We start from the raw sequence: 141,159 nt of genomic DNA, 5'->3' as shown, positions 1-141,159 counted from the left end.
AAATGAAAACTGTTTTGGCTGGAATTACTTCAGGGATTTACACAGAGAGAAGGCGAGACATGTCAATACCTTTTTTCAACCGGAAAAAAAGTCAATGTGCTTAGCATCACAGTCTAGGGCCTTTGTTCTTGTAAGTCGTTATCCCTTGCTTCCTGTCTTCCTTTTAGGTATGGTTTAGGGCCGCTTTGAGTAGGGAAAGGGGCGATGGACTTACGAAAACGAACCATATATGGGGACAGATATTTTCCCCCCAATTTTCTTTGAAAATAAACTTATCCCAGCATTAGGGCCCGAAATTCTCTCTAATGATTTCCCACCCTTAGGTCATCAGCAATGACACAGCATTGTTCTATAGCATTCCTTCCGTTGTTTCATTGGATAAGAGCGATAAAATGCTCTATACGGGAGACCATGATGAAACTCTGCTCATTATTTTTGTGTGTCTTTTACGCTCATAAAACAATACACATCCTGATTCTGCCGACACAACCCGACAGTTCATGTCAAACTAGAAACGAACGCATGGAGAAAAGTCACGTACATTCCGCCCTGTGAAAGAACATTGAATGATGTACAGAGAATTATTGTTTCCCTGGGGCGATAACCTTTTCATTTACCGCTACCCCTCATTATTAGTGAAACGTTTCTTTTATCGGCAATAAAAAGAGCCCATATGGCTAAATGTGGCGTGAGATCACCCTGCAAACAGCTGCTCCCTCTGCATATTCACCTCCCTGGTGTGTGAATGCCTTTAATGGGAGAAAGTGTATTTGCGTAAATCATACACTCCCCAAAAAAAGAAATTAATGGGTGTTCTGACAGCAGCCACTGGCCACGATACCAAACCAGATAAGGAAAGGTGAAATACGGACAATACTTTTATTTATATTTTTATGTGTGCCCGCCCAGTGTAATGAAACATTAAGACCGGGGCGCGGCTCTTCTGGGGTTAAAGGGGATGGAGAAGTGTATCCAGGCCAGTACAGGCCTACCGGTGTCTGGGAATGAGCTCAGTAACGGGCCCAGCAGTGGTCGGGTTGAGCAACACACACAAACACTCACACAAAAACACACACACACACACGGCGGGGGGGAGGGGGGTCAGCTTTGAGAAGTTCCTCGGATGCGGATCTTATTTCTACTGACTTGGTGAAGATTGCTGAGCAGGATCCCTCCCATCCCTTCGTGCCATTGGCTCATGCAGATCCCGTGGATGACAATAATGGATATTAATGGCTATAGAGCTCACCTGCAGGGCCCTGTCCTTGTGTGCACGGTGGTGATCCGGTGCAGTGTCATTCATCTGTCTGATGCCTTGCCCTGTCACGCAGCTGGCATGTTGGCAGGAAGTTGCCCCTCCCCTCCTAATGAAGCGGCGACCTTGAGTTTACACATCGGCACTGCATCGCCCCGCACGCCGTAAAAACACACCGAATACGAGAAGCGTACACACAAACACGTGTACTCAAACATCCACTTTTTGCATGCACTGTAAACACACACCCACCCACAGCAAGATTCCATTAACAGAAGGTCAGCGACTGCATGAATTGAGTTCCAATAGTTTAACACTTTGACACCGATGGAGATAAATAATCACTCAGTTGTGTAATCACTAATGTCTGGTCATCCTCTGTGATCGAACGATTAGCCTTTTCAGGAATTCATATTTATAGCTCCTATACGGCATGTAGAAGCACTCTGTGGGTATTTGCGTCAGTGTTATTCTCAGGCACCCAAAGTAGGCTACATTCATTATGTAGTCGTTGAAAGCCCCTCTAAAAGGCTGTGTAGGCAGCCTAATGCAAAGTAGAGTGTGTCTCTTTCCTGGCCCATCACTCTGAGTGATCGCCTCGCCCCCACCCTCGCCCCCCTTCACCCCCCCCCCCCCCCTTTTTTTTTTTCCAGACAGCCAAGAATCATCCTCTGACCTTTCAACTTCCTGCCAGGAATGAGGAACACACACCAACGCACGGACGGGGTTTGTAAGCCGTCGCTCCGTTTCCTGATCCGACAAAGATAGAGACATGCAGCGCTGTTGATGCTGCGGCGACCTCTTGGCTTGGCACGGAATCAAAGAGCCATAGCATCACTCCTTCACCCTGACCTGCTCAGAGGAAAAGGTGAGGCGCCTGTTCTCTTTCGAACTCCACCCCCCTTGGAACCCTTGAGACCCCGAAAAGCATCCCGTTGGCTGACCTGCTGAGTGACTCTCAGCCCCCCCCCCCTGTTTTTCTTCCTTGCTTTTTTCCTTTGACGCATCACGCTGTACTCATTGGTTACAAAACAGACACACACGCAAGAGTTTTTTCAACCGTCGTCTAACACAATGCCGGTACAATAGTATGAACATTAAAGTTACATTTAATCTTGTTTTATACACACAGGGAAATGATAACAGCTTTTTAAGAGGTGACCGTTAAGAGGTTAACGATCTTATGAAACGAAAGTAATAACTTTGCTTTTGTAAGTGTTTTCAGTGGAAAGGGGCATACAGCACTACTTTTCAAAGACAAAAAAGACAAAAAAAAACGTTTGATATAAAAACTGTACATAAACGACATGGACAACATGGATGAAAGACAACTGAAATGTTAAGATATACAGTATGTATATTTTTATACGGAAATAAATAGGATGAGAAATGGCTCAAGTGGTGACACAAGGTGTCTAAAGATCCCTGCTGTTGCAGTAGCTAACTTCTAAGAATAACATGTTTACATGACATCATAGTCAAAACACATTTAGCAAGGGTAACCAGCTACCAGCAATGAAGGCACTTGGAGTTCAATGTCAGACAATGGGGCTGCGAATCGCTGCTTTGAAAACATGATAATAATTGGTAACACTTTCTAATAAGGTTACATGAACTAACCATTGATTTACATAAGTTAATGAAGTAATATTTATTGACTTAGAGTTATTAATTAACAGTTAACTAATGGTCTAGCAATCTTTTACTAATTGTGTTCATATTAACTAAAGGTGTTCATGTTCTAAACTAAGATATTAAGTTACATTATTTGACAAGGTTAACCACTAACCCTAACCCTATATCAAACGCAATATAATAATCATTAAGTAATTTAAATGAGTGGTTAATTAATGTACTCTTAATGTAAAGTGTTACCATAATTAGGCTGCATGCCGACCTTGTTTTATCGAGCTGAGTAGGCCTCCCTGTTAGTGTATTGTAAATAGTGTTAAGTTAAGACCTGAAATTATCCAACAGTACAGCACAGGCAATATATGGAGCCCCGCTGGTGACAGAGAAATATTAAGTCGTGGCCATGAAATACTGATTTATGGCCTCGGAATACTTGTTTCATGGCCTCAAAATACTTATTCCATGGCCACAAATTAGTTTTACATAATTTTATAGTCCTTTTTGCTGACTCAAAATGATTTAGTCACTTCCTGCATTCCTGCTCTTGGCAGGTAATAAATAATAAATCAATAGCAGGTGTGCAACCCGCCGCTGGGCATGGAAGAGATGTCATTAATAAGATGTCACTTCAAGGATTTTGAGGACACAAAATAAGTATTTCAATGCCACGTAATAAGTATTTCGAGGCAATCTTTTGAAACATATATTAATATTTTTTATTTTAAAAAGAAAGAAATCCTCTGCCACCTCCGGGGGTCCGTAGCTCAAGGCTATATGGTAGCCTTGCCGAAAAATACAAATTGGTCTACTGTAACATGGTATGGGGTGTGTAGGCCTACATTCAACATTCACGTATCTTACTTACTAACTTGCAAATAATCCACACGTACAGCAATGCGAGTGAACCAACAACCGAACGACACGGAACAAAAGCGCTAACGGAGGTAATTTGAGTGAAATCAAGTTGACTGTGCGTTCAGCATGCGGATCGAGGAGGGGGGGATCTGTCCCATATGCTCCCCCCGCTCCCCCTTATGGCTATGCAAGCACACACGTTCCTATGGCTTTTTTATTATTTGTTTTTGACATTTGTCCAAAAATATATAACGACAACTACCGTGTGTGTTTTTCGGAATCAGTGAAGCCTTAGAAAACGGTCGATGGAACGGCCTTGGTGCCGGCGCAATAACTCGCATCGCTGGACATAAGCAGAAAGTAATTTATATATAAATATATATATTTATGTAAATTGATATATACATATATATATATAGGCTACACACAATGTGCCTCACATTCCAGTCTCTCAATAAATACATTCTGCCACGTTCATTCTCTGTAAATGGAATGCTGCTGAATGACCTTTTCACTCCTCCGTGCGTTTCTGCCGCCTTCCCCGTGATGTGTACGTTCTGCTTTGGTGGACTGTTCGTTACAGCAGGGAGACGCCATGCAGTAGGAACGGACATGCAGGGATGGTGCTGAAAGTAATCACGTCATTGTGTCCTTGCGGAGACCCTGGACTGTTTTCATGTTCTTGTAGCCTCCGTACCCTAATGTCTTTTTATGTGTGTGGGTGTATGTGTGTGTGCATCAGGGAGTCGCTTGCTATATATTCCAGTTTTGGCCAAATACATCATGTCACATCCCCCCCCCCCATATCCCCCCGCCCCACACACACACATGGTTTTCCAGGGTTGAATATGTAACTAACCTCAGGCATCCATCTTTATTCTATTTACTTGGATTCAGCAAAGTTTGCGCACATTGTTGTTTTTAACCGCGACGGAACCCCCGATGTAACAGCCGTGTCATCCTCTGTCTAGCCTCTATTAATCACCGGTGTCTCTCTGTCTGTCTCTCTCTCTCTCTGGATCCCCTGCGTCTCTGCCTCTCTCTCTCATTCCCTCAGCTCTGTCGGTCACGTCTGCAAATCACACGATCCCGGGCCCCGCATTCCTGCAGTTCTGTCGGAGCAGGTCGGTGGGGGGGGGGATGCAGAGTTTCCGCGTTATGAATCATGAGATAGAGTTTCCCCCGCTGTAGTCACTGCAGAGAAATGCATTCTCGTTTTGTTTTCTCACTCCACAGAATGCCCGACATTCCAGCTGGGTGCCGTTGACAGCTTCTGTAAATTCCTCCACACGCCCGCTGGTGTTCCCGGTCGCCGTCTCCCACAGGTCCCCTCGGTGCAGGGCTGTAGCGACAGGTGATGCTCGTTGCGGACCCCCCCCCCCCCCCCCCCCCCCCCCCCGGCGACCGTACAGCTGCTCTTTATCATCCACCCCGTCTGCTGGGGCCAGGGCTCGGGAGGTGATGAGGACGATGGTGGTGGTGGAGTGTTTGTGTGTGTGTGTGCGCGCGTGTGTGTGTGTGAGCGTTGTTGAGTTAGTAGACGGTATCCTTGGTGATGGAGGTGTGTGTGGTGGTGGAGTCGTCGGGCAGCGAGCCCCGGCGGCCGTCCCGGGGCCGGCAGCGCAGCAGGCCCAGCAGCTCCCTGGACACGCTGCTGGAGAAGGCCGTGTAGATCCAGGGGTTGGTGCACGAGTTGAGGCTGGCCAGCAGCATCAGGATGGTGAAGGCCACGCCTGCCACGGGGCACATACACACACACATACACGCACACACACATAGACATGAACGCATCCACACACACACACACACACACACACACACACACACACACACACACACACACACACACACACACACACACACACACACATGAACCCACTGTTAGGATATGAGGAATGGGGTTAGCTTCAGAGTGCTTAGGGTTAGAATGAGTACTGACATCACACAGAGGGGGTGGTGTTGAGGTGCTAATTAGCGGTAAATAGCAACAGCTGAGGCGGCAGGTGAGTCTCAGCAGGTGAGTCTCAGGAATTGAGAATCTGGGTAGAGAGTCTCTGAAGGTTCTGCAGGTGAGACTCAGAGTCTGTTGGGCCTAACACGAGGGACACACGTTTCTGTTGAGGAACCTCTATGAGAAACCTTTTGTTTGAACTTTGTTTTGTAAATACACGGGGAAACTGAATGACAGGGATTCAAAGTGTGGGCTGGTCACCTGGAGACCAGGTGCCGGTGTGTGGCGTGTCACGGAGAGAGCTGTTCGCCTACGGTGGCTGTGGACCTGGGGTGAGTACCTCGCACCTATCCCCCTTTATAGGTAAGATTGCGCTCACCCAGGGGTAGTTTAGGGACACACTTCGAGTTCGAAGCACCAGGTAGGGACAGACATTAGGTCACAGGCTGTCTACCCAGGTAAAAACGAGTGCGGTAGATCTGGCGCCTAACATCCAAGCACACACACATACACAAATGGATGCACACACATACACATGAACGCATCCACACGCACACACACACAGACACACACACACAAACACACACACATTAACCCACCCACACACATACACACACTCACATGAACGCACGCACACACACACACATACACAAATGCACGCATACACACACACGCAAATAGACCCACACGCATGCATGTACACACACAAGACGCACGCATGCACACACAATTGTACAGACACGCACACATACACACGCACATCCTTTTAACAATATTGTCATAAATACAAATGTGCCCCACAAGAATGTACATACAAGAAACACGCACACCAACAGACATGCGGACAATAACATGCCCTTTCAAGGGAGGCAAGCATAAACAGCAATAATTCCTCATTCATTTAAAATTAAACAGTTTACGACTATTGTTGAACAATAGTCCTGAGGCCAGTCACATGGACGATAGACATCGTTCTGCTGGGACAGTAGAATTTGTTACTTCCTTAAGCCATTTTCTCTCTTCTATTAATACATTTCGAGGTAATAGCCACAACATCAATATTGCAGTGTTGCCAATTCTCATTGCCGATTTGCAAACTGATTTGATTGCTGATTAACAACTAGGCATTGTCTTTGCAAGGGCTGCCGGCCTTTGAGCGAGTGTGTGTGTGTGTGTGTGTGTGTGTGTGTGTGTGTGTGTGTGTGTGTGTGTACGTGTACGTGTACGTGTGCACGTGCTTGTGCGTGTGTATGCATTTGAGATACACCCTTCAGCTTGTTTCTGTGATTGTCATATCTTCTGTGTGTGTGTGTGTGTTTATGACATCTGACCAGGTTATACTGCATCGGGGGGGCCCACATATGCTACATACACCCATCCCTTAGGCGTGACTATTTGTGCTTAAATGAAGGGGGTAACACCCATAAAGCAACAATTAGCTTGTGGCTATGTTGCTCTTTCAGCTTTACTTGTGCCAACACCAGAACGGACGTCAGAAGATCAGATGCTTTCTTCCTGACCAAGAATATAAATACCAGAGAGGGGCCTGCGGTCCTACCCAGGGGGTTCTGGTTGTGGATCAAAGAAAACATTTATTCTGGCTGCATCGCGCCAGCCGTATGTTATAATCACACTAACCGCAACTTAGCGAGGCGTTGGGCTATTTTCTGTGGAGTAACAAGACGGATCACTTTTCAGGCAGCTGCCCTGCACCGCATGATTTAGATGTGTTGGGTTGAGACCATGAATGTGTTTGGTGTAAGACGGTCATTTCGGGGGGGATTTGGGGGGGGTTCGGCTCACCTTGGTCTGGAGGTTTGGGGTCCCAGGCCGCCCACAGCTGGACAATGAAATAGGGCGACCAGCAGATGGTGTACACCAGGACGATGACCAGCGTCATCCTCACGGTCTTGGTCATGGCCTTGGTGATGCTGGGGGGCTGCTGGCTGGGGGGCAGGGGCGGGACGTAGTCCATGGAGCACCGGGGGGAAACCCCACCGGGACGGCCGGTGGTCTCGTCGAAGGCCGGGTACGAGGACTCTTCGCAGGGGCAGCCGTTGCTTTCCTGTGACGGAGACCCCCCGGGCGGACTGGGGGTGCCAGCTTGGCTCTCAGAGCTGCACGGATGTTGTTGTTCTCTCGTCGCCGTAGATATCGTCGTTTGTTCCGCCTGACAACTGTTTCTGTACTGGGCGGTCGGGGCGGCAAAGTCGTAGCATTCCCCCGCCTTACTGCTGGGTGTGTGGGAGCCGGAGGAGTTGTTATTCACCGCCTTCAGGAGCGGTGCTCCTCTGTTCCCCACTGCACCTCCTCCTCCTCCTCCTCCTCCTGCTGCTCCTCCTCCTCCTCCTTTACCGCCCCCGCTGGACCCCTGCCTGGCTCGCTCGCGGGCCCGCTCTGCGTCCTTCTTGAAGCTCTGGAAGCGGAAGAGAACGGCGTTCTTCTTCAGCTCCGCCGTCACAATCCTCTCCGACTTAAGGTAGATGTTGTTGTGGATCTCCCGGAAGATTCTTATCTGTGAAGCAGCATATGTTATGTGAGGGGAGGGGCAGTCGTTGGGATCACGCTGTCATAAATATAATCTCCACAAACCTGAGGCGTGGAGTAGTTACTGGTTTGATATATATTCAGGATTTATTGACCGATTAAATTGTTTCCCTGTTACAATGTACTGTGGAAACCACAGGCTTATTGGTTTTCTGCTGCATCAATTTGGGGAGAGAGGATAAACGGGTGCAAAGAAATAAAGAGCCACAGAAAAGCACCACACGTTCAATGTGGTGCTTTGACGTTCGCTGTTCCTTGCCACTAAGTTACAATGCTGGCTCAGTCATTCTCCCGACATATCATATCCATATCAAGTGATATTACACCCTTATTTAGTGTGAATAAACGATTACAAGCATGAAAATGTTCCCATATTGCTGATAAAATGCTGTAATCGTAATAAATTGCTGCTTTTAGTGAGGTTGGCACTCCAGTGCTACTGGCTTCGGTTGATGACAGCTGTAGGAGCGCCGGTGTGACGGCTCTGATTCATAGAGAATAAAGGTCAGGATGTTTCACTGGGAGACCTAATATCTCACAGCAGGGCAATCGGCTCGGCCCGAAGCCGCGTGCCTACAAAGTGCATTGTGCGCATCTTGTCTCCTGCAGTCCGCCGTTGAAATGCAGCGCACTCAAAACCCAGAGAACACAATCACTTCCATCTTTTTGATCTACTGGTGCCGTGGCCCTACCGGGCCTGTCCAGAACGGCCAATTGCTTGGCCTCTGTTACTGCCGCTTGCAGCACTTTCAAGGAACCGCTCATCCAAACAACTTCCCACTCGACAGTGCACTTCACTCTCGGGTTCTCAGCCTCACACCCGCCGAGCGTGACGTCGATCGGATGTCGGGTGTCGAGAAGATGGAAGCACATAGACACAAAAGGGCTCAATCCACTTCCGTCGGACAAAACGTATAAACAAGCACCGGGTGACGTCACTGCATGTGACATGTAAATATTAGTACAGGGAAATAATGAACTTCCATAAACCAAGTGCTGCGTAAGATGCTGTGTATATGACGGAGATTCTGTTCCCAGGAGCCCCTCGGAGAGGAGGGCATATTTTCTGGCCAGCTGGCCCAGCTGTGGTCCTTCCAGTGCTGTGTTAATTAGGGAAAATAGCCGGGGCCCCTGGACATATCTTTCCTTAAATAGAGCATCGGATCCCTATGGGAGGCAGCCCAGAATGTCTCCTCTCCGGGGGGATTCTGGACAACGCCAAACAGCATCGCCACTAATCCACACACACGGCTACCTTGAGGCGTTATCAAACGACCTGACCAGCCACTGGCTCCTTCCCATAAGCCTCCACACAACCACACTGCATTCTGGTCATTCCAACGGGGCCCCCTGTGGGTGTGTGGGGCCCGCCAGCCTGAACGGAGGGTGGGGTGGGGGAGGGAGAGATTATTACTTGGCAGACGGTGATGATGAGCGCTGGCAGGAGGAAGACGGCCACGGTCATCCAGGTGATGTAGGCCTTGAGGCCCCACGTCTCTGCAAATTGGCCCCAACAGTCGTACTCCCCAGGGAAGATCTCGGTGCGGGAGAAGATGAACACCTAGAGAGAGAGAGAGAGAGAGAGAGAGAGAGAGAGAGAGAGAGAGAGAGAGAGAGAGAGAGAGAGAGAGAGAGAGAGAGAGAGAGAGAGAGAGAGAGAGAGAGAGAGAGAGAGAGAGAGAGAGAGAGAGAGAGAGAGAGAGGAGAAAGTAAGATAGAGAGAGGGAAGGGGTCGGGTAATCAGAGAGAGGCAGAGAGGCACGATTCCCGGTACCCCCCTCGCTCACATCAGTCACACCCTGCTGACCACACTGGGCTAAATATAGGGCCACATCTTGAGTTCTAGCGGGGGGGCATCGGCGATAACGCACCGTTGAGCTCTCGTTTCCTCCAAGTGTCAATGTGTGGGCATCTGTCTCTGTCTGCGCGTGTGTGTGTGTGTGTGTGTGTGTGTGTGTGTGTGAGAGAGTTTGTGTGTGTGTGTATCACTCACACGCAGGCATTTACATGTCTTCGCCATGCATTTTAATCTGCATTCCTTAGCAAGAGCTCTTGCCTTGATGTATGTCATGCGGAAGGGACGCACACGCTTGCGATCACCTGACACATGCCAGGTGAGCTTGTCACCATTTCCCGTCTCCCGAACACCTCGTCACCACCTCACCCCCCCCCCCTTCCCCTTACCTGCGGTATGCTTAGGACCAGTGCCAGGGCCCAGGCCACCATGATGGGGGTGTTCCAGCGGGACATGGTTCCCCCTCGATAGGCCTGCAGTGGGCAGCAGATCGCGTAGTAGCGGTCCACCGTCATGGCAACTATCATGTAGGGCGACGCAAACATGCCGACGATCTGCATGTACTTGACGGACCGGCAAAGCAGGTCCGGGCCCTGGAACCTCTCCGTGATGTCCCACACCAACTGGGGCAGCACCTGGAGGGACACACAGGTTGTGATGCATGTTGTGGGTGATACACCTGACATCCAAATCGAACATCCGTGAGATCCATTGTCGTTGTTCATTCATTTAGAACAAAGCATGGCTAAGTTATCAGGGTATTTGCGAAGCTGTCCTTGCCGACATCCACAAGCAAAACAAAAAAGCGCTGAACAGCCATGCTGACTGATCGGTCTGTAATCCGACTTCATCGGCACGACCCAGCAGCCCACATACCAGAAGCTCTTGTTGACAAAGCAGGACAATTCGAACAATGTCGCCGCCGCCGCCGCCGACCTCACTCACCTGAAAGAAGGCCACCACCAGATCGGCCACGCACAGGTTGACCATGAACAGGTGCATGGGCGCGTTCTGCTTCCTCCGCCGCAGCAGCACCCACAGCACGAAGCCGTTGCCCAGGGTGGTGAGGGCCAGGATCAGGGACAGCACGGTGATCTCGGCCCGTGCCAGGCCCACGTCCCTCACCCGGGGCTGGGCCAGTGTGTGAGGGGTGGCTGTGGAGTCGTTCCCCGGAAACACCCCAAGGAAGGAGCCGTCGCCGCCGACATGCGACGTGTTGAGGGAGGTCAGCTGGGACAGGAAGGAGGAGGCGTTGGTCCCTTCGGCGACGGAGAAGAGCCCCAGCCCGTCCCAGAGGGTCTCGCGGCTGATGCTTTCCATGCCTGCGGGACAGACGGAGAGCTAAGCATGTTAGCCGCGGGAGTGTTGGTATGTGTTCGTAAGGAACAACGGCACAAGTACAGAAAACCCTGCGGAAACAATCCTACGTTTTCCCGAGATGGGTGCCAAGTCCCGGGTTTCTCGTATGCTCCGATTTCACCAAACTCAGACATTATAAACACGGCTAATACGCTCTGATTGCAATCATCAGGAATTAAGCAGTAGCAGCGGTAATACAAATGTTTCTGATGGCTCGGAGGGTTGGGGGTTGGCACGGGGCCCCACCAGCAGCTCCCTGTTCGGCTGTAACAAAATGAAAGTGTGTTCTGAGATAGTGTTGATGTATGAATGATATAGGATTTCTGTGCATTTTGGAGGACGTAAGGGCTCCTACATAAGTGCATCAGCATGTGTCTGTTTGGTCATCTGTCTCAGCATCCCACTCGGTTTGACACAAAGCCGCTTTTGGCTTGTTTTCTTTTTTCATACTTTCTCAAGAGCGATTTGACAGCTTTTGCCTCTATCCCACCCTGCGTATTCCTTCACCTCCGCCCTCAGCTCTCATCCCTCGCTTACCCCATACATTCCTGTGGACTCTTCCCCCTCTGTCTCCTCTCTCTCGCTCTCTCTGTGTGTGTGTGTGTGTGTGTGTGTGTGTGTGTGTGTGTGTGTGTGTCTCTCGCTCTGTGTGTGTGTCTCTCTCTCTCTCTGTAGCTCTGTGTGTGTGTGTCTCTCTCTCTCTGTAGCTGTGTGTGTGTGTGTGTGTGTGTGTGTGTCTCTCTCTCTCTGTAGCTCTGTGTGTGTGTCTCTCTCTCTCTCTTCCCTGTGGATGTGCTATTCTATCTCCATCCGTCTCTCCATCCGATTGCAATCAAAGTTTATTTTCCCTCCTTTATAAATACATTGTTGAACAACAAATAAAAATGATTTTGAATTAAAGTTAGTAATTTGAGAGCCCGAGTCTTGGGATTGGGGGCAGCCGATGGGCAAGTAAACAGTGAGTAGCAAACGGTCTGAGAACAAACTGGGGGGAGGACGAGGGGAGCAACGACGGACTTGTGAAAGGGAGGGGGACCTACTGTCTAAGGCCTGCCAGGGAAAAGGTAGGGGAATAAGCAGTGGAAAGAGCCCAAAGAAAGACTGGTGAGGCTCATCACGCGATGATTGAGGCGCCAGGAAGGTACGGCGGCCAGGATACTGCCCTGCCGCCGCGTGTGTGAGTCAGGCTGGATGAACGCCTGCCCAGGGCCTTTCCTGTTCCTCTTAGTAGACACAAACCGAAAACAGCTGAAGAAGACCCTTCTTTTCTAGTATAATTTAATGTGGGCGATCAATAGGGTGATTGGTAGTACTGCGTCTTCCTCTACGCCGCTGCATCCAGCTCTGGTAGTCACAGAGTTCGGGGCCTAGCAGCCGCTGAGGCAGCAGAACAAAAAAAAAACAGTTACATTAGCAAGTGCTAAGTGCGGGCTTTGCCGCTGGAATGTATGAAGATGATTGCATGACAAGCCGGGCCAGCTGGACGCCACTCCTAGCATTACGGTACGGCGGTGGGGGGAAACAGAAGGAAAGCAGACTGGAACCACCATGAATCCTTGCTCTGGAAGCATCGAGGAGTGGCCAAAGAGCACCCCTCTTCATTTGTTTGATTGTTTCTGGTCCAACTCTCAGGTTTTAAGTGATTGTTTCAAAGTCGCTGTGTGTGCAAACACGTTAGCAGTAATAATAACATCAATGCTTTGACGCTCGGATGTGCTTAGTTGTAATAATATTTAGACTTCTCTATTTGTATAGTGCCCTTTCAAATTGAAGTGCTTGCATAACAGTCAAATCAGAGAGGTAAACATTGATTGATAGAAAACGTAGTACGATTCCCCCCTTGCATCGCCGCGAGGCCCCTAGCCAGCTACGAGGTCAGCCAGGTCCAGACCTCCTTAATTTAGTTAGAGCTAAAAATAAATACGAGGACTAAATACAACTGTACAAAAAATATGCAATGGATGTGTCGCCCGGCCTCACTGTTTTTCAAATCCTTGCCCTGATCACCGCAAGGGAACTCCTTGTCGTTTCGGTGATATACTGCTGTTGAGGTCAAACAAGAGATGTTGCGCTATCTAATCAGTTAATTCATTGCTACCCCTTTATTAGGGCTGGACTATTGCTGTGCACTGTAATTTAAGACGTTTTTTTATTTTCTACTGCAGTGCTCCACAGTGTAATTCAATTTGCTGTACATTTGCCCTTGTAGGTAATTTCCGATGTCAAATGGAGATTGAATGTAGCTTGTGTGTGTGGAGCACTTGACCTCTACGCTCGCTATACTAGAATGGTTTCTTTGCCATAAACATGAAATAGAACACATGTATTAATATGTTCAGGTATTTTTTTCATAGGATGTTTATTAAAGAGACGTTTCTTGAAGGATGTTATGTGTGTCTGACTTTCTATCCAGCTGCTTGAGAAGTATCCTTTAGGGAAAATAGTTAAATGTTAATTCAACATTAGTCTAGATGTTTTTCCTGGGGATCACATGATTTATACATGGAAGCACTACAAACAAACCGTAGTTTACCGGAACCCACTGAATCTGTTCTATGAATAGTTTATAGTACAAATACGGATATATTGATTCTTTTTTTAATTTCCTTGCGCAGCTCCTCAACAGACACTTAGGAGAATTACTCAACTCTAGAGGGAACTATTGAAATCCCTCCAAATATATTCATGGTCCATTTGCATGATGGATGCATCCAAAAAATCAGGATGTATTGTCTTCAAATTGCAGAATGGCTGGATGACAGTAGACCTGCACAAAAAAAAACATTTGGCTCCGCCACGGGCCGGTCCTCAGAAGAAAATTCCTTGAACTGAAGTTACACGGCAAAAGTAAATAAGGTCTGAAGACTAACACTGTGTCCACAATAATATAATCCTGCACATGTGCTCTAAATTTCAGGAAATCTATTATGCAGAAGATGGATTTTATTTTTTCTTTTACGTTCTTTGACACATGCAAAGTACGGTATTACCCGTTCTGGACCCAGCTTTCAGTACGGGTGAACAAAAAGGCAAATGATTTGATTTGATTCCTCTGGACGGACTGCAGATAGAATCTTGTTTATTGCAGTGGCTGCTTCTGTTCAGCCTTTGGGGCTCCCATCCCCTAAGTGATCAATCAGTCAATATTGTCCTTGCCATCCCTCAATCCAAACCGTGGGTTCCCCCCCCACGTAGCACCGCTAAATCAGCACAATGCCATCCGCTCTGAGACTCCTTCCGTTCTCCTCGCACACCATCCCTACCAGTGCTCTTAAGCTCCCACAAACCCTTTGCAAACGCACACGTCCCTAGAGATCCGGGAGTGACCACAACACATGTGGGATCGCACGAGATAACATTACAGCAAACTTTTCCATCCACGTTTTTGTGCTCTTCTTCTGTCGTCTTTGTTTGCCGACTTTACTGAAGCAGGGGAAGTTGTTGGTGTTGCTATGCACACACACTACTGGATATGGAGCTGTTATCCAGGCCTTTGGTCTTGGTCAAACTCTATAGCATTCACTCTGGGCCTTCTGTTTTTCTGGCATTTTATTTGACCGAACTGAACACAATCTGTATGGTGATGTATCCGCCCTCATCCTATGTGTATTCTTTAATGTCATGTTTAACTGTAGACTCTTCTATGGTTGTGGGTTGATTGTCCACAGAGTTTTACAACTCTTTCACACCAATGTTGAAACAGACCAACACATCGGTCAACTGACATAGGTTTTAAAAGGGCTCTATAAATAAAGGTGACCCCCCTTTTATTCATTTATTCTATTATTTTATTGGAAGTTGATGTATAACCCTGCCTTCTTTTGCGTGGTACCCTTGCAATAACCTAACAATGGTGTGTGTGTGTGTGTGTGTGTGTGTGTGTGTGTGTGTGTGTGTGTGTGTGTGTGTGTGTGTGTGTGTGTGTGTGTGTGTGTGTGTGTGTGTGTGTGTGTGTGTGTGTGTGTGCGCGCGTGTGCGTGTGTTTTGGACTGGATGGACCTGTAAATTGGCAACGCTTGACTAATCCGTGCCCTAACCTGATGCCCGGGCTACTGCAGCACAAAGAACAGCTAGGAGAATTAACACCGCCCCAGTTGTTGTTTGTTCCCGTCAGTATCAATATTAGCTCTCTGCCCTGAAACCCCTCACATGGGGCTCGCCAGTCACGGCTCTGCGTCTCCCCACTCCTCATTGTTCTCTAAACCCTGTAGATCTCTCTCTTTCTTTCTTTCTTTCTTTCTTTCTTTCTTTCTTTCTTTCTTTCTTTCTCTCTCTCTCTCTCTCTCTCTCTCTCTCTCTCTCTCTCTCTCTCTCTCTCTCTCTCTCTCTCTCTCTCTCTCTCTCTCTCTCTCTCGCTTTCCCCTCTAACACCCCTTCAACAGCTGGATCTCGTGTCACTCATGCCTGGAGAGGCACAGCAATGCTCCTTTCGTTCTGATTAGCACCCTCATTGGTGGATTTTGACAGCAGGTAATCTATTGCAACGGTATCTGGGAGCTCTGCCTTCCAGACCTATGCCATATCCCCAAGTTATGACCTTATTTACATACGATCAATAGTGCATTAGTCAACACTGGCCCGATTGAATCACGCTGTCTCACATGCTAGGCTGTGAACTCTCATCCACAAGATATAAAAGGTCAAACCTCACTTTCTCCTTCAGGCAAAGCTTGAGCCATGCATGGCTCCCACCTATATAAAGCATATGGACACGACACACATAAAGGAACACACACACGCATGAACGTATGCATGCACGTCGTGCCATGTACGTACAGACAGACAGACAGACATTCACAAAAACATGCATGCACACGCGCGCATGCATACACACCCATTTAATCTTCGATTTACCCTCTTTGGAATGAGACCCTTTAGTGCCGAATCTTTACGGTATTATATTCTAAGAAATTCTTACTATATATATGTATATATATATTTATATATATATAATTTGGCAGGCAAAGCTGTACAATTCTAGAGTGAATTCTGAAGGTGGCCTTGTCGCGTGCCCAGCGTCCTCCCATGATTTATAAGATCCTCCCTCTCTGCCGCCACCCGGTAGCGGACCAACCCTGCCGGGGGAACCAGGAGGACGGCCGTGTCATTTGGCTTGAGCTTTCGAACATCTCGCTAAAGCCACTCATAGGGGACCGCGCCCCATTGTGCACACACTGATACATTCAGCACCTGACCACATCTCCACACAACGTCTTGGCCGTTGCGTGCAACCACCGCCGTTTCGTACTCAAGTAGCCTCATACCTTGGGACATTAAGCCCTGTTTATTTCCACAACACAGACCCCCCCCCCACCCCCCTGCCCCCCTTCCCCAGCCAATGGACGGTTGGAGAGGGTCCAAGTCCTTATCTGTACCGGTAAAGGACCCGTTCCCATTTAATGTTTTCTTTGTTATGGATCATTAACCAGCCGCCGGCCGGCCCACAAGTGCCTTCCCACCGCCACGGCGTGTCTGTTGGAAGTCCTGCTGAGCGGCTTGGAGGTTAATCCCCCCCGCTCCACACAAAGGCACAGTGTGAGCACAAACAAACAACAAACTACAGGCCAGACCCCCCCCCCACCCTTGCCAACGCGTCTGAGATCTGGTGCCACATTTATACGGTGATGAAATAAATCACAGACAGGAACAGAAGAAGAGCAAGATGATGATGATGATGATAATATCTTTTCTCGATGGAAAGTTCTGTCCACAATTACAATCAAGGAAGTCTTTTTTGAGAATACTGGGCAAACGTGCCAAACTTAGAAGCGGCAACCAGGGAGCCGTGTGGTTTGGGGAAATGAGCGAAACAAGAGGAAAAACACAGAAACTTGGCTCTCTTGAAATCCAGGTGGTCCGAAGCAGACAAATGACAATGCCGTACGCTGAGTTATTGACTGGATTCGCCTACTGCTAAGATTGTGTGTAATGTCTGAGCAATCATACTCATGGGACAGAGAGAGACTGTGTGTCTCAAATTGCTCTACTCAAGAGTTGGAGTGGTGCCCTTGTACATTAGTTGACGACCATATGAATACAATGTAAATCATGACCCTGTCTCCTTTCAGGCATGTTTATACAGCATATGTCAATACTGAAAAATCAAGGAGTATCTTGTGTGTTAATTTATTACAGTTAATCGATTAAAAGACCTGACGATCTAAGTGTAGGGGTGTATCCACAACAAACACACTCCCTCTTCACAATAGCTGCACCTTTTTTAAAATCCTAACATACGGGCTAAGACATAATGTATTCACTGTGGAAATTATTCATGCAAATGTGCATAGACAGACACAGGAACACACTCAAACACAGCCATCTACATACATGGACATTAACATTTACACACACACACACACACACACACACACACACACACACACACACACACACACACACACACACACACACACACACACACACACACACGTATACAGAATCATGCACAAGCACCCACAAACAGGTATACAGAATCACACCCAGACACACACACACACACACACACACACACACACACACACACACACACACACACACACACACACACACACGTACACAGAATCATGCACAAGCACCCACAAACAGGTATACAGAATCACACACACACACACACACACACACACACACACACACACACACACACACACACACACACACACACACAAACACACAGGAAGTAATAAGAGCACCCAAAGGTGAGTGTATGCCTTCCACTCAACTCACCCTCACCTTGTTGTCAGCGCATGGTAGTCCTCCAGACGCGGGCCCCTGTCTCACTGGCGTGGGGTGTCTGAGACGGAGACAGAGCAGCGTTAGAGCCCATCAGCTCGGATTACACCGCACATCGCCTCGCCTAGACCCCTTATGACTGCTGTCGGCTTATCGTCATGTGTCAGCATATAATTGCTCCCAGTTCATGGTTTGATGTGTGCCTTTTGATGGCATTCTGGTGTGAATTACAGTACATCTGAGCATTGTGCGCTAATGTGTGCTGTGATTCATGGCCGTCGGGCTTAAATTGTCGAGCAAAGTACTTATTAAATATGACAATTTGTTCTGTTTGTTTTGTGATTAGGGGGAAAACCCTTGGTTTTCACCTGATCATTGGATAACCAACAACCGTGTAGCTCCTTTCAGGGTTAGACGGACCCCTCCATGCTCAGTGGATTAATGCAGTCATATCTAGACCCCTCAATACTAGGTGGATTAATGCAGTCATATCTAGACCCCTCAATACTCAGTGGATTAATGCAGTCATATCTAGACCCCTCAATACTAGGTGGATTAATGCAGTCATATCTAGACCCCTCAATACTCAGTGGATTAATGCAGTCATATCTAGACCCCTCAATACTAGGTGGATTAATGCAGTCATATCTAGACCCCTCAATACTCAGTGGATAATGCAGTCATATCTAGACCCCTCAATACTCAGTGGATTAATGCAGTCATATCTAGACCCCTCAATACTCAGTGGATTAATGCAGTCATATCTAGACCCCTCCATGCTCAGTGGATTAATGCAGTCATATCTAGACCCCTCAATACTCAGTGGATTAATGCAGTCATATCTAGACCCCTCAATACTCAGTGGATTAATGTAGTCATATCTAGACCCCTCCGTGCTCAGGTCATTAATGCATTCATATTCTACTGGACACGTCACGTTGATCAGAACATGGGCTTTCTGGTTCAATATTTATTAAAATTACAGATTGTCTGATTAGGTTTTTAGTTTTTGACGTTTTGATGGTGCTGTTGAATGTCATGCTGTTCATTTGTGTTAATTGATATTATTTTGAGGAGATGTTAGCAGAGTCACATGGAAAATATCAATTTAATTAAATCACATTTCCTCTGAAACTAATGTGAGAGGACAGCCATGTGACCTAGCTAATGGGGTTAAAAAAACGATTTCCCACTCGTATTTTTTAGATAATATGTAACAAACCGCAATCTATCTTTTTTGTAATCATTTTATATAAGAATAAAAATAATAATTATTTTTAATAATAATAATATTATTAATATTATTACAATTATTACTACTACTACTAATGCTACATTAACATTATAATTCTTATTCTTACTGTTAAAATTGTTATTATTATTATTATTATTATTATTATTATTATTATTATTATTATTATGATAATCAAACAACAACAGCAATACCACAAACCAAGCCATTTACTTACTTATATAGTGCCTCACCAAAAGACCACCAAAATCCCCAGCTTGCAAAATGTACCCATCCTCAGACACCGATGTGATGTTCGAATGTCAAAAAAACAGTTGATTTGTGAATGACTCGGAAATCCAATCAAAAATTTGGAGCTGTACAGGAGCTCTATTAGAGCCCGCTGGTTGAGAAGGAACCTGCTCGCTCGTTCGCTCGCTCTCTCTCTCTCTCTCTCTCTCTCTCTCTCTCTCTCTCTCTCTCTCTCTCTCTCTCTCTCTCTCTCTCTCTCTCTCTCTCCAGGTGATGGCAATATCCCACTGGATAGGCTTCCCCACTCGGCAGGGCTCAGACAGGAATCGATCTCTGTATACATGTGCGTCCCATTGGGTCTCCTCTGGTGTGTTGTGTTTTCTTCAACGCCGGCAGCACTGAATGTGAGCTCCGTCTACACTCAGCCAACCCCTCCCCTCTCCCCAATCCAGCCCCTCCTACTGGGTCAACTTGCCTGTCCTCTCAACGTATGGTGGGCGGGGCCAGCCCCCAGGAGAAAGAGGGGTGGGGGGTATGTATGGCGGGCTACGCACACATACCTATGAAGTGCTGGAACTGCACAAGGACGGGGAGAGCGAGATAGAGCACGAGAGAGAGAGAAAGAGATATATAGACAGAGAGCAGCATTGTGTGTGTGTGTGTGTGTGTGTGTGTGTGTGTGTGTGTGTGTGTGTGTGTGTGTGTGAGAGAGAGAGTCTGAGAGAGTGTTTGTCTGGATGATTGAGAGTGCATCATTTCAAGTGTGCATTTGGGAGAGAGAAAGGCATAAGGGAAAGCAACTACTGACAATAGATATCTATAGATAGATGTATCAATCTATCTTTAGAGATAGAGAGAGAGATGCTTGTCAGATGAAACCCATGAAAAACAGGTCAAACTGTAAATCAACACGTAGTGATATCTCTCATGTTCGCCTCGTTTCCTCCTCTTCTGGTGAAGGTAGAGTGCACGTCCTCTCCAGGGTTTCCCTGTTGCCCCAACCCAGGAATGCATCTGGCTGACTCAGCTCTCGGTCAACACTAGTCCACACCCTTTGGGGATACTCGCACCATTATGAAAATAAGGTGTGAGTCTCCCACTTCAAACAACGACAACTAATACGGTCCAATTGCTGCAAAATTAAAGGAGAGCAAGCATACAAGGGCATTGTCCGCGGCCTGATGTGGAACCGGCCTCAGGAGGGCATGTGCTGGGTCCACGTGGGTACATAATACGCACGTGGCCTGCATCGGCACCTGTGCAAATTTTCATTGATGCGCCTCGATGGCCAAATGCATGATTTGCATAATGGATGCATGCAAACAAACCGTGCATAAACAAGGTTGTGATTTGTAGGCTATGAGTGAATGCGTTTGTGAATTGAATGTCTTATTTTACTGCTATTGCTGAATCGTTGTAGTGATTACCAATTAGCGACATTGAATTATACACACACACAGGAAAACACACACACAGGAAAATACATACACACATATACTCAGACACACACATACACACACACACACACACACACACACAGGAAAACACACAAACACACACAGGAAAATCCACACACACACATACACACACGCACAAGCATAAACATTAACACAAACCCGCAAGAATCTCACACACACACACACACACACACACACACACACACACACACACACACACACACACACACACACACACACACACACACACACACACACACACACACACACACGTACACGACAAACCCGCCCAAAGCAAACAAAATAAAAGTAGATTGAGAGTGAGAGCGAAAGAGAGAGGGGAGAAAGGAAAAGTGGCACAGGGAGAGTGAGCTCTTCCCCTGGGAGGACTTCCTGTTTCTGTGCGCCTGTCCAGCGTCACACCATTGATCCCAGCCTAGTTGAGCCTAATGTGTCCCATGATGTCATCAAACCTGTCAAGTGGCACTGCCAGTGTCTCGTCAGATGCTGTCCACCCTTTGAACAAACTCACTTTCCAGCAGCCAAAGACAGCTGGCCGTTGGGACAGTGGGACGTGTGTGCGTGTGCGTGTGCGTGTGCGTGCGTGTGTGTGTGTGTGTGTGTGTGTCGAGTGGGGTTGGGTGAAGTGACGGCAAGGAGTGGGCTGGTGTTGGAGTGAATTTCCGGCCGGTCCCCTGAGAATCACCTTAATGTGATTGGGGCCTGACGTTGCAGAGTGGTAGGGCGTCACAGCTAATCCCCAATCTACCGTCTCCTCCACTCTCCTCCTTTAATGTCCGCCGCCGCGCATGACATTAGACGGGCCAGGCAGCGCCCAGGAGGAGAGCGGAACGCCGCGCGGAGATTCATCAGTCATGTCGTAGGAGGAACAAATATGAACGCAAAAAGGAGCCAAGCCGTTGGCCCCTGGGGGTCACTGAGTGCTAACTCGTTATTTGCTCATATTTGGTATGGGGTTGTCCGCTTAAGAAAGTGTTTAGAAGGCTCCCTTAGACGGGACATCTTGTGTAACCTGTTTTTTGGCCGCTCCCTGGGAGCCCCGTCCATTCCATGACCAGTTTCCCATCAGCCAGAGGCCCTGCTGTGTTCGCTGTAGTAGCATCCCAAAGGTTTGGCTGTTTGCTACACGCTGCAATAAATAACAAACAAAACCTGACACAGAGAAACAAACATGGGGAACTCTTCAAAATGTCTCAATCTATTTTCCGCCCTTGCTCCACCAAGACGGTCTTGCGGGCCGTGTTCCCACATGATGGCTTATTTCCAGTTCATCACGTCGCAGCCGGTTATTAAGAGGACAGCTGTTTTCCTTCGAGAAGGAAGACCCCTATCTCACAAGAGAGCTTTCAGCGGCTCCTCTCAGGGACTTTCTTGGCTTCCTAATGGATGTGGTGACATCGGGTCACCCTTGCGTAAAGGTCAGGCAAATCATTGGGGTGGTCAATCACGAGAATATCCTGCCGGGTGAAGATGGACGGGCGGGAGACAGAGAGACGGCAACAGAGGGAGGGAGAGAGAGGCAAATGGAATATATCGAACGGAACCCAAAGTGAGTCACCTCGTCGAGTTCACATCTCGGAGGCCCAGAATGTTTCTCTTGAATCTCGTCCAGGAACCACAGGAGTTCACTAACATGGCCGGTGCCACAACAGAGAGCGGGGGGGAACACACAATTTACTTTAATGTTCTCTTAGTGGGGCGAAAAGTCCTGAAGAGCCGTTTGTCACGCGTCGTGACAGGCTGAAGTATGCCATGGGTCTTGACACATGCAGTGTACAACAACACCTGGTTGGACAGCGCTGGCAGAGGGAATGCTGGGAAAACATCTGACGGAGCCATTAGCTGTCAGCCTCTCCATAAATAGCAGAGAGGAATTCTGGGCTCTTTTGAGCAGCGCCTTTGTAGTTGGCCAGATAGAACACGGATGGATCCCGGAGGTTAGTTTTTCCGCCAATAAAAAAGTGGTTTTATTTCTATCGAGGAATATATTACACACTGTCCTACTTTTTAATCGGAGACTTTACGTTCTGCTTCCGACCCTGTCAGCGCCCCGGTGACGAGCGCTTGATCAAATTTCCCTATTTTCCATTCCTCTGTGTTGAGTGGACGCACTTCAGCAGGGCCACTCAGACCGGGAGCGTTTCAGCCTTAAGCTGGTTTCCCTCAATGCGGCGCCTACCTGTTCCACCGTGCCCCCAAACGCATGACATCATGACCAGGCTGGGGTTCACCCGCTGTTCATTTGGGAGACACATCACTCACGAGGCGTGTTTATAGCATTTCGATGTATAAGAGCCTGGAGGACGTGACATTCATTCATCAGCTCACATGGCGCTCTGCATATGGACACGGTATCGTAGGAATACGCACACCTATCACAGCAGAAGATCTTTCTGTTATTTCTTGCGCTCTGTCACCCTAATAGCCCACGAGGGATGACAGAGATGGATGGATGGGGTTGGCAGGCCTGTGATTTCCCTCTTTGTTGAAAGACATACAGACACTTTACTGACCAAAACACACACATACATACACACACACACACACACACAGACACACACACAGACATACACAGAGACAGAGATATTTTAACTACCAACTCTGGCCAGGAAGTTCAGAGAAGCCGATGAAGAGTCGATGAGGGAACCCCGCCGCAGGCTTTGGACAGCCACAGTACATTTACGAGACATGCACCACAGTACATTTACGAGACATGCACCACAGTACATTTCGAAGACATGCGCTACAGTACATTTCAGATCCATGCGAGGCTCATGGGTTGGCCGTGTCCGTGTACCTGTGTGTGTGCCTGCATGGGTGAGGGTGTTTTTCTAAGAGTAAGACAGAAAGAAGGAGTGGAAAGAATCAGAGTGTGCTTTTTCTTCTCAATGTTTAATGGGCCTTGGGACACGTGTGCACATATTTAGGGATCCTGAGAACGATCGTCTTTCCTGACGGGGTCCGGCGGCCAGATGACTTCTCCTGGCAGTGGGGCAGCCCGCTCCAGAGGAGCCTTTCAACCCTGCAAATGATTCCCTTGACGTTCTCTCCTCTTCCTCTTCCTCTTCCTCTTCGTCCTCCTCGCCCCAGGCCTCTCTGTGCATTACTCTGAGTTGCTTTATTGTGCTGTTTGTTTTACTGCCTGGGTTGCTGTTGTCTCCCTCTTCCTGCCTGAAGAGAATGATGAATACTCTGTGGACACAGCAAACAGACAGAGAGCCCCAGATAAGGCAAGGCTCCGGCCACGAAGCAAACCCATTGACAGACAGAGAGACAGGGAGGGAATCAGAAGAATTTAAAACACAAAGGTGTTGAAAACGTGTGGGACAAACCGCAAGGAGTAATGAGGATAATCACTGACGAAAATGTGTTATCTTTTACTCGGCCACAGTTTACTCCAGTGAGCTGTTGTTGAATCCACCAGGAAGGTGTTGCATAACAGCACGTGCCGTCCAAACATCGGTTGAGGGTTTTGCTGTAGTCAAAACAACTTGGAGGGATTCTAGCACAAACCAAGCGTGTAATTTGCTCCGCTAGTGTTCTGTCCCCACATTTCCTACCCCTTCTCCATGGCCGACACGGTGGTTAGAGACAGGAGAGATACAAACTAGAGGGTCTGGGGGCTGTGCAGTGGCGACGGTGGAAGACTGATTAGGCACCCAGGAGAGAAACAACAGTAATCTACATCAAGGAGGTGCGACGACCAAAACAACAGGATAACAAATTAGAGTAGTTAGTGGGGAAGGGGAGAGGAAGGAGAGTGGGAGGACAGTGCTCTCCATCACTGCTCGGTGAGCGGAAAGCAGCCAACGGACGGGACACTGGTGGCTTTCCCTCCGCGCAAGGAACTCCCTTTAAAATCATCGTAGCATTGGATGTTCGCCAGCGATGACTGCAACCCGCTTTGTGTGATAGCTGTGAGAGGCAGGGGTGCGGGGTGAATGTGTGTGTGTGTGTGTGTGTGTGTATATAATTCTGTACACAAACGTCCATTTCGGCCAGGAGTTTCCATGCAGATGGAGGTTGTTTAGAGTAGTAGTGAGTGTGAGGAGTGAGCATGCAGATGGAGATGCAGATGTTGCGAGACTGTTGTGAATAGGACTCTGTGAGCGCTGCAAGGCGACTTTCGGCAAAAAACTGGCACCATTGAACCGTTTTGCCCATGTTGCTCTCGCTTCCTTCCAATTGCTCAATGTCAGCCAATACCCCCGACTGCTGTTGGAATCACAACCCACCCTGTGTATGTTTCTACACGTGTGTGTGTGTGTGTGTGTGTGTGTGTGTGTGTGTGTGTGTGTGTGTGTGTGTGTGTGTGTGTGTGTGTGAGAAGGGGAAAGAGAGAGAAGGAGGGAAATTGACAGAGAGAGAGAGAGAGAGAGAGAGAGAGAGAGAGAGAGAGAGAGAGAGAGAGAGAGAGAGAGAGAGAGAGAGAGAGAGAGAGAGAGAGAGAGAGAGAGAGAGAGAGAGAGAGAGAGAGAGAAGAGAGCAGTACATGGAGAAGCGATTGTTCATCAGGTATCTACTTTAACGTGCTGGTCTTAAACGACCTTCGTTCAATCACTGACATCTCAAACTTACCTGTAACTTACCTGATTCTGGCCAAAGTGGGCCCCTACGTGCTCCTTAGTAGAAAATGTATAAAATAATATCTACTGTCTACTGTAAATCGCTTTGGACTATAAAATTATGGTTAATGGTTTAGAAAACATTTGTATAATGGCCATTGTATGTTGTTATCATATTTGAAGCAGGTTGAATATGCATGTGATGCTGCAAATGCATAGGTCCCAGCAATCTGCGCAGATATTTCTGGAACTAGGGAACATTCATACTTGCACATTCATGACAATCCGTGGAGGAGCAATCCAATGGTTCCTAACTCCCTCCTCTCAGCAAGAGGTTGGACGAGAGAGAGAGAAAGACAGAGAGAGAGAGAGAAACAGAGAGAGAGTAATGGAGTGGAACAGGATGGGGGGAATTTGTTTGGATGGTTCTCTCCGAATCCCACTACAATCCCCTCTGTACATCTGAGGATATAGTCCGAGACAATATAAAACAGGAAGAGACAGATGAAGAGAAGAACAAGCTGTGGGGGAAAAACTCATATTCAGGGATCAATGTCCCCCCAGCCCCCTCCTATTAAAATGGGCTGTCAGAATCCAGCAGAAGAATCCTGAGCAGGGCCGTCCACCAGCCCACAGATACACTACAACAACGACTGAGCAAACAAACCGACTTTACACAACCCAATGTGGCGTTGTGGTGGTGGTGTTGGTGGTGGTGGTGGTGGTGTTGTTGGTGGGGCGGCCGAAGGTGGAATACTTTTCCAGCCGACCTCCAGATGGAAGAGGGCTACAGAGGCCTGTCTATAAGCCAGCATTCTGTACATGATGGATGGCCGCTGGAATCTGAAGTGTGCTGGCCGGTGCACGCTCTTCATTTACAGCCTGCTGCCAGTATGCGGCGGCACTGCAGGGTGCAGTGTTTTCTTTGATAATAAACAGTTGTTAAAATAAACAGGTTTTCCATGCTGAGGTCATCGACAACCCGGTGTCATGTCAAGAAGACGGAACCAGCCACAGGATCTGTGTTTGCTATGTGTGTGTGTGTGTGTGTGTGTGTGTGTGTGTGTGTGTTTGTGTGTGTGCGTGTGTGCGTGCGTGCGTGCGTGCGTCTGTGTGTGTGAGCCCTTTTATATGTGTGTGCACGTGTGCGGCATGTATGAATGCCCCCTGCGGCGGGCAGTGTGGAAATGCATGCCTGTGTGTTGCCGTGTCTCTCGCGGCGTCCTATCATTGTCCGGTAGGGGGGGGGGCGTGTTTGTGGTGTGCGTGCGTCGGAGCGCTGACGTCACTGCGTTAATGATGATGATGATGATAGTGTTTATTCATCTGTGGAGGTGGAAAATAGGTGGACAGGGTTCAATGAACACAGTGTCACCAGGCCTGTAGAAAAAAGCCAAGCGGGAGTCAGGGAGCAAGGGCGCGAGGGGGAGAGGGGGAGAGCGGGAGAGCGGGAGTGCGGAAGAGAGGAAACCAGGGGGGCGAGAGCAAGAGAGAGAGGTAGAGGTAGAGGGTGATCAGTAAATAGAGGTCTGTTTGTAGAGTGGAGAAAAGAGAGAGCCTCTTGTGGTATGTTTACATGTCAGTGCGGTTCCTGGGTCTAATTGATCGTATCTGCGGATGCGTGTGCGCGCAAGTGCTCCTACCTGCATTTTGCCTGCATGCTTGTCGGCCCATGACGGCAAGTGTCAAGAGCGATGTGTGTGTGTGTGTGTGTGTGTGAGACACTGTGTGTATACATGAATGTGACCGGCTGTGTGTGTTTGTGTGTGTGTGTGTGTGTGTGTGTGTACATTTTACACATTTGGGTACGCTTAAGTGGTTGTTGGTCTGGTCAACCGTCCTCTGAGCGTTGGTTCCAGGCGGCTCTGTTATACGTCGCTGTGTTGTAAGTCAGGACTCTTTTTTACTTCCAGTTCGTAGCTCACTGGTGATCTCTTTTGGCCAATGAGCAGCGGGGGGGCGTGCGTTAAGTACCCTCTACACTGGCTCCTCGCTCCTGAGATTTATCGCAGCGTTACCCCATAAACCACAGACACCCGGCAGGTGTAAAACATGAAACCTGGCCCCGTTCCTGTCTTGGATAGAACCATGCAAATAGGGGAGCGTGTGTTAAGACTATCGTCCCGAGCTCACCTCATGGAAATGGAGCGGTAATGATGGGGAATGATGGTGATTAACTTTTGAGGGGAAATAAAGACACCATTTGTGTCTGCGCTCGCATGTAAACATGTGTTTTTACTTTTATAATATTATGAACAAATGGGGTGTTTTTCTCATGTTGAAGTGAGGCTGAGTAGAATAAGGGAAACAATTCCTGTGGGTAATAGGTTCTAAGTCCTGGGAGCAGATCTAAGCGTCCGGTAAGTGGTCCTGAAAGCAGACTGAAGATCCGTTTAAAGCTGTTTCTCATTTTTCCACCCGTTGAGAGAAGGAGGTACAGTGGGATCCTGGGGATGACGGTTTTGAAGGAGGCAGAAGAGGGCCGTTGGAACGACTCTAGAGGCCAGGTTTGAAGAAAGAGGAAAAAAGCAACTGTGAATAGACTTGTTAGTGTTTTCTTGTTTTGCTTCTTTCTCTGGCATGAATGCTTTGCCAACGCGAAAATAAGTGACAGGACTGCTGGGAGCCCGGGCTGGTAGGAAAGGTTCAGATGGTGAGGAGGATGAAGAAACACACACCCGCCTAGAGAAAAGACAGTGTTTAGGGAGATTATGGTCATCTCCTATTACAGCCATTGAAACATTAAGGATGTCACTCAAAGCTGTTTGCCTGGAAGGTATCAGGTTGGTGCTATTTGTAAAATGGGCTCTTCTCGGGGCTTGGCTGAATTTTTTATGTGCCTGTGTATTTATGTGCTTGCGCACACATGATTGCTTGGCACTGATGCATGCGTGAGTAACCACAAGGGCTAATCTGATATTGAATCCCATTTTGTTTGACTTTATCTACGCATACATATTGAACTCTAATTATAGCAGTAGAGTAAACTAATTATAGTCCAGTGCCTCGGGTTGGTCAACTCCGTGCCAAAAGGTTCTTGGTTTGATCCCAGGCGTCCTCAGAAAGGTGCTGAACACCTACCTGCTCATGGATTACCCATATTCACATTGGATAAAAGTGAATCCTATAGTGACTTTTTATCCTGAGTAAAGCTCCAAACACATCGACACGGGATCTGGGTAACTGAAATCAAACCTTGTGGTCTATCTAAATTGTCACAAGAACGTTTGACTTGCATTTCAAACTAAGCTGTTGACGCCGATGCTAGCCGCCGTGATACATCGTGTGCTGTGTTTACGGCTCTATATTCCCTTTGCTTCCTGCAGATTGTGACCCCACGTTTCCCAGGCCAGGACATGGGGCCGTGGAAAAGACTGTCACCACAATGTGGCGACTGTTCTCAAGCCACGAGCTGTGATCCTCTATTGAACAAGGGCTCTGCTTCTCTTCTCCGGAGAGTGAGGTGCCACATGGAGTCAACATTTGAGACGCTGGAACGGGGGAGACGCCGTAACTCTGAGGAGCATGCTTAGCATAAATCGTGACTGGCAGCACTCGGCGGCTGCCATTCCTGTTTCCATCTGTGGCTGATCAGCGCAGGCGAGTTCTCCGCCGCCATGGTGACGAGGGCTTTGACAGGCTCCTAATAAAGTTGTATCGAAGGGCCTTACGCTGTAAAAATACCACCAATTGATGGTGGATTAACTGTTCCCGCCCTCCCCTCCTCCCTTCACCTCCAGAGGACCATCTGATCCGTTTGAAGGAATCAGAACAACCTGTTCAAACCAACCCTGCAAACATTAAGTCCTAATGACACAACTCAACGGGGACTAGGACTGTATTAGGCATGAGCGAGAGTGGGTGTCTGCACCACTGGAACCATGTAGGGCCGTCCTCCTGGCTAACGGGCCATGGTTTACACGGTGTAAACCATTACAGAACATAAACAACTCGCACACGACCACCGTGGCTCATAGGTCAGACAGGTGCCGTCGCTTTCAGACAAATAAATTAGCCCGGAATCATGTGGCCATTCCTTTGTATAACACACTTAGCCATCGCAGCCAAAGGATGTGGGGGGAGGCCTTCGCTCCATTAGCTTTTCATGAGGCCATATAGGAGGAGATAAGCTTGAATAATGAAATGACAAGCGTGGGTAATGAAAGCTAGGAAGAGACGCATTTAGACGGTGCCCTTAGTGTTTGCGAGCCCTCGTCTTTTGGCACAAGTGGTTTACCGGAGCGGGGATCAGGCCGATTAGCCGACTGTATTGTGTTTCTATGGAAAAAGAGCGGTGGATGCACACAGGGAAGGGGCCATAAGGGGAGGTCTTAGGCTGAGCTATCTGGTAAACAAACCTATCCATTCTCCTTTAGCAAAACAGAGATAATTTCTTCCCAGACGCGTTGGCTTTCACCTGCTTTCTGTTTTTCCTTCTTTAATGTTCGTCAGTGTTTTATGGTAATGTGGGTCGGCAACTAGAATAACTGGCTCAACATTGCGTGGACATCGTTTACGAGGAATCCTTTACCAAGAAAGAGTCAAAGAAACCCGAGACACTGTAAGTCTGAGGCTGTGGTGGCGGCCCCGAAACGAGCCCGAACACGGACACGGGTTTACACTTGCGCTTCACTGATGAGGTCACTATCTCGGCTTTATGTGTTTAATGGGGAAAACTGAGCCACATGTTGAACACACTTAGGTTCAACAGAGGACTCCTTCAGGCGTTGCTTCAGATCAGGCCATGGGGCTGATTGGAAGCCATGGTTAAGGCAGGGGGGAACTGCGTTTCAAGTGAGAGGGGGATAGGGTCAAGGTAGGTAGGGAGCTCTTCTGACGGAGACACCAGGTCTGCAAAAAGCTCTTCTCTGGGCTGCTGGCATCGTTTCTGCTGCCAAGGGCGATGAATGTTCAGACTCATGATCTATGAACCTTTATTCCTTATCGGTCTCATATCAGGACCGGCGAGGTTCAATAAGGATGACCCAGACAACATTGAGCCCTTCTGTTTTTTAATGTTTAATTCCAGGACTTTCTAGCTTTGTTTGGGATTCCCGGGGGCTGTTTCATGAGACCCAAGGAAGTAAACAACATAAAAATACACAAAGTGTCTGCACAACATCAATGGGGACATTTGCAGTTTTCAGAATATTTGATGTTATTACTTGAACAACAACATCAAGGACATTCCTCACATTTTGCCAATTTGTATCGTGGTAAATCTAGTACTCTAGTAAATAATTGGGCAGTGGTTAATTATGATATATAAAGACAAGCCATAGTGGACACGAGATTAATTACCATTACCTCGAAACCAATATTCCTCGAAACCAATGAGCAAACTAGAACCATTGCCATCTAAAAATCTGTAAAATTCAATAGCATATATTTCTTTACTTCCTATTTATTTTTAAAGGCGACATTTCCTGGAACAGCTCCGACCAGGGACTGGCATCAGCCTGGGAAATGGGGACATCTGATCACCCTAGAACAGCAACCATCACCTTAGGTGATGCATTTTGGTTATGGCATTGTGTTTGTTATATCGCTTAAGGATATTTATCGGTCCATTTAATCCAGAGATTTAAATGAAGGAACAATTTTAGATGAGAGGGAAGCAGAAGTGCATAACAAATTCCCCTCATTATATTCGTCTAAGAATCTAAGACAGTTGGCTGGGTCTCAGCAGCTCGGTAGAGACAGGTATGCCGCTGCTTAGCTTAGCCCCGGGGGCCTAGCGTGAGCTTGCTGCTAACCATACTTGGTTTCTTGCTCGGGGCCCTTCACCCAGGTTCCCGACACCATAGTGAAAACGAACCCTCAATTAGTCCTTTTTATTTTTTTGCCATGTTTTGCTATACCCTTTTTTTTTAACAGAGCAAAGAACGTCTGCCTAGCAACATATGTGGTGGACAATGCCCTGAAACTTTTCTATTGAAAGCAATTTCACGCAGCATCAGGAGACCTTCGTGCAAAGCACCTCAAATATGAAATCCACATTTCAGTGACAGTGAGGGGAGAGATTTATTCAAAGTTGGGTTTTTTCTCTGGTGGATTTTCAGATATTTTGTTTGTCATAGAAAGACACTTTTGTAGACGGGACACCTGGGTATAATAAAAGCAGATACGCAGACGTGCATATCTTTAAGCTGGCGTCATCTACCAGCATGGAACAGACCTGAAATCATGATTAAAAAAGAAAAGGACTCCCAAAAGCACGCCATCTCATTTCAGGCTGGTTAGACAGGGTATGCACTGTCATATGATATTATGATACTTAATATGATACCTACTTACTAATTGGCAGGCTCGACAAGCCCCTGGCAACAGGTGTGGGATAAAACCAGCCCAAAATCTAGGTAAGATCTCTAAATGCGTACACAAATCAACGCCCACCTCGGCCTGCTCTGGACTGGAAGCGAGATCATTCATTTATCACACTCCATCAATGTCACTGGGAAATGACCAATGCACAAACAGGGATTGGGTTAAGAATCGGAGCGGTGTTGTAAGCAGAACTGAAAAAGCAAAGGGGGTACGGACTGATGGCGTTGTGCCAAGACCCGCCAACATCAGGGGGAGCGATCGCCAGTGATGTCAGGGCTGTGTTATGCAGGTTGTCATGAGCACAGCATGCCTGCCTTGATGTAATGTAACTCTGGTACTGCCCCCCTTGAACCCTGGAGCAGAAGGTTGAACATTTAACGGCAGAGAGAGTTGGAGAGAGAGAGTTATTGAAGGAGGAGAGAGAGAGAGTCTGTATAATTTAGCGAAAAAAAAGAAGTAAAATTGAGAATAATAGGAAAAAATAAAGTAAACAAAACCAGACATATTGGAAGAATATGTTGGACTTCAGCAAGCAGTCCATCAATATCTAATCTATCACCATACTTCATTTTTCTCTCTGGGCTTTCCATTCTTTGCGGGCCCCTCTATATATCTGGTTGGACAGCAGCGCCGTCGAAGCCAAATGGATGTTTCTTTGAGGAGTGACTACACATCAACGTCCAATGTACTACCCCGTGGGAAAACTGATTTATCATGAACCAAAAATAAATAAATAAATCAAATAATAAGCAGCCCACAGCCAGGCCCCCCCGACCCAGATGGAGCCTCTCAGGACGTGGGCGGGGGCGGGGAGAGGGAGATCCACCATGTGAACGCGGAGAGAGTGGCACAAAGGGAATCTAAATAACATGGATCTTTCCAGGTTTTTCATGTGGGTGTCATGTAACAGGACCCCCTTTTGGCCTACTCAAACCCCCACTGCACAGTAATACACAAGCAGATCCCGCGCACACAGCACTCTCCAGCAAAGCCCCCCCCCCCCTATACCCTCCACCCCTGACCTGCTATTATATTTCAACCCTCACCCGCATCACCATGCTCACTCCCTCCCCGATCCTTGTGAACCATTTTCAGGTGGTTTCCACTTCCCTGTCTGGGACAGACATATGTCTATGCTAAAAACACATAAACACAAACACACGTACACACACACACACACACACACACACACACACAGTATGTGATGAATGAATGTGAATGAATGTGAGCCCATGGAAATTCGAGCAATGCAAAACACACACACATGTTGGCTATATGTGGAGCCCAGACACAGTTCCCCAAAGGGATCGGATAAGAGCCGTATTTTCACCATATTACGAAGAGTGCTGACATAAGGTAAACAGGATAATTGCTGGTTGTATGGGTGGCATGCACTTACGCAACGCATCAATTCAAGGCGTGTCTGTTAAAAGTAGGGACTGTTAACTGTGTTTTGCTTGTGTGCTCATGCTGGTGTGTGTGATAGGGGTCTATGTTTGGTTGGAATTGGACAAGAGAGCACCGACCGTATATTACCGACCACAATGGGAGATGTTCTATGATGTGAAAATTCACACAATTCAGGGCGTTCTCAGTGACACATTCTCTTGAATGCTTTGACTGCACATCAAGAATATTCGCACTCAAGGCAATCGAAGGCAATTTGAATGAAAGAGGCCACCCAATTCATAATTACACATTTGATTTTATTTGACGTTGGATGTCTGCCCACCTGGCACCTCCTGCACTATAGCCTGCCAAGAAGGGCACTTCTCGGGGGTAGGAGCCCCCCTCTCAAGTGTCCATTTCCCAGGTCTCTTTCTTTTCCCTGGGGGCTTTGTTCATTTTCAACAGAACATTTCTGCCACTTTCAGTTTTTATTCATACGTGTCTCCCTTGAGACTGTGACTGGGATATTTGGCTGTACAAACAAACTTGACCCGACGGTATCTCTAGTGTAGCGCTGCAGCAGCAGTGGCTGACCTAACGATAACAAAACCACCAGTGGTCAAACAACTCGGCCTGAATGTAAACCATGTCAGCCTCGTGCAGTCGGCTAACTCGCAGCCCGAGCAAGGCAGCGAGTTCAAATTGAATGTTCCCGGCAAACCCGGCAGGCAGTGTGGGTGGTGAGGCTTTTCAGATAAATGCCCTAGATACGTTGTGTGACTCTCTGGATGGGAACATGGCACCAGATGGAGCGGATGAGAAGATGTCCGATTTTTCTTGGCTTTGTTTGGCAGTGGCTGCAGCTGTGGGGGATTGCTCGCGGTCTCCCCCCGCCACGCAACATGACCTCCCAGTCATTCAACCTACATCATCTTTACGTAACACCGCTCCCCCCATTTCTACCCCGACCTTACCACCATGACCCTCCCATCAATCAATCTCCAATCTCCAACGTCGACTGCGCTCTAGCTTTTTACCCCTGTGCATCTCCCCCTCCTCCTCCTCCTCCTCCTCCTGTGCCTGCTACCTTTCCTCTCATTCCTACATCCTCCTTCCTCTAAAAAGCGCATCCTCCCTTGTCGCTCAGTGTCAAGTTCCCCACTGGCTCCCCATGGCTTCTGCCACCATAGGACATCCGTCTCTGTTGAACGGGGCCCTGTGAACGTGGCTCCTTTAATAGCACGCCAAGGGAACACACAGAGTTCCCAAGCAGGCGGTCTAGGGGCTCCGTAATGGAGGGAAATAGCGAAGCAGTGACGTAGCGCGATGTAACTAAGCCATCGCTGAGGGGAAGGAAGAAAGGCCCAATTAGCAGAGCTCGGTGCTGGCTGACTGGATGCAGCTGTGCAGTGCGGACGGCTGATCAGAAGCACAGTGAATGATAACCATCACCTGGGCGCTGATGCTGCCAATATGAGAGTGGGATAAGCACATATGCACACACACACAGATGGGGATACATCTTTAGATGCACGTTCTCATAAATGTGCGCACACACAAACACACACACACACACACAGACACACACACACACAGACACACACACACACACACACAAACAGGCACATGGGTTGTGGTAATTGCAAGGGGATTGTATTACAAAGGATAGATAGTATGCAATGAGGAGAGACAGAGTTTGAGGGAGACAGAGACAGAGACACAGAGACACAGAGAGGAGAGAGAAAAGGAGAGAGATAAAGGGAGAGAGAGAAATGAAGAGAAAAAGAAAAAAAGAGAGAGAGAAAGAGAGAGAGCTAGAGCAAGTGAGGTACGGCAACCGACAATAATAATAAATAATAAAACACACTTTCTTGTCGCCTTCTTAACTCACAGTTAGTGTCATCCCACTTGATTACTTCATTTATCAACAGAAAGGCGGATGAAAGATTTGAAACAAGCTTTCAGAAGAGGGAAAGATAGGCCAAGGGTGGTTGGACGAGAGAGAGGGGGGAGGGACATGTAAGTAGATGAAAAATGATTTGTTATGAGATGAAGAAAAGGGCAAATCGTATTTACAAGACAATGTAAATATCTGTTCTTAGAGATGGATGATGTGAAGCCAAGGCAGTCAGTCAACAAGCTTGATTGTATCCGATATAGAATAGCCGCGTGACTAATAGTGTGTGGAGTTTAGGTTGTGGGCTAATGGCTTCTCGTACAGGCCTTCCCCTGCGGCCACACAGGTTTCAGTCTATGGATTACTCAGAAAGAGCAGGAAATTACGAATAGGTGCCAGTGAGCGTTACGTCACCAGGCCCTTCAATAAAATGCAGTACAGAATATTCCTTATACTTGATGAGGTGTACTAGAAGCACACACACACACACACACACACACACACACACACACACACACACACACACACACACACACACACACACACACACACACACACACAGAGCAAATAGAAATGCTTGGTGGAAAGCCAAGTGTCTGTGTACAAACCTGTGTCTTCATTACAGCCTAACAACAGAGACAGTCGGAGAGATCTACGCAGTGTAGATCTCCCAGACTGTCCCCGACCTTGACAAGGAGTGACAAATCATTGATTTACCAACCAATGTTCACAATTTCTGCCCATTTTCCAAAGACCAACCTGGCCTTCTCAGAATTAACTCTTATATTATTAACTTGTTTACTTATTGGATTTGTGTGGTTTACCCCTTGTTGTCGGAAGATCTGGGGCTGGAATGGCAGATGGGTTAGGGGCTTATTTGTGTGTTTATGTGTGTGCGCGCATGCTTATATGTGCATGCATGCGTGGATGCATGCGTGCATGTCTGTATGTGTGGGTGTGAGCGTGAGTGTGTGTGGGTGTTGGGGGACGGGGGGTAATGAAATGATCCTGTTAAAGGTGCCCTGCATAGCTCCGTGGGGCTGTTACCGAGATAAAGAGCTGTATAAATAAACCTCCCAGGAGTGTTTGAGGGAGCAGAGTATGTGCAGTGCAGCAAGCCCAGGGTGTCAGGTCCCAGTGGGGCCGAGGCAGGGGGGAGAGTGCAGACCAATCCCCCCCCCCCAACACACACACACACACACACACACACACACACACACACACACACACACACACACACACACACACACACATAGATCAGCTGGATGGACGGCTTGGCTTCCTGCTCAACATCAACAGGGGCTTCTGACCACATAGCAGGCTACGGGGGAGAGCAGTACTGTTCAATACAGATTCGGGGTAAGGAGGAGGCGGTGGGGTGTGAGGGAAGGGAGGTTGAGAGGAGGTGAAAAGTGTCATGGTGAAGGGAGCTTGAATTACAGCAGCGTGATTTTAGTTGATTCAATGGTTGCCTGGTTTAAGGGTCGCACTCCAGGGGAGTCTGACCGCAGCCCAGGGGACGGGAGAGATATCACTAACTGCGGGCCCTGAGAGGATGCTGTTTGGGGAGAAAGGATACAGTAAATCTGAAGTCGAGTGGGGTGCATACAGGCCAACTTAGGAGCCTCCCTGGAGTGAATAAGTGACAAAGATGGAGAGAGGGGGGGCAGAAGAAACAGTCAGGCCGAACCGCGAGAGGCCAAAGAACACACCTGACTAACTCATTGCACATGTAACAATCGCGGCAGCCGTCATTTTGGTTCCACACATCTTTGAGGAAGGATGGCCATCCCAGAACATGAATTCATGTTCAACATGTTTTCCATATCACAATTATTATCATAATTATATCATGCACTATTTTCTGCCTATTTTTTTATTGTGAGACTATTCTAACTCTACATCTGTGTGAGATCTTTCCATACGGTACATGTGAACGTTGTTCCGGTTTATTAGGTCTTGATATATATTAACCATATGCCGTATATGCTGGCTCAACGTTTAAGGAATGGTTTTGATTTTAAGTTATTATTCGTTCTTCTCGTAAATATTTTTTTGGGGTGGGTGAGGCAATAATAGGCATGGTTTGGTTTAGGGACAAACAATTCCAGTTTTACCTGGTTACCTGGTTTTAAGCCAAGCTGGCTGAGCTAGAACAGATCAGCTGTCAAAAACCACTACACCCAACCCTAACCACGAACTGCTTTGAACGATGACCAAATAGTTTCTCAGTTACATGACATTGAAAACATATTTATGGTCTCAAATATCACTTTCTCACACAATTCTCAGGTCCTTCCAGCAGGTTTCACACTGATCAAGGCAACAGTAAAATCTAAGCTTATTGCAGACCAAAATAATTACAACGGGCAATTTTCTTGTCAACCAGCTGTTACGGGACACATGCTGCGAGACAGTTGCAGGCCCGCACCTACAGTTCCAACGTGGATGTACGAGAGGGCGACTGTACTAATGCCACCCAGTGGGCACGCAAGGAACCGCTGCTTTCACGGGATACGGGACGGGCATGCATTTTGTGTGAAATTGAGAACAATGCTACTTGCTACTTGTAGTTCTACGTTATCTAAATAAAAAAATAATACCGTGTTGAAAATCAGGATGCAATAGTATAGCTAAAGTCAAAACGTTCATCCAAAATAGACAAATAATAATTCTATGTCGTTCACATTTCACACAAAATTATTCCACCCCACAATGGTCCAAAAAGGCATTTTCCAAAGTACTTTTGATAACCTCTTTATTATATTCATGTTGTACATTTACACACAAACATCATGTTGAGGTTATTTTAATAACTAGATCCAAAAAAATAATACATATAGCATGGAACAAATGGGGAGTGTAAATGGGAAACACCACCCAGCTATACACATAGTGATGTGCAATCAAATTATCTGATCTCCACTCAGTCACATGAGAGATGTCAAAGTACATAAACTTTTCAACTTCTTGTCAAACATAGCCTTCAGATATCCATTCTCAAGAGAAAGCATGTGGGGACAGACAATTTCTCCCAGCAGACGATGAGTTAGTAAATTAGAAAAGCATCACTACCTTAAGGCCAAATGGAAACTCCTTGTTGTGGTTGAACGGAAAGGCTGAATCAGATTAGGATATCATATGACTTATAATGCACTACTGAATGTGTACGTAGATAACATGAACCACTTCACCCAACAATAAAGCAATTCAACATGTACTTAATCCAAAGCCTTGTCCAAGAATGTCATGTGGTTTCCCCATGGATACCATTAGATGTGATACATGTGATCACAGTGATTGCATGAAGAGTTGTGTTTAATAAATATGTTTTAAGAGAGAATGTGGGGGACCAGTAAACTGAACACAAACACACCCAAAAGTAACAGTTTCTAAACCATTGATACAATCCGCATGCATATACATTAACCCTCCCGCCATTTATAATTGTGCGCTTAACAATAGCAATATAGACGCATGTTGGTCCACGTTTATTTAGAGGTTGATGATTGGCTGCCTGGGAGGTCATGGTATTTAAAGGTCGGTGGTGAGCTGTCCCTTACTCTGGATGAGCTTCATAATGGACTGGACAACCTCAGAAGTGGTGCCCTGCCCCCCGATGTCAGCAGTGTGCAACTGCAAGGACAAAACACATTTACAATTCAGGCATAGATTTTTCACATGTGAAAAAATAAGAAAAAAAAGCCTACCCATTTTCTCTGAGTATGTACATTGACCAAAAAATATTTTATCAGATAAAAGACAACATCATCTTTGCTAGAAGATCTGGCCCTAAATCCAGTCTGTGCAGGGCAGAAAGAGGGCCATTCTGTGGTAGAGAATCTGAGCTGACGACTGAAAAGCTGGAAGAAAAGGACTCACCCTGGTCTCGTTCATGCAGGTTAGGATCGCAGTACGGAGCAGACTGGCATACTCGTAGAGCCTTGTATCATCCAAAGAGAAAGAGTACAATTGAAACCCCACTTTCACATATGAGAACACATGCACTGTGAGAAAAGCACCACAACTGAACACGTATTAGACGCAGGTGGACTCTTACTTGAGGTGGTCTAGCATCATGCAGCTGGCCAGCAACATGGCAGTGGGGTTGGCGATGTTCCTGCCGGCAATACTCTTCCCCGTGTTCCTTGTAGCCTGAGAGATAGAAGCAGAGTGACGGCCTTAGAGAAACAACCGACCGGAGACTCTGCGGGCCGAGCAGCCATACTTTGCAGATGTTATATTTTGTGGATGTTTAAAAATAAAAACAGCAAAGAATGGATCTTTCTTCACTCCAATGGTTCTTTAACTGTGCAGACTGCTTACCGTTTCAAAGACTGCATAGTCCTTGCCGTAGTTGGCCCCAGGCACCAGGCCGGGGCCTCCGACCAGCCCGGCGCACACGTTGCTCACCACGTTGCCATACAGGTTTGGCATCACCATCACATCGAACTGCTCCGGGTTGGACACCAGCTGATAAAGGAGTGCACATGAGTGAGACAAAAGTTTGGTTCATGTTTCTCTTGAAAAAATAACCATTCAAAACCCTTCACAGCTCCTTGTCCTAACTGACTGTTACCTGCATGGTCGTGTTGTCCACAATCATTGCGTCAAACTGAAGATCCGGATATCCAGACGCAACCTCCCTGCAGCACTGCAAGAACAGACCATCACCAAGCTTCCTGTTGGGGGAATACATTTTTTAATACCAAAAAAGACAGGCCGTAAAGGTGACTTAGTCTAAATGGCATGGGTGGCTCCCAGTAGACTCACATTATGTTGGCCTTGTGGACAGCGGTGACCCTGCGGCGACCTTTCTCCCGGGCCAGTTTGAAGGCGTAGTCTGCGATCCTGAGGGAGTTGGTCCTGGTGATGATCTTAAGACTTTCCACCACCCCGGTAACACTCTGCAGTAGGACAGTGCCACGGCACGAGGGGCAACAGATTCATGCTTGAAAAAGCAGGCATGGCCCAAGCAGAGAATTCAATTACAGCGTGCATGTTAACCATTAAAGAACCTATAATTGCATCATGTTACACTCAGCGAGTCCATCATTTTGGCTTGGCATCAAACAAAAAAATAACCACATTTTCTAAATATGTATAGAATACAAAGTCAGGACTTAGATAGAAATATACTAAAAGCACACACAATTTCATTGTTTGCGTTAGAAAAAAAAAAGGTTGTGTGTTTCGGTGTACTGACCTCGTGCTCCAGGCTGCTGTATTCACCCTCAGTGTTCTCCCTGACGATAAGGATGTCAATATCCTTGTGTCGGGTCTGGACCCCTGGGAGGGACTGGCAGTGCATCACGTTGGCATACAGATCCAGACTGGTGCTGTGGATGCACATGAATTTAAACCGATTCAGAGAAAGGGAGACAAGCTCTAAACAATAATAGGTTTGACAAAAAAGGCTTTTGTCCAATGTACTGACCATTCAACCAAATCACTCACCGAAGCAGATTGTTTCTGGATTTGACAGAGGGTGGCATGGTGTGGTTTGTCTCTATGTTACCTGACAGAATAGGTAAATATAAATCCCATATATTTGACATGGGTTATGCACATTGACTATAATGTAAAATCTTGTGTATTCCTTAACTTCTATTTTCACATTCTCTTACCTTTAAGGGCAACTCCATTACGGCGGATGGCGGTAATGGCATTATTTATGTCATCTTCGCTGGTCATGGCAGAGTTGACATTCACAACCTCAAAGTCAACAGGCACGCAGCTGAACCTTTTGACACCAAAAAAAACAATCGTAATCTAGTCGACCTGAATTTCCCCCAAGCACATTCAACACTATACAAAATTGTTACTTACACAGTAGACAAAACGATAACATACCTGAAAACCTCTCTGACATGATTCAGCAGCTCTGGTCCAATACCATCTCCTGGGATGAGGGTGACTGTGTGCCTACCTCCATATTTTGCCGGGAGCGGCTGAAAAAGTGACAAATCACACATTATGGAGTTCAAGACTTTATTGATTTGATTACTAAGAGTAACATATAGTGGTTGAAGGAATGAAAATCAAATAATATGCCATTGAAGAAGTGCCCCTCCGAAAAGACTACTTACTATGTTCTCTCCCTGTTTATTGAAGATGGACAGCAGGAAAAGCAGAGCAATAGTTAGTTCATTTGAGAGCCATAGAATGACACACCATTTAAAAGGCCATTCCCAAGGTTAGACTAGATGTACTCCTCTCCCAAAGAGAACCCATTCCCGCAAATAAATAGTGAAAAAAGGGGAGTAGGAGGCTGGAATGAAGACCGGCACCGAACCACAACACCACAATTCTACCCATACATATGATAGAGAAGGGACATTAGCAGCTAGTGATATGCGACCAGGAAGCAAGTCGATTTTTTTTAGTAGTTTTTTTAATGACAAACTGGTTACCTCTTGTACTGTGACATGTTTTTTGATGAAAAACAATGCATTTGTAATTTGTAATCTATTATGTGTTATGGCATACATCTCCCAGTATAAGATTCAGTCTGGCCTGAATGGTTCCTCCCGCACAGGAAAGCTCTCAAAAATTGCTGGACGGCCTATTTCAGACCAGCCTTTCACAGGTCAAATCACATTGGGCCACCCAAAACATGCACATGTTATATACTACTGGAAATCAACTATGTCACTATGCTGTTTAGAGCCTGGCCCAAAGTCGTTTTCATGGTCTAAATGACAGCTGACAAACCAGCTGCTTATTCACATTTCAACACTTGACTGATGACGCTAGGTTGTCAATGAGAAAGTTCACAACATGATTTAGAAGATTGTTTACCCATTCCAATGTTCACACCATAGGGCCCAAATGTTCTTTCCCACTCAGATCTAAACAATGGCTCTACGGCCTATTTCAGGCCAGAGTTTCACTGGTGCTGATCGTAAGGAAGATGTATCTATTGCAAAAATCGGATTATAGATATATAATCAGAGGGTCAATATCCTGTTTAGCATATAATGTGGCTGTTTTTGGGCCCCCAAGGTGATTTAACCAAAGGAACGCTGGTCTGGATTTTCTGGCTTGTCAGCTATCCATTAGACCAAAAAATAATTCATGGTCCCGGCACATTCGGGCTGGACTGAATCCTATAGTGGGGGATATATGCCATAACACAGAATAGATAACAAATACAATGTTTTTGATCGACTCGTTTCCTGGTTGCATATCAGTACCTGATAATAGGGAGCTGCGAATCGGGACCTAACATCAGCTTCGTTGCGGAATGAATAAGAAAAACACAGGGCTATGTTGTTATTCATATTGTATTGCTGGGATTAGAGGTTATCTGAGACACTCACAGCAGCCGATGACCTCTCCCGACAGCTTGTCAGCGTTGGCCCGAACACCTAAAATACGTTGCCATTATAAAAGGGAAGAAGAGAGGACGGATGTTAAAAACGCTTTCTTATTACACTTAGTATTATTCTGTTATTACGTAAAGCTTAACGACAGGTTAAAACAGTGAGCTAGCTCACTTAGCTGGTAGTTAACCAAATGACCTTGTATACAGAAAAAAACATATTGGATTTTGAACATCTAACTCAGCTTTGGAAGGCGACCAAAAGCGTAACAGATGCCTTTACTTACTTTAACCGTACTCCCCAGTCGTCCACCCCAAAGGGGTTTGATGAGTTTGGACATGGAAAGCACAGAACTGGAAGCAGCCATCTTGGTTTCTAAACAGGATGTAAAGTTGAGTGTCGCACCGCAATGCTCGCGATCGCTCGGTCCTCCGCAAAGCAATATTAATATCATTTATTTTCATTTCTGAATTTAAGTGATATGGGTGTGTGCAGCGTCACTGTAAAGACACATTGTCACTTTTATATTTTATTTTAAGCAACATTTAATTTCATATACCCTAGATACTTGGGCGCAGACTCAGTGGGCTTCCGAGGTGTCGTGTACCTTATGTTTCAGGCTCGTGAGGCTCAGGCGGTCTATTATTCCGGAAGATACTTGCTTACCTTTAACACAGTGTATGGGTTTACCGCAAAGATTTACACTTTGCTTCTCAATTATATGTCAGTGTCGTTCGACGAATATACTCGACCAAACATAGACATACCAGAAATGGCTCGGTTATTTCAAACATCCAATAGTTAATTTACAATAGCGTTGCCTCGATGAGAAAACAACGGAAGAAATAAACTCCAAGGTGGCAAGTAATTCAGTAAATCATCGTCTTTAACCTTGACACAATAGGTAGGAATTTCTCCTTTATACATTGTTGTGATGTTTTGCGCTGGCTACGATTGCGCTTGACAGTTATTCAGTTTTAATTTGTGAAATTGGTCGTATGTTTAATCCATGCCGCCTTGGTTAGCCTCGCCTTTGCATAATGTAACCATCATTGCTTGGCCGTTTATCGCAGTATCTGTTTTTTTACGGTATTCTCTTATCTATATTTGCAGGCCTGTGTACGAGTTAATCATGAGATTAGCAGGTTGGTAGTAAATAATAATAATATTCATTTCAAAGTGTTGGCCGACACTGGTTGATTGGAAATGTGTACCTCTGTGACAGGGCCACTAAGAGGAGTAGCAGTGGTACTATTGGTCGGACTCACCTGGTTTTTGGCCAGCACTCTATTCGGAGGAGACAGTGGCTCATCAGTGCGACATTTCTTTACTGGTAAACAAAATCAAATGGACACAACCTATGCTACATGTCATTCATGCATGTTTTTTGTGTTCCAAACCATGTGTGATTTTGTTTTTGTTATTTTAGGCGCAAGTGAGGAGCCAACAGCCGGTCAGTCAAATTACAATGACCATGTCCAATGTATGGAAAGTAGTATATTTAGCTGACTGATGTATTGTGTTCTTTAGCAGAGGCTCGTCCCCGTAGGTATAAATGTGGCCTTTTGGCCCCATGTCCTCCAAAGCACCTTGCGTTCCGTGTGGTGTCAGGAGCTGCCAATGTGATCGGACCCAAAATCTGCCTGGAAGACAAGATGTGAGAAGCGATGCATATCCTCCTCCTCCTCGATGCTCTCTCTCTCTTTTTCTGTTTGTCTGTCTCTCGCTGTCCCCTTTGATCTTTATTTCTCCCATCCCTTTTTCTTTTTCTCTGTGCTGCCTTAACCAGGCCTCACATCTTTCTGGGGAGCTGAATGCAAGTATTCAAACTCTCGGTTTGTTTATTTGTTTGTGGATACCTCACCTCCATCTTTTTCTTCCTTGTCTCTAGTCTTGGCCCTCGTTTTCTTTCCCATGTTGTCCCTCATGTTTCTGTCACTGGCCATTGGTTAACAGAAACTATTATCTTAACCTTGCCTGGCCCTCTGCCTGAAGCTAATGATTATATGTCTTCCCAGGTTGGTGAGCAGTTTGAAGGACAACGCTGGCCGAGGCATTAATGTAGCTTTAGTAAATGGTAAGACTTAATCCATCCAGATATATGTTTCTATTTCCTCTAGGCTTCTTAGTTCAAAGCTTTGGTCTAACTTGTTTATTTATCTCGCCATCATTTCTGATATGCAGGCGTGACAGGAGAGCTGCTAGACACCAAGTCTTTTGACATGTGGGCAGGAGGTATTTAAAACTTTTGCCTCCTCCAAAGGATACACACTCATAACCAACATGGGAACACATACTCCCCCGCTAATCATGACTCCTGGCTTTATATGCTCTATCTGTTGTTTTCAGATGTCTCTGACCTGCTGAAATTCATCCGACCACTCCATGAGGGAACTCTGGTGTTTGTTGCGTCCTTTGATGATGCTGCCACTAAGTAAGTCCAAGATGCTCACTCTCCCCTCCTTCCCACTCCAAGAACGTAGGGGGGGACACGGATGACAAAACTGTGGAATAAAGCAAAAAATAGTTTCCATAATTTCCAGAAGGTATCCAGGATCAAATGAACTGGATCAACTGAGATTGTATTAGATTCTACTCAACCTAAAACCGTCTGTTGAAAAGTCTGCCGTGCTAAATCACGGGTAAATCTTGGTTTCTGCTTGAAGGTGTGTCTTTACTGATGTCGCAGTCGTCTTGAGCCGATGACACAACAACACACACTTTTATTGCCTGCATAGTGTTATATTATATACTACCATAAAGTGTGATTCGTTCGTTTATGAGTTATTTATTAAATTTGGGTTGTTTCAAAAGGACGGAGACACATAATGACAATTGTCATGATTCATCCGGTTTGATGGCTCATTGAAAGCTGATTTATTTCACACTTTGGGCACCAACACTTTGAGATTGTTTCACACATTTTGCAGAGTGCCACACTCGCTGAAATATGATATATATATATATGAACCGTAACCAGAGCTGACGTCACTGCTGCGTCCTTGGAGGCATTCAGGCTCACTTTGGTCTTAGATAGACCATCTCGCAGCACAGCTCCTTGCATTTAACCTGGTGGTGGAAACGCAAGTCAGCGCAGTACGCCTTGGCTGTAGCTAGTTGCTGTGTAATGCCCGGATATTGTCATAGCCCAACTTCACGCCTGCAGCATAGATGATAATGGTTAACAAATGAAGACAGAAGTCTGGATGCGGTAGAAAATACATGATCAAAAACAATTTATTTTCTGATATTAATCAGATATTTGGTCAGAAGCTATTTTGTAAAATAATCTTTAAAGAGATATACCACAAGTAGCCAAAAGTTTGAAAGTGTGCATTTACTTGAGTGAACATCACTTCTATTTAACAATTTCTCCTTTGCAGAATGAACGATGAAGCCAGACGACTGTTCGAGGAGCTGGGCAGCACGGCTGCTAAGGAGCTGGCCTTTAGAGACAGCTGGGTGTTCGTTGGCGCCAAGGGTATCGAGAATAAAAGTCCCTTCGAGCAGGTACATGGTCATTCCTGAGGGTGTTCTGATCAGGAATCTTTGTGCTCATCATCGATTGCTGGAAGTAGCGTCATCAGATTCTGAACACGGGGTCTATTTGAAACTGTCTTTACTGTGTATCATTATTAGTTTATTTAACTATTATTTAACAACATGGTACATTCAGTTCAGACAACGTTATCGATTCCAACATAAATAGGTCCATTTAAGGAAAAGACGAGCAGCAGTAAATACAATATCCATATTAATAATATATTATTGACAAACCCAAAATCATTTTTTTTATTTTTACACTGTAATAATCTACTTATCTTCTACATAGTAACTTATGGTGACCGTTACTTCAATGAGACATGAGATTAGAGAAAATTTGTATAAAAAAGTGTGGGTTAATGAGTGGTTTCCATCTGGGCAGCGTCGATAATATCTTTGTCCGAGAGGATTAGGCTTCTCGTTCACTTATTAAAGTATAACGCCACGAGCGTGGCGCATTTCCTCTATCGCTCATTATTACGCTCATACCCAACGACGGTACAAGCTTAAACAAAATTATTATTAGAATTAAGAGATGAGAAAGTTATGAATTCACAACTGACACTTATGGCAGGCAACACGTGCAAAATATTAAACAGACCAGTGAAGCCATTTTAGCAGCGCGCAGGCAAATTATGGTGCCTGTTTTGTGTCAGTTGGTCGGCTCTTCTGATCTGGCTTTATAGAGAGCAGTAATCAAACTATTTAGAACAAATAAATTGGGCTGATAATGTTCCAGCCATTCCCAGCTTCCTTATTTATTTTTGATTGGAATTTTCTCACTAACTGTCGATATAACTAGGTGTCACGTTCAATTGTTTGAAGGCCTAAAGCAAATTGCTGTTAAATATCTTTTCTTTTTAACATAAGTAAGTCACGGTTGACCGGTTGTAGCACTGATGTACAGATATCCGTATATATTATCATTGTCTTTTCCTCTCATCAGCGTATGAAGAACAGTAAAGGCAGCAACAAGTACGAGGGCTGGCCAGAATCTCTAGAGATGGACGGCTGCATACCTCTTCGCGCACCCCTGGAGAGCTAGCTCCCGTCCAGAAGTCCTCTTCCTTTTCTTCTGAGCAAGTCAAATACAAAGAACGCCTGGAGCAGCTGACGTCCTGCTCATGAGCCCCTGATCTTTCACTGTGAACCGTGCCTGATAGACCTCACCAGCCGATAAAGGCTTTGAATATTTCAACTTTACTTTACTTAGACCAACTCTTATGTTGTATTTTTGCCCATACCAGACACTTTACCTTGGATATGTTTTGATGGACTACAATTTCAAGCATGCAAAGATGCAAAGACAAGAGGCGTTCCTGCTTCAACTTTGGGCAGAATTTAGTTGGTGTGCATATAGAAATAATTAAATAGAGTAAATCTGATGTTTCGTATGTTTCAGGATTCCAATGCAACAGGTCTGCAGTTCTGCAAGAGTCTGCAGTTTGTTTTGCCATTGTAGGCGAAAACTTAAGTTCCTTTGCAGGTCTGCAACTTCTATGTCCGTTTTTTTAATCTGTTGGCAAGACTCATCACTTTCTTGACATTTGCCGCTATTAAGTCTTATCAGTGAAAATAATACTATAGATATATTACCTAAGACATTTAATAATCAGATTTATATATGATGATGAACTTCTTTGACTACACCTACATCAGTGCGTACCTGTTCTTGTTCTCTATTTGTACTTATTGTTATTTTATGGACATTGTTCTACTTTTTTAACCTCTATTAGTACTGTTCGGTTTTGCATTTAATAGTATCCGAAGAAATTGCTGCAAATCTATGCCCAATGTTTACATTATTATTTTTTGCAAGCCAACCCTCATACTATTATTTATAAATATTATTGTGGTAACTTGCTTTTCTCTATTTTGGCTATGTTTTACTCCAATGTATTCATCAGACATCTGGTTATTCCAAATCTTTGATGTATATTGTAGGCACCATTGGTGTAATGGTTTGGTTGCTGTAGTTGCACTCGTGATTTCAGATGCTGATGAATTCAGTGTAATCTAGGTTCTTCGAAATAAATTTTAAAAGTCATACTTTTCCATGCTGTTTTTGTTTATAATTCGATACAGATTCCACAAGAGGGCGACATATATCAGGGTTATTGACTTAATACTGCTTGGAGGCATTTGGATACAGAGAGATTTATATATAATATCTATTATCTATAGAGAGAGACAAAAAAAATAAAGATAAATAAAATGTATGATGTATTAGATAGAAGCAGATTAGCATTTTTGTCGCGTAAGGCTAGCAAATCTTATCCTGTCATTAGTTCGTTCTAAGTTAAGCATGTTTTTCTATATTGTAATATTCTATATATTATTCACATCAAAGACCGCATGAGTACATCATTTATTTGGGTATCTAAAGTGAAAAGCTTTATGCTGAGACGCCTCGTAAACAACGTTTACTACCGCCCTCTTGTGGCTAAACGACGCCATGATAAGTGGCGTGTGTCTGGTCTAGCTCTAGCCCGTGGCAAGTGTATTCGACAGAAAGCGAAGCGGCCACAGCGAGCACGTCAAAAGCTCTTGACCCCCCCCCCCCCCCTCCCAAACGCCCCGTGCGTGAGTCATAGGATGTAAATTGTGTACATAATTTATTTGTATTCTAATATGAGGGAACACGTGTACGTTTGAGTCTCCGTACCGACGGACCGGAGGACAATACCTCAAAGCAAAGGCTGGCAGCATCTGAACTGGAGCACGTACATCGACTCGCGCGCACACCAAGGATCCACTCGAGTGGGGATTTTCAAAGCGACTGCACCACCAGAAGCCTATAAAACAGACCAGACCAAACACGGGTTTGCTATATATTTGGTAGCAGTGTAAAATAGATAGTGTAAAAAATAATTGTGTACGGAAGACCGTTTGTACGTTGCGTGGCTATAACGCTTCAACGGCGCTTATCTAACGAAATGATGTGTAGGTCTCGGTGAGTTCGCCATCTGGGCTGACCTGCTCGTCTGATAAATAACCGACAAGATGTTACATTTGGGTGAGTTATGTTTATTGTTATTCAAAGCTATGATGTTGACAGCCAGACGTTTGCCATTGTTGTCCAATTCCAATGCAACCGATGTTATTGATCGCACATATAGGCTTCTTAAACCATTCATAATGCTTTAAGAAGCCATTACCGTTAGCAAATATACCATTGCAGTTAGTTACTAAATGTATACGTGTCTTTCTAGATGACGTGAAGCTAATTATCAGTTAACACTAATTTGGGTCGGGTCTATGTTTATTTAGTGGGCATACGAATAGTATAGTCTATCGTGTATCCTACTCAGAGGGGCGGGATGATAGGCCTATAAACATCACATTTATAGCTTTCAGAATGAATATTAAACTGCGAGGCCACCGTTTTAGCGTTTATTTGTGTTTGTGTCTCATTCATGAATTTGTTCTTGTTCCGACCCTGTTACATTTTCTTCTGTCGCCACTTGACGTTTATAAAGTCAGCTGAGTACCCAGTTAGCCAATGACTAGCGAGCCTGCATACTTGCACTGTAAATAATGAAGCATGCACAATTAATTTACCACAATTATTGAATGTATCAGTTGTTGACAGTTCCATCAATGTTGTTCGCTGTAGCACGTTGTTAACTTAATCAAACAACATTTTGACCCTTTAATGGCTCACTACAATATGACTACATCAAGTTTATGGTGTTGATTGCTTTTGCTCTTTACGGCCTAAATGGACAGAATATTAACATGGAATTTTCAATCAGATTTGATTCATCTCTATCTTCAGCTATGAAGTCATGAGAGCTCAGAGGTGATCCGCTCAGCGCATGGGCGATTTGAAGTGATAAAAGTGGCTCAGCTGTTAATGTCAGCTCGAATGCTAGGACACCACTTCAGCATTGTGTGATCCTTATTAATAATGGTCTAATTAAAGCCTCGCCGTTTGCCCCTGGATTAGCTGGACGAACGGTGTGAAATGGCCCTCTGCTATCCAGATAACGCTCCCGTCGTCATTTTGTAGCCCCTCTGCTCTACCTACACTCCTCTCTCCAATGCTTGACCTGCATTGCACAAGAGCACTTGTGTTTCTAGCCCTACTGGTGGCCCACATGAAAGGGAACAGTCCAGTGACCAGTCATCAGGGACCAGTGTTATTATACTTTTCCCCCCCTCCCCACCAGTTCTTCAATACCATCTACTCTAGACATGTGGAAAAATAAGCAGAATGTTCAGGATGTTATAATTGAATATGAATAGGCTAGAAAACTGAATGTACAGTTTCTGTTCATTGGTTATAGCACACACAGCATATTAAAACCAGCAGCTATGCTCATACAATGGTTATAGTGAATCATCACAATCAAGTTCGTCCAGATGTGATGTTATGTCACAGCCCTTATCCTCCCCCTTGCATTTCATTTTATTTTGCATGTAACTTGTATGCAGTGCATTCATTATGCAAACATAATATGGATAATTGATCTTATTAAAGGAAATCAGAGCTGTCTGCATTGACACTTATGCAATCTTAACATCTGTGTAAGTGTTAGTGCTATTTACGCTCTGTGTATTTATTTTTGCATAATTAGTTAATGTTTAACAATGGATTATAATTTCTCAAACCGAAGGGTACAACCAACCAGTGTCTCTACATGACTTGAGTCTCCTTCATCGTTCTGTGGAAGCTAATGGCGGCCATGCTGATTGCTGGAAGCAGTCACTACAAAGATTGCATTAATCATAATTGTAGCCACGCCCATGCCGGTGCCCACAGATCTGCATGAGGGTATTGTTAATCATGTTTAACTATGGTCTTATGCAGGGCTGCTTCCTACGCAGGTTGTGTTGTAATCACAAAAGCCTTGTTTTGATAAATATTATGATTGTGAGTATGTCTAGCAACATGGGTGTGCAATCTGGGTGATAATGTTTCTGTTGCGCTATTATTGTTATTCCTAAAAATGATATTGAGGAACCTTCCTGGTGTTTTTGGGCCTAATTTGGAAAAATAATTACTCTGAAAATTATGCTTTGTTGATCTCAGATATTTATTTGCATTAAAAACATATATGCTATTACAGAAATGTTACATTTTGGCTTTTCCAAAATGGTACTAGATTTTTTGTTCTCAAGAAGATAACATTACAATATTGATTCTATATTAAATTGTGAGGAATGAAAGTAACAGCCTATTTTCTGTAGCCCTAATTGTTGTGAATCGGCCTTGACCTAGCAGTCTTAGCCTAAAGTGGCTACAAGATTGACCGAATGAACGGCTTTTAGTAGAGGGGGAAGATTGCCAAAACTATCCAGTTTCACTCATACTGTTGTGCTTCCATTAGCAGCTCTGGGCCGTACCTTCCCAGCCAAACTTTCCCTAATGCATTGCAGCCCTCCTGCATGTCCAAGCCATTCCAATCTGAAACCATTCTCTTCCCGCATCTCATCCCCCTGTCTAAAACCACAGTTGTTTTTTGTTCAGGCAGAAATTTAGCTATAGTCACTGCTTTCATTCACACCTCCACTGGCACATATTTGATCAGGCGGAATCCCTCCAACCCGCTTTTTGTCTATGCCAACCCCCTCTTTTTCATCTCCCTCTTGTTCTCTTTCACACACAGTTTTCCCACCCCTTCATGTAGCCATCCCCACTACCCCTCCCCAACTAACTCTCCCTCTCTGTCTCCCTCTCTCTTTTTTCTCTGCGGTTTGAACCTGAGTGTCAGCTCGCTCAATCCAGATAAAACACTGCCTGAGCCCCCCTGCATACTTTTTATACAGGCTACACTATTTAATCTGTGTCCCCCTCCATCACAATGTAACCCTGTCTGCCTGAACGCACGTGCACATTTCCCCCCAAATACACACAGCATGCACGCACACAGATGCACACATACACATACGCACACACACACACACACACACACACACACACACACGCACACGCACATGCACGTGTACACACACACACACACACACACACACACACACACACACACACACACACACACACACACACACACTGTCCCAAACCCCTTTGTCTGTCTGTCTAATTCTACAGCGGCTGTTTAGTCCCGGGGGATTAATGTGTGGATGGGTGCCCATGAAGTGAGAGGAATGGAAAAAAAGGGCATGAGTTGGTGCTGTTGGGTTGGGGAGGTGTGTGTGTGTGTGTGTGTGTGTGTGTGGGGGGGGGGGCTATGAGTTATGTTTTGAGGGAAATTAATAAAGTTCTAAAAGAGTCGGAGGGAGTTCTCCAACCCGATTTGTGGAGAGAACCCAAATCACCCATCCCATCTATCGACAGCAAGCGAAGCAAGATTTGTCTTGCTTCCATTTCAGAAACAAACGGCCTACACGGGGCTCCTTTCTTGCCGCAGGTGTAACACGGGGAAGGGTTTGCCCCAGCACAGGCCTGCAGGGCCACACAGAGCACAGTGCTTCAGATGGTCACTCCTCATTCGCTCCAGATGAATGAATACACGATGAATCTGACACGCAATCACAATCTAGATTGCATATACTGGACGATTTGTTTCTCTTATTGACTTACCCAAAATAAAGAATCATGATTTTGATCAGGGAATTTCATTGTGTTAATCACGAGCACGGCAGCTATCACTCTTAAGGTTGTTAAGACCCAAATAATTGCTGTCAGGAAATGCTCTTCGACATTCTTTCATTGGAATTGAATGTGCTGTCTGAGGGAATTTTAGGATTTGTCTGAGAGGAAGAAGTAAGAGATAGAGGAAGAGAAAGCCTGTCAGATTGGTGTTGATTTGTGGGTCTGTGTGTGTGTGTTTGCGCATGCGTGCGTCTGCTGTAGGCTGATGTATATTTGCATGTTCGCATATTAGTAGGAGAGAGGTTGACGGACAGGGCAATAGACACTAAGAGAGCATGAGTGAGGGATGTAGAGTGAGAGAAAGAGAGAGACTGGGTTTGTATGTGTTTGTTTCACAGAGGCGCAGGGCTGGTGAGAGAGAAGCGGGACTGAATGTGTTTGATGTACTGTGATAACTCTGTCCGGTATGTGGCTTTCATGGGAACTCCTTGCCCTGGGGACACTGGCAAATAAGCTCTGGCATGAAAGGAGATCGACCCTCTCTATATCGCCTGTTGTTTTTCCCCCTTGTCTCCCGACATCCTGTTAGCCTTTACCTCTCTGTCCACTGTGTGTGCCCACCAGGGTTCCCTAACTAGATGCCTCAGTCTTGTTGCATTCCTCTCATTAACTGTACACATGAAGACAAAGCACCCAAATTTCTCTGACAGGTACACTCAGTCCGTTGACTATAACGCAACAGGATACAATTAGCCTATGTACATGTCTGGGCCAAGCTGCTCTAGTTGTGGTTCGTCTTTATGGTACCAGAGTTTACATGGAGGCTCTTAAACCTTAAGTGAGAACCGTAAAGTATTACTTTGGACGGCGGAATGTGACTGGACTGGAAGTGTATTTCAGACCACACCACTCCCCGAGCAGCAGGGAACCAACTCTAGCCAACCTTTTGTGTTTTTATTTTGAGCGACAGCCTTTGGAATCATGTGTCACATTCACCCATTTCTTCGAGTCTGCAGACAAGACTGTACTTGACTGACGGAAGCCATGTTGACAAGATAATGACTGCTGTAGTGGGGTGGTGAGCAAGAACTTCATAGCCTTGAAGCCACATGACCAGACAGCAAGGATAGCATTGATTTGATATCTACATTTGAAAAGCGCTCAGTGCATGCAGATCCATTAACACAGCATTCGGCAGTAAGAGCCTGTGTATGTGCTGATTCTCTGTCTTTGCACTATATAATGCACCTGCAGATTGTCATCCAACAAAGATTTGGATTGACACAGTTTTATAATTATCTTCTTCTTTCATGCTGATCCATGCCAAATCACATTCCGAAGTGATTAAACATTTTCTTCAACGAAACCCCGTCTTCGGGATACCTTGGTATCCCCAACGATACGTGTAGCTTGTTCTGAAGCCACACCCACTTTGTGCTGCATTATACAACGAGTAGAATTAGCTACATTGAGTGTCATGTAAATGCACTGAATGAGTGCTACAGACACTGACCAACCGAGATTTTGTCATCAGCCAAACAAAGTTTAGGAAACAGAAAACAGTTGTTAAGTCTTGCAAACTAGAGGAGGGCCACTTTGCCAGAGTATCCTATGGGATAGACATTTGTTTGTTCATAAAGTCTCATGGAAGGGTATTTGGAAGGGTAATCCAGACGCTAACATATTGCACATTTATGCTGGCAGGGGAAGTGCTATTTATTCACTGTAGCTTTTGTTGTTTTAATGCCATGCACAAGCACTTGGTTCCGGTAAGGCCAGTTGCCTCATCATAAATGGTTACAATGCACTTTATTGCTTCTGTAATACTGTCTGCTGGTCAGCAGTAGGCAGGAGTCGGTGTGGTGCAGTTCTGTTTCAGGATGGTTTGGAGTAGAATGAGCGATTGTTTAACAGCCAGGGGCCGACGGACAATTATAGATAGATGCCACTGAAAGGGTCTGACACACAAACACACACACACACACACACACACACACACACACACACACACACACACACACACACACACACACACACACACACACACACACACACACACACACACACACACACACACACACACAGATAACTCACATGGGATCTAAACCCCGTCAATGAATACCTGAGTGCTATAATACCCCAACAGTGAGCAATGCCGTCAGGTCTAAACTCGCTAATTCGACAATGGTACATTAGGAGGGCTACATGGTTGGCTACGATGCCTGCCGCTGATGATAATTACAAGGATTGCTTCATTGTTATGAGCCCTTTCCTGTCTATCTGCACTTGCATTCAGTTCCATACGGTATGCCTCGATCCATCTGCCTATTAATTATTCATGCAGAACAGGCCCATGGTGCGCCATCCATATTTAATGTTCACGATCACATATTCCTAATGCAGCAATCTATTGACTAATGCTTCCATTGAGTACAACCAAGTCACATGATACTCATAAAGACCGGCTTTATCGGCCAATACCATTAAATTGGCCATGTGTGACACTTAAGCAGGTTAGATGTTGAAACATAATGGTTAAACCCAAAACAGAGACTTAGCTCTTGTTTGGCTGTGATTAGCAGATTATGTGGTTGCTCTCTTTGTGAGTGAGTCAGGATATTATACCATATATAGAAACTATTGGGCTTCCTGTGCACACTACCAATTAAAAAAAACACAGATTAATCACCGCTGAGGCACTAGACCATGTTTGGACATTTTGTTTCATCTTAGCTTTGCTGGAAATGACTTAGCCTGATCTTTTTGCTGCATTTTATTTGGTTCACATCTTTCAAAACGGCACCTGCATACCAACATTTTTATATGCAATGTATGCATGTATTATGTATCCAAATTAATTAAATCCTATTTGATGATAGAAATATGGGAATATGGGATATCTATATGACAACAATTTGATACTTATGATATCTGTATATATTTTTATAATATTTCTCTGCCACCCTGCTAAATATGTATGTGTGTTTTTGTTTGCCTTGCAGGGTTTACCTGAAGACACTTTTTTACAAGGAAGCCAGGAGCAGGGAGCTGTTCCCTCGGAAGACATCTCTCTGGCTGGCTGTCTGCTGCGTGTGCACATGAGAAGTACTGAATGAGGTCAGGTTTATTTCAGTTGGTCGTGAGTACACCTGCTGGAGGGAGTAGGTGGGACATGGAGAGAGGGAGAGTGAGGATACAACTTCATCTTTAGTCTCACCATCTCAAACTGAACAACTGATTTTCAAGGCGTGACTGACAGCGAACGAGGGGGTCAACAGGGGCGGGGGGGGGGGGGAGACTCGGAGGGACCTGAGGCGCCAGAGGAAATGCCAGGCCCTCTGACAGGGGTCAGAGGGTAACCACGGACACAGAGAGAGACGGGGACTGGCCGAGGATCCGAGGTTTGGAGGCGGAGACCGAGGACTAAGGGAGGGTAGGCGGGAGCTGGGACCGCCGTTTCCCATGGCGACCGACCCCGGAGAGCCCACCGGCACAGAGGACTCCTCGGAGAAACCTGATGGACGGAGGAGAGGCGAGGGGACGGCGGAGGAGGCGGGGGAGCGGGCGGTGGGGGGCGGCGGCGGAGGACGGGAGAGGACGCGCAGCACCCCCTCCGACTTCCCCACCTACAACACCAAGGAGAGGCGGGACGAGGGCGGAGCTGCGGGCGGCCGCGAGGGCGAGGGGGAGACCCCGGTCCGACCGGCGTCCTTCTCCAACCCTTCCTCCCCGGCGCTGGCGGCGGCGGCCGGCGGCGGCAGGCTGAGGCGGGAGAAGCGCTTCTTCAGGAAGAGCGTGGAGATCTGCGAGGAGGAGGACGAGGTGGACGAGCCCCCGCCTGCTCCTCACAGCGCCCCCCCCCTGGAGCAGCGCTCCTCAGACTCAGTCTTCGCCGGCAGTGGCGGCGACGGCGGCGGCGGCGGCGGCGCCGTTCAGCAGGTTGAGCCGAGCGCCGTGTCGGCCAGCGCCGTCCTGGGGCAGGAGCCCGGGGCCCCCGTCTCCACGCAGGAGGCCGAGAAGGACTCGCCCGCCTCGGTCGCGCTGCAGAACAGGGAGCGAGCACGGGAGCTGGAGGAGGAGGCGGAGATGAAGGCCGTGGCCACGTCTCCCGGAGGCCGCTTCCTAAAGTTTGACATTGAACTGGGCAGGGGAGCCTTTAAAACGGTCTACAAAGGCCTGGACACTGAGACCTGGGTGGAGGTGGCCTGGTGTGAGCTTCAGGTAAGAACAACCCTAACCTCTGTGTATTTTAGGTTACATCCACAACACAAAGAACAATATTGTTTACTATATATTGGTCAAGATATAATATTGAACAAATACTGCCTTATCATCATCCATACTAGAGTAGGATTGAACACCGGATGTTTCCAGTGTTTTGATTTCACCTGGAGTGTGCGACTGTAGCAAAAGCATGTGACCGCAGCGGCGTGGGAGGCTCATTTCACATCAGAGGCTTTTTGTGCCAATTACGCCGGGGCCAAATCTATAAAGCCAGCATTGTTCCTGTGATGTGTATCCCATTGGAGGAAGTGTTCCGGGAGTGCTCTCTCTCCTGCCTGAGAAACTCTCGGCACGTTGTCTTCTTGCTATTCATGCTGTGAGGCTGGAGAGGAGTGGCTGCATGGGGTGAAAAGGAGTAGCATCCGCCAGCTGAGTGGCAGCACCACAGAGGGAGAACACGTGGGGGCGGTTTTGGGGGTGCGCTTATGAATAATCAAATCGCAGGCTTTTGTCTTTGTTGTATGTTTGTGTACACACATTCAACGTTGAATGGTTACCAATTAGCCCAAATGGTATGCATCGATGAGGGTTAGAGATGTGACAGAGCTGATGGTTTGGTATACAAATGAACTCAGTTTTTATAGCCACATCGTAGCATTTCATCTGCACATTAGTGAGTGATATCGCATGGTTACATAGTTTTTTACTCATTAGTGCAGCATCCAAAATGGGCACTATTAGCAAAGTCAGCGTCATACTTATCTTTTTTACATAGCCAACATGATTGAAATGAGAAATGTTGACTGGGTATAATTACACTGAATATAAGATTATACAGTTGTTCCCAAACTTTTGGTCAAAATAAGTAATTCCATTTCTTAATGTTGTGTGATAAATCCAACACAATATGGATCGATTTTAATTATATTAGTCTCTATTTTTCTGGTACTGCTGCTCAATGATCTCCATTTAACTTCCTGCCCTCTATTTGTGGTTTGCACATAACTGGTGTCACGTTACTGCAAACAATGCAAAATACAAATGCAAAGGCTGTAATCCAATGTATTGCAATCATTCATGGACAATGCATAGCTGCAGATTGTATTATCAACAACAATCATTTACGATGAGAGGGGAAGCCTCAGACAGGCCCATGATGCTTAGGTTTATAATCTCTCACACCATTCAGTTGTACTCTCTCTGTGATCATCATACACAATGCCGTGCCGTCCAGCCTTATTAAGTAGGAACCACGGTCTGTTATGTGTTTGATCGGCTTGGGTGGTGATTAAAACACCCAGTTAATATAGACTTTCTGCAGCGCACTGCTGAAACGCCTCATTGGCTGGTGGGGCAAGGGGGGACATTGTCATGCCAGCGTGAGCTCAACATGTGGTGGGAGACGCACTCGAGGAGGCCCAGGAGAAAGTGTCTCTTTGAATGCTGACCACACAATGGAGTGCACAGTGTGGTGGTAGTGGTTCTGCTGGTGCTGGTGGTGCTTTTGAAGCAGCAGATCTTGCTGCAGATCTAGCTGCAGGCATTGAATGTGGAGGAGAAAAACTCAGTCATGTGTTTGGTTTGCATCTTATTCTAAATCAATAGCTTTGACTAATCCCTGTGTTTTAGGCCATGACACATACACACATGCACACACCTCAACGCAACCACTTCCTCTGACACCTTTTCCCAGCCATACTCGTCCAGCTCGTCGGTGAGCCTGGTGACGGTGTTCTGTTTCTGTCTTGTGTCACTGATGAATGCGGCCATAGCCTCCTGCCTGAATACTTCCATCAAAGGCAACGGCTCGCTGCTTTCTCACTGAGTATTTTACTCAGCTCTCCTCCGCTTGTGAGAGGCCATTCCCCTTTCTTTCCCTTATGTCTCTAATGGAGGATTCACCTGATAACACATTCTAAGGACAACTTCAATGGCAACATATCGGCCCTGCACTGAGAGAGACAAAGTGTTATTCCATCTTTATCAAAAAACGAAAATACTTTATTAGAAAGCGCTCCCTTCGCGGTATTACTGGGATATCGTATTTGATTTCAAACAACCGCACCAGGCTACCACAATATTCCATAAGAAAATAAGGTTATTATTGATTGAATACAAATGGAACATTTGAGAGCATAGACACATTGCGCTGCAGCAGAACGAAAACCCTTATTGTAAACAAACTTTATATGACTTAAATGTTTATTTGAGGGCAGGATGGGGGGGGGAGGATATTGAGAGAGAAAGCAGGTAGACCTTAGACACATACACACACAGACACACACACACACACACACACACACACACACACACACACACACACACACACACACACACACACACACACACACACACACACACACACACACACACACACACACACACACACACACACTCACAGAAGCATAGGGATGGAATAAAAATGAGCAGCAGTGGAAAAGAGACTGGGCAGTGTGTGAAAGAGAGGAGAGAGACGGGGGGTGTTGGTAGAGAGTGTGAGAGAGTGAGAAAGCAAAAGAAGGCGAGAGACGAGGTGTCGGTAGTGAGAGAGAGAGGAATATAGATCGAGAGAGGGAGGGAGAGGGAGTGAGAGAATGATGAGCCAAGCGGAGGATTAGCATGGCAGCTCTCTCGGCGAGCGTTTGTGGAGCTAATGCAAAATTACCGCACACAGGCAGACAATGACATGCACACTCAGACACACGCACACACACACACACACACACTAACACTCACATACACACAGTACATCCACACACAGAGTTGCATGATCCCGGCCCGATAGATTGAGTGAACATTTTAATACATCCCGGTGAAACAGGACTCCAAACCATACATTCAACAGTTAGATTGGATTTACAGACATCTGTTCATTTTTATAGTCATATGCAAACTAGGTCAAAGCGCGGAAAAAAAGGATGTTTGACTGCATATCTGACGGCCTCCACTGCATACCAGATTCACAATTTATTACCTTTATCTATAACGATGCTTGTTTCTTAAAACTGATCAAACACTCTTGGCAATTTTATATCTGTATTGAAATCCCAGAGCTCCTGCTTGACCTATGCCACACCAGGGAAATCCTTGGGATTTGCAGATATGATTTTGGGAACACTTGATGAACTGTAGCCTGTGTACAGGTCCAGTTGGTAGCCAGCAGCAGAAAACTGTTTCAAGTCTGTTTTTCCACTGATAAGAGAATGTACTGCAAGCTAAAAAGGAATATAACAAGTGGCTAAAAAAAGCATGTCAGAAACGGTACGTTTGAGGGATGAACTGATATCTATTGTCATCCAAAAAATACTGTTATCAGTTCGGCATGTCGTATGAGAAATGTTTGTGCTAAACAATAATAGAGCAGCATTGGCTGACAAGAAGCTTGTTGTCCTGACATGGGGTTTGTTGATATTTTATCATTGCAATCATTTACTTCCAGGAACAAGGCACCCTGTTAAAGAGACTATTACAATTTGGATATTTATGATGATCAATCATATGAACACCTTAAACAACTTCCAGCTTTTCAGTGTCGGGAGAAATTGCGGGCATGAGAGCAGTTGATGAAACATGGTGGGTGGATGACCATCATATCTTCTAGACCTGGCTGATGTGCAAGCTGCTGGCCTGTAGCCTTGTGATAATGTAAAGAGTGCTGTTAAGCACATCCATAGCTTCTCTGTGACTGCCCACTAAGAGATGGGGAAAGTAGATGTTCTAATGCACCCTAAATGAGTGGCTAATAAAGCCTCAGCGTGCCCAAAAGTGCGGACATCCTTTTCATCCTCGCCTCTTTCCTGTGAGTTCTACCTCTAAAAGGGCAAAGCTGTTTACCCCCCGCTCATTCCGATCATTGTGACGTCCTCAGCACTGTTTATCACCCTATACATGTGTTTGGGTCCATCACGGAAAGTTGTGAGGGTCAATACCATTCCTTGTTTGTGTGGGGGTGAGAGTGCGTATGGGTGTTTGTGTGTGTTTGTATGTCTATATATATGTTAATGTGCATGCATGATGTGTGTGCATGGGGAAAAGGTTATAACCGACATGTTTCGCAACCGGCAGGTATGTGTGGCTGTCTGCCTCTGTACGCCACTGTATGCATCCATGTCTGTCTGTCTCTCTCTCTCTCTCTCTCTCCTCTCTCTCTCTCCTCTCTCTCTCTCTCTCTCTCTCTCTCTCTCTCTCTCTCTCTCTCTCTCTCTCTCTCTCTCTCTCTCTCTCTCTCTCTCTCTCGTCTCTCTCATCTCTCTCTCTCTCTCTCTCTCTCTCTCTCCCTAACCTCCTGCTCGCCCACTCCCACTCCCTCTCTCCCCGGCCCCTCCCCCGCGGCGCTTTGTCTGGTCGAGTGAGTATACAGAGGGGACGCAGGGAGTTAATTACAGTGGGTGCCAGTCAGTCCAGAACAAAAACCCTGCACAGACAGCACAACTAGGGCGGCAGAACACTCAACGGCTTCCACCCGGTGCTGCCCTGGTCCGGCTCAGCCCACCCCCAGGGTAGTAGAACATCCCCAATCATAGGCTGACCTGGCAAAACAACCGGCAGCAGCGCAGCCCATGGCCAAGCCTCGTGGGGGGGAGGGGGGGGGGGGGGTTGGGGTCTGGAGCAGGGGGCCCTGTAGTGGGCGCCGGGGGCGGGGGGGTCTGAATAGAGCCGTCTGAGTCTGGTCTGCCACAAGTGAACCAGACCAAGGCCAAGAAGGCCAAGAGACCAGACTGGTTGAGCTGGTAGCAGCAGCATTCTGGGCTGAATGCCTGGAGTGCTTCAGGTTGCTATGGAGATAAATGTTGTTAGTGCCTCCAAGAGAGATGTTGTTATTGAATGTGTCTTCTTTTTTTTTTGGAAAACCCGACAAGAGCTCTGCTTTTACAATTATTTTAGACAGAAACAGACTCGCTGCACAGGATGGTGTTTATCCTGGTAATATTAGCAGAGTGTATAGGGTTACCGGCCTGACGCACGCGGAAACTCCATTCTGAAACCTACATTTAGCCCCTGTTGTGAATCGACTGTGCCATGCCAAATACAGGGAGCGGATCGGTTTGTTACGCTATTAATTGGAGAATTGTCGGTGGTGCACAAGTTACAACTGTCGTGCGCGTTCCAATGATCATCGTTGACCTTTGAGAGTTTGGTCGTACACAGCTTTGACCTAATCCACCTGACCTAACAGCAGAAAGGGGAGGAGTTGGTATTTATGTATTTGATTACAAAACAAACAGTTGGATTAGCACAGGAAAACTAAAAACATGCTGTTGACCTGTGAGCTTATTTTAGCACTGGCTAAAATGGGCAAAGTACAGAATAATTGATTAGAGTCGATCCATATCAATAGGATAATATTGACAAGAGGCATATTTGTCGGAAGTAGCGACAGTTAACTGGTGTCATGTGGCCAATTCCACGCTGCTCTAACGGTGGTCCCAAACCGGTCATATAATCAGTGGTGGTCTATTAAGGGACCATGTATTCCCCAAAGTCTGGCATAAGTAATTCAGTTGAACACTTGCCAAAATGACTTCAATGACTTAAGGTATTCTGAATCTTGCTGAGTATTACAGCTTACCACGTCAGTTTGATTACAAAGGAATTTAAACACCCTCCTTGTAATAGAGCCATTATTAGAGACCGCTAATGACCTCAAGTGCACGGAAGTTTGGTAAAGCTAAACCAACCAAGCTAATTGTATTTAGTAATTATAGTGTCTAAGCATACACTGTAGAATATCATTGTAATAACTGGCTGAACTAAACCTGACTGACAATACACACAAACATGTTTAAGCACAGCAACACAAAAGCAAAACCCTTAGACATAATTATTATTGGCATTATCGTTGTCCTTTCACTGCAAAGCATATGCTCCAATATGCCTGGTTTTAGACGTCTTTGGGGAGGGGACCCTCGTACGCCCTGTTATTAAAGCTCCATAGCACACCTAAGCCCATAATCAGCAGGCACATTGCGCTTTCTGAGAAACCAAAAGCAAAAGCCCTTTGACAGAACAGAGCAAATGTGTTTCATTTCGATTTGAATAAAGAGAAGTCAAGTAATATTTTAGTCTGTCTTTAACTCCCAAACTGTCTCATGGACATTTCAGAAATTAGGAGGCAATCATTGAACATCAAGGTCTGTGGTAAAATGACGAGTGGGAGGAAATTGACTTTCGAGACCAACTGGACAACCTGTTTACTTGTCATCAACTTTGTCCAATAGCCATGGAGAAGGGCGGTGGAGATCTGTTCAAAAGGATCACCAATTATGTTCTCTGTTTGATTTACAAAAATTCTCACAGTGAAGTTAGTTTACAGAACGGTTTGGGAGTGGGAACATTTTCCCCCAACTGTCTAAAAGCTTGAATAACATTTACACTATATTCGTTTAGCAAACCAATCTTTCCAAGTGCTCCTTAACTACCCCTTGAGACATTCCAGACTTGATATTGTGAGCTTCTTCCGCTCTTATCTCATACAGGGCAGTAGCATATATAGTCCAATTCAATTATATGTTAGGTGGAGTTGAGCTAGGCTTTATTGCTCCACCCAAACTGTCAGGGTCACCCCGTTCTGCATGAGTTTATTCCTTGGTCCCTAATGCTATTTAATAGATAATAGCACTAATCTGCTTATGGCACACTGTATCTGAAGTCATCTGACCTGCCACTGGGTGCACTGTGGTTGTTATTGTTCTTGTTTAATTACTAGTTAGTGGTTGTGCTTCTTAGTCTGTATTTATATTGTGACACTGGCTGCAATACAATTGAACTTGAACTGTGTTCAACGAATTACCCTGTTATGTTTAAATCTTCAAGATATAGGCGCCCGTTCATACAAACAAATCAACTACTGCCAGAACAAGACCAGAAAAATCAATGGCGGTGGTGGCCGGTGAACTTGGCCTCTGGGAGCCATTCGGTTGTAATCCCTGCTCCTTCTCTACCAGTCCTTTCCCCCAGTCTCGTCTGCTGTAGATTACTGTAATCTAATTCTGGACAGCCACAAACGGTAAAAGGCTTTACTCCCACACACCCCGGGTCCATAAAGTAGACCAGGTCATGCATGTGCACGATCCACCTGCACCCAAAATAACCCGTGCATGTCCCCGGTGCCGGCCCTGTGACATGAGGCTAGCTGGCCGTATCGATCTCACTGCTGGTGGAATATCACTGCCACCCAGTGTTCCGCTCTCCAGACAGACGCTGTAGTCTGTAGAAAAATAAAATCAATACTGGATGAAGCTGACTTTTTTTGCGCTGTCAATGCAATCGTCATGTTTCGACGGGGGGGGGGGGGGGGGGGGGGGGGGGGGCTCACGTGTCCTGGTCACCCTAAGCACCCACCCTCCCTCAAAACGTGTCTCGTTGTAGGCCATATCTGGCTGCTCCCTCCGCTGTGTTTTACGAGCCTGCTTAACCCCTCAGCTCAACCTTCTGCCAGGCCAGGTGTCTGGTCCCAAACTGTCTGCTGTGGAAAAGGCTGGGTGACCTTCCGGGGTAGACCAGAGTGTGTTCTACAAGTGCATTAGGCTAAACGAGCTCAGCACTCACCACACAGGACTCTGTAGCGTGTTGCATGTAGCACAGCCAGCCACACACATGTAAGTGAGAGAAAGAGAAACTGAAAGTGGAATAGAAAGTCTGTGTGTGTGTTTGTGTGTGTGTGTGTGTGTGTGTGTGTGTGTGTGTGTGTGTGTGTGTGTGTGTGTGTGTGTGTGCGTGTCCTCAACCCAGTTTTAAATAGCTGCTGCATTGTTTACAGCCAAGTGCGTCCATTCGTAAGCCTGCCCAAAATGGAGGCTGTGCGCCAGCCAACTGAGTGTTAAACTGCCCTCATTAAATGCTGTGGGTCATTACACAAAATCAACATGCTAATATTCACTGTTGTTATTATTATTTATTTTGTTAATAGCCTGCATATTATCAGCACTGCTGCAACAGTTTGACCGGACCAGAGTCACTCCTTCAGTTTACAATGAAGGCATGTTGACCTGGAGGAACTTTGGCATGGATGAAAGTCACCCACAGCAGGGTCACAAAGGGTCCCGTTCATAGTTCCAGTCTCCTCCACCCCCACCCTTTCTCCCTCCCTCTTGGCCTCCATCTCTTTGTGAGTCTGTCGTTTCTTCTATCCATTAATCCGGGAGATCCAGGAGTCTGTTTTCCTTCTTATTTGTTGCCTGTGAGCAATCTTAGTGAGTAGCTGCTTTGTCTGTCGAGCGTTGATGACGATATCTGTTGGTTCTAATAAAGAGGTGCAATGATTCACAAAAGTCACATTGTGGACCTTTATTCACTCCCAGGGTGTATCAATTTTAGCTCAGCTCAATATGTATTACAATTCCAATGAGTCAAATTCCCTTGATTAAAGACAAGCTCTACAGTTGCATCAACCATACAGACACTACACAACAGCTTCTCCCCACTTAATTAAGTGCGGCATTCACAAACCGGACAGCTTTTCTCTCAATGGAATTGAGTGTTACACACATACAAAATGAATGCCGGTCAGTGGATAGCATTGCAGCCTTATTTGAAGGACCTTGAAAGACACTCACTAAGCTGTGCGCCACGGAGAATTGATCGTATGCATCTTATTAAATATACAGGCCTGCCTTATCAGCAAGCTAATATTGTAAATATAAAACTTTGCAAAGAACAGAGAACAGTTGTGTCGCGTGACCCCAGCGGCCACCAACGCGGCAGTTATCCAATCCAGCCTGTGAAGCCACCAAGTACCAGTGGAATAGCCCTCTCAGTGGTACCAACCGTGGTCATTGTACTCTGATGTGTTAAGCAGCCTTGTGGATTGAAAAGGCTACTCTGACTTATTCATGATGCACTTGAACAGCGCTATCGCCTTTCGCTTATTTAGCCTGTGTTTGTTGTTGTGCCGCCATTTGTGTGTGTGTGTGTGGGAGATTGTGTGTGTGTGTGTGTGTGTATGTGTGTGTGTGTGTCGGGGATAATCTGTGGTGGGAACCGGTCTTGCAAGCAGGAAGACAATTAACTCTGGGGGACTTTGGTTGACCCAAGGGTGGTCTGATGCAACACGTAGAGTCAGGCAGCTTGGGGTGCAAGGAGCAGGGTGCAGAAAAGTGACGTGTGGACACCCACGCTGGTGTGCAGACCAAGAAACACACGCAGGCACCCTGTCTCAGACACTCAGACAGGATGCTCTGACTGAACAATGACAAAAACGGGCAGGGGAAACCAACGCACCACACTGGCTCTGGTTTTAGTAGCGTCACATAACCTGTCCTTTTCCAGTGAAAAACAATTGCTGTCATGGTTGTATAGGTTCAAATAAATGAATTATATATATATATGAAATGTTCCTTGCCGTATTTTAAACGTAACACACTAATTGTTGTATTCACTTCTCTATTTGTTCAGAGAGAATCTCTGAGGGAACATGATTCATTCAATATAATTCCTATGATACAATGTTCTTGCACCTATTTGCTTTATTTAATAGATTAGAATGCACAAATTGAGGTTGTTCACCTAAGTAGAAGAGGTAGTGGCAGCCACCTTTCGGCAGACTTGCCACTAAAAATGAACACTGTCTGAAACATGCACACACACGCTCACATATGCCTGCACACACACACACACACACACACACACACACACACACACACACACACACACACACACTCACTTACTTTTGCATGCATACACACAAACATTTAGAGGCAGATGGAGTAAAAGTGAGTAGAGAAGATGGGGGGGAGGGCAGGCCCAGGGCATGCATCTTATTTTTAGCCACACCATCCCCGTCAATTCTAGGTCTCTGGTTCCAGTGAATAAATGGGGGGGGAGACTACTTCCAGAAAAGGGCATTGTGTCGGCAGTGACAGAGAGAGAAGCTTTCGGAGAAGATGATTCACAGACGGAAAGAAGGGAGAGTGAGTGAGGGGGAGACGGAGCAGAAGAAGAAAGAGAGAATGGAAGGGACTATGAAGAGAGGGGCTGATATAAATGAGGAGGGCGGCAGTGATCCGCCTGCTTACCTCAGAACACCTGCCGACTGCGAGGTGTTGGGTAAACAGCGCGGCACTACATTGAATCGATCGATGGAAACGGTTGCTGAGAGGCGTGTTATTTTTAGGAAGGCCCATGTGCAACACCCAAATGGCTGTTACTGTCTCCTCAAGCACTGAACGCACAATATGTTTCAGAATCCATACTTAATGTGATAGAATAGAATTTAGACTTTTATAAAGGGTTATTTTTATTGAATGATTCAGTGACCCTGCAATGCCCTTAGTCACTGGATTAGCCATGGCATGTTGAATATCTATTTTTCTTCCTTGATGTATTCATTTTATGCTAACGAGAGATAAATTATGTTTTTCAACATTGCAAAGTAGAAACATGCCGCCCTTATATAAAGCTATTTCGAGGAATTTCTGCATGAGGCTTATTTCTGAATAGCTTTTGTACAGCTGATTGTCACAGACCAAATGGCTTTAGTCTCTGGCTAGCCCTGGTCCTGTGGGACTCCCTGTGCCCCCGTCAATGGGATTCCTACAGCATCAATACCAATCCGCCATACTGTGGAAACGACATGGCAGATGCAGCAGAGCCGTGGTTTATGTTGCGGTCACTGGGTGGTGGCTGGCCTCCCGTACAACTCTTGTTTTGCTAGCACCATCTAGCGGCAGGGGGTGTGTAGTGCCAGTGCAGCCCGGCTTGACAAAACGGGTGTGCTGTTTCCAGGTTGCTTAATAATTCAGCAGCTCCCTCGTAGCAGCATCTGTCACTAATGGCCTGCGATTGTTCCGGTGCTTGTGTCACCGTGTCCCTAAAAGTATCATTGATCTCAATGTTTTCGTTGTATAAGATAGTGTAATGGATTGGCAGTGACAGTGTGTTTGTCATCAGCGATTTCAGTGCACAAGTTTGGTTATGTTTGCTTGCCTGTCATTCCATCTATTCTAGTTTCTGTACTGTATGCAATAAGGCAGTAGATACCAACAACATGGGAACATACTCAGAACCTTATCTGTACACAGACACAGACAGAACACCACGCACCCACACACACACACACCCACACACTGTCTGACAGGCGTGTCTGCCTGTACTGTATGTACAAATAAAGCTGCTGAGTCTTTAGTACTGATGCGTTCCCTTCCCTTTAGGACCGTAAGCTAACCAAAGCAGAGCAGCAGCGCTTCAAGGAGGAGGCTGAGATGCTGAAGGGGCTCCAGCACCCCAACATCGTGCGCTTCTACGACTCCTGGGAGTCTGCGCTGCGGGGCAAGAAGTGCATCGTCCTGGTTACCGAGCTCATGACCTCCGGAACCCTTAAAACGTCAGGGAGCCCTTCCTCTTTCTCTTCCTCTAGATCGCTCGCAGAGTGGGACTAGAACAATATTTACACTTTTTGTTTTAGTGGGGGGCACCATAAACTCACCGCCTGTTTATAAACAGTTGATTAATTGCCAGAGTAAAATATCTAAATATTAATTTAGTGTGTGAGTAATCATAAAGAGATTAGCCATAATTCCACTTTTTGCAAATAGAGAACGCAAGAGCAATTCAAATCCTTCAAATCATTGATATCAATGAAACAATTAAATCAAATGTTTAACATGACCTTATTACAGCATGATCCCATTAGCATGGACGGGTTGTTTTTTATTATCCGGCAGGTCAAATGTTTCATTGAAAATCAATGTTAATTCAATGAGTGTTGGGTTTCTAATCATGTTACATTGTTGGATTATCCGACCTGCGATGTGATGCGAGTGATCTCACTCAGTTTTTTTTTGCGCTAGACATATCCCATTACATCTAATCCTTTAAGAGAATACCAAAGACTCCCCCCTGTATCCCCCCCTCTCTCCACAGTTACCTTAAACGCTTCAAGGTGATGAAGCCCAAAGTCCTTCGGAGCTGGTGCAGGCAGATCCTAAAAGGCCTTCACTTCCTCCACACCCGAACCCCTCCTATCGTCCACCGGGACCTCAAGTGTGATAACATCTTCATCACGGGGCCCACGGGCTCCGTGAAGATAGGAGACCTGGGACTAGCTACGCTAATGAGAACCTCCTTCGCCAAGAGTGTCATAGGTAGGCTACAAGGAAAATATGAATGGAAAAAGAACAGTGTGGTGAGTGTACATCCTGGTGCCCTGCTTGCTATGGATTAAAGATTATTGTTGACACGGCCGGCATTCATCCCGGCAGCACTTAGTGTTGAAGAACGGCGCGAGAAAGGATATTTATCCAAGCACAGAATGTGGATAACAGAGGGGCAGGCTGATGTCAAAGATTGCCCAGGAAGTAAGCCTCTCTATTGATGGAGTGGTTCAATGGTTTTATTGAAAAATGTTTTCACTTTCAGTACTTAATTCTCTCTTTACTGTAACATGAGCCCATCAAACAGGAACATAATGGTTAAGGCATTTTTTTACTCATTTTAATTTAAAACAATTCTTCCTTGGAATGTATTAGAACCTTTACAAAAATTAATTTCAATTGAAAACCATTCTTCTTCGGACCTATAATTGGTCACAATGTTGCACAATATTACAATGATCAAAACCCCAAACACCTTGTTATGTCAACATACCAACATGCTATTTGATATTAACACCTTACCCAGCTCTTGGCCTCAATATCCGGATGCTAGAGTAAACACAGACACAGTGTTTGCTGACGGTGGTAAAGTGAAGCTGTGATGTGTCAAAGCCACTGTCTGTGTTGTGCGCAGGAACCCCAGAGTTCATGGCACCGGAGATGTACGAAGAGCACTACGATGAGTCGGTGGACGTCTATGCTTTCGGCATGTGCATGCTGGAGATGGCCACCTCCGAGTACCCGTACTCAGAGTGTCAGAACGCAGCACAGATCTATCGCAAAGTCACAAGCGTGAGTTCCCCCCCACCTGACTGCAACATGAATAAACAGTATAGCCCTTGTTTAGTTCAGTGAACGTGTCTCAACCAATCATCTGCTTTTATTCAGCTCAATGAGGTCGTTTACAAATTAATTTTACAAACAAAAAGGACCAATGGAGGAGAATAAACGTGTCACCCATGTCCCCCCGTGCAGGGCATAAAACCGGCCAGCTTTGATAAAGTCAACGACCCGGAGATTAAAGAGATCATCGAGTGCTGCATCCGTCAGAACAAAAGCCAGAGGCAAGCAGATTTCTCTCTTCCCTTATCAACACATGACATGTAGCGTTGTCTCGGCCGGGCGTGCTGATGTGGCACTCGGTGCATGACACCCCTGTTTCTCCCCTCTGCCCTCTGAAGACTGTCCGTCCGCGATCTCCTGAACCACGCGTTCTTCGGGGAGGACACAGGGGTGCGGGTGGAGCTGGCGGAGGAGGACACGGGCAGCCAGGACTGTCTGGCCCTTCGGATTTGGGTGGAGGATCCCAAGAAACTGAAGGGCAAGCATAAGGACAACGAGGCCATCGAGTTCAGCTACGACCTGGAGAACGACAGCGCGGAGGAGGTGGCCATGGAGATGGTGGGTTCAGAGCCGTCCAGAACGCTGTGCTCTCTCAGGGTTTATGCCAATTTTGTACCAATTGACCAATGGTACTTTGACCTGCATTATTATATTTAATTGAACAGTTAATTGTTCTATCATATATTTACATTTTTAGGATTTTTTGTGCGTTTATGGACAGAGTAGTGGAAAGTAATAATAAAGGGTGTTCAAAGGAAGAGGGAACGACATGAAGCATAGGAGTCAAACCTACATATGTAAGCAGATTAGCAGGTTGAGCCACCGGCTGCACCCGATGCTTCATTGTTGTTGCTTTAATATTGTTATTGTTAAGTAAGGCTTCTTCGTATTAATTAGTGATTAACACTCCCAACGTACAATTGACCAACGTTAGTTTGAAATGTGATTCATCCTCTAATCGATGAATGAATCATTGATTATCACTCTCTTGCTGTCTGTGCTCCCTCCCTTTGTCTCTCTGATGCCAGGTGAAGTCAGGCTTCTTCCACGAGAGCGATGCCAAGGTGGTGGGCAAGTCCATCCGGGACCGGGTCACGCTGATCAAGAAGTCTCGGGAGCGCCGTGTGCAGCAGCAGCAGTTACTCCAGCAGCAGCAGCAGCAGCAGCAGCAGGACCTGGAGGAGAGGAGAGACTCTGGTATTCAACCTTTCACCTGCTCCCACCCCTCCTGCCCCTCCTCCCTGGGACCCGCAGCAGCCGGCCAGGTGGCCCCTAGAGGTGGCGGAGCAGCAGGGCAGGAGCCGGAGGAAGCATTAGAGGCGGAGCAGCGCGCCAGGCAGCAGCATGTTCTCAGTGGGGCCTCGGCTCTCGGCCTGCCAGGTAAAGTCCCAAAGCAACAGCATGCAATTAGTGTCTTCTACATATGTTAGCTATCAGGTTTGTATACAAATGCAACACAAATATTGTAGATCGTGAGTGGAGGAAGACTGATAACATTTTCAAGATTGTCCCTTCATTGTGTGTAAATGATGAGTATAGTGGTTGTGAATATGGTATTTGTTTGCTGTGTATTTTATCTTTGACTTTGTCCAGAAGGTGAAACCATTGGATCAGCCAGTTGTGAATCATATGCAAGTGACCAGAGCCATGTCTACTCCCATCAAGGAGAGTCCTACGCCCACTCCCACCCTAGCTACGCCTCCACTGCTTCTGTAAGTCTGTGGACTCCTTCAGCGCATACCAAATTTAAAAAAGGGTTAGGGTTACCCTAACCCTAACCCTATTAAAAAATAATTATCGTAAATATCATGTTTCCTTCTTCTGCGTTATAGAGTACTGGGATTACTTCTCATCCCGGAATGCTCCCCATTGGTCAGAGTGGAGGTGTTCCCAATGTGCCTATTGGTCAGAGCGGTGGCATCTCCAGCCTGTCGATTGGCCAGAGTGGGGGGGCATCTCTTGGCCAGACATTTATTCAACCTGCTAGCATGGCAACAAAGGTCTTACCCAGTGTAACGCAACAATACTCTCAGGTTAATATACCAACTTGTTTAATGTTGTATACTTGATTTGCATAATAGATGATGAAAGAGAAATTTCTAAAATGGGTTGATTTTCAAGTACTACCACAATATTACAATTTTATTTCCTTAAATAACCCATTAACACAATTACAAATCCTTGTTGTAACGGAATTGGGATGGGTGCCAGATGCTTACTTTATCCTGTAATAATTAGAAATGCCTTGATAATTACTGACCCTTGCCAAAGCTTACTTGTACCTAATTCTTCTACCACTGTCTTTTCCTTTACCCCTTGTCTCTTACAACACCACTCATCTTACTGCCATTACCACTGAACAAAACCATAGACATACAATTCAGATGGGTCCCAGATTGCCAATTCCAATGCAATGGCCCCCTCACAGTCATATATGCCCCCCATCTCAAAACAAGCGCCCCTTAATATGCTGGCTACCTCCCTCTCGGCTGGTGAACCTACTGGACTAGCAGGGGGCATGGTGCCCCTCGCTCAGCAGACCCAGCCCACTGCCACTCCTATGCAGCCCCCTGACATCACCCCTCAGGCAGCACAACAGCAAGCGCAGCCTGTCATGATCTCTCAGCCGGCCATTGTCCAACAACAACAGACAGGGATGGAGCCACACACCACCACCGTACAGCAGCAACACCAAATGGAGGTCCATGCCGCTCTGCTTCAACAGAAGCATGCTACCGCTGCTCAGCAGCCTCAGCTAGCCGCTGAAACGCTGATGGCTGAACAGCGGCAGCAGAGTCTTTCCACCACGGCCACCCATCAACATCTACCTGAGCTTCAGCAGCACATGTACGTACAGCAAGCCATACCTCCGCAAACCGCTCAACAGCCAGTTTTAGCAACACAGCCAGGGATGGAACAACAGCGGCAACAGGTGTTGTCATTTACCCAGCCGGCAGAGCTGCTACACATGGATCAACATGGACAGACCCTGCTCCAACAGCAACAGCAACAACAGCAACAGCAGCAACAGCAACAACAGCTTCAACAACAGCAACAACAACAACAGCTTCAACAACAACATCTTCAACAACAGAATAATCAACAACACATACAGCATCAACAACAACACCCACAACAGTACCAACAACAGCATCAACTGCAGAACCAACAACAGCAGCAACTACAGCAACAACTACAGCACCAACAGCAGAACCAACAACAACCGCAACTACAGCAACAACCACAGCATCAACAGCAACAACCACAGCATCAACAACAGCAACAGCTTCAATCACAGCAGCAGCAGCAACAACAACAGCAACAACTACAACAGCAGCTTCAACAACAACAAAATCATCAACAACAACTGCTACAACACCTTCAACAACAGCAAACCATTTCAATGCAGCAACAGATACCGCAGCAACAGCAAGTGGAACTTCAACAACAACAACAGCAACAACAACAACAAAACCAACACCAAGCTTTACTACTGGAGCAACATGCATGCATCCAACAGCAACAACAAGCCCAACAACAACAAGCCCAACAACAACAGCAACAACAAGCCCAACAACAACAAGCCCAACAACAACAGCAACAACAAGCCCAACAACAACAACAGCAACAACAAGCCCAACAACAACAGCAACAACAAGCCCAACAGCAACCATCCCAACAACAGCAACAACAAGCCCAACAACAAAAGCAACAACAACAACAACAACAACAACAACAACAACAACAGTTGGAGCAGCAACAAGTACTTATTCAAAAACAATTACTGGAGCAACAGCAGGCCCTTCTGCACCAGCGGCAGCAAGAGCAGCAGCCCAAACAATCGTTGCTACCGCAACAACAATCCTTGCTGCAGCAGCAACCACAAGATCAGCAACAGCAAGCTATCTTACAACAACAGCTGGAGCAACATCAACAGCAAGTGATTTTACAGCAACAACTACATCTTGAGCAGAAGCAGTCAAACCAATTACAGCCTCAGCTTGACCAATCCCAACAGCATGTTCTAATGCAAACACCTCAGCCTCAGTTGCATCCTCCGAATGAGCAACAGCAGCAGAGCCAGATGCAACAGCAAGTGGAACAACAGCATCAGCAAGCTCTACTGCAGCAACACCTGCAGCAGCAAGTTCTTCTGCAACAACAGCATGCTCTCCTGCAGCAGCAACGCTTGGATCAGCAACAAGCACAACTCAAGCATCAGCTGGAAACACAGCAGCAGCAGGCTTTGTTACAACAGCAGCTAGAGAAACAACACCAGCAAGCCCTGTTAAAACAACAGCAGCAACAACAACAACAACAACAACAACAACAACAACAACAGCAACCACAAGCAGAGCCACTGCAACGGAATCAGCAGAATCAGATTCAAGAGCAACCTCAGCAACAGACTACCATTCAACAACTAGAGGCCGTCTCTCTCGAGCAACAGAGGGAGCAGCAGACTTTAATTCAACAGCAATTGACAGGCGTCCAGCAGGTGTGCATCCCTCAGCAGAGTGTCCCTCAGTTCCCAGGGCCAAGCACAGGTCTCACCCAGGTGCAACAGCAGGCTGCGCTCGTACAGCAGCAGCAGAACGCCTACATGGCACAGCAGCACGCTAGCTCTGCAGCGGAGCCAATCGACTCTCAGGCAACCGTCATGGAGGGCACTCTGCATCAAACTCAAATGATACCACAGGCCCAGGTTCCGGCACCTGTCCAGGCCACGAAACACCCCGCTCAGTCACTCGCTGCTGTGATGCAAGCTCAAGTCCCGGCCCAGCAGCGACAGAGTGACCTCCTGCCCAATAGCATAGCCCAGGTCCCAGTCCAGTTCCAGACCATGGCTACCCCCCCGGCACCGCAGACTCGATCAATGATGGAAGCCCCATTACCTCTTCAGGTGGTGACTTCCATCCAGGGCCAGCCGCCATCGGCCCAGACTCAGCAACTTCACTTGCAGGTCACACTTCCGATGGCTGCCACAATGACGCCGGGCGAGGCGGCGGCTCAGCCTTTAATCCGGCTACAGCCCCTGCATCCGGTGATGCAGAGTCAGCCTCAGCCACCACAAGGCCAAATACCAACTGACGCGACCATGATGGCTCAGCAGAACCAAACCCCCATTCAGTCCCCGCCGGCTGTTGCCATGGCTCCCTGTCAGGTTCAACCTAACATACCAGTACAACAGACTGGCCAAATTTCAGGAATGTTACAGGCCCAGCTGCAGCCATCTGGCCAGGTGCAGGTTCAGGCTCCCACCGGGATTTTGGCGCCCCAGTATAATCAAGCCCTTCAGGCAGCGATGCCTTCAATACACCAGGACATCGTTGCACAACAGCAGCAGCCCTCTGTACTGCAGCATCAGCAGATGATCCTGTCTCCTGGCGCCATTGGAAGTGTTGGAGCAGGCATGGCTGTCAGTTGCTCCATGGTCGACCCCATATCCTTTACATCTGCTCTTCCTCCTGTACAGCAGATGGGGCAAGCATACGTTGCTAGTCAAACAATTCAACAGCCAGTGGTTCAGAGCCAGCAGCAGTTGACGGGAAATACAGCTGTGCCTTCGGTCACCCACTCTTTATCCCAGCCGGCAACTATTCAACCTACTGGACAGTACCAACCACCGCTGCAGACGCTACCACAAATGCAAAATCAGCAACAACAAATGCAACAGCAGCAACAAATGCAACAGCAACAACAAATGCAACAACAACAAATGCAACAGCAACAAATGCAACAGCAACAGATGCAACAGCAACCAATGCAACAGCAACCAATGCAACAACAGCAGCAGCCACAACCACCACTTTCATTTCACCAGACGCACCAGGCCCTTCCCGGTCCGGCCTCCATACAGCAACCGCTCCTCCTTCAGCAGCAACCCCTGGATCCGAGTCAGCTGCCCCCACAGCCTCATGCGGCTCCCCAGCTGCTAACCCAGTACTCTGCCCAGATCATCTCAAAGGGCCCAGCCCAGCCGCAGTCCCCGCCCCAGGCGCTCCCCCTGTACAGTCAGATCGTTGCAGGGCAACCCCCGTCGTCCGTGCAGAGGACGCTGCCCGCCGACACACATACCCAGACCGGCATGCAGGCCCAGGCTCAGATGCACACACAGACGCACGTCCAGACACAGGCCCACCCTCACACACATATCCAACCGGCCAACCCCTCTTTCGTTGCAGAGCAAGCCGCTCTTCCCCATGCCGCCTTTCCCCTCCAACAGATGCCCCCCAGTCCCACTCATACCTCCTACCCGCCAGCATCACTAGCCACCCTCTCCCAGCTGCCCTCCCTCCACGCTCTGGCTGGCCAAGTTCCTCCAGAGCTCACCTCGCCCCCACCAGGGGGGCCGACCACCTTACCCGGATGGGCTGACGTCCCCACCTCCCCTCCTCCTGTCGCACCTGTCCAGCTGCTTGATTCTAACATCCCCTTGCTGTCCCAAACCTCGCTGCAAGACTGTGACCCTCCTCCATTGCTGGGCATAGCTCAGGTACAGGCCGCAAGCCCCACAGGGTTATTACCTCACAACATTGTCTTTGGTTAATTTTCTAATAGTGATTTGGTTTCCTTTTTTGCTGATATTCTCAAGCACTAATTCACATGACAAAATTAACCTAATATTCTATTTTTCGATATTATTATAAAATTACAAACATTTCATTAGCATAACTAACCAAATCAACAATGGATTTATATTCAATGATTATATTTGTGTTTCCTTGATTTATCCTACTAATGTTTTATTGTATTGCCTCTGTGCCTTTGCTCTCCATTCCCCTGGAATCTACAGGAAAGTCCCCATCTATCAGGCACAGAATACCACTCTTCAACAGGGTATGTTGAAAACACAGTTTCTCATTAGAGCTGAAAATCACATTACATTTTTTATAGTAGATACAGTATGCTATTCACAGCCATTTAACTAGACAAGGCTCTAGCAGACACATAGGGGATTGTGAATAGTAAGCATGGAATAGCCTCACAGCTATTCTTGCATCTGTACAGCATACTGTTATAATGCATATCATCTGACCTACAGATCTGCTCCACCGAACGGAGAAGAGATGCTGCAGCTCCTGGCCAATGGGAAGCTCGAAAAACTCAAGTCTCAAAGGCGATCTTCCGGCCAAAAGCCTGAGAAAAGCTCCCTCCAGTTTCAGCTGAGCATGCTGCAGGTGGGTTGGACCGTAACCAATCGGATATGCGCGTGGGTGAGTTACGTAATTCATTCATCCTGGTTCCGTAATTAATTCTTCATGTCGCCCGTAGGTTTCCAGCAGTGGTGACAATATGGTTGAATGCCAGTTGGAGACTCATAGCAACAAGATGGTGACATACAAGTTTGACATTGAAGGGGATGCACCCGAGGACATTGCAGATTATATGGTAGAATACACATATGCATTTGCAGTTATCAGTCAACAGTATTTATTGAATTGAATAGCTTGTTTGGGTAATCATTAAGTAACTGCTTCATTATGTTTGTTTAGGTGGAGGAAGACTTTGTCCTTGAATCTGAGAAAGAGAAGTTTGTGGAGCAGTTGAGGGCCATAGTCAAGAAAGCCCAGGAAATTCTTCAAACAAAGTCACAGGTATTTTGTGTTGAAATACACAATTTTTGTTTCATTTCCTTTCCTTCCTTAAATAAATTACAACGTTTTCATCTCTTTTTAGACGGGATCTTTTGAGCATCAATCGAGCACTCCCACTGGTTCTGCAGGTGAGTTTTCAAAGCTGTATTTATTTTGTCTTACACTAAAGACATTCAAGAGAACAGACATTTCCTTTGAGAGTCTGCTAACTCAATGTCTGCCAACCTGCAGATTCAGTTCCCCAGTCCTCCCCAGTGGGGCGTTGGCGCTTCTTTATCAACCAGACCATTCGCCACAGAGACTCAAACCAGGGAGCCATCACACCGCCCCCTACTGGAGAGATACGATTACCTCAGTCCCCAGAGAAAGGTAAGCCCTTCTGCGTAACATGTAAAGACATGGCGCTAAATTAACTCAGTTAATAAGCAAGCTGCCTAACAAAAACTAATCTATCCCTGCCTCCTTCCCCCCTACCCCCCGCCCCCCATTCTCTTTATGGTGGCTGCAGAGATCGAAAGATCTCAGAGGTCAGAGCCTTCCATCGCAATGGCCTCTCCTTCCTCCCCCGCCCATTACGCTGCTTCCCCCCCCACCTCAGCTGCCTCCGCCCCGGCCTCCATGTCCGCCCCCCCCACCGCCGCTGCTGTTCACGCTGCCACCACTCCCATCTCGGACAGCATCTCCGCCCCGGCTTCTACCCTAACCAGCCTAGCCGCAGCCCCTTCGGTCCCTTCTGCACCCCCGACCGGTCTGGAGCTACTGGTCCTCACCTCGGTCGCCGCCCCTTCCTCCTCACCGTTACCGTCTTCCGCGTCCAACCTGAAAGCCACCGCCGCTGCGCCCGCCTCCGCTGCCCCTGTCCCCGATGTCCTCACACCTCACGGCTCTAGCGGAAGCTCCGTTCTAGCCGCAAACTACGGGGAGACGGGACTGGCGGCCCCTGGCCAGCACGCGTCCGGAGGGGATCACTCCACCTCTGTTGACCCTCGTCCTCCTCCTCCTGCTCTCCCTGCCGCTGCGGTCACCTCCCCCCCAGTCAGCCAGGTAATGCTGGAGCAGCACCAGCAGCACCAGCAGATGTTGGCGCAGATGGCCCAACCAGTGCCGCCCAAAACTCAGCCGCAGCCGCCGACGCACCTTGCCCTGCATCAGGTGCCGCAGCAGATACTGCAGCAGGTGTCGCCAGCGCCGACGACGCCACAGCTTCAAGGCTTACAACGTCAAGCCCTGCAGCTTCCGCAGCTACCAATGGTGCCGCAGATGCAGCAGGTCTTACCGCCACAACAGCAGCCAATACAACAGCAGATCTACCAAGAGCAATTCAAAATACCACAGGAGCAAATACTACAGCAGTCTTTCCAGGTCTTACAATTACAACAACCACCATTACAGCAGCAACATCCCAGCCAGACTGAGCCAGTGGTGCAGCAGTCAGTCAACCCTCAAATGGCTCAAATGCCGCCAGCGGAATTGCACTCGGTGGCCCAGCATGTGACTGGTCAACAGCAAACTCCACAGTACAGCACACAGGTCCTACAGCAGCCCGCAGTGCAACAGCTACCATCTACCCCAGTGGCAGCAGTGTCTCTGCAGCAGGCCCAAGCTGACCCACTGCAGCAACACCTAGCGCTGCAGCAGACAATGCAGCTGCAGCAACAGCAAATGCTCCAACAACAGCAACAGTTGCTCATGTACGCTGCCTCAGTGCAGCCCGATCCAGTGCAGACACTTCCCCAGTCGGTCAGTCAGCAGTTTGTCCCACAGCAGACGGGGCAGCCTTCCAATGCCAGCTACGTCCAGCCAAACACACTTCCACCACCGCCGCAAGCGCAGGTCCCCGTGGAGCAGCTGCAGCCGCCGGTCCAGCCGCAGCAGCCAATGCAGCCACAGCAGCCGGTCCACATGCAGCAGGAGTCAGTGAAGGCCGGTGACCTGCCCCAGCAGGAGGACCCCCTGCCGAAGCAGCCCTTGTCACAGCAGTCTGAGTCTGAACTCTCCGTGGGGGAGGCCGGAATCATGGAGGAAACGCCGGGGAACCAGGGCCCCTTCCAGCATTCCTCGGACTCCTCTCTGCCTCCTCTGGCTCCCCTGCCTCTGAGCACGACCGAAGCCCCACCCGCCTCCCTCTCCCTCACCCTCACACCCTCGCCCGCCCAGCCCTCCTCCGTGGTCGAGTCCGACAGCGAGGGTCCGCCCAAAATGGAGTTTGTGGACAACCGCATCAAGACGCTGGACGAGAAGCTGCGCAACCTGCTGTACCAGGAGCACAGTGGGGGGGCGGCACCGGCGGCAGGGGGCGGGGCTGTGGCCCCCAGCCCACCTCCAGTATCTCAGACAGCGGCCTCCACCGCGTCCACTGGTGGGGACGAGACTTTGGAGCTCTCCACGTTCCAACCCCTGTCCGGTCACCTGCCAGGCTCCTCCTCAGACACCTCCCCTCAATCCTCCTCCTCCACCAGCTCCACCTCCTCCACCTCCTCCTCCTCGTCCACGACCTCCCGCTCCTCGTCCACCTCCCCAGAGCCCGAGGCGCAGAGGGCAGAGGAGGTGGTGGGTGCGTCGGAGCGGCCGCAGATAGACCAAGCTCTGCCCTCTGGCTCTGGCTCTGGGTCAGGATCTGCCGCCCCGCCACCCTCCTCCCTCCTGATGCCCCAGCAGGAAGACTCTGTCGAGCCCCAGCGCCAACCTGTCCCCGGAGAACCGACTGTACTCGTAAGTTTCATTCATTAGTTTAGAGACGGACAAAAAACGGATCACTTTTCTCGAGTCCTCTCCTTCAAGTAGCAAGTTGCACCACCAACTTTCAACTCTCCAGTACAACAAGCTTTATTATTCCCCATGTTATTTCTCTGATAATTAATATTCATCAATATTTGTAGGAAATTCCAATTCATCAAATTATTCATCAAACAACCTTGCAGAGGACATTAGGCATTGCGTTCTAGAGATCCATAGTAAATCACTAATGCCCCACTAACCGTCTCTGCGCCTTATTCCCCATTCCTTTTCTCGATCCCACCGGGGGTCTCTAGGCTGTCTCCCCACACTCAGACACCAGTGCCCACGGAGAGGCGTCCGCGGCCCCCAAACAGCAAGCCATCCCTCTGCGGCACGGACTGCAGCAGCAGCAGCAAAATGCAGGAGGTGGATATTTTGGCCTAAACCTGACATGTCCTAGTATCAGAAATCCTGTTAGCAAGAAATCCTGGACTCGCAAATTCAAAAGCTGGGCATGCAAACTGCGCCACTCCGCCAGCTTGTTCAAGAAGCCCAGAGTCCAGCAAGGTAGCGTCTTCTTAGAGGCTGATCAAAAGAGCGAGAGACTGAGTGATTGAGAGATTGTGACTGAGAGATTGAGAGAGACTGAAAGAGAGAGAGTGAGAGAATGGGATGCTGAGGCATGATGTAAAACCTAATGTCTAGTTCTAGTTGTAACATAGTACCTTAACTCCTTAGTTTGTATCTTAGACGATAATTAATAATTGTTAATAGATACATGTTTTGCCTTCTGCTAATGTGACCCTGTAGTCCACTGTAGAGCTTTGAGATCACTACATACATGGCTGTTCTTTCTTTGCTATGATTTAATTCCTTTATAACTAAATCTCATTTTCTCGGCAATCCTTTCTTTTTCGCATGCATTTCTCCCCGAGGGGATGAGAGCAGAGGGGAGTAGGAGAGGGTGGGAGGGTGTAGAAGGAGGCGACACCCACGGCTCATACCAAAGCCCCCCTCCCGTGCACAGGATTGACCTCTACATGATTCACCAGCACCACCCCATCCAGCCACACACAAACCCACCCCAACGCACCACCAATCAACTCACTCTGCTCACCACTTCGCTTGTAGTGTCCACCAGCACGCAAGCAGAGCCATAACATCATTGGGCCATGGGTTCAAAGGTCACTGACATCTGTGCTACTACACAGATGTAGAAGCTTCCTTCTATATTGTGTGACGTGAACAATACCAAATCAACCATTAATGGGAAATTTGGTGAGAACTAACTGAACAGCTTAACTCTATGGCAGTTGTTATTATAGTATGTAGGTATTATGTCATCAACATTATGTATGTGATATCCCAACTAGGGTTAAAAGACATAACACATAAAGGATTTATCACCGTTGATGAGACTACAGGTTATCAACACGGATGTCTCCTACGTCTGTGGAAACGATTGTAAGTCAGTGAAAATGAGAGAGTGGATGTGAGGGTGGGCGGGAATTCAGTCTTCTTGAATTTGACATGCATCTGCCATACCATGGTTACGTTCCATTTCCTTTAAGTCCCTTTTTGTTTCCATTTAGCGTGTGTTTACCCCATCCACGCTTTAACATGTTTGTTTGAGCATGCAATTAACAGGACTGCGCGCTTTCACACATTGTTTGACTTATTTTTGAATTCTGCTGCAATATTCAACATTCAATGCAACTGTCTTCTCATAGTCCTGCATGTAAGATGCATAAGGCGCAGGGTTGATAATAATGTGGTGTGGTGTTGGTGAGTGATTTTTAATGCTCTACTTCTGTGTCTGTGTGTTAATGTGTCTCTCTGTCACTCTATATATCTTCATGGGTGTATATCGTCTGTTTGTACTGTTTGAATGCCTTGGTCTGTGTCTTCCCTGTCCATGGCCAATGTCTTTATACCTCTGTTTTCTCTGTGTCCTGTGGCCGCCCTCCTTGTTTGTCATATGCCTCCATTGTCAGATGGGAAAGACAGTCAGCCGCTCACAGAGGAAAAGGAAGATGTGCCACTAAATCCGACAGTGTCCCGTAAAGGCCGATTTCAGGTGGGGAACACACTTCTTTCCCACTTAGACATATATAAAACGATAAGTTCCAACAGGCGAGACGACAGCAGCACTTACACCTGCCCATCGTTCTTGACCTCCAGGTGACTCCAGTGCCTCAGCCTCCCGAACCCTCCCCTCCAAAGGAGCAGGCCCAAAGCCAGAGGAGCAGCCACAGGAAAGTGGGGCGCTTCTCAGTGACCCAGGCCGAGGCCGCCAAGAGAGAGGAGAGGCACACGGACAGCTCCCCCGTCTCCCCCGACCTGGAGCGAGAGAGGAGGAAGGCTAGGGGGAAGGAGGGGGAGGAAGGGAAGAGGACACCTGCGCTGAGCCACCCGCCCCGAGGACACAGCCATGGACACTCCCCCCAGGGCAGCAGCGACGAGGAGGAGAGTGAGATGGAGGATGAGGAGCTGAGGAAGGAGCTGCACCGGCTCCGAGAGAAGTGAGAGCAAAACGGAGGGCAATTGAGGCTAAGATATCCTCCGTCCATCCTATATAATCATGTTTAACTACACCCATTTTTTATTCATAGAGTTTTTGGTCGTTTTCTTTCATTTAATTTGTCCTTTTTTTCCCCCCTGTGGATTTCCATCGCTATCGTATATGGTAACTTGATGTTAAGGTCCTGAATAATTCATTGCTACTTCCGCTGATTTAGCATTTTGAGGATGAATACACTAAAAACAGAAGTTCAGCATGAATAATATTTTGAAAAAGAAAAAACAAATTAAAGAATACATTATGTTATTGTCAAAATAACAACATAAATTATTCAATGTTGATATTTCATTAATCTCTATATTAGATTATGTATCAATACATCCCAGGCTTTCCATTATACAACACTAGCGATTACACAGCTTACCCCATTCCACTACCGGACATCACCAGCCTAACATTCCAACTCATGCGTTACAGGCACATAAAGGAGGTGGTGTCACTCCAGGCCCAGCAGAACAGAGAGCTGCAGGGTCTCTACCAGCAGCTGCGCTCCATCAAAGACCACCGGCACACCCTGCCTCTCCCGCTGCCGCGAACGCCCCCTCTTCCCATGACGCCCACCTCCCTGTCCCCCCGCAGGCCCCGGCCAAACAAGGTCAAGCTCCGGCCCCGGCCTCATTCTCACTTGGACAACAATGGAGTCGCATCCCCTGGTAACCGTGGCTTTTCCCCACATTCCATATATCCCCCCATCTCTCCACTCTCCTCCTCCCAACAACAACAACCCCAATTCATGTCATACTCTTACTCACTCTGGGCTCTTGATACCTTCTGACCGTTTTATGTGTGACTCTTCGTTCAGGGATCCAGCAGTCAAGCAGTTACTCTGGTGGGGAACAGAGCCGCTTGCCTCCGTACCGCCACCCTGAAAGCACCACCTCGCTATCAGCCAAAAGAGGTATGGCTTTGTTCTCTTCACGCAAACAAAGAGTTACCGGCGCTCAATGTCAACAATGCTCACCGGAAAGCTGCCTCCTGTTTTGTTTCCACAGATCACAGCCCCCCTAGGAAGAGCACATTTACAGACGAGCTGCACAAACTGGTGGACGATTGGACAAAGGAGACGGTGGGTCCCGCCCCTCCCAAGCCCTCGCTCAATCAGATCAAACAGATCCAGCAGGGGCAGGAACTCTGGGGCCAACCGGCGGAGGTAAAGCCCGGCGCAGCATGTACTTCCTCTACTTCAGCCAAGTCAACCGCCCCCTGATAACATGTGTGATTGTTGCACAGGTGGCTCCCCCCTGCTGGTTTCCAGTAGCACCTTTAAACCCCCAGTCATCCCCAGCCCCGTCGAGCCTACCCGGGGCTGCCCCGTCACACTACACAGGAGGAGGTGGAGGAGGAGGAGGAGGTGGAGTAGGAGGAGGAGGAGGAGGAGGAGGACCGGTCCGTACCTTGCGCTCCCCCGGGGCAACACCGCCTACACACCTGGCTCCAGTCCCCCAGCTGCAGCCCAGTGTGCACCTCCACCAGTCGCTCCAGCAGATGTCCTATCAGCAGCCCCCGCTCCGCCAGCAGCTCCCCCAGCCTCGGGTCCCGAGTCCCCTGCAGACCCAGTCCCAGCCAATGCAGAGCCAGGCCCCGGCCAGCGCCACTCACCCGCCACCTCAAACCCAGCCACTGTTGCCTTCCCAGAAGCCCGCCTCAACCGTGCCCCCCTCTGCACCCACAGACAGCAGCACTGTGACCGGGGCCACGTTCTGCTCCTGCTCCTCCTCTTCCTCCTCCTCCTGTTGCTCCTCCTCCTCCTGCTCCACCGCTCCTCTGCCTTCCAGTGCCAAACTACACCCAGCGCCCCCCGCCACCCCCCTCCCTCTGGGACAGCCCTGAAGCCCCCGAGAGGGCTTTGGGCAAGGACTGGGTGACGGGGCCAGGGTTGAGACTTTTGAAGGGTATTCTAAAGATTGGATATGAAATTGAGGATGTGGAAGAGTGGATGAGAGAAGGACAAGCGTTGATGTAGTTCTTGTGGGAAGGGGGTGTGAATGTGAAAGATGGTTACTGTATGTACACTACAGACAGGGCCACCGTGGCTGTGGATTTATGAATAATGTTGTGTTTGGCTGTTAAGTTGTATAAATTCTGCAATGTGTGTGTGCATTTGTGAGTGTGAGTGTGTTTGTGCTTCTATGTACTGTACAAGGGCATACCCCCCCCCCCCCCCCTTTGTATTTGTGACACAAATTAATTATCTTTCCTTTCATACGGTCGAACCTGAACTCTATTTGAAAGAGACATGAAGGACACACAGGATTTTAACATCAATGACTTTTTCGTTATATTTTCTTTGTCAAAGTTAGGGCAAAACAATAATTTTAAAAGTGCAATTAGTAACTGTCTAAATTGATCATTGTGCATTTGATTTATTTGTCTGTATGACATAAAATATTTTCTAGAAGCAACTTAACAGATGAGGATTAACAAACAGACCTTTAAAATGATGGAAAAAAGCACAAAGTGTTTCCATGGGCCGAAAGCGTAAACACAGTTGCGTCGAAAGCATGTTACACAGTAAAGCATGGTCATGTTATCTGGCTACCATCGCAACCATGATGCCATCAGCGCACTGTTTTAAGTGTAGTGCATGGACACGGCATGTTAGCTTCTAATACCTCGAAACAGCAATGGGTTTGTAGCAGATTTAATTGAACAGAATTCACATGATTGATAGTCTGTGTCCTTCATTTTAGTATTATTAGCGGGATATTGACAAGCTCAGAAGTTCTGCCAAGTCTTTGCTTCACACTTTTATTGTTTGGGAGGACTTTAAAGTTCCTGCACTGCATCCATTACATTACTACTTTGCATGACCTTTTGGCTACCTTGAGTGGATCTTTGCGCACCTACACTTTGATTTAGGTAGTATGCTCACTACTAATTAATTCATACATGTTTATGAGGTGGGGCACGAAAGAGAAAAAAACTGCCAAATGATTATTAAATGGGAAAAACATGTTTTCTTTCCGATATTGCCTTTTAAATTTACTACAATATTGTGTGAGAATGTGTATTTTTTTCTGTGTGGCAAAGCTTTGTTACCGTTGCACTGCGTCATAAATGGCACCCTTGTTGCTTTTATTCGGAGCGGCCTGTACGCAAGACCGGTGAGGACTTTTACACCTGTAAAGTTTGACATTTTACAACTGTAAAGTTTTAAACTTTGTTGAACGTGGTATTTTTATTTTAATGGTGAACTATTTTGTCTATGATCATAAGCTTTTTCACTGTGAATGACTATAAACTAGACTGGACCACAAAAGTGCAATTATGCACAGCACCCTAACTTGATCAAGAAGTGAACATATTTCTGAATTAACGTCAATGAAAAAACAGGGACATAGGCCTACATAATAATATAGACAACTGATGTTCTATTAGACTTTCAGCGTTAAAGCTAAATAATGTATTGGCCATTGATGGTCAGTCATTGATACATTTACTTGGTATAATGTATATATAATGGAGTAGTATATACATTTCTGTATTTATTGAAAATATCAATGGAGATATTCTGTTCTACAGCAATGAGGAGATAAGGATACAAAGGGGTCAGAAACATCCTACAAATTTGTAATTGGGGAAAAAGCAGTTTGTACATTAGTTTATGGTTCAATTTGCATCACTTTGCAGTAGTATTACCTGCAATTTAACGTATGGCTTCTAGTATTCATGTTGTTTTTGATACAACTCACATTTTCCACAGAAATGTAGTTCATTATTTATGTTGGATACTAACCTGTTGACTACTGCTACAGCTTTGACGATGATTCATGAATAAAATGGAACTTGCCAGGTCCTTGGAAGTGTTACCAAAATGTTACCTAAAAGAAAATTATTTTTGTATTTTGAAATGGGGTTGTATAAATTGTGTTATGATCAAATCAGAGGGTAAGTGAAACTAGAGAAGATTGGTTCTCATTCTTGTCTAAATTAAACTCTTCTTGTGTCCTTTATAGGTTGGAGGCAGGCTGGGGTGATTCTAAACCCTCATTTGTAATTGTTAGTCTTCTAGGATATATTATTGGATTTTAACAATATGTCAACCGAGAAGAACTTTCAATACAAAAAAAATGTGCTTTGATAAATATCCAAAATATGTTTGTGGAGTCTCGAAATAACATGATTGAGAACCACCTATAAAATAATAAAAAGAAAGTAATTAACGTTGCCGGTAATTAGCATCTGTAAATTGTAACTAATTAAATTGCTGATTTTATTTATGTTTTGTAACTAATCAAAATAAATGATGTCTAAACATCAAACCCTTCTGATTGTTTTTATTAAATATAATCAGTCTGAAAAACTAAACGTTATATTTTATCATTCCTGAGCTGAATCAGATAAAAACATACATACACGTATCTTATTGAAAATAAAATGAAAAACATACCGAATCATATGGGCTCTAGACGCGTGGATTATATAACGTTTTGCTTCTAACGTCCCGTAACGTTTTGTCTTCTTGAACGCACCTCAGTTTTCTACCAGTCGCAACTTTATTGTTCCTTCAATAACAGACAGCGAAGAAGAAACCGTTTACCGCTGTTGTCTTTGAAATGGCGTTGAAGCGTTATTATAGTAGTCCGTATTTCTGATGGTTGTGCTTGTTTAGGGGATTTGCTATATAATTTCCCCGGTAATTTTATATCAGAAATTTGAAATACACCATATTGTTCCTGAAGTTTGCTTCATAAAAATGTGCAGACGCTTGTTGTAGTTATTTTTTGCAGTGCTGAGCTAGGCCGCTTCTATCCCCGAGCTTGCTTACGGATTTCATCAGCTTTAAAGCTCTCGGCCTTGCCGCAACCTGGTTGCTTTGGTAAGTTGCTAACAACCGATTTATTTGTCTTTATTTTATGGGTTTTCTGAATGTTGGTTACTTTTTTACATCGAGAAAAGCCTTCTATTCATTATGCATGTTTTATTTGTTTCTTATTGTGAAAACAAGGATCTGTACAGCCCTTATTTTGACAACATAGCCGTTAGCTAGTGTGTTAGCTCAGCGTTAGCCAGCTTTACCGCTAAACCGCTTTAACTCACAGCTCTATTATCCATTATAGTGTGTTTACAAATAAGCTATTGAAACTTGTACTAAGTGAACCATCTATCATCAACATTTAGCTTTTTTTTGTTCCCTCAGTCTGCAGTTACTTCTAGATGTTACATTAAAATGGAAATATTTCCAAATTGTTTTGTAATTAGGAATTTTTAGTGTAGACAGTATCAAGCTAGAATTAGCATCGATAACTTTTAGAGACGGATGCTACCTTTGGGACATCTTTGCTTTTCTTAATTTGTTTGCGTAGAATTGATTATTTTTGCTTTATACAACATATTATTGCGTTTTAGACCCTGTTGTACCACTGGTGCTCCAAGATATATTTCTAATTTTCATTGTTTACTTTTTAACAGGGCTCCTGGTGGGCGACCAGTGTCATGCGTGTCAGGAACGATCATCTGGCAGGGATATGTCAGAAGCTCTACTCATTTCAGCATTATTACCCTTAATATAGAGCTACATTAAAACTCTTAATGTAGTTTGGACATTTGAACCTCTGCCTGTTGGATTGTACACTGACTGAAGTGGACTCTTACCAGAGACTGCACTGAGATTGTTTTCATAGTGACATTCAGTATGGCATCAGTACCAGTATACTGCTTGTGTCGACTACCATATGATGTGACCCGGTTCATGATCGAATGTGACATTTGTCAAGACTGGTTCCATGGGAGGTGAGTCATGTTTATATTTTTATTCTTTTGTGATTTTGTCTTTGTCTTTGAGGTGGGCCATTAATAGTCACTGTTTGCTTTGTACCATTCCATATGTAGAATTATATCCTCAAATCTTCTATTCTGTAAAGTTGTCAGTGATGCATACTGAATTATATCCTAGCTCCATTAGTAAATTAGATGACTGTGTTTTTAGGTTAATTGTTGTGACGTGGTCTGAGATGTGTTCCCTGATAATTGTATTTTTAATAAGATCTGCTCAGTTTGCTACTATCCCTATCTTGATGCTGGATCTACACATTGATTTCCTTGCAGCTGCGTTGGAGTGGAGGAGGATAAAGCAGCAGAGATTGACCTGTATCACTGCCCTAACTGTCAGATCACCCATGGGCCATCGATCAGTAAGTTATTAAAATGTGTGTCATTTTGATATTTCATTATTCATTGCTTTTGAAAGCCTCTCCAATTTTCTGTCTACACCCAGCACTTCTGTTGACCAATGTGTTTTCCTCCGTTTCCACCGGCAGTGCGTAAGCGTCGTGGGGGAAATAAGCAGGCAGATGGGGGTGCTGTGGCAGGAAGAGATCCTACTCGGCCTGTGAAAACAGGCACCCCACAGTTTGTGAGGGAACTTCGGAGCCGCACTTTTCCAAGGTAAGCCCTGCCACCTCCCGTGTGGTGCCATTGCTGCTTTTTATTCTGACCTTCAACAAAAAAAAAAACGTGAGCTATTAATGGATTTAATACAGATTATCTACCGTGTCTTTAAAAAGGGAATACACACATATTCAGCATATCCCAATCCCAATTGAATCAGTGCATGGTTTCCTTTATCCAGTGCGGACGAGGTGCTGCTGAAGCCCACTGGGGCACAGCTGACGGTGGAGTTCCTTGAAGAGCGTTCCTTTAGTGTTCCTGTCATGGTGCTCCGACGAGATGGCTTGGGCATGAACTTGCCGCCCTCCTCCTTCGGCGTCAACGACGTAGAGCACTACATCGGTAAACCTCCTTCCTGTTTAATTTCCTTTCTCCCCTCTGGGTCATGCAGCTTTATTTTAAAAACTTGTTAAACAAAGTGCATTTGTACTATTGACATTTTTCCCAATTCTTACTGAGCAGAATTTGCGTTTGCCTAATTTGTTGAAAGAAAACTACGCTACTGTTTAGACATATCTAATGCATGGTGTTCGCTGCCCTCATTCTAGGTCCTGACAAAGAGATAGATGTGATTGACGTGTCTCGCCAGTCTGACATGAAAATGCGCTTGGAAGAGTTTGTGGAGTATTACAACAGCCCCAACCGAGACAGAGTGCTCAATGTGATCAGCCTGGAGTTCTCAGAGACCAGGTGCACATTCTCATAGTAATACTCTCAGCCCCTGTTCAATACCAGTTCAGTATGTAGCCTTATTCTACATGGACCTTACTGTAATTTATCAAAATAGAAAGTCATATTTATTTACTAAATAAGGCATACGTCTCCCATATTGGTTCACGTAACACTATGTTAAGAAAAAGTCCATGTCTCTTATAGGCTCTCCAATTTGGTGGAAACTCCAAAGATCGTTAGGAAACTGTCCTGGGTTGAAAACCTGTGGCCAGAGGAGTCTGTGTTTGAACGGCCGAACGTACAGAAGTACTGCCTGATGGGGGTGAAGGACAGCTACACAGACTTTCACATTGACTTTGGAGGAACTTCAGTTTGGTATCACGTCCTGAGGGTAAGCTATATGAGTTGACTTGTAGTGAGGTTTATGACTGAAACTGCAAGTGGCCCTTAATCTAACTACATCCATCCAAACCTCTTTGTGTCTCTCTATGTAGGGCGAGAAGATATTTTACTTGATATCTCCAACTGCAGCCAATCTTGCCTTGTTTGAACGTTGGAGTTCCTCATCGAATCAGAATGAGATGTTCTTTGGCGATCAAGTGGATATGTGCTACAAATGTTCGGTCAAACAAGGCAACACCCTCTTCATTCCAACAGGTAGGCTTCACAGTTTTCCTTCATCGGGTACTAGTATGGTGGCCAAATCACAATTTTAAGTACCAAATAGGAAACACGACAGCATATAAGAAATGGGAAAATGGGACCAGGTCATTATCGTAATGCTCAGCGATTATAAATGAATACACTTTAACTAATTAAAATTAAAATCCACAAAACTCTTAAAGTTGTTCCATGTCTATTTATTTCACCCCTCTCTGATGAGTGATGGGACTCTACTTATTTAAAGCCTATAGTTATGATGTTAGCCAAACAGCATTACGATTCAAGTTTTTCAGACTCTGGGAAGCTGTCTTTTTTCACCCTATATGTGTCTGCATCATTGGAGCCGTCAATCAGTTAGATTAAAATATTTCCTGCATGTGTTTTTTAGGGTGGATTCATGCGGTTCTCACTCCAGTGGACTGTTTAGCTTTTGGAGGGAACTTTCTTCATAGTCTCAACATTGACATGCAGCTACGGTGAGTTCCCTCACACTGATCTCATTAAAGTGAATTGCTCATGCATTCAGGTACATACCTTAAAACATGTATAACAAACCGTTTCTCCTCAGGGCTTATGAGATAGAAAAGAGGTTGAGCACAGCAGATCTGTTTAGGTTCCCCAACTTTGAGACTGTGTGCTGGTATGTTGGCAAGCACCTCCTCGATACATTCAGAGGTAAGGTTTCTTACTTCTAGCCAGACATGTGTTCAATTCATGCTTTGAAGACCTGTGTTTCCTCAGCTTTTTCATGAGAAGAAAAGTGTCAGAAAAGTTACAGAAAAGTTTCTAGTGATGTTACCAAACCAGTGGGGCTCTATTTGGCAGGTTTGAGGGAGAACCGCAGGCATCCTGCCACTTACCTGGTCCACGGAGCAAAGGCACTGAACAATGCTTTCCGCACCTGGACCCGCAAAGAGGTCAGGCATGAACCCATCAACGACCTCACTCGGCTCACTCCCTACACATCTTTGAGTGAAGATCATATTATCGTACTGTCTAGTGACCAGAAGTTATTTAGATTTGTAATTTCGTTTTTCCGATCTTCTTTCTCAGGCAATAGCTGATCACGAAGTGGAAATTCCAGAGACCATCAAGACTCAGCAGTTAATAAAGGACCTAGCTAAAGAGATCCGCCTTGTCGAGGTACAAAGAAGCACCCTGGTAGATGTGGTGTGTGGCATTCATATCATCGTTCCATTTTACACACTCCATATATTGTCGGTTTTCATTTGAATTATAACGGCAACATTTATTTTCAAAGGACATCTTTCAGCAAAACATTGGCCGGGCCGCTCCCCCGTTCCCTGGGTCGCCGCTCTCTAAAGGTCCCGCTACCCCTTCCCAAAATCCCATCCGCTCTCCAGGAAAAAAGAGAGGGCCCAAAGCAAAGGATGGGGTAGGGGTTATGGGCTTGCCGGTAACCAAGAAGAAGAGTCAGAAAAGTCTGATCAAGGCAGAGGCTGGGGAACTGGATCTCCTGGAAATTCACACCAAACACACTCTTAAAAAGTTTAATCCCGGCAAGTCCAAGAAAAACAAGGTATTGGATTGTCTCCACCTTTTTTCAAGCTAGGGTAGGCAATTTGGCGAAGCCAGCCAGAGTAAGCTTTGGTTTTTAAGTTATCCAACCTACAGCAGAGTGCCTGCAGGAAGCCGGGTTGGACGGTAGTTGGACAGATAAAAAAAAAAAAAAAAAAAAGATACCGTATTTTCTTTATGCTTTTAAAAAAGCATTTGATTTTAATTAATGGCTTTCAGGATGTAAACAAAAATTGAAAAAATAGGAAGAAAAAAAATGCTTCTAAAATAAATTGCCTACTGTAGCTTTTCTTTCTGAACAGCATGAGGTATTGATCGTGTTTACCAATTGATTTGCTTACAACTGTATTTTCTACTGTTTTTCTTTGGTCTCCAGCTGGACTTGCCATTAGAGGAGTTTGAAGGGAAGCTTAATAAGAGCAAGCTGAAACTTGTACTGACCAATGGCAAAATTCAAGGGTAAGCGAAATGCACAACTCTTGCATACAGACACGTCGCTACTTTTGTTGACCCTGTGCTTATTCAAAGGCTGGCCGAAAATGCTGACCTTAGTCTTTTTTTCTTCTTCTGTTCAAGTTCCAAGAAGAAGGGCGGTAGTAACGGAGCTGGAGGTGCAGGGAACTTCCAACATGTGGCCATGGAGGGGTCCAGCCTCTCTGACCTGGAGACTGAGGACGAGCTGCAGATCGACGAGACCCCGCCGCCACGCCGCAAGCCCACAGGGCCCAGCAAGAAGAAGAAACTTAGTGGTGAGAATGAACCTCCAAAAGAGGGGCCGTGTGACGGCTGTATAATTATGGACAACCATGCAGCTTCGCTCCTCTATAATCTTTCTATTCTCTGCAGACCACGAAGTTGTCCGCACTATTGCTACGTTATAACACACCAGATCTCAAAATGAAAATGCTCCTTTTTAAAAGGTCTTCCGAGGAAGCTTCCCCGAGCCAAGCCGTGCTCTGACCCCAACAGGATCAGGGAGCCTGGGGAGGTGGATTTTGACATTGAGGTAAGGATGCTCTGTATGTTCAACGGGACATGATGAATGCAATGTCATCTGCATTGCTATATAAAGTAGTCTTCTTTATTATGGTTACCGCCATGCTAGAACAACGTTTGTTTGTTTGTTTGTTTGTTCATTAAAGGAGGACTACACAACAGATGAGGAAGCATTGGCTGCCCATGGAGTGAAGGGTGGAGCCGGAGGTATACTGGACTTACTGAAGGCCAGTAAGCAAGTAGCGGGCCTGGACTCTGCACTCAGGTGAGATCTCTATGTTAGTGTTCAAATGTTTTACAGATGTATGGATTTAAGACGTATATAGGTATATAGACATATAGAAGTATATATTTTGAATCCTACAAATTGGGTGTGCTAAGCACTGCAGGCCTAATTAAAAACTACAATTGTAACGATTTTAGAAAGCATTGGTGTACTTTTCGATTGCTATCGGTAGGCTGATCCCCTCTTCTCTTGCTCAGTGAGGAAGCTCCAGCCTCTCCGAGCACACGGGAAGCCATCCAAGGCATGCTCTCCATGGCCAACCCTCCGTCCTCGTCCTCTTCTTCCTCCTCCTCCTCGTCCTCGCCCATGTCCATCTCAGGAGGCCTGACGGAGGGTCTTGCCGTGGTGAAGGAGAAGGGGCGAAGGGCTGTGTGGGTGTCCGGCGGAAACAAAAAGAATTCGGGTAGTCCCGAGAAGAAACCCGCCATCCAGCAGCGTCCCGGGAAGCGGGCGATCAAGCGTCCGGCGCGGCACCTTAGCGACGAGGAAAGCCCGGACGAGCAGGAGACTCTCGGCACATGCTTTAAGGACTCTGACTACGGTGAGAGACATCATATGCACCTGCCAATGCCTTTTAAACACAGACACCACACATGGACACGAAGCTGAACACGGAGGTCATCAAAAGTATTTTCCTAAGATTCTTTGAAGAAACTTGTGTGTCTGTCTTTTTCTCTTAGTTTACCCTTCGCTAGAGTCTGACGAGGAGGATCATGCCAACAAGGCCAAGATGAAACGGAAGAAAAACTGGGACGATACACCCTGGAGTCCTAAAGGTCTTCTGAATAGTTCATTCTGTAAAATGATAATGCATCTTAAAACCATAGTGGGGTTTTCTTTTAAACCCTTACCTTCCATTTGCAGCCCGGGTGTTGCCCACCCTCCCGAAACAGGAGAGACCGGCCAGGGAGGGTGCGAGAGTAGCATCGGTGGAAACCGGTCTTGCCGCAGCGGCCGCTAAACTGGCACACCAGGTGGGTTCACGGAAATGTGAAGTTTTAATCTGAAGAATCAGGGTGGAGTTTTGGGTGGTGAGGTTGATTTGTAATTGTTTCGCTTGTAGGAGCAACAGAAACCCGCCAAGAGAAAGTACACCAAAAAGCAGCGGCCCCCACCTCCGGCACCGGCCCCGCCCCCTGTCCAACCGGAACCGGCCCCGCCCTCCCCGCCACAGGCTTCCTCTTCTGGACCGGAGTTCAGCCCCGACCGGAGGATGGACTACTACTCTGCCAGCTTGATGGATCACGAGTACACGGCAGGGCCCGGACCCTTCGGCCCGGGGGGCCCTCGGGGTACCGGGGCCATGGCTCCTGGGGTGTTCCTCACCTCCAGGAGGCCTTCGCTCTCCCCGCAGAACAGCAGCACTTACTCGCCCTCTGGTGCGTCCCCTGCAGGGCCAGCCAGTCAAAGCACTGCTGTAGCAGGACAAGGTAAGGGGAGCGTGTGAGAAACACACAACATGCTGGCATATCACAGTGAGGGCGTGTTTTCTCATTCCTCTTTTCCCTCTCTTAATTTAGCAGGGAAACGTCCAAGGAAAGGACTTGCAACTGCAAAACAGAGACTTGGAAAAATTCTGAAAATTCACCGCAATGGCAAACTTCTATTGTAGGCGGTTCTGGTAATGTGGCCACACATTTGGTGGGAAATGAAGAAAAAATGACAAGGACATACTGCCCGGACAGAATTCATTATATTTTTTATTATAAGTTTTTATGATCATCAGTTTTCTCATCTTCCTCCATGCTTTTACTCTTCTTTCCACAAATATAATGTTACAAAGATCCACTGAACACACTTTTCACCAGGCAACTTGACGGGTAAACCGCATCCTCCTAATGTTGGCAATAAAGAAATTTGAGAAACTTGAAATTAATATAATATTGGAGTTAAATCTTCAATATATCATTTTTGGGTTGGGCTATAATAGTTTCTGTATTCAGGCAGCAAAGATATTCATGTTTTCTCATCTTTACTTAAATACTTGGACTTTTACTCTTACTCGGTTTGTCCAAATTGTTCTAGCTTTCAGAAATGTTTTCTTCAGAAGTTCATAATGAATAGCAAGTTTGCCATAATAATGGAAAGTGTTGTGTAATTAGTTATACTATGTAAGGTTCAGTCAGAATTATGTGATGAAGAGACATAATGCTTTGTTGTAGAAATGTTTCAAGCATTTTTTTTTAGGCGTGTATCCTCGGTTTTCCCTGTTCATAAATGACACCCTATTTTACACACTTTTATATCATGGATCTATGTTTTATTCCTTAGAATTCCCTTGGAAAATGGCAATTTGCCCCTCTGCATAGTCACAATGCATTATTTAATTGATCCCACGTTATTATGCTCAAGTTTGTATCCGATCATGCTGCAAGTTCAGATTGATTCAAACTGTCATTTAAATATAGAATATTTTCTACATAGGCATGTTCTCAACTTTTTTGTATGCTTTACCACTCTTAAGATGATCGTAACCTACATACATTGTACAAGTACATTGGTTTATTATGCTTTTTAATGTTTCTTTAAGTCTATGTAAATATTTGTAATTTACCTAGATACTGAGTAAGCAGTATGATGTTAGAACACAGAGTCCTCATTAGCATCCCATCAGTTTAGCATGATGGATTTAGCCGTGTTGGAGTTGGGCTAACAATAAAATGTTGGTTGAGATGTAGATCTTACCATTCACAGTAGAAGTGAGGACTATTGTCTGATGTGTAAATACTTATTGTAATTTAATTTCTTTTATAGTTAAAATGACTGTTGAAATCTTTTTAAAATTGAATTGTAAATGATGCATTGCTGTATTTGGAAATATATGAACCTGTTTTTTTTTTACTTGTATGCAGTAAATATGTCATGCTTAGATGGTCATGTTGTATTGTCAATGTTATAAGGGAGTTATTTCGTGCTGAAAAAATACCCTAGTTTGACTATCTGTTTGGTTATGTGTTGTTTATATTCACTCATGCTTCAACAAACTGTATGTTACACACAATGGTTTTTAAATATGACCCAAAACAGATAAACTATACTTTGGGAAAACTTACTGTTTAAAAATGATTTCTTTACATGAACCATTCAAAAATTGGTTGGTTTTTGAGTGACCACTGCCTATTCATCAGATTTATTTATTTATTTTTATGATTCAAGCGTTTTGAAATGTCTCTACACAACTTATTTTAATTCATTACATTTTGCAATTAGAAATTAAAATGATTCACTTATTTAAATTGGATATTTTGTTTTAGATAAAGACTAGCGCTCATAAAACATTTTCGGTAGTGAATTTAGTACTGGACATTTGTGTTGAAATCAGCTATTTCATTAAAATAACATCTTTGCAGTAGTTTGGAATATTTACCAATGTAAGTTTGGCATAAATAGCATTACTTATGACCTAAATTACAAGCAATCAATCTTTTTCGGCACATCAGTGCATATTTTAAAACCAAAAAGTTGATTCAGTACACCAATTTACAAATCAAATTCAAATCAAAATCAAAATTCCTATCTTCAAGTCAGTCCATATTCATTGATGGAACAGGTTTTTTTCTCTCAGTACAAGGGAGTGCCAGAGCCTCTGTAAAGAAGTTCTCGCGAGACCTAAACGGCCCTACTCGCTACTAGTGCAAGATGGAGAAGTGCATTTAGCAAGCAAACGAGGTAAGCAAAAATGAAAACATTTTAGTGCAACATGTCTCGGTGTTTAGTGAAGTGTACACATTGACCTTTCATCAACAACTAATGATGATTTATATTCGAAGTCTGCCTCCAGTGCCATCAAGAGTTTTTGTCATGGTGAACGGAACATTATGCCATGTAAACCGCCATTTTTAATGTAGCCATGATCCCACAGATAGCATTGTGCTGTGTTCTCGCTCCTAGCTGCTTAGCTCGCGCGAAACCCACCAACACACGCCGCACGGGCTCACTGCGCGAATGCGTGCCCCCGTGTGCTACTCCTAGCCACATTAGCATATAGGCGAGTTAGCCGCTGGCTTCTGTGTCGAATGATGAGACAAACGACCGGTGAGAATCACGACGAGTGTGTGATAGTTGATTTTCTTTTCCTGGCTGACCGGTGACATGCGGCAAACTGTAGCTTATGTTGGCTTATAGTCTGGGTAGCTAACGTGTTGTAGTTATCCTTTAACATCACCGTTACAATATCCTAGCTAGGGAACGTTAGCCTATGTTAACTATGGTAATGTCTTAACGTCATATGGACTGATTTGTCAAGGTACGGACATTAACTTTGTATCATTGACTTTATCAAACACTATCTAGCCTGTGTGGGCCAGAAATTGACATTAATGTTGCTGAACTCAGGCATTTTTCTTTACCTAAGTTGCTGATTTGCTTTGCATCTTTAATAATCGAGATGAAAAATGGCTCCATAAAGGTCGACTCCATTCATAATACATGTTCTGGTTGTGGTAACGTTAGCCACGTTTAAATACCTGTATGTGTACACAAAATGTTATAATGAAGCCGCACTGGCAAAGTTAAGCTATACGACTCGTTTGGCAGTGTTTTGTTCAGTGGGAAGCCGGTGTGTGCAATATCTGCAGCCCCTTTTTACATTTTAACTTCATGAAAGACCATTGTGATGACATGAACACAGAGGGCCTCTGGCATTCACAAGGCATTTTTGCTCACCCAAAAATGTAGTCGGTGATAGAAAAAAATGACAGATTTTGTTTCGTTTTCCAGTGTGTAAAGAGAACAACTGAGATTAAGGTGATATATATTGAAAGTTAAAACACGTTTTAGAAATGTAAGAATATACAGGATACTATTGCAATAGTATATTTTAAACAAACATTTGCAGTTTACCTTAATCATATATCAGCAACCCTTTGGCTGATTTTGTGCAAGCCAATATGATCAAAAACTCAATATTTCTTAATGTTGTAGGTATATGTAGATTTGATTTGTTGATATTTGATCGTTATGTTTTCCCAATGCATACACATAGGAAAACTGGGAGAACCAATCATCGATAATGTTAATATGATACCCAAGGAATTTGATGCATTGCACATCATTGTCAGGGGACAAACAAATACAGACTTATTTTTTACATTACTATAATGAAGCATTGCAGAACAGGATACAACAGCATTTAACTTGGATCAACATTTTTCATTAACACACATCTTATGGAATATAAAAACATGGATATGATCAACATATTTTATTACTGAGCTGCAGACACTCCAATTTTAGAGTTTTTTTTTCTGATTTAACTTAAATTGTATTGCTACATACCATGGTAAAAGTCACAACAACTGTCAGATCCTATGTAGCCCCCCTTTGTTTAGGTTGTTGTTGATATAAACTGCTTAAAAAACCCACAAGCATCTTGACACTTTACATCATTCTTGACCCCCTTCTCTGATTGATCTCACCAGGTATAACCAGTTCAGTTCTGCTTTATGTTTAGGATGCTGAGAACAAAGGCAGAGTGGGCAAAATATTTATTATTTGGATTTTAATGCCTACAAAAGAGTGCTGATTCCTTTTCAATCCACAAATAATAACATTACTAGATGTATGACAGCATATCTCTTCAAGAGTACTTTGCATAGCGAGAGTTGATATGAAATCATGCAAAATAACTTTTCCAGCAATATAGTTGCACATCTATCAATCGTTTTTTGATACAGCTGAGACTCCCTAATTTGCAAATATGGATATGATGCACACTGTACAGCAAATGTAGTCTTTTTGTTTTGGCTAGAGCATAACACATCCCATTCATTATAGGTATATTACGACCCATCGTTTTGAAGGATTTTAAACAGAAGATCTCTAGGACAACCTGCCACTGTGATTTTTAATCACACTAGTAACTAATTATGTAGAATCAAATATGTAGTTTTGGCATACTATATCTATAAACCAATTGTACCAAATAGTCTGATCTTGTGACTCATAGTTAAAACTTGGTTCTGAGTGCACACAGGAAATGTGAACGTATAGAGCCTATTGAGAATCAAGCCAATAAGGACGGTGAAACTCAATTGCTTATGAACATTGTGACTTAAACTCGTTTTGATGTTTCTGGTTTAGTTAAAAAAATGTCAGTTCTGTTGTGGCTTTTTGCTGAGATGGGGCTTCTTTATTTTTAGATTGCCTTGTTTAAAGACCCTAACTAGCTGAGGAGGAGGAGGATGATGATGGAGATATTGTATCAAAGCAGTTTCTGGTATGTATTGGAAATGTTTTTTATCCCGTCTCAGATGCAGTGATACCATGCTTTTTAATTGCAATTGTAAGAGGACTCATTCGAATTGCAACGAGCAGCTATGGATTCAGTTATTCGTAGAACATGGGGCCTAATTTGTGATAAAGCTTTAACTTTTAACGTATTCTGAACTGTTGCTAGATCTATCAATGTATAACAAAGGTTCCTTTGCTTTCATGGTTGTGATCCCATTGGGTCATTTCACTTCTTGCGCAGTTAAGCAATTATTTTATATTGGTCTTGCCAACAGTTGGTTTATCACCACATGCTCCTTAATCACAGCCCTAATTTAATATCGTCAGAGCGGTTACCCGCTACCAAAATAGTGTATATATTGTTGGGAAAATTATCTAATTTGTATTAATTATTGCCATTAAGTGACAGGAAGATGCAAAATGGATGCCAGTTCATGTAATCTAAATTGTAATATTTTGCATAAGCCAGAGTCTGAACTAACTAGATCTTTATCACATTTGGAGTAATGGCTTTGGATGCCCACATTAATCTAGCAAAAGAATGAAGGATGCTGACAATATTGCATTTATTATAGCTTTCTTAAATGTACATTTTACTACCAGATTATACATATGTATCTGTTCAGATTTCAGAATTTTTCTAATTTAAGGCTGATTATGGGCATTGTTTAGATTAGATTAATATTCCTTGTGGGCAATTTACTATATGGTTTTAAGACCAATACATGGTTATTAATACACATGTTAGAGAGACGAGCTCTTATTGTCCAAGCTTTTTAAATTCTGAAATGAACCGAGAAATCCATCAGTAACTACCCGGTTTCCAGCTGAAACATTATTCACTTTGCACACTACCCCAGTCATAATGACTTGTCAAGTCTAGTGTCTAGAGCCTATATGCTACGGATACATGCGCGCGTTGTCGTCGAAAAATGACCAGGATCAAAGTGCTATGACGGACGTTTAAAGCTATATGCCGGGCCAGTTGATGCACACTATTAACTGGAATACTACGAAATACGCCAACTCGCAGTGTCACGATAGACTCGTATGGGAATGATTCAGCGAGTAATTCTACGTTTCTGCTTTGCGTTCAAGTAGCTAGCAAGCTAGCTAGCCAACGCGTGCTACGACTTGCTAGCTGAAAGGCCGGGGTAAGAATCAGAGTTGCCAGATTTGCTGTTATAGAATCAAGAGTTTTTTATTGATATTGCAACAACTGCTGTAGTGTTTACGGTGTAAGGAAATGTGTCAGCAAGAAAGCCGAGCCTGATAGTGCGGGTTTCTTGTGCGGCCTTTAGTGCAACCGCGAGGTAAATTAGTCAACAGTGATGTCAGGACTGGGATCGGCAACAGTCAAATGAGGGGTGCTCTAGCTATTTAGCTAAAGCCGAACGTATTTCGGTTTCCATGCATTGTGTTAGCTCTAGTGACATATAGGCATGTAACGACATACGTTAGGTATTGTCTGAGCGTTAAACCAACTCAAGGTCTGTTTCCTTAGTATATTTATGGCATAGTTTGACACTAGCAGCGTAGCATGCCAAATGCCAGTCGCAGGCAGCGACTACAATGCCAGCCATCTAATAATCAATTGAAGTAATTTGCTTTATGTCTGGTATGTGCCTAGTTGTTAAAAAGTGGACCAATTGTTGTTGCAGCAAGTAGTTCTATTTGTGTTTCCCCTGACTTTAAAATAGCGGGTATTACTGGCAGCCTCTGTGCTAACCGTAGCTTGCAAGCTATAACTAATGCTAAACCTGTCTCTTTCATGTTACTGGCATTGCGGACTGATAACCAATTGCACTTGTTGGCTTAACTATTGGTTTATCGAGGGGACACGATGGATTGCAAAAACGTTGCTTTGTGTGTATATATCTATCTATATAATGATGTGAATTAATCACGTAGATTCATTTGTTAGCCATCAAGCCACCGGCGGCACGTCTTTATGCGAAGCCAATCAAAATACTCTCAATGCTTGACTAACGCAAACGTTTTCAATTGCAAATGTCCAACTGTGATGACTTGTCCATTGTATTTGGTCGTGTGTATTTTGTTGAAATGGCCATGTCTTCTTAAACCAGTGGTTATTGACTATTTTCTTTATCTTGTATCCTCTTTTTTTTACACTACTAATTGCATGCTATGTTTAGCTGTAATCAAGATATTTGTACTGTCCACCATGGGCCTTTCTGTTTCATTTTGGCAGAATCTTTAGAGGCTCCTTACATTTTCAGTTTAATTTGATGTGGTTTCAATCTTTCATTTTGCAGGTAAAGTGAAAAAAAACATGCTGTTAAGTGGGTGCTGCCAAACTACTTATTGTAAGTATAATACTTACTGTTATATACATAATGTTTATCTTTCCATGTTTAATTTAAGGTAGCCTCTGGGTTGCCCTATATGGCCTCATCCATACAAAATCCAAATATGACATCCTTATGTTTTTTATGTGGTGTGTTGACAGGAGCCACATATAGAAAGTAGCGACAATGAAGGTCGACAGAAGCAAGTTAAAGAAAACCCCTACAGAAGCTGTGAGTGTGTATACTGGTGACATTGTAATTAATTAGACTTACTGGTTGTTTACTGGGCTTTGTATTGAAATAACAGTCCTCTTGCCTTCTCCATACTTTGCAGCCTGCAGACTGCAGGACCCTTATAGAGAAGCTCAAGGCATGCAGTGATGAGCAATTGCTTGTGGAGCTTCAGCACATTAAGACCTGGAATATTGGAAAGGTAAACAATATGTCGGGAGCAGGGTACATGTCTTTATTGAAGCAAAGTGCTTATTATATGCAATACCATTCCGTCAATGTTCATGTTGACCGAGCAATCTCAGGAACTGTTGCCATTTGGTACGGTATTGAAACTAACGCTGAAATTTCCTCCAGTGTGAGCTGTACCACTGGGTGGACCTACTGGACCGTTTCGATGGCATTCTATGCGATGCAGGCCAGACTGTGGAGAGCATGTCATGGCTTCTGGTGTGCGACCGGCCAGACAACGGGCACCTCAAGGCCCTGCTGCTGGCCGTGCTCAATTTCACCGCCTTGCTCATTGAGTACAGCTTCTCCAGACACCTCTACAGCTCCATAGAGGTAAGCTTTCACCCTGCACAGCTGCTTGTCACCATAGGGGATAAAACCATATGAATAATTATAATGAATTTTCCTCCTTTCCTTTTGCTTTACAGCACTTAACCACCTTATTGGCGTCATGTGACATGCAAGTGGTCTTGTCTGTGCTAAACCTGCTGTACGTGTTCAGCAAACGCTCCAACTACATCACAAGATTGGGGTCTGACAAGAGAACTCCTCTTTTGGCCCGCCTGCAACATCTGGCAGAGGTTTAACAATACAATGTCAATATCCATCTAGCTTATGTAGGTGTAATGACAGGTGTATTTTGGAACAGTGAATCTGATTGTGTCAATCTCCTTGTTCTTCTGTAGAGTTGGGGTGGAAAGGAGAATGGGTTTGGTTTGGCCGAATGCTGCAGGGATCTGCCCATGTCGGTAAGTGCCAATTTACATAATCTCTTTGTAGAGTCATTCCAATTATTCCAGTGACTTGTTTTCTTTGTAATTAATAGTGCAACATTGAGATTAATGATTCTTTTTGGGGCACCAGAAATACCCACCCAGTGCCACAACACTGCACTTTGAGTTCTATGCTGAACCAGGCCCTGAGGTCAAAGTAGAGAGAAAAGTAAGCACTAAAGATTTACTAAAAAAAAACTACTATCTTTATTTGTAGTATATATTAAAATGTACCCTTTTTTCGTCAGCAGACAAGCAGTAACACACTACACTATATTCACATTGAGCAGCTTGACAAGGTAAAGTCAGACATTAATCTTCTTTGCATTATAGTTCATAATATTCTGCAAGTCCATGATGCATGGAAGTCTTTATTTTGTTTGTTATACCTGTCAGTTGTTTGATTTTCCTGTGTTTTTTAGATTTCAGAGAGTCCGTCTGAGATCATGGAGTCACTGACAGTAATGTACAACATCCCAAAAGACAAGCAGACCCTTCTCTTCACACACATTCGATTGGCTCACGGCTTCTCTAATCACAAGAAGAGGCTACAGGCTGTACAAGCCCGCCTGCATGCCATTTCTATACTTGGTGAGCACATAGTCCCATCCCAACCACATGGTTTGTAAGAGGTTCTGACTGTACCTACAAATGCTGACATTATGCTGTGTTCCCTCCCATGCAGTGTACTCCAATGCGCTCCAGGAGTCCGCCAACAGTATACTTTACAATGGCTTGATAGAGGAACTGGTAGATGTACTGCAGATTACCGACAAACAGCTTGTGGTAAGGACCGTGTCATCCCTGTCGCGCACACATGATTGTGCATGTGTGTTCGAATGGAGACAATCCATGCAAATGCATAATTTCTAATGTGTCACAGTAGATTGTGTCAAGACTAGTTGGATAGAAAAAAAAGATGTTTTAAATGTGCTGTCATTTTTTTCCTAGGATATAAAAGCAGCATCTTTGCGCACTTTAACTTCAATTGTCCACCTGGAGAGGACACCTAAGCTTTCCAACATCATCGACTGCACCGGGACCGCGTCTTACCATGGCTTCCTGCCTGTGTTGGTGCGCAACTGTATACAAGCAATGATTGGTAAGAGATGCTAGTGCTACTGCTACAACTGCATTTCCATATACAACATGTTGCATGCAGTGCACCTGTAAACAAATTGTTCTCATATTTAAATCGAATGGCTATTTAAAGTGCAAGTAAACCCAATGTTTTGTCTCTAATTCGATGAGGGGAGATTTTATCCCTATATATATATATATATGTGTGTGTGTGTGTGTGTGTGTGTGTGTGTGTGTGTGTGTGAACCACATCGAATTTGTCTGTTTATCGGTTTATTTCTTGATAAGTCATTCTGTATGAGCATCATCAAGAGCAATGTAGTTTATGAAAGCAGCCACACACAGGGGCATATATACTACAAGTATCCTGGAAGCTTAACCCTCACTCGGTCTCGTGGTCACATGAACATCAAGCACTAACCAGATGTAGCTGCACATAGCCACACCCACTTTGACATTAGCCAAAGATGTGGCTTTATCAAAGCGTCACGAAAATAATTGTTTTGTGTGCATAGTAGAGTAAAACTTTTGCACACTGGTTGGCGGAGATTGACAAAAACATTGGATTTTACACTGTATTTCTCTTAATTCCGGTCCTGTTTTAGGAACGGAGACCAAATGGCATAAATTACCATAATAAGGTGAATATAAGACTTTAATAAAATTCATTTCACAGACCCTCTGATGGAGCCCTACCCACATCAGTTTGCCACTGCACTCTTCTCCTTCCTCTACCACCTGGCAAGCTACGATGCCGGAGGCGAGGCACTCGTCTCCTGTGGTATGATGGAAGCACTACTCAAGGTACCATCTCCCCCACAATTCACTTTACAATCTGCATGGATCTGATCTAATGTGAATACAACCATTATAAAGCAGAAGTTGTAAAATCGGAAGAGGAATTGTCTTCCTTCAAGGTTATGGAAAATCAATTCTACATTTAATCTAAATATTTCCACCATTCTTTTCCTGAAGGTGATCAAGTTCCTTGGAGATGAGCAGGACCAGATCACCTTTGTGACCCGGGCGGTGCGAGTCGTGGACCTCATCACCAACCTGGACATGGCCGCCTTTCAGTCCCACACTGGCCTCACCATCTTCATCTCCAGACTGGAGGTGGGCGGCGACGCTCTGCAATGCTCAGCGACATGAAGCACTGCTTAACCTACACCTCATAGCCAAAGAGCTGCGTTCACTCTGTCCCCTGTCCGTCTGTTTCAATGCCTAGCACGAGGTGGACCTGTCGAGGAAAGAGTGCCCTTTTGTCATCAAGCCAAAGATCCAGAGGCCGAGCACAGCCACAGAGTCTGAGGACATGGACACAGACATGGACAGTAAGTTAATTATATTTTCTGCTTTTATTAAGCGGCATATAAGCCCTGCGTTATTAGAGTTATCGTTAATTTCCTCAGTTGACAGAAATATGTTCTATAAATATGTTCTTTGTAGGTTTCCAACCACATTGCACATAAGCTTTCCCTTTTAAAGGCTACAGGTCTCGTGTGTTATGATATTAAGTACTAAATGAAGTTGTCAATAGCCTATGGTGATTCTTTAACCGGCAATGGCTTTCAAAGATGCAGCTTTTGATTTTTTTTTAACTTGTTTTGATTAGTGTCAGAAGTCTCTATGGAGAGCAGCCCCGGCCCATCCACATCTTCTAGCTCTAGACCAGAAGTGGACCACCGAGTGCAGAGTGGCACAGCCAATGCACCGCGTGCAGGTAGGATCGAATGCAATCACATACGGTCTCACCATTCAAATGTTTCCCTGGGCGCCTAATGACATCCTTGTCGTCTCCCATAGGTATGCAGTGTATCCCCCAGAGAGCAGCTCTGTTGAAGTCTATGTTAAACTTCTTAAAGAAAGCCATTCAAGACCCTGCATTTTCTGATGGTATCCGCCATGGTAAGATGTGCTTTTATAACAATGTTGGTTGATGGCATATATCTGGCTTATTGTGTGGTTGTATGGGACTGATGGCTCCAAGTGTATATATGCTAACCTATGTGCTTGTGATTGCCTTTTTCCTCTAGTAATGGATGGGTCATTGCCTACCTCACTCAAGCACATCATCAGTAACGCAGAGTATTATGGCCCATCACTCTTTCTACTGGGTTAGTACTAAGTAATTTACAAGAAGAGATGAAATGGCTTTTGTTTTGTTTTTGTGTGTTGTGGCATGGTATGTGTAGTTGTAAAATATGATGATAAACAAACCAACAACATCAACCGTTGTGTGCTTTGAGGATGCCTTTCGCTTGTTGGCCCTACGGATTTCTCATCATGTCTCTTCTCCTCCCCCTGTGTTGTCCTGTCCGGTCTGCAGCGACGGAGGTGGTGACAGTGTTTGTGTTCCAGGAGCCCTCCCTGCTCTCCTCCCTGCAGGATAACGGCCTCACAGACGTCATGCTGCATGCGCTGCTCATCAAGGACGTGAGTCCCCCAGCCCTCTGTAGTTCCTTCCTGTCTCTCTCTCCTTCGGGCTTCTCTGACTGCTCACTCTCTCTTTCATGCCCCCTACTAAACAAATTTTTTCATGCCTTTTATTTTCCTTGGAGCTTGATCCAGCACAGCCAGATGTCTTGCCTTTCGCAGGCGTCTCGCTGTCCAGATTCACTCAGCTCCCTTCACTCCCCTCATTCTGGCTCCTCATGCCCCCTTAGCCCAGTATCAACATTTGCGCTGTTTCGCCTGTACATTTTCCTCCTATTGATGCTCCGTGCACCTCTCGGCCCCCCCCCCGCTTCTCCTTTCCCTCCCCCCCTCGCAGTTAACCCGTCCCTCGCCACTCTCTCTCTCACCCTGTCTTCCTCCTTTTTTTTCTCTCTCTCCTGCCTATTCTCTCTCTCATAGTGTCTCTCTCTGCAGGTTCCCGCCACTCGGGAGGTGCTGGGCTCCCTCCCCAATGTGTTCAGTGCCCTGTGCTTGAACGCGAGAGGCCTGCACTCCTTCGTTCAGTGCCAGCCGTTTGAGCGCCTCTTTAAGGTGCTGCTCTCCCCGGACTACCTGCCCGCCATGAGGCGGCGGCGGAGCTCCGACCCACTGGGTGAGTCATTGGCTGTTTTACTCCTGTTAGAAGCATTAAAACTTTAATCGTTAAAACTGGATATATAACTGGGAACGTGTACGCATGTCTGCCGCTACAGGGGACACTGCCTCAAACCTCGGCAGTGCCGTGGATGAGCTCATGAGGCACCAGCCCACTCTCAAGACGGACGCCACTACTGCCATCATTAAGGTTTTGTTTCCATTCATTTCATGTTTTTCTCTCTCCATCCTAATGAGAATAATGCAGCGCATCGACACGAGTCTGACCGATGGTGAATTTGTGATATGACAGTTGTTGGAGGAGATCTGTAACCTTGGCCGGGCGCCAGAGTACATCTGCCAGAAGCCGTCCATCCAGAAGGCGGACGGCACAGTGGCCGTGCCCCCTGCCCGGTCCAGCCATGCTGCAGAGGAGGCCTCCAGTGAAGACGAGGAGGAGGAGGAGGCCCTCCACACCTTCAGCCAGCAGCAGGGGGAGCCAGAGAGCAACAGGCAGTCAGTTCCACTTGAACTGTATGACGCTGAGTTCACTTCACCGAGTAGAACCAACAACTCCTTGCAAGAGTTCTTGAGTTTTTTATTCAGTTTTTAGATTACATTTCACTTCATATTTTTCTAGTTGAACCTGTCATTTTGACAATTTTGTGTTTTTGTTTGTAGGGTGGTTGGCACAGAGGAGAGAATACCCATTCCTCTCATGGATTACATCCTGAATGTGGTAGGTGTATGCTTTTTTTTTTTTTTTTTTGGGCTTTTCTAACGGTTCACACTCAAATTCAATGTGTACGCTTTCCAGATGAAGTTTGTGGAATCCATACTGAGTAACAACACCACCGACGACCACTGTCAGGAGTTTGTCAACCAGAAGGGCCTTTTGCCCCTGGTCTCCATCCTGGGCCTGCCCAACCTGCCCATAGACTTCCCCACCTCTGCTGCGTGCCAAGCTGTGGCAGGTGTCTGCAAGTCCATCCTGGTAAGCCAAGAATAAATAACGTTCACCTTACTGCACTGCGGCAGTATCCATTTACTGGATTGGGATTAAAGCTCCCCTCCCCTCCCTTGTCCCAGACGCTCTCTCATGAGCCCAAAGTGCTCCAGGAGGGGCTGTGCCAGCTGGACAGCATCCTCACGGCCCTGGAGCCACTTCACCGGCCCATCGAGGTCCCCGGCGGCTCTGTGCTACTCCGAGAGCTGGCGAATGCCGGCCACGTCGCCGACGCCACCCTGTCGGCCCGCGCCACGCCGCTCCTGCACGCGCTCACCGCAGCGCACGCCTACATCCTCATGTTTGTCCACACCTGCAGAGTGGGACAGGTAAAGCACGGATGACTTGGCTTGGGGGACTTTCCTTTAGAATATGCAATGACGCTGCACAAACTCGTGATCAGTAGATCTTGATATGACGACAATATGGTTTTAAATGATAATAGCCTGAGTAGTATTTAATGTATGTTTTCATATAATCAATAATGTTGTTCTGGTTGGCCAAGTCATTGTTGCTGTTCTGGGTTTTGACGATGGTTTTCTTGTTGTGTTGGATCAGAGTGAAATCAGAGCCATCTCTGTAAACCAGTGGGGCTCCCAGCTTGGCCTGAGTGTCCTCAACAAGCTGAGCCAGCTGTACTGCTCTCTGGTCTGGGAAAGCACCGTCCTGTTGTCCCTCTGTACCCCCAACAGGTGAGTCCCCTTACACGTCCTCCTTTCTCCCCTGCTTGTTGTCTTGCTGATCTTTAACCTTCCTCCTGTCTGTGATTCGGATGCTGATCTTTAACCTTCCCCCTGCTGTGCTGCAGTCTACCACCTGGCTGTGAGTTTGGGCAGGCAGACATGCAGAAACTAGTTCCCAAGGAGGAGAAGCCTTCTGGCAGCGCCACAGCGACCCCGGCGTCTGGCTCCAGGAGAACCGGTAAGGGGACTTTTAAATGCAAATCTTTCATCGGTTCAGTTTGTTGGTTGGATTTGAGTCAACTCGACTTTGTCCATTGTCCTCCTCCCCCAGCTGAGTCTGAGGCTGTGGACTCGTCAGCCGGCGGTCTGCTGGAGGGCATGGGTCTAGACGGGGACACGCTGGCTCCCATGGAGACGGATGAGCCCACCGCCACCGACCCCAAGGCCAAGTCCAAATTGACGCCAGCGATGGCCACCCGGATCAAGCAGATCAAACCGCTGCTCTCAGGTAAGGACCATCCCTTGCTTTTAGTTATATTAGACATGTCGGTATATTTCTGCCTATCCTCACTATTTTCTCTCTGAGCATCGCTACAGCTGGATTAAGCTTAATACTCCCATGAGTACCTTTTATTACCAGCTAATCTCCGATCCTCTCCCTCCAGCCTCATCGCGTCTGGGCAGGGCTCTGGCTGAGCTGTTTGGGCTGCTCGTCAAGCTGTGTGTTGGCTCCCCTGTGCGCCAGCGTCGTTCCCATCACGCCACCAGCACAGGCACGGCCCCGACGCCAGCGGCCCGTGCCACCGCCTCCTCCCTCACCAAGCTGCTCACCAAGGGCCTGAGCTGGCAGCCGCCACCCTACACCCCCACCCCCCGATTCAGGTAGGTCTACGTCTCTTGACTGATGCAATCTAGGTGATGATACATGGATGTATTACTGTTTCGTACATGTTATTTAATGAGGAACTCCATTCCTTGCAGGCTGACCTTTTTCATCTGCTCCGTGGGCTTCACGTCTCCCATGCTGTTTGACGAGAGAAAATACCCATACCACCTAATGCTGCAGAAGTTCTTCTGCTCTGGCGGTCACGATGCTCTGTTTGAGTAAGTTCTGCGTGTCACTTTTTTAAACCCTTTGCACAATGATTTAAGTGAGGACAAACCTCTTTTGGTCTACTTGTGGAATCATAGCATGGCCCACGAACATGATAGTTGTCTGTCTTCATGTCTCTGGTCCTCCCCTCTGTAGGACCTTTAACTGGGCTCTGTCGATGGGCGGTAAGGTGCCCGTCTCTGAAGGGCTGGAGCATACTGATCTGCCCGACGGCACTGGGGAGTTCCTGGACGCCTGGCTGATGCTGGTGGAGAAGATGGTGAACCCCAGCACCGTGCTGGACTCTCCTCACTCTCTGCCCGCCAAGGTCCCCGGGGTCACGCCCACCACGCCCCAGTTTAGCGCCCTGCGGTTCCTCATCGTCACGCAGAAGGTTGGTATCCATGGAAATGACTGTCAGTAAAATCAGAAGGTTTAAAAAGTAACAAATTGCCTTTCCCTGGCCAGATGTCTGCTATAAATCGAACACTGTCTTCTCTTCCTAGGCTGCGTTCAGTTGCATCCGCAGCCTGTGGAACCGGAAGCCCCTCAAGGTGTACGGGGGCCGCATGGCCGAGTCCATGCTGGCCATCCTCTGCCACATTCTGAGGGGAGAGCCGGTTATCCAGGAGCGCCTGGGCAAGGAGCGGGAGGGCACGGCACGCCCAGAAGAGGAGGGGGCTCCCGCGGGGCCTCCGGCATCTACCGGGGCCCCGGGAGCTGCTCCGACCGCAGGAGAGGGCACCGCGGCCCCTGGGTCGGCCCCAGCTGCACCAGCAGCCGCCGGCTCAGCGGAGGACGCCACCAACTCGACCAACTCCACTCCTCGTCGGGAGCCCCAGGTCAACCAGGCGCAGCTCACACAGGTAGGGCAGAGGCGGCTACCTGTTAAATGAGTCCACAATTACCACTGAGCGGGCAAATAAAGGGATGTTATGAAGGCTGTCAGGAACAGAGTCTTTCCCAATGTGTAACCTTCGTGTATAATTGCTGTTTTCATTAAATGTTGTCAGCCCCGCTATCTGCTCTTTGAATAACAAAAGTACCTTTTGTAGATGGCTCCGTCAGCAGGAGATCTAGAAATAAGTGTTGTTGGTTTTGAACATGAGCTGCGGAGGATGAACGAGGCACATCTTCCGTAGTGGGTTCAGCAGGTTTAGGAGCCATCAGGCGGAGGAGTGATTGACAGGCCAGGTGTGGAGGGAGAGTGAGTGGGTGGGAGGTAGAGAAAGGAATGGAGATTAATAGATGTCAAGGTGAACCTTCAGGATTCATTTTTCTCAAGGGTGTTGAGAATTTTAATCAGATGAAGAGGACAAGTGTGGAGGTGGGTACGGTATGATTCATTTCTCTGCTGAATACGGCCACTCCAGTTATTAAAACGTCAAACGTCAAAACATATTCATGCGTACAAGACATTCACCCGATTTTCATAATGGTTATTAGGGTTTTGTCTTTTTTTGCCGACCTCCTATGCCTCTATTCTGATCATCATCGCGTCCTTCTCCCTTATCTTGTTTTCATTGCCCCTGATTCTTTGTGTTTCTCCAGCTGATGGACATGGGCTTCTCCAGAGAACATGCCATGGAGGCCCTGCTGAACACCACCACTATGGAGCAGGCCACAGAGTACCTGCTCACCCACCCGCCCCCCCTTCTCAGCGGTGCTGTTCGGGTAAGCTTTCCTCTCTGACATGGTGTGCACATGCACTCACGCACACAGATGCATACACACAGGTATCCATTGTCTCCCTTCCTCCCCATACAAATAATATATATTAACACGGGCCAGACGTAGTGAGTGTTGCTCTTCTCTGGTTCCCTAGGACCTGACTATGTCTGAAGAGGACCAGATGATGAGGGCCATTGCCATGTCACTAGGACAAGAGGTTAGCACGGAGCAGCGCTCTGACTCTCCCGAGGTGCGCCATCCTCGCTACTCGCATTATGTAAAGACACTGACGCACTCGACCGCACACTCTTACCCCCCGCCGCCCCGCCTCTGTTCAAACCACCCGCTGCTAAAGAAGACCTCATGACTAAATGACGGGTCACTGTCGGCTGCGGCTGCTGCAGCCATTGTCCCTGACCCGGATCCTCCCTCCCTTCCCAGGAGGCGGCGAGGCGGCGCGAGGAGGACGACCGGCGGGCCCGGGAGCGGGCGGAGGAGGAGGAGGCCCGCTGTCTGGAGCGCTTCATGGAGGCGGAGCCCCTGGACCCCCAGGAGCTGCACGCCTTCACGGACTCCATGCTGCCCGGCTGCTTCCACCTGCTGGACGAGCTGCCCGACACGGTCTACCGCCTCTGTGACCTGCTGATGACGGCCATCAAGAGGAGCGGCCCCGAGTACCGAGACCTCATCCTGGGCCAGGTGGTCCACCAGGTCCGTGGGCTGATGCGCCTCAAATGTCGTCGCTCGCATTTCGGAGATTGTGTTATTCCTTCTGCTCTGCGCATCGATCTTATCCTGTGCGGTTGGGTTTGTTTCCCTGTGTGCAGGTGTGGGATGCGGCCCGTGTGCTGATCAAAGCAGCGGAGCCCCTGACGACCAGTGACACCAAGACGGTGGCTGAGTGGACCAGGCAGATGGCCACGCTGCCGCAGGCCTCCAAGCTGGCCACTCGCATCCTGCTGCTCACGCTTCTCTTTGAGGTGAGTTATCTTCAAAACTCATCTGAGATTATTATTTATATTAAAGCTGAACAAATATTGTTTTTCCATTGTGGACAAGGTCTCTTCCACACTAGATTTATTCACCAGTGCTTTCAGTAGAGGCGTATCTGACTTGAGCATGTGCTCTGCCCTTTTCCCTGACAGGAGCTAAAGCTGTTGTGCACCAGAGTGGTGGAGCGCAGCGGTATTCTTGACTTGCTGATTAAGCTGCTTGAGGTGGTGCAACCCTGTTTGCAGGCTGCCAAGGAGCAGAAGGACATCCAGACCCCAAAGTGAGTCCTTAATCATTCTAGGGACGAGAAAAACTACTGCCTCAGGGATATCAATCGCTGTGGCGTAAATGCCAAAGCACACAGTGTGTACATTATGGAAAGTAATCCATACCCCATTTCTTTACAGATGGATTACCCCAGTTCTTTTGCTTATTGACTTCTATGAGAAGATGGCCGTTTCTTCAAAGCGCAGAGCACAGATGAACAAGGTTAGCATCCACCAGCTCGGAGACGGCGACGATACACGACTGCCTCTTTCTTGCATTCTATTTGCCTCTAAATAATATATGAACTATCTTCTTATTCGTGGCACCTTTTTATTGTTCCACCAGTACCTGCAGCCTAACGGCAACAACTGGCGGTGGTTTGACGACCGCTCTGGCCGCTGGTGTAGCTACAGCGCGTCCAACAACAGCACCATCGACTCAGCCTGGAGGGCCGGGGAGAGCAGTGTGCGCTTCACCGCCGGACGGCGACGCTACACCGTCCAGTTCAACACCATGGTGCAGGTATGTAGCGTCACCGTCGCAAACGCCACCGCTGTTTCATCCTAAAGCAGAGCAAGTAGTCGTCGGCTGGTGATCCCACTCTGATGGAACGGCTTGTATTTTCTCACCACTGCCAGGTGAACGAAGAGACGGGCAACAGGAGGCCAGTGATGCTGACCGTCCAGAGAGTTCCTCGGTTGCCCAAACCCTCCAAGACCGGGGGCACGGCGGACTCGGAGCGAGAGGAGGGTGAGAAGACCAAGCCGGAGGAAACCCAGACTGACCAAGGTAACTGGGGGCCGTGGTTAGGGAATGGGAAGCGGTTGGTTGTGATGATTATCGCTCTTTAACCCGTGGATGTACTGGCCTGTTTAACATAGTTGGTCCGACAGCCCTCACAGCAGAACCGGGCGCAGCAGTGGAGATGGCCGCCCCCAAAGAGGACACCAGTCCGCCGAAGGACGCCACGTCGACGGGACCCTCGGCCCCGCCGCCGGACCCGGACCCCGCCCAGGGCACGGACATCGCCGTGGAGGGCCTGTCCGAGGACATGACCACGGTGCTGATCCGCGCCTGCGTCAGCATGATCAGCGTGCCGGTGGACCCCGACACCCTCCACGCAACGCTGCGCCTTTGTCTGCGCCTGACGCGCACGCACCACTACGCCATGATGTTCGCCGAGCTGAAGAGCACCCGCATGATCCTGGGGCTCACCCAGGTCTCGGGCTTCAACGGCTTCACCCCCCTCGTCACCCTGCTGTTCAGGCACATCATCGAGGACCCGGCCACACTGAGACACACCATGGAGAAGGTGGGCGTTTGAGCCGACACGAGGATCCACCCTTTCTCTAAATGACACCGCGGGTGAATAGGTCTGACTGTGGTTTCAACCTTGTGCAGGTGGTGCGGTCTGCCGTCACCAGCGGAGCGGGCAGCACCACCTCTGGGGTGGTGTCGGGCAGCCTGGGCTCCAGGGAGATCAACTACATCCTGCGTGTGCTGGGCCCCGCCTCCTGCCGCAACCCTGAGTGCTTCGCAGAGACTGCCAACAGCTGCATCCGCATCGCCCTGCCTGCTCCGCGAGGCGCGGGCACCGGTAATCCAGCCGACCGCATCGTATTCACATGGGTGCCTGATCTGGAGGCCTTGGGTTTAGGATTTGGTGTCTCTTTTGATTTGACACGGAATCGGCTAAAAACATCGTAAATGGCTTGTCCTGTATCCAGGCACGATTTTGAAACCTGACACGGTGTTGACAATCCTCTGTAGTAACCAAGTTGTGGTTTTCACATAAAAAGCAAAAAATTGCCTTCAGCCAGAACACTGGGTCTTTATCGCCGTCTGGTGGTCATCTTGTGCAATTGCGGTGGTTAGTCCTGAAATTAAATTTCCCATTTCAATAGGGGAGGCTAATGTCAAAATTTAACAAAGGGTTCTCGATATATTCACCTTTTTGTCTTATAACATTTGCGTCAGATGTTCAGTCTGGACCTATAGTGCTATTATTGGATATACTATGAAATAAGAAATGTATCTCAGGCAGACACTACTTGTCCCTTTGACAACAATCTCATAGGTGTTATCTTTTTTCAGGTACCTATATTATATTTTATAACGTATAGCCCTTGTAGTTGTGGATACTCTATTCACTTTGTGTTCATTTAGGCAAATACCTGAGAGAGAGGCCTCGTGCGGGAAGAGGTTAATGAATCTTTATTCTTTCTCTCAGTGTCTGATGACGAGTTTGAGAACCTGCGCATCAAAGGGCCCAACGCCGTGCAGCTGGTGAAGACCACCCCCCTCAAGCTGTCCCCGCTGCCCACCATCCCAGAGACCATCAGGGAAGTCATCTGCGACATGCTCAACGCTCTGGCCGCCTACCATGCACCTGAAGAGCGTAAGATCACCCGACCAACAAAGTTGTCTTCTCATCCGCCTTCACTTCTGCTTGGATCCTCATGGTGTGTTTTGTTGCCGTGGTTCCAGCCGAGCGTCCAGAGGAGCGTGCTGCGGCGGCGGCGGCGGCGGCGGCGGTGGTGGTGCCTGGGGGCCAGGACCTGTCCCAGATCCTTCAGGATGTCGGGGACGACGTGTACCAGCAGTACAGGCTCACCAGACAGGGCAGCGACTTTGACTCACAGTCTGCCTTCCACATCAATGTAAGTCCTTATGACCGTGATCCTGTTATCTTGGTCTGTGGCTGGGTGTGTTATGGACGGGAGTATTTGACTGAACGGTTTCAATGACTAACATGAGCGTTGCTCCCTCCAGCCTCAGGTGTTCGCTGCAGATGGAGCTGTGGCTGACTCTTCCCAGTCTGGCACACCCCAAGGCGAGGGTAAGATGTGTTTTTGTTATTTATTTCGTAATGTCTGCTCTCAATCACCATGTCATGCCACATGGCTTGGATTCTGAACATCTGTTTTTTGTCCTTGTTCCCCCCCCAGCCTCCACGCCGGAGGAGTTGCGTGAGGAGAAGAAGGAGCAGGAGGGAGAGAAGGGTGCCGGCACTGAGGAGAGCAAAGCGGCTAAGGCCAAGGCTAGCAAGCCTCTGATGCCCACCTCCACTATCCTCAGACTGCTGGCCGAGTTGGTGCGCTCCTACGTGGGTATCGCCACACTCATCGCCTCCTACAGCTACACGGCTGGACAGTCGGAGCTCATCAAGGAGGTGGGTACAATGACAAAGCCTCCTCTCCAGTGTTGCCTGGCGTCGGCCCATTGTCCTAGTGCTTCTATTGTCCTTTATTCTGACCTTCGCCCTGTTTTTTTCCCTCTCAGGACTGCAGCGTTCTTGCCTTCGTGTTGGACCACCTGCTGCCCCACACCCAAAACTCTGAGGACAAGGACACGCCCGCACTGGCTCGTCTATTCCTGGCCAGTCTGGCGGCCGCCGGCACCGGCACGGACGCGCAGGTTGCCCTGGTGAACGAGGTGAAGGCTGCCCTCAGCAGAGCCCTGGCTATGGCGGAAGGAGCAGAGAAGCACGCCAGGTAATGACGGCACCAGTCAGTTCCTGCATTGTGCAGGAACTGACTCTTATCCACACAGTCTTATCCACACAGAGCAGTTGTATTAATCTCTGGTCCATCCACCACAGGCTCCAGGCAGTGATGTGCATCATCAGCACCATCATGGAGTCCTGCCCCTCCACCTCCAGCTTCTACAGCACGGCCACTGCCAAGACACAGCACAATGGCATGAACAACATCATCCGCCTCTTCCTCAAGAAGGGCCTGGTCAACGACCTAGCACGTGTGCCACACAGCCTCGACTTGTCTAGGTGGGTCTTTCACCTGCAGTGTAACAATGTTTAATTATGGTCATTTGCAGTCAAATATAATTATAGTATCAATAACTTAAATTTATTGTTTTGCTCCTCTTTGCACTTCAGTCCCAACATGGCAAACACAGTGAATGCTGCCCTCAAGCCCCTGGAGACCCTCTCTCGTATCGTGAACCAGCCCAGCAGTCTGTTCGGGGGCAAGGGAGGCTCCAGCAAAAACAAGGCTGAACACGACACCGTGGGCGCTGCCAGGGACAGCAACAGCAACACCACGGACCAAGGTGCCCACACGGCTCAACATTCTTGTGCATTCTTGCTTTATTTAGATGGCCACCAAGTGTTCCCGGCTGCAAGCTGATACGTGGTGTGTTTCTAGGAGAGCCAGGTGAGGCCGAGCCTGTGGAGGGAAGCAGGGTGCCGGGAGCGGACAGTGACCTGATGGACGGAGAGACGGAGGCGGACACAGTGGTGATCGCTGGTCAGCCAGAGGTCCTCAGCACTCAGGCCATGCAGGTGCATAACACTACATTATCTCACACTTTTCTTTAATGAGTATAGAGTGCCTATGTTGGCATGAGTTGCTCAGTGCTTACTTGCTGAGTGGATTTGTTTGTGTCCTTGTGTAATTACCTTCTGCCGTTGTGTGTTTTATGTATAGGTGGAGAATGAGTTGGTGGATCTGATTGATGAGCTTCTGGAACGGGACGCTAGCACAGCAAACAGCGCCATTATAGGTAAGATACGATGCCTCTTGCTGAAAGGCTCTTAACAGCAGCTTGGGGTAGATGAAGATGTAATTCATGGCACAGCTTGATTCTACTACAGCTAGTGTTCCTTTTTATGGGCTGCCATTCAGTAGGACGCAGTGGTGAAGACGAATCACAGGAGGATGTGTTGATGGATGAAGCTCCCTCGAATATTAGCCAGACTTCCACTCTCCAGGCAAATCGGGAAGGTATGTCCGCTCCACACAATGAACCCCTCAGTTGATACTAGCATTTATCCATTTATTGACATGAGTTTCTGGTGCTATTAAAAAATAATGGATTATTTGTATGTTTTTTTTTATCAGACTCCATGAACATCCTGGAACCAGAGGATGAAGAGCACACACAGGAGGAAGATTCTAGTGGCAGTAATGACGATGAAGACAGCCAGGATGAGGAGGAGGAGGAGGAAGAAGAGGAAGAGGAGGAGGACCAGGTCAGAAGAATGAATGGAAAGCCGTTGAAGGAGCCAGTTTTACAAAAGGAATGTATGCTCATATTTTCTCTCACCTCAGGATGATGAGGAAGGAGACGAGGACGACGATGACGAAGGTTCGGAGATGGAGTTGGACGAGGACTTCCCAGACATCAATGCTGCGCCTCACATCCGCTTCGAGAGGTTCGACCGGGACGACGACCTCATCATCGAGTTCGACAACATGTTCTCCACAACCGGTACGCAAGACCTCCCCTTCCACTTTTAACAAGGGGCATAAAAGCACCATCTTTATGACCTCGTTTTCAAAATGGCCGTGGCGTTGTGCTTGAGCTGTCGCCCTAATGTCTGCCAACTGTTCTCTCTATTGTGTTCCTCCGTCAGCTGACATCCCTCCCTCCCCAGGCAACATCCCCAGCTCCCACCCCCTGATGGTGCGCCACGCTGACCATGGCTCTCTCACCCTGGGGGCCGCGGGCACCAGCAGCCGCCTGGCCCAGGGCATGGGCCGCAGCCAGCGCACGCTGCGCCAGCTCACCGCCAACGCCGGCCACACCATCCACGTCCACTACCCCGGCAACCGCCAGCCCAACCCGCCCCTCATCCTGCAGAGGTGAGGACCTCAATGTCCCAACGCCGTATGGGCTCGCTTCAGGCGTCTAGCCATTCGATCGGGCCCTTCACTGTACCTCTGGACGCTGCTTATTGGTTGAATCACAGGGTTATGACGTACTGGAAATGACAAACTTTGCATTGCATACGTTTGGATTGCATACATTTGCTCATAACACCTGTATCTGCTGTGATGGGTGCAGCTGTTGAGCAGTGAATTAGTCTGGGTGATTAACCAACGGTCCATTCCTCCCTCTCCCAGACTGCTGGGCCCCAGCGCAGCAGCGGACATCCTGCAGCTCTCCAGCTCCCTGCCCCTGCAGTCCCGCGGCCGCGCCCGCCTCCTGGTGGGCAACGAAGACGTGCACATCATCGCCCGCTCGGACGACGAGCTGCTGGACGACTTCTTCCACGAGCAGAGCAGCACCGGAGGACAGGCCGGTGAGGACCCCTTATTGAAGGACCGTTGCGGTCTTTAGGGTTAGGGGCCATTGTTTGTTAACAACCTTGACTTGGAGCTTATGGGGAGAATCACAGAGCAAGTTTGCCGGAGCTGAGCGAGCAGGTATTCTGCAGACCAGCTCGGCTTTTGGATTACTTTCTTAAAGTTGTAATTTAAGTCTTCAACTTTATTCTGCGGTTTCCTGACTTCTTCCCTTGTTATAGTTTAAGGGATGTACACGTCATAACATCTGGAATTGCCCTTCCCAGGCACTCTCTCCAGTATCCCCACTGCCCTGACCAGGTGGACAGATGAGTGCAAGGTGCTGGATGCCGAGAGCATGCACGACTGTGTAGCAGGTGGGCTCATCTAGCACACTGTCGTTGTCGCGCAACGATTCCAACAATCTCCAACCTGTGTGTGTTCTTCAATCCCCCTAACGTGGTGTGATGTTTCCAGTGGTGAAGGTGCCAATCCTGCAGCACCTGGAGAGCCTGCGAGATGAGGAGCTGGAGGAGCGCAGGGAGAAGAGGAGGAGGCAACTGGCTGAGGAGGAGGAGGCTAAGCAGAGCGAGCGGAGGGCCTCGGGGGCGGAGGACAGCAGGGAGCAGAGCCTGCAGGTCAGCAGATGGAGAGAGGTCTGTGTGCTCATCATACGAAAAGCAATACTTTGGTGATTGAGATGTAGGATAAAGTTTGATGTTTATTTCCTCCTTGCTCAGGGTCCTGGATTGGGGGTGGTCAATGGCGCAGAGAATACTGCAGGTAGACTGAGCTTACTTTACTCTTCTGGCTACAGATAATGTGCATGCATCTTTGTCTGGACTCAACACCGTCTCCTGAATCTTCAGCAAGTGACAAGCCGCGGATCAGAGCGTGTTGTGGGATGAGGTAGTAGTTTGTATAGTTTTAGGATCACACCAGATCTGGGAGATAACTATACAGTCTACTGTCTTTCTCACAGCGATGCGACAGCAACTCTACAGTCTCGGCTGCTCCAGTGTGCAAACGCTGAACAGCGGAGGTTTATATTTCCATGTGGGCTCTGCAAATACTTCACAAACTGACCTTTTTTAAATACTGCCTTGTTAATTCATTTATTAGTTTCTCTCGAATGTGTTTTTTCCAATCCGCTATACTTAAATGATATACATTTCTCTTCCATGTACTTGTATATTAATGTCCAAATCTGGCTATGCTGTGGTGAGGTAGTAAGTTGTGTTGTTGTTGGGGATCAGGATTATTCACCCCGTTCAGGAGATAACTATACAACTTACTGCCTTCCTCAGTGTAGGCCCTGAACATCATGGTGTGCAACTATAACGACATATTGTTAAAGTCTAAGCGATTGCAATAATACAACGCACTTACTGTGCTCCTGGGCATGTGAGCTCTGAACTTGGCGTTTTTATGCATTGCTGTTCCAGAAGGTGAGCAGGCCCACGGTGCTCCTGGGTCCTGCCTGGATCCCCCCAGGGCCTCTGAGGGCTTCCTCACAGCCCCCCCATCAGGAGAGGTGACCCCCACCACCCCTGCTCCGCACGAGCAGGCCCTAGTCTCCCTGGAGACGGCCATCAGCCAACAGGTCCATCAGCCTATTGCTGACCTGCTGCTTGCAGAGTCGCACGCCAGCTCGCTGGCCGCCCTGGCCGTAGCAGAGGCCTCCCAAATGGAAATGTCCCCGGCCCCCACAATCGGTGAGAGAGGAGGAAGTGGTGGTGGTGGTGGAGGAGGAGGAGCAGTGGATGGAGGCAGGGAAGGTAGAATAACTTTAAAGACGCCTCTCATACAGACAAATGTGTGCCAGGCTGGTAACCAACCTTAGAAACCACGTTTACCATTTTCGATATGACTCCGCTAACCCCTATGGTGGCGTTGTTCCTCTCAGCCTCCCTCAGTCCAGATATCGCGGAGGCCTCCGAGCCTGTTGCGGCGGGCGTGTCACAGCTGGAGGGGTCACCCATGGACACCAGCAGCCCTGCTTCCACCACGCTGGAGGAGGCTGCTCCCAACCCTGCCCAGACCGCCCACCTCTCCCAGGAGCTGTCAGGCAGCGCTGGCAGTGCGGACAGCGGGCTGACAGACAGGCAGACGGACGCAGAGACTGGGTGAGCTCCATGTTGTGCTACTGAGCCCTCTTCTTTGTTAGGTCCGTTAAGCGTCAGTTGGGCCACACTCGCCGTACTCGAGATTTAATTTGGTACCTCTTTTCTGTCCAGATCCACCACTGTCTCGTCACCCGGGGAGACCATGCCCCGGAGTGACAGCGCTGACAGCCAATCCCAGGCCATCCAAGAGGAGCCGCTGCCCTCGACCAGCAACGACGACGAGGACCCACTAGCAGGTAAGAAAAAATAAACTCCGTGCCTCACTGGTCCTCTTGCTATTTACGATGGTGTATTAATTTCCTTGAATCGTCAATGGCCTAACGATCCTTGTTGTCACCCAGGCATCAATCTGCCGGAGGGTGTGGACCCCTCGTTTCTGGCGGCCCTCCCCGAGGACATTCGGCGCGAGGTGCTCCAGAACCAGCTGGGCATCAGGCCCCCCTCCCGTCCCCCCGTCACCTCCAGCCTGCCTTCCTCCACCACCCCCGTACTGAGCGGCCCCGGGGTCACCGAGGTCAGCCCAGAGTTCCTGGCCGCGCTGCCACCCGCCATCCAGGAGGAGGTGAGAGAACCCCATCAATGCCTGAGATTTGTATAGATAAACGTGGCTAAGGCTGTATTCCTGTACCATTGGGAATCTACCTTAATTCTGTTGCCTTTTGGTTTGGAAAACCTTTCCCAAACCTATGCACAAAATGCTTTGTACCTATTAGGCCCGTTACACCATTGGTCAGCGTCTGTAAATAAAAGTTTATGCAAGCATTTTAAGACACAGGACCTTGCTGTTGCTGCGTTCCAGTTGGAGACACTGCTGATTATATCGTTTGGACAATGCTTTATGCCAGCATTGCGCTATGTAAGGCGTAAAACTCCCCAAAGGGACTTCTAGCAGGGCTGTTACTCTCCTCTATAAATAGAACCAGTGTTGGCCTGGTTCTTTGCATTAGCAATCTGCTCTTGGACTGGTATATCGCTAACACCAGGCACGATACATAACCATCGATCTACAACCTTGTCGCCTCCAATGGGTTCTTGATTGACCTGTTCGGCCCGTCTCCTCTAGGTGCTGGCCCAGCAGCGGGCCGAGCAGCAGCGCCGGGAGCTGTCCCAGCAGCCCACCCAGGGGGACACGCCCCTGGACCCTGTGACCTTCATCCAGACCTTGCCCTCGGAGCTCCGCCGCAGCGTGCTGGAGGACATGGAGGACAGCGTGCTGGCCGTCATGCCCCCGGACATCGCCGCCGAGGCGGCCGCGCTGCGCCGCGAGCAGGAGGCCCGCCAGAGGCAGCTGATGCACGAGCGCCTGTTCGGCCACAGCTCGTCCTCGGCCCTGTCGGCCATCCTGCGCTCCCCGGCCTTCACCAGCCGCCTGGGAAGCAACCGCGGCGTGCAGTACACCCGTCTGGCCGTGCAGCGCGGGGGCACCTTCCAGATGGGAGGCACCAACCACAACAGGTGAGGGCGGCGCTGAACTTTTTGTTCAGTCAGAAGGAACAATGCACTGGAGAATGTACGATATCGACCAGATGATTATAAAAACCATAACGCGGTATCAAACGGAAAAGTGAGGCGAGTCCATTATGGAACGGTGACGTTCTGCAGAGGGCTGAAGGAGGTTTCTTTTTGTCCCCCCCCCACAGACCATCCAGCTCCACGGTGGACTCCCTGCTGCGTCTGCGCGGCCGCCTCCTCCTGGACCACGAGGCCCTGTCCTGCCTGCTGGTGCTGCTGTTTGTGGACGAGCCCAAGCTCAACACCAGCCGGCTGCACCGCGTGCTGCGCAACCTGTGCTACCACTCGCAGACGCGGGGCTGGGTCATCCGCAGCCTGCTGTCCATCCTGCAGCGCAGCAGCGAGAGCGAGGTGTGCGTGGAGACGACGCGCCTCGATGACGCTCGTGGCAAGAGGAACCCCCAGGGGGGCTGTGCCGCCAAGTCTGCCGCCGCCGCCGCCGCCGCCTCCCTCTCCTCCTCCTCTTCGTCCTCCTCGTCGTCCGCCTCGTCCTCCTCTTCCTTGGAGCTACTGAACCGGGTGGAGTCCCGCAGCTCCAGCCAACTGTCCTGGCTCTCCGTTTCCATGGACGCGGCCCTGGGCTGCCGGACAAACATTTTCCAGATCCAGCGGGCGTCGGGCAGGAAGCACGCCGACCGCCACTCGGCTGGGGGCACGGGGCCCGGAGCGCTGGGAGCAGGCGTAGGAGGGATAGCCGGGCCGCCCCCAGGGGTCACGTGCACAGGAGGTGGAGGGTCCACTGTGCACATCCACCCGCAGGCTGCGCCCGTGGTCTGTCGCCATGTCTTGGATACCCTCATCCAGCTGGCCAAGGTGAGCGCCTGAGCCACTGGACATGTTGGTCGAAGGTGACCTATTATACCACTAGCTGTGAGGGGGTCAGCCGTTACAAGCCGTTTTTAAAAATCGGCCTCTTCTGACATAAGTGTCCACCTAGATGTCGGCTGGATAGACCAGTCTACCAGCCGACCCCGAGGACTCTTAACAAACGTCGCTCATCTCTCCGGCTTGTTACTGCTAATCACACTCACACCCAGGGGTGTAATATGTCAGCTTCTGAGGTTAGTGGCCAGCGGTCGGTCTGACCCTCTATGCCTGTGTCGTCCCCAGGTCTTCCCCAGCCACTTCACCCAGCAGCGCTGTAAGGACCTGTCGACGTCACCCTCCGACCTGGACGCCCGTCTGTGTTTGGCCACTGCCGGGGCGGCCGGCGTCCTCGGCGGTGTGGTCGTCGGCACCCGTTCGGGCAGCAACAATGCCGCCTCCAACGTCTCCTCGGTTCCCACCACCACCCCCAACTCCCTGGGCTCCTGCGTCATCACGCCCCAGTCCCTGGGCATCTCCACCGACTTCTGGGACCTGCTCGTCAAGCTGGACAACATGAATGTGAGCCGCAAAGGCAAAGCCTCCATGAAGACGGTGCCTTTAGGGGGCGGCGCCGAGGCGGAGGGCGCCCAGTTTAGCCTGGAGGCGTCCCCGCTGGGCCAGCTGATGAACATGCTGTCCCACCCGGTGATCCGCCGCAGCTCTCTGCTCACGGAGAAGCTGCTGCGCCTGCTCTCCCTCATCTCCATCGCTCTGCCCGACAACAAGGCCACCGAGGTGCCCGCCGGCCACCCCGCCCCGCAGGCCGCCGGCTCCAGCACGGCGGCCGGGGCGGCGGGAGTAGCGGCCCCGGCCGCCGGCCTGAGCACCCTGACGGCGGGCTCTGCCCAGGTGGCTGCCACGGGGCTGGTGGGAGCTGTGGTGCAGGGCTCGTCTTCACTGGCCAGCCTGGCGGCGTCTCACATGTCCGCCTCCGCCGCGAGCTCTCTGCCCACCTCCACTGTTAACATTTCAACCGGTAAGCACCAATGGTCCGTGTCGGTATTAAGCGTGGTCGTTTGTACGAGATATTGTGGTCTCTTTGGTTATACGTGTGTAGGTATTGAATGAGACCTTGTTGATGTTCCCTGTGAACAGGGAAGCAAAGGATTGCTGTTTGCAGCAATGAAATTGACTCTAAGTTGGCCTCCACTGGACTCACTGAGAAACAACTACAACTCTCAGTGGAGGTATGGGAAAATGAAACGGCCAATGAAATAATGGCATCCAGCCCTACTTACGAACTATTTAATGCAGCACTACGAACACTTTCCTGCCTCACCTTTATTAATCGTTAACCAACGTTACGGGAGGGTCGCTGATCTGCATTCTGCTCCCTTGTGTGTCCAGGTGCTGACCTCTCACTCGTGTTCCGAGGAGGGTCTGGAGGACGCCGCCAACATCCTGCTGCAGCTGTCCAGAGGAGACGGAACCACCCGAGACACTGTCCTCCGCCTGCTGCTCAGTGGAGCCCGACACCTGGGCTACACGCTCTGCAAACAGATCGGTCAGCTCCACACCCACATGCACTGGTCCCTCTAGACATCGTCGTGGCGATATTGCATCTAGGACAGATAAGTCCTTTGCGGCAAGGACTTATCTGTGAAGTTTTTCAATAGTTTCACGCCCTTCCAGGAAAGCTGTTTCGCTCTTCAAGGACCACCGGTCTGCTAGTTCAAAGCAAAAAGGCAATGAACAAGGGGTCCTTGTGCATGTATGACTGGTTGTTGCTGCGAAAAGCTGTAAAGGATCAAGGAAAGAAAAATAGGAATTCATGTTTTCTGTGTTGTCCACAAGAGAACTGTGGTAGCAAAATCATGAGGACTTTGTGTATTGGGAAACGGGAAGATGTAAAGAAATTGAAAGATTGGACAATTTGATTGTACCCGAGAAATGCTTCAGAAGTGGCGTTACTTCAGCATGGTGACGTAGGGTGCATCATGAGATGGAAAGTATTTTAAGGTTAGATGTTGGATGTTGTAATGCAAACTAAAATAATTAAATTGAAACTAAACCTCAATCCCCCTCCACACGCCACCAACCCCCGTTCAGACGGCGTTGCACCCCCAGCTTGTATATGACGTCTACCACCCGTACTCGTTCTCAAAGCCTCCATCCTCTGTCCCCAGGCACGTTACTGGCGGAGCTCCGGGAGTACAACCTGGAGCAGCAGAGACGGGCCCGGGCCGACGCCCTGTCCCCCGACGCCCCCCCTGAGGACTCCTCCATGACTAGGCTCAAGGGCAAGGTCCCCAGCAGGTGAGCTGACGGAGGTGGCTCCGCTGCTGCCCAGGGAGGCTTCCCTCTGGACGATATAATCTTTCCTCATTGCTCACTTTAGTTTTGTTAGCGTAAGCAATGGTGGCAGGTAAACCGTTCAGCTTATATAATTTAGCATGGAAATATAATTTCCTAACAATGTCAAATATCTTGGTTATGAACAATTTATTCATACAGGGGGTTCATTTGCATTTTTAAAAAGATTTGGCTACATAATATCTCGGTCTCATCAACCACGGGTCAAAGTTTGTTTTGCGTAACCGCCCATTTCGGTGTACTGACGGCATACGCTTTGCTGCCCTTTCTCGTGTGTTGGCGGGGCCGCAGGTTCGATGGCTCTGAGAGTGTGGTGATCGTGGCGGCTCAGAAGCGCACGCTGGGCGGCCGCGAGCTGCAGCTGCCGTGCATGAGCTCGCTGACCTCCAAGACGTCCACGCAGAAGTTCTTCCTGCGCGTGCTGCAGGTCATCATCCAGCTGCGGGAGGACACCCGCCGTGCCAACAAGAAGGCCAAGCAGACGGGGCGGCTAGGTAGGAAACACAGATGGACGGACACACACACACACACACACAGGAACGGCCACACATGCACGGACACACACACAAACACGAACGCGCGCACACGGGCAAACACTCCCTCTTGTTTATGTCCCATGCATCATTAGCCTCAGTAGCTGTGCGCGGCTAAAGGCATGCCCACCTCTCGTCCCCCTCCAGGCTCCACCAGCCTGGGCTCGGCCAGCAGCATCCAGGCGGCGGTGCGGCAGCTGGAGGCCGAGGCCGACGCCATCATCCAGATGGTGAGAGAGGGCCAGCGGGCGCGCCGCCTCCAGCAGGCCCCCCCGCCCGCCGCCGCCGCCGCCGCCGCCGTCGCTACCTCCGCCGTCACGGGAACCTCCCTGGCTGCTCCCCATGCCCCCGCCGCCACTGCTGCCCCCCCTCCCGGCACGGTTGCCGCTGCCACGGTTAGCATGCGCCGCACTGACCAGCAGGCAGACTGCTGCCGACAAACTGCCCACTGTTAGCGGGCCCGCGTCGAGGCCTAGCGAGCTAGCTAGAATAGAGAGCTTTTGTCGCTATGGGGATAAACGTTGACTACTAATGCGTATTGTGCATCGGCCTGTGCACTGTGAAAAGGTTTGCAGTCTTGATGTATTGCCTGCTGTGCTACTGGATAATCCGACTTTTGCTTGCTAAATGCTTCCTGCTTTTGGCCTCCCCCTGATTCCTGGGAATGTGACGGAATGCTATAGTTCAAGGTTATAATGGAGGTTGTAATTAAACTGTATCCTTTCTCTTGGGGTGTTTCATGTAGTCTGAGGGGCAGTCTGTGTCTGAGGCCCAGGCAGCCCAGAGGGATGAATCTCCCATGGATGTAGACCAGCCGTCACCTCTGGACCAGGACGCAGTACCCCTGGGTAGGACTTTCATCTATATCAGAGCAGCAACATCGTGCTGTTGGTCAGAGAGCTCAAGGGCCGTCTGATGGTTTGGTGTCACCAGGATGGCTGGAGAAATATGAACCGCTGTCAATTGCCGGCATATGAATCTTGCCATGTGTTATAACGCTACTTTTGTACTGTAGATGACGAGGGCAACAGCCAATCAGAGAGTGAGGAGAGGCTTCCTGACCTGCCGCTGCTCAGTGAGCAGCTTCTTTTGGACGAGCTGTGGGACATGCTCGGGGAGTGCCTGAAAGAGCTGGAGGAGTCACATGATCAGCACGCAGTACTGGGTAAACCAATCTCATCGAAAACGAAGCCGCCTACGCTACTGAAAATCCCTATGGGGCCTGTAATGTGTTGTCCTGTGCATTTATACAACGCTTGTCTCGTGTCCCCAGTTCTCCAGCCAGCTGTGGAAGCCTTCTTCCTGGTCCACGCCACAGAGCGAGAGAGCAAGCCCCCGGTCAGGGACACCCGGGAGAGCCAGCTGTCCCACATCAAGGACGAGCCCCCTCCGCTGTCCCCAGCGCCCCTCACCCCCGCCACACCCTCTTCCCTGGACCCCTTCTTCTCCCGGGAGCCGTCCTCCATGCATATTTCTTCCAACCTGCCCCCCGACACCCAGAAGTTCCTCCGCTTCGCTGGTGAGTACATAGAAACCTGCATAAACACGGAGGGACGACAATCAGTTGCGGATCGGATGACTAACTGCCATATGACCCCCATGTTGTTTTCAGAAACCCACCGCACAGTGCTTAACCAGATCCTGCGCCAGTCCACCACCCACTTGGCTGATGGGCCCTTTGCAGTACTGGTCGATTACATTCGCATACTTGATTTTGATGTGAAGAGGAAGTAAGGGCATCACTTTGTTTAATGGCGATTTCTATCTTAGTGCCATTTGATCGCGTCCGGGGTGATATCTACAGCACTCATGGCCGTTGCTCGACCTTTCCCCTACCAGATACTTCAGGCAGGAGCTGGAGCGTCTCGACGAGGGCCTGAGGAAGGAGGACATGGCCGTGCATGTGAGGCGAGACCACGTGTTCGAGGACTCGTACCGGGAGCTCCACCGCAAGAGCCCCGAGGACATGAAGAACCGGCTGTAAGTCTGCCCACCACCTTTCCTAGCAGGTTTTTGTTTAACCCTTCAAGCCGGTTTTGCCAACGCTTGTTCCCCGGTTCCTCCTCCAGGTACATTGTGTTCGAGGGGGAGGAGGGCCAGGACGCCGGCGGGCTGCTCCGGGAGTGGTACATGATCATCTCCCGGGAGATGTTCAACCCCATGTACGCCCTGTTCCGCACGTCGCCCGGCGACCGCGTCACCTACACCATCAACCCCTCGTCGCACTGCAACCCCAACCATCTGAGCTACTTCAAGTTTGTGGGCCGCGTGGTGGCCAAGGCCGTGTACGACAACAGGCTCCTCGAGTGCTACTTCACCCGCAGCTTCTACAAGCACATCCTGGGGAAGAGCGTCAGGTACTGGCCGCAACGCCATTCTTCAGAAGGCTTTATACAGCAGACCTATTTAGTGACTTCCACTCCACTTATGGTCGCGGTGGGCACGATGATGGCTGGCTTGCATTTTTTCCGTTTCACCCATTCATCTGCCTGGTCCTCAGGTACACGGACATGGAGAGCGAGGACTACCCCTTCTTCCAAGGCCTGGTGTACCTGCTGGAGAACGACGTCTCCACGCTGGGCTATGAACTGACGTTCAGCACTGAGGTGGGTTATCTGATCATTACTTGTCTTTGCAGCCACTGTTTATAGTTGGATTGATTTCCGACTGTATCTCAGTTGGAAACAGACAGGTGTAGCATAGGTAATGGTAAATACTCTTCATGGTAGAATAATCTCCAAGAAAGCGTCTAAAAGTCCTCTTCTTGGGGGTTTGTGTAGGTCCAGGAGTTTGGCGTGTGTGAAGTGAGGGACTTAAAACCCAACGGTGCCAACATCCTGGTCACAGAGGAGAACAAGAAGGAATACGTGCACTTGGTCTGCCAGATGAAGATGACAGGTAATCACGTGACTCTTCATCCCCCACCCCGTGACCTAGGGGTTGTCATGCGGATGACGTACAGCTGGGTCTCGGACACTGTGCCTAACTGCCTGCGTTCTGTTCCCCAGGCGCCATTCGGAAACAGCTGGCGGCCTTCCTCGAGGGCTTCTATGAGATCATCCCCAAGAGGCTGATCTCCATCTTCACAGAGCAGGAGCTGGAGCTGCTCATCTCTGGCCTGCCCACCATCGACATCGACGACTTGAAGGCCAACACGGAGTACCACAAGTACCAGTCCAGTTCAATCCAGGTACTGGGCCCTGTGTATTCAACCAGGTCTGATGTCATTTTAGGAGAATTCAGCGGGACTAAGATCCACTCATAGTCCGAGTCGGTTAAGGCAGAGTAAAAGGATAACATTCTAAATTCTAGTTTTTTTTTTTCTGTGATTAATATAATGGGTCCAAATGGATGACGCTGCGATGCGTGCACAGGAGCCAAGTCTGATGCCTTCATAGTCAAAGCCTATCTGCCATTGACACAAAAGTTGTCGGAGCATTGCAGACAACATAAAATTTCATTGGATGTGAAACTAAAACCCGTCTGATCTCAGATCCAGTGGTTCTGGAGAGCCCTGCGTTCCTTCGACCAGGCGGACCGGGCCAAGTTCCTCCAGTTTGTTACCGGTACCTCCAAGGTGCCCCTGCAGGGCTTCACGGCCCTGGAGGGCATGAACGGCATCCAGAAGTTCCAGATCCATCGCGACGACCGCTCCACTGACCGCCTACCTTCTGCTCACACCTGGTAACCTCATCACCACTGGCCCAGACACTCAACATGTACCGTGTTTTCCGCACTATAAGGCGCACTTAAAAGCCGGTAATTTTCTCAAAAAACGACAGTGCGCCTTATAATCCGGAGCGCCTTATATATGGATCAATTGGTTAATTGGTTGATCCATACTGGTTGTAAACGGCGCTCTGTCAAAATGTTTCAGTATGAAAAACCAATAAAAACAATTTAATAATAATAATAAAATGTTTCACTACGACTACGATAAAGCCACACCGCTTGCAGCATTACGGCTATCGTAGTCAGTGCCCACAGCATTTTACTGCGCTTACTCACAGTCCCAGTATCTCACAGTATCACACTCACAGTATCTTCTATGCTATGCGCCTTATAATCCGGTGCGCCCTATTTATGAAAAAAGTTCTAAAATAGGTCATTCATTGAAGGTGCGCCTTATAATCCGGTGCGCGTTATAGTGCGGGAAATACGGTATCTTATTGTGAACGGGATTATGTGCTAATGAGGTTTTTTTTTTCTCTCTCCGTCCGCAGCTTTAACCAGCTGGACCTTCCAGCCTATGAGAGTTACGAGAAGCTGAGACATATGCTGCTGTTGGCCATTCAGGAATGCTCCGAGGGATTCGGATTGGCCTAGACACTGAGACTCTTGACACGCACATGCAAACACACATACACGCAAACACACAGACACACAACGCGTCCACACACGAGTTAGACTTGACTACCTTTGACACATTTATACTGATGGCCCATAATGCACGCACACATACACACCATTCAGTGTCATTACTGGAATACATGTTGAATGGCCTAGACTTAATGGTTTTTTTAATAAATATAAAGAGGGATTAAACCAGCAAGCGAAACGGACTGATTGACATTGCCTACTACACAGAGCCTCATGTGGACACATCAGTGTCTCCCTTTCCAGATTAATGGCAAATGCAAACAGTGCATTGAGAGGATTAAAAAAATACATGGACTAATATAAGAGACATTTTCTCCATTTAGTTTGATTTCTCTGTACAAAAGGTTTGGGAGTTTATTATGTTTAATCTTTTTTTGTTCTTCTCTGGCTGTGTAAAAAAGGAGAAGGATGTGTGTGTGTGTGTGAAACAGGATGGTTATAAAACCTTTGGGGAAAAATGTTGGTTGTTTCTCGTTGCATATTTGTGACCTCACAAGCCTTGAAGATGGGGAACATTTTTATGGGGGGAAAAAGAACAACTTGAAAAGTTTGAGATATTCACGAAAATGCACTTTTCAAACGTTTTGTGGCATTTTTAAGGAAGGATGGTACATAAAAAATGAAAACACCTGAAGGAGATACAGAAATTAACCATAAATTCTAGAGTATTTTTGGCTATTAAATCGCTGACCCAGCCTTGAGCCTTTGAATCAGAGAGTGAAATAACCATGAATAAATGCATAAAATTGAGTCTTGTCTCATTTAAGTGTTTTACCATCACATCAAATAACTAATCCCCAAACAAAGTCTATATTATAATCTGGCTGTGTCTGATCACTGTTAGGCGATTAAGTTATTTTTTTACTGTTATACCAATGGTTTGCACTGAAGGTTTTTTTTTTTTTTTTTTTAGATTGGACCTCTGCCACATTGTGCATTCTTTTGTCATCTTGGTGTACATACTTTTTGGTGGATAGCTTTGACAATGGATTCTGAACAGCTGTTAAATGTTCATTGTTTTTGTCATGTCAAACGGCATGGATTGCCTGCCCAAGGGAAACTATTTTTTTATAAATGAATTTACAATAAACCAAAATGGTTTTCATCAAGGTGGTCAGGGAGATTCGGATCATCTCTTTTCCTATCCCAGATGTATGTCACTTTTAAGCCATGTCTCTTAGGCTTATCGTGGATTGTTTGTGCTGTCCATTCAATTTCTATACAACACACAAGCATCTCCTTCCACAAACGATAACCTCCCTCAGTGCACACAACCCCCTCCCTCTATTCGCTGATGCGTGTCGAATCCAGTCATTCCTCGTATTTGCGCTCAACCCGTCACCATGTTTCCAGCTTCTCTTACCTGTTCCTGCGTGCCGTGTTTGTTCCACTTGAGGACACACTACAGGCAATGAAATCCAATTCTCCGCCCAGTGTTGCTTTTTCTGCCTCTCTTGCCATATTCCCCACCCGCTTCGGAGGAAGGAGAACGAACGAAACGGCATCGGCATCCGTGTATGATTTGGTGTTGGCCGAGGCGTGCTAAATGAAATCACAGCGCTGCCGTGCAAACAATTTCAGGGCCTCCTTTTTACTATCTACCAACCAGCTTTATTGTTTGCTCTCCTCTATTGGTTAAAACCTGCTCTTGAGCATCAGTGTTTAAGCCACGCATAGTTTAATCGCAGGCCTACTTTTTCTGTGTTCAGATTTCTTCGAATTAATAAAGGTAGAAAAATAATTAGTTCACCTAGGGAATACTGGCAAATGTTTTCACAATGCCCTGTTTATTGTGGTTAATATTTGTAGATGTTACAACAACTTAGGTGGTAATTATGCTATTTATAGTTCGCTTATAGAATTGCATTTTTAGAAAATGAGTTTATAACTGAAAAACAAATCCACGCTGTTGCAGCCTTGTCTATGCTGCGTTATGTAGGTTTCTCCGCTAGGGGGAGAGCGTCGGACTCTAAAATCTCCAGTCACGCCTTTCTTCACATCAGTGTATCAGGTTTCTACTAAGTCACTGATGTATCTCATTACATGCTCAAAGTGGGCCTTTGCTAGTGATTGGCACAATATTGAATTATTTGTGCGTCTGCAGAAGAACCAACCGCTCAATGGTCTGACGAGACACAATCATTTGAGTGCCAATGTTTGATCTGACTATAGGAAACGATAAAAAACAAAAATGGGACAACAAGAGTCGAGCAGCAGTAACTTCACAGGCCATAAACTCAGCAGCAACAGCACCAGTGGTCGATCTGTCCTTGTCAATGACTCGACAGATAAGGGCTGAGGACTATGTGGCTGATGGAGCAGTTCATTAATAAGGGCTACTTTGTGTATGAGCCAGAAAGCTCTCAGCCTAATGCATTCCACTGCTTCTGCCTTCAGCGTCTCTGGAATAAATCACAATGTTACAGCCGTCCCAGAGAACAACACGATAAAAGACTTCCTTAGTATTCAGCCCAAATGAGCAAAGGGGCAAAATCTGCTCATTACAGTAATTGGTTTAATGTTTCTAATTGGCTGAATGCAGACGTTTATTCTGGAGGGAATTGGAGTGATTGTCATTAACCATTTCCTCAGTAGAATGAAAAGACAATACCCCTTCTTATAATTTCCTGCTGAACTGTCTGTGATCTCTCTCCAAGCAGCATGGTGAGGCTACCATGGGAGACAGCCTTCACCACAGATGGATGCATCACAAAGTGTCCCTGGGATGGTTGTATCCACCGCCCGGAACATCTGATGCCTATACATTAGAGACCTGTTAGCAGAAATGCTATTTACAGTTACTGGGCACAACATACACACGCACACACACAGACACACACACGCACGCATGCACGCACACACACACACACACACACACACACACACACACACACACACACACACACAGATACTCTCTCTCTCCACCCTTATTCATTAAGCATAGAGTTCACCCAGGGCCTAATTTGTGGTCTGTTGATGACGGCAGAGTGCGCCCATAGAGACGGGAGTGGAGCAGAATATTGCTGATTATGTGAGTGTTTCTTTTTTTTGTTGTTGCCATGAGTGAAGACTTATGTTTATTTATTTGTTTGTGCAGTTTGGGAGAATATGTTGCATCCAATCCTTTTACCATGAAATATTAGAACAAATCCACAGTGGGAGCCATAGCCAGGGCTGTGCAGGCACAGTGACATCGTGTTAGGTTGGGTGCTATGGGCTGTTAGGAACCGAAAGGGCTTGTCATCACCTCCTGATTAGGTTTCTATTTCTGCTCCGGCTGTGAGGACGAGACGCAGAGCAGAAGAAGAGATCATATTTGACGTTTATCACAGAGATGGCCCTATTCACCTCCGTATGGGCAAGTGTATTCAAGGGTGATTTCAATCCAAACTGGCTCGAGGGATATCACTTAAGTGGGAAAGGTTAAACATTTTTTTTATTTTGTTACTGTGACTGCAGTAGGCCCACGTATAATATATTGGTATTGTATTATAATGGACTCTATGTTGTGTGTTTACTTTGAAGTGGAATCAAGTGTGTAAAATGAACTCACTGTGCTCAAAAGGACATAGGGTAGAAATTAGCTGCTACTGGCCATGCGCACACACACACACACACACACATAAAACAAATACGCAGAAAATAAGCACATATACCTTTGACTCCTTAGATCCAAATCACAGTTGACACTTAGGTTCTAAATGAAAGGTTGCTGTGTACTAATGAGACCCCTGCACTACAAGGGGTGTGTGTGTGTGTGTGTGTGTGTGTGTGTGTGTGTGTGTGTGTGTGTGTGTGTGTGTGTGTGTGTGTGTGTGAATATTTGGGTATGTGTCGGTGTGTGTGTGTGTGGGGGGAGGGTTCAAATAGCATGGCATTGAGCACCTTGTGACATTTTAATAGAGACGACCTGTCTGCCTTACACACGCAACATAGCTATGGAGAAAGTTAGTTTATATCAAGGAATCTGTAGCAGACCTACTTATGTATATCAGAGCTGAATCAACCCTGACGGATTTAGGATAATAAAATAAGAAGAAAAGGGTCTCCATGCAACAGACAATGAGATGCTGTTAATCCAGCTTCCACGTGCTTCCCTTGTTGTCTATGTAGAAGCCACCCTATTGGTTGACGATAACATATGCAAATCCTGATGATGTCACTCTTATGGAGTTACATTGGAGTGATATCAGATAAGGGACACTGGAACCTTTATATTTTTTGGGAGGGAAGTGTGGATCTTTATTAACGGGCTGTAATGGACATTTTAACCCTTTGCGTTTAAAAATGATGTCCGGCTTCATTTGAAATCCCGAGACTCCAATGCAAAACTTATGCCTGAATATCAATGATCGGACATTTGAATAAGCATATCAAATGCAAAGCCTGTTAACCCCTCGCCTCCTCCGCCTCCAACCACCCTGTGCCTCCACCCTCCGCAAGCACCATCTAACCTCCATCACCAACCTCTTGTTGTGTCTCCTTCACCAAGATCGCCACAATTACTGACGGGTAGCTACATACATACGTGTTTCAGTGCTGATTGCTTTCTTTGATGCAACGTGTTTGGTAGGGTGGTAGGGTGTAGTGTTGTATGTGCCAGCTGGTGTGTGTGTGTGTGTGTGTGTGTGTATGTGTGTGTGTGTGTGTGTGTGTGTGTGTGTGTGTGTGTGTCTGTGTGTATGTGTCTGTGTGTGTGTGTGTGTGTGTGTGTGTGTGCGTGTGTGTGTGTGTTTGTGTGTCTGTGTGTATATGTGTATTTGCGTGTGTGTGTGTATATATGTGTATTTGTGTGTGTGTGTGTGTGTGAGTCTGGGCATGACAGCAAACTAAATCAGAGCAATTTCCCATCAATTAGCGAGTGATTAACGGTGGGTCATCCTCGGCCTGCTGACCTCCGGCCAGCTAATGACTTTAGCTCGGATCAATGGTCCACAGAATACATGGTCCACCTCAGCAGCCTAGCAACAGCCGAGTCCTGCGGCCCCCACCTCCCCCCCCACCCCATTAGTTGGTTGGCTGGGAGGCTTTTGGGGCGTGTGTGCACTATGTAGGATGGTTTCACATCACGCAACTTCCAAGCTGCCATCTTGGGGCTTTCACCTCGTTGTAGTAGAGCTGGGTCCCGCCCACTCTGGCTGCTGGAACCTTTCCGTAAACATTATGGACCGCAATTACATTTGACGTATTTTCTGGGCAGCTAGGCAAACACACAAGGTCTGGTTCATCACATTTTTGGGGGCATTTCTGATTTATAAAAAATGATTTCCAAGAAATAGAGCAAATGCCGGTTTTAAAATATTATAGCTGGTAAACTAACGACGGCCGCTCTCTGCTGCCGCATCAATCATTTCAGTGCTGACTGTATTAAAACTAAATCAAGTGTTTTGCCCCAGATTTCAATCAAAGGGTAAACAAGGAGTATATCTGTCTAATAAAAAGCTACAAAACGCGACAGAGGGAATACCATAGACTGTGAAGAGTACTGGGCTAAGGGGAGCCTTAACGTTTCTGGGCAGTGTAGTTAGATATCTCAAAATGTAGTTAATAAACATAACAAATTCATACTAAACACATTGGGGTGTATATTCTGCACTTTGTATCACAGATATTGTTCCTAAAAGGCCTCATAAAGGGGGACTGAAATTAACGTTTTTCATTCTGGACCCGCCAGCATAAAGGAAGGGCCATGACCACCCAGCTTTGTAAGAATAATAACAACTAGTACTTGGTTGTCCTAGCATTGTTTTGGTCCAGAACTACTGTCAGTGAACAGACCACACAGCTGAAACCCTGCTATAAAACCACTGCATCTTGCTGTCCGCCTCATCATCTCTCTTTGTAAACTCTTCCTCTCTAAAACTCTTTCTGAAAAAAGTCTTGTTTTTCTTGCTCTCCTTCTCTCTTCATCTCTCTGCCTCGCTATGGACACCATGTGCTCCCCTTCTATTGCAAAACATTTCCAAATACACATTGCATCACCCATTTCTGTGGAAGCTCTCTCTCTGTCTCTCTCCCCCTCTCTGTCTCTCTCCCCCTCTCTGTCGCTCTTTATCGTTCTCTCTCTCTTTTTCTCTCTTCCTCACACACACATCTTTATTTAGAATTTCGCAAACTAACACCACCAATGATGCCTCACGTGCCATCGCTTCCCAATAAAACCTGTACACTCGTGACTCCAGCCCTTTACTTAGATACTTATACTTCCTGCGGTTAGTTTTTATGTGACCACTCTCCATCTCTCTTCCACTACATACCCTGACATGGCCCTTTACAGTACTGGGCAACATGTTGTTCCTGGCACCTTATTTTAATTAATGAATCACATTTTACGCCTTTGCATTCCTTCTAGAGAAAAGATTCTCTTCTCATTTTGCAACACGTTAGCGGCACACATTTCACAACAGACATTGTTTCTCTCTGGATGTTTTTGTTGTTGATTTAGGTCTCTAAATCAAGAGAGAGAGGGAGAGGGAGAGAGAGAGAGAGAGAGAGAGAGAGAGATAGAGAGAGAGAGAGAGAGAGAGAGAGAGAGAGAGAGAGAGAGAGAGTGAGAGAGAGAACTTCTTCAACAAGAAAACATCCAGAGAAAAACTAAAATGATGTGTGTGTTGTGGAATGTGTCGTGGTTCAACTCCAAGCCAAAAGGTACTGGAGTCTATCCCCAGTATCTACTTGTGACCATCCTTGTTCAAGATGCCCCACTACTTGCTTCTTGATGGAGATATCCCAATTCACTGTAAGTCGCCTACAGCCTTAAAGCCTGCATAATATCATCATAATAATAAAAGTAATAATAATAATAATATAATAATAATATCAAAATCGAAAATAAAATAGAGAGAAGGGCAGATACAAAGTCCCTTTCAGATATTCTCCCTTCTCTTGAAATATTCAAAGTGTCATCAGAGCTGGGGGTTTCCCCAGAAGACCTGCTGAACGGCCTGGGTGGTCTTTGTCCTTGTGAGTCAATCAGAACAGAGCGGCACAAGAGACATTATGCCTATCGATTAGCCTGAAAGAGTCTTCCTATGTTCCAATGCTTTCGCCCCCCCCCCCCCCCACTCCACCTTCCTGTGTGTTGAAGTAGCCATTAAATATTACATTACTGGCAGTGAGTAGGACCACTCTGATGACCACTTAGATAGGAGGCTGGACATGGAGATTCATAGTCTCCCAGCGGTCAGGTCTGTTGTTTACTGTGCAGCGCTGAGGTAACACACGACTCTCACATAGAGCGGTCCCCTTTCCGATTTAACCGTTTTTTTTCCTCCACACAGTACAGAGGTGTGACATTGTAGCATTTGTCTTGACTCCATGTATCATTGAGGTGATGGGGTGTTATCATCTCCTTGTAACATTTTATTTATAATGGCTCAATAGCCACATCTTGATGATGATACTATTTTTCCAAATCAAATAACTAAAACAATTCACAGAAACTATGAAAAGATCCACATCGATGACCAAATAACACGAAAATGACCAAATAACGCATGGATTCCTAAATAACACAAAAATTGCCAATCTTCCACATGAAGTACCAAATGACCCCCCTCCCGTCCCACGATACGGTGTGATCCTCCACCTTCAGTGCTCATGGTACTGCACCACTCGCCGTAGCACCGGGACAGCACATGTCAGGGTCAAAGCAGCCACTGCCATCCATCATCCCTCTGGCTCTCTCTGCCGCCTGCTCTGCCTGGAGCTGCTGTTGGCCTGGCTGGCAGGGCCCTGCAGGTGGCAGAGCCTGGTTGGCAGGGGACGGCAGATGGGCCTGCTGGGGCCCCCTCTAACTCCAGTCCCCGCACACAGGCCCCCAGACGGGGGGGGGGGGGGGGGGGGGGGGGGGGGGGGGGTGAGCCTTGAGCTCCGAGGGAGCAGAGGGGAAGGGGAAGGAAGGGGACAACGCTGTACTTTCCCGTTTTGAGGACTATCCTTGATATGGATATAGAGATAGCTACATAGATACTTATTAAGTTATTCAAGTTTTCCAGTAGTATATCCATTCATATGCCAGAGGAGAAAAATCAAGGAAGAAGACTGGTAGTGATTACACCTAATCACAGTAAAAAGCCCCAAAAACGAAATGATAGTGTGTGTGTGTGTGTGTGTGTGTATGTGTGTATGTGTGTGTGTGTGTTACTCAGTTACTTTTGATCTCATTCTCTCCCACTGTTTAGGATGATTATCCCTGTGAGTGGCTGACTGGGTGTATATTGAAAGATGCGTCATTGTGTTCCAGTCATCACAGATCATCGCGCAATCACACACTGAGTATCATACCATACAGCAGCTGCTCTACGTTTCCCCGCTTGCTGGTATTGCAGTTAATCAAACCCCCTCCACCACAACGGCAGAGTAATGTCACAACAAAGGCAGACAAGCCGCACATTTACTCAGACCCACGTTCTCCTCCAATCAGCTCATCTCCCTGCCCCCCAACCCCCCTCGCCCAACTCTCTGAAGTAGCATAAAAGGTGTGACTAGCCCGCGTTTGATTCGTCGGTGGCGTTATGCAATGGCTGTCACACCGTCAGTTTGATACGACTGATTATTTCTCTAATTGAGGGCCATGTAGATACCTTCGTTGGAACGGTGAATCAAAGAGATGAGGAAATGCGTATGGAGGCGTGATGGGAGCCCGGCGGAGCGTAGAAACGACTGATGTCAAGACAAATATGGGCCATCACTACACCTGCACAGGCTATTAACTCTGGGGCTCGGCACTTGGGACCAGAGCAGAGCAGAGGGGGCTGGGCTGGGTTGGGGCTGGTCCGTATGCTATGGGCTCCCTATGCTAAGGAGCAGCATTGCTATGCTGGCTGTAGGGCTGGCTATGGGAGGCTGGATGCAGCCTGGCTGTGGTTTTACTGGTGCTGGTCTGCTTGCTGGAGGGACTGGTCCGCACTGATCCAGACCAGAGAGAGAGAGACAGAGAGAAGAGGGGGGGGGGGGGGGGGGGGGGGGGGGGGGGGATGCATCAGCAGAGCAGAGAGGGGAAGAAGGGTGTGAAGGAATATAATTAAGGCACGGCCAGAATCCATAGAGAGTGGGGAGAGAGCATAGGAGATGAGAGAGAGAGAGAGAGAGAGATAGAGAGAGAGAGCGAGAGAGACTAGGAGATGAGAGAGAGAGAGAGAGAGACTAGGAGATGAGAGAGAGAGAGAGAGACTAGGAGATGAGAGAGAGAGAGAGAGACTAGGAGATGAGAGAGAGAGAGAGAGAGACTAGGAGATGAGAGAGAGAGAGCAAGAAAGAAGAGAGAGCATAGGAGATGAGAGAGAGAGCCTAGGAAATGAGAGAGAGAGAGAAAGAGAGAGAGAGAGCAGGAAAGAGGAGAGAGCATAGGAGATGAGAGAGAGAGAGAGCCTAGGAAACGAGAAAGAGAGAGAGAGAGAGAGAGAGCCTAGGAGATGAGAGAGCCTAGGAGATGAGAGAGAGAGAGCAGGAAAGAGGAGAGAGCATAGGAGATGAGGGAGAGAACGCATGGGAGACTGAGAGAGAGAACAGAAGAGAGAGAGAGAGCAGACGAGGGGCAGAGAGCAGGGGAAAGAGAGATGGAAAGAGCCAAAGAGAGAGAGTGGGAGCTGGGGGGAGCAGGAGAGAGAGTGAGCGAGAGAACACGAGAGAGAGAGAAAGAGAGAGCAGTGGAGGGAGGCAGGGAGCAGGGGGGGGGGGGATGGAGCATGGAGAAGAAGGGTGATGTCACCTCTAAGAGGCAGCCAATCAGAGGCAGGCAGGGAGAGACAGCGGCCGTGAGAGGGTGTGTTTTTCTATCACTGCAGCATCAGCTCGAAGGAGCGGGGCACAGTCAATAGATGATAGAGCAGAGGGAGAAATAGGCTCAACTACATGTTAGCACAGCCTGCTGAAGGAGACGCACGCAAGGAGTTGCCAGTGGAGACAAGCAGTCCAGAGGCCATCTTTTAATACCTGTGGAGGTAAGACGGAGAGAGAGGCTAGCAGCCATTTGCAGGGGAGACGGACAGGAGTTTGTCATCAACGAGAAAGCGAGATAGTAGTAGTAGGGAGAAGAGAGAGAGAGGGTCGGGGAAGCGGGGTAGATAATTGATGTGCTGGGTGTACGCGGCTCGTTACGGAGTCACACCTTGGCCACAGATGTCTGTTCATTAGCTGCCATTAAGGAAATCGCTCTGCCGTTGGAATTTTGATTGCATTCATTTTTTAGGGAATGCTTTTTGCAACGCTAACCTCTGTCCATATTAGAGCAAATCATTCATTCAAATGTTCTCCCATGAGTTTGTATTTAAAGGAGAAGGAAGGAATCTTAAAATATTGATCAATTGTAGTGTGGGGGAGAGCCTGTTGGTTTGTGTAAGTCTTTTCATAACTGATGGAAATTAATAGGTTTTAAAACATACGAGGACCAACTTGGACTGGATGACGTCTCAAAAGATGTAGACATGAGCAACAATTTAAGCCTTTATTGTAACTGGGTGCCCTGAGTGAACAACATGCCGTGTGCAGCATGCAACAGGGTCTTCAGTGGTAT

At 47.1% G+C, this 141,159-nt stretch overlaps 6 protein-coding genes across 19 annotated transcripts; 4 read left to right on the top strand and 2 right to left on the bottom strand.

Annotated features, from left to right (window-relative positions):
* Positions 1–5,150: 5,150 nt before the first annotated feature.
* avpr2aa (arginine vasopressin receptor 2a, duplicate a) lies at positions 5,151–19,982 on the bottom strand. 2 transcript variants are annotated; one of them, XM_079741674.1, is made up of 7 exons: positions 19,596–19,982; positions 18,121–18,187; positions 10,981–11,357; positions 10,425–10,670; positions 9,655–9,801; positions 7,497–8,208; positions 5,151–5,475 (listed from the first exon to the last, which is right to left on the bottom strand). In XM_079741674.1, exons 3-7 carry the CDS (start codon positions 11,353–11,355, stop codon positions 5,276–5,278), a joined length of 1,680 nt encoding a protein of 559 aa, XP_079597800.1. In that variant the 5' UTR covers positions 11,356–11,357; positions 18,121–18,187; positions 19,596–19,982; the 3' UTR covers positions 5,151–5,275. The 2 variants fall into 2 exon arrangements, with proteins under 2 accessions (XP_079597800.1, XP_079597799.1); XM_079741673.1 differs by having other exon boundaries at positions 18,127–18,187.
* Positions 19,983–38,006: 18,024 nt separating this feature from the next.
* idh3g (isocitrate dehydrogenase (NAD(+)) 3 non-catalytic subunit gamma) lies at positions 38,007–42,962 on the bottom strand. The gene is made up of 12 exons (XM_079741445.1): positions 42,877–42,962; positions 42,588–42,635; positions 41,119–41,216; positions 40,893–41,008; positions 40,723–40,783; positions 40,472–40,604; positions 40,039–40,172; positions 39,845–39,947; positions 39,592–39,738; positions 39,326–39,420; positions 39,148–39,208; positions 38,007–38,901 (listed from the first exon to the last, which is right to left on the bottom strand). Exons 1-12 carry the CDS (start codon positions 42,955–42,957, stop codon positions 38,800–38,802), a joined length of 1,179 nt encoding a protein of 392 aa, XP_079597571.1. The 5' UTR covers positions 42,958–42,962; the 3' UTR covers positions 38,007–38,799.
* A 229-nt stretch (positions 42,963–43,191) lies between these two features.
* fam3a (FAM3 metabolism regulating signaling molecule A) lies at positions 43,192–48,180 on the top strand. 3 transcript variants are annotated; one of them, XM_079741448.1, is made up of 10 exons: positions 43,192–43,494; positions 43,704–43,735; positions 43,816–43,923; positions 44,020–44,043; positions 44,121–44,247; positions 44,609–44,667; positions 44,775–44,825; positions 44,940–45,024; positions 45,974–46,100; positions 47,080–48,180. In XM_079741448.1, the coding sequence occupies exons 2-10, from the start codon at positions 43,723–43,725 to the stop codon at positions 47,176–47,178; spliced, it is 693 nt and encodes a 230-aa protein (XP_079597574.1). In that variant the 5' UTR covers positions 43,192–43,494; positions 43,704–43,722; the 3' UTR covers positions 47,179–48,180. The 3 variants fall into 3 exon arrangements, with proteins under 3 accessions (XP_079597574.1, XP_079597573.1, XP_079597572.1); XM_079741447.1 differs by lacking the exons at positions 43,192–43,494; positions 43,704–43,735 and having other exon boundaries at positions 43,747–43,923; positions 44,124–44,247; XM_079741446.1 differs by lacking the exons at positions 43,192–43,494; positions 43,704–43,735 and having other exon boundaries at positions 43,747–43,923.
* A 556-nt stretch (positions 48,181–48,736) lies between these two features.
* wnk3 (WNK lysine deficient protein kinase 3) lies at positions 48,737–86,941 on the top strand. Of its 5 annotated transcripts, none has more exons than XM_079741527.1 (25): positions 48,738–49,149; positions 55,692–56,910; positions 68,061–68,233; positions 68,773–68,993; positions 69,637–69,794; positions 69,978–70,066; positions 70,184–70,403; positions 70,874–71,225; positions 71,442–71,557; positions 71,678–71,878; positions 72,217–76,341; positions 76,642–76,685; positions 76,891–77,026; positions 77,121–77,237; positions 77,342–77,443; positions 77,526–77,571; positions 77,675–77,812; positions 77,952–80,155; positions 80,476–80,728; positions 82,156–82,238; positions 82,343–82,683; positions 83,160–83,395; positions 83,545–83,640; positions 83,735–83,892; positions 83,973–86,941. In XM_079741527.1, the coding sequence occupies exons 2-25, from the start codon at positions 56,152–56,154 to the stop codon at positions 84,570–84,572; spliced, it is 10,968 nt and encodes a 3,655-aa protein (XP_079597653.1). In that variant the 5' UTR covers positions 48,738–49,149; positions 55,692–56,151; the 3' UTR covers positions 84,573–86,941. The 5 variants fall into 5 exon arrangements, with proteins under 5 accessions (XP_079597655.1, XP_079597653.1, XP_079597654.1 ...); XM_079741528.1 differs by having other exon boundaries at positions 71,439–71,557; positions 80,476–80,587; XM_079741526.1 differs by having other exon boundaries at positions 71,439–71,557.
* A 332-nt stretch (positions 86,942–87,273) lies between these two features.
* Positions 87,274–96,326, top strand: phf8 (PHD finger protein 8). Of its 7 annotated transcripts, none has more exons than XM_079741539.1 (22): positions 87,274–87,561; positions 88,155–88,475; positions 88,791–88,876; positions 89,003–89,129; positions 89,314–89,474; positions 89,681–89,822; positions 90,009–90,195; positions 90,299–90,461; positions 90,856–90,943; positions 91,036–91,142; positions 91,293–91,384; positions 91,521–91,610; positions 91,729–92,007; positions 92,383–92,465; positions 92,583–92,755; positions 92,927–93,012; positions 93,149–93,267; positions 93,486–93,829; positions 93,969–94,064; positions 94,153–94,262; positions 94,352–94,718; positions 94,812–96,326. In XM_079741539.1, exons 2-22 carry the CDS (start codon positions 88,378–88,380, stop codon positions 94,898–94,900), a joined length of 3,087 nt encoding a protein of 1,028 aa, XP_079597665.1. In that variant the 5' UTR covers positions 87,274–87,561; positions 88,155–88,377; the 3' UTR covers positions 94,901–96,326. The 7 variants fall into 7 exon arrangements, with proteins under 7 accessions (XP_079597665.1, XP_079597664.1, XP_079597661.1 ...); XM_079741538.1 differs by having other exon boundaries at positions 94,809–96,326; XM_079741535.1 differs by having other exon boundaries at positions 91,521–91,637; positions 94,809–96,326.
* Positions 96,327–96,910: 584 nt separating this feature from the next.
* On the top strand, positions 96,911–130,950 carry huwe1 (HECT, UBA and WWE domain containing E3 ubiquitin protein ligase 1). The gene is made up of 83 exons (XM_079741525.1): positions 96,911–96,957; positions 99,429–99,505; positions 101,796–101,846; positions 101,990–102,059; positions 102,163–102,261; positions 102,417–102,623; positions 102,719–102,871; positions 102,977–103,039; positions 103,155–103,232; positions 103,312–103,362; positions 103,486–103,654; positions 103,749–103,849; positions 104,015–104,165; positions 104,820–104,947; positions 105,119–105,259; positions 105,372–105,477; positions 105,759–105,866; positions 105,950–106,051; positions 106,180–106,260; positions 106,473–106,579; positions 107,000–107,192; positions 107,293–107,384; positions 107,487–107,707; positions 107,855–107,912; positions 107,991–108,167; positions 108,263–108,508; positions 108,738–108,871; positions 108,988–109,100; positions 109,194–109,370; positions 109,528–109,744; positions 109,844–109,966; positions 110,112–110,349; positions 110,462–110,821; positions 111,507–111,629; positions 111,781–111,876; positions 112,068–112,337; positions 112,454–112,606; positions 112,772–112,899; positions 113,027–113,108; positions 113,232–113,408; positions 113,525–113,675; positions 113,768–114,198; positions 114,288–114,483; positions 115,117–115,284; positions 115,374–115,546; positions 115,659–115,725; positions 115,835–116,058; positions 116,169–116,380; positions 116,488–116,670; positions 116,782–116,954; positions 117,050–117,186; positions 117,332–117,407; positions 117,530–117,628; positions 117,746–117,876; positions 117,956–118,115; positions 118,261–118,489; positions 118,751–118,929; positions 119,200–119,289; positions 119,390–119,568; positions 119,653–119,695; positions 120,358–120,690; positions 120,819–121,038; positions 121,150–121,274; positions 121,380–121,600; positions 122,102–122,493; positions 122,679–123,363; positions 123,661–124,393; positions 124,513–124,604; positions 124,765–124,921; positions 125,544–125,673; positions 126,022–126,224; positions 126,411–126,658; positions 127,009–127,111; positions 127,279–127,428; positions 127,537–127,782; positions 127,876–127,993; positions 128,103–128,243; positions 128,333–128,620; positions 128,764–128,869; positions 129,044–129,161; positions 129,272–129,453; positions 129,757–129,947; positions 130,487–130,950. The coding sequence occupies exons 4-83, from the start codon at positions 102,015–102,017 to the stop codon at positions 130,587–130,589; spliced, it is 13,854 nt and encodes a 4,617-aa protein (XP_079597651.1). The 5' UTR covers positions 96,911–96,957; positions 99,429–99,505; positions 101,796–101,846; positions 101,990–102,014; the 3' UTR covers positions 130,590–130,950.
* The last annotated feature ends 10,209 nt before the right edge of the window (positions 130,951–141,159 follow it).

Source organism: Pollachius pollachius (genome assembly GCF_949987615.1).
Source record: "Pollachius pollachius genome assembly, chromosome: 8".
In the NCBI taxonomy this organism is placed as follows: Eukaryota; Metazoa; Chordata; class Actinopteri; order Gadiformes; family Gadidae; genus Pollachius; species Pollachius pollachius.
This window is presented reverse-complemented; position numbering and strand designations above follow the sequence as displayed.

Excerpts from the sequence above, each read along its gene's own strand:
- idh3g (XM_079741445.1), bottom strand. The coding sequence starts at position 42,957 with ATGGCTGCTTCCAGTTCTGTGCTTTCCATGTCCAAACTCATCAAACCC. Across the intron at positions 40,784-40,892 it reads TAATGGAGTTGCCCTTAAAG|GTAACATAGAGACAAACCAC; the intron begins GTAAGAGAATGT and ends CTATTCTGTCAG. Across the intron at positions 39,209-39,325 it reads ATGATGCTAGACCACCTCAA|GCTCTACGAGTATGCCAGTC; the intron begins GTAAGAGTCCAC and ends GGATGATACAAG.
- phf8 (XM_079741533.1), top strand. The coding sequence starts at position 88,378 with ATGGCATCAGTACCAGTATACTGCTTGTGTCGACTACCATATGATGTG. Across the intron at positions 90,944-91,035 it reads AACATTGACATGCAGCTACG|GGCTTATGAGATAGAAAAGA; the intron begins GTGAGTTCCCTC and ends GTTTCTCCTCAG. Across the intron at positions 92,756-92,926 it reads CAAGAAGAAGAAACTTAGTG|GTCTTCCGAGGAAGCTTCCC; the intron begins GTGAGAATGAAC and ends CCTTTTTAAAAG.
- wnk3 (XM_079741526.1), top strand. The coding sequence starts at position 56,152 with ATGGCGACCGACCCCGGAGAGCCCACCGGCACAGAGGACTCCTCGGAG. Across the intron at positions 77,444-77,525 it reads TTCTTCAAACAAAGTCACAG|ACGGGATCTTTTGAGCATCA; the intron begins GTATTTTGTGTT and ends ATCTCTTTTTAG. Across the intron at positions 83,641-83,734 it reads CTCGCTATCAGCCAAAAGAG|ATCACAGCCCCCCTAGGAAG; the intron begins GTATGGCTTTGT and ends TTGTTTCCACAG.
- avpr2aa (XM_079741674.1), bottom strand. The coding sequence starts at position 11,355 with ATGGAAAGCATCAGCCGCGAGACCCTCTGGGACGGGCTGGGGCTCTTC. Across the intron at positions 10,671-10,980 it reads TGGTGGTGGCCTTCTTTCAG|GTGCTGCCCCAGTTGGTGTG; the intron begins GTGAGTGAGGTC and ends GTGTCCCTCCAG. Across the intron at positions 8,209-9,654 it reads TCATCATCACCGTCTGCCAA|ATAAGAATCTTCCGGGAGAT; the intron begins GTAATAATCTCT and ends GCTGCTTCACAG.
- huwe1 (XM_079741525.1), top strand. The coding sequence starts at position 102,015 with ATGAAGGTCGACAGAAGCAAGTTAAAGAAAACCCCTACAGAAGCT. Across the intron at positions 109,745-109,843 it reads ACCCCCACCCCCCGATTCAG|GCTGACCTTTTTCATCTGCT; the intron begins GTAGGTCTACGT and ends CATTCCTTGCAG. Across the intron at positions 121,039-121,149 it reads CAGACGGACGCAGAGACTGG|ATCCACCACTGTCTCGTCAC; the intron begins GTGAGCTCCATG and ends TTTTCTGTCCAG.
- fam3a (XM_079741446.1), top strand. The coding sequence starts at position 43,797 with ATGTGTACCTCTGTGACAGGGCCACTAAGAGGAGTAGCAGTGGTACTA. Across the intron at positions 44,248-44,608 it reads ATCTGCCTGGAAGACAAGAT|GTTGGTGAGCAGTTTGAAGG; the intron begins GTGAGAAGCGAT and ends ATGTCTTCCCAG. Across the intron at positions 44,826-44,939 it reads TTTTGACATGTGGGCAGGAG|ATGTCTCTGACCTGCTGAAA; the intron begins GTATTTAAAACT and ends TGTTGTTTTCAG.